At 38.1% G+C, this 111,588-nt stretch overlaps 6 protein-coding genes across 11 annotated transcripts in view; 1 reads left to right on the top strand and 5 right to left on the bottom strand.

Annotated features, from left to right (window-relative positions):
• Window positions 1-6,070: 6,070 nt before the first annotated feature.
• Window positions 6,071-21,455, bottom strand: LOC103150118 (CD276 antigen homolog). Of its 4 annotated transcripts, none has more exons than XM_007569590.2 (9): window positions 21,320-21,455; window positions 14,193-14,269; window positions 13,744-14,076; window positions 11,890-12,186; window positions 11,021-11,158; window positions 9,774-9,809; window positions 8,347-8,385; window positions 8,204-8,251; window positions 6,071-8,117 (listed from the first exon to the last, which is right to left on the bottom strand). In XM_007569590.2, exons 2-8 carry the CDS (start codon window positions 14,257-14,259, stop codon window positions 8,205-8,207), a joined length of 957 nt encoding a protein of 318 aa, XP_007569652.1. In that variant the 5' UTR covers window positions 14,260-14,269; window positions 21,320-21,455; the 3' UTR covers window positions 6,071-8,117; window position 8,204. The 4 variants fall into 4 exon arrangements, with proteins under 4 accessions (XP_007569652.1, XP_016535927.1, XP_007569653.1 ...); XM_016680441.1 differs by lacking the exon at window positions 21,320-21,455 and adding an exon at window positions 21,075-21,099; XM_007569591.2 differs by lacking the exon at window positions 21,320-21,455 and adding an exon at window positions 16,332-16,572.
• Window positions 21,456-23,344: 1,889 nt separating this feature from the next.
• jpt1a (Jupiter microtubule associated homolog 1a) lies at window positions 23,345-39,521 on the bottom strand. 2 transcript variants are annotated; one of them, XM_007569589.2, is made up of 5 exons: window positions 39,294-39,521; window positions 36,368-36,510; window positions 29,052-29,149; window positions 25,032-25,059; window positions 23,345-24,665 (listed from the first exon to the last, which is right to left on the bottom strand). In XM_007569589.2, the coding sequence occupies exons 1-5, from the start codon at window positions 39,347-39,349 to the stop codon at window positions 24,547-24,549; spliced, it is 444 nt and encodes a 147-aa protein (XP_007569651.1). In that variant the 5' UTR covers window positions 39,350-39,521; the 3' UTR covers window positions 23,345-24,546. The 2 variants fall into 2 exon arrangements, with proteins under 2 accessions (XP_007569651.1, XP_007569650.1); XM_007569588.2 differs by having other exon boundaries at window positions 23,345-24,680; window positions 39,294-39,520.
• Window positions 39,522-40,837: 1,316 nt separating this feature from the next.
• On the bottom strand, window positions 40,838-45,954 carry LOC103150116 (small ubiquitin-related modifier 2-like). The gene is made up of 4 exons (XM_007569587.2): window positions 45,847-45,954; window positions 44,784-44,915; window positions 42,979-43,050; window positions 40,838-41,317 (listed from the first exon to the last, which is right to left on the bottom strand). Exons 1-4 carry the CDS (start codon window positions 45,865-45,867, stop codon window positions 41,252-41,254), a joined length of 291 nt encoding a protein of 96 aa, XP_007569649.1. The 5' UTR covers window positions 45,868-45,954; the 3' UTR covers window positions 40,838-41,251.
• A 578-nt stretch (window positions 45,955-46,532) lies between these two features.
• gga3a (golgi associated, gamma adaptin ear containing, ARF binding protein 3a) lies at window positions 46,533-59,733 on the bottom strand. Its single transcript, XM_007569585.2, has 17 exons — window positions 59,631-59,733; window positions 57,540-57,624; window positions 57,299-57,374; window positions 57,108-57,206; window positions 55,759-55,882; window positions 55,549-55,652; window positions 55,014-55,094; window positions 54,805-54,942; window positions 54,474-54,555; window positions 54,213-54,338; window positions 53,359-53,565; window positions 53,198-53,271; window positions 52,707-53,110; window positions 51,033-51,232; window positions 48,059-48,228; window positions 47,831-47,941; window positions 46,533-47,675 (listed from the first exon to the last, which is right to left on the bottom strand). The coding sequence occupies exons 1-17, from the start codon at window positions 59,665-59,667 to the stop codon at window positions 47,565-47,567; spliced, it is 2,229 nt and encodes a 742-aa protein (XP_007569647.1). The 5' UTR covers window positions 59,668-59,733; the 3' UTR covers window positions 46,533-47,564.
• A 22,884-nt stretch (window positions 59,734-82,617) lies between these two features.
• LOC103150114 (melanin-concentrating hormone receptor 1) lies at window positions 82,618-88,091 on the top strand. 2 transcript variants are annotated; one of them, XR_001664398.1, is made up of 3 exons: window positions 82,618-83,088; window positions 84,859-87,778; window positions 87,813-88,091. XR_001664398.1 is itself a non-coding variant. In XM_007569583.2 (2 exons), the coding sequence occupies exons 1-2, from the start codon at window positions 83,034-83,036 to the stop codon at window positions 85,872-85,874; spliced, it is 1,071 nt and encodes a 356-aa protein (XP_007569645.1). In that variant the 5' UTR covers window positions 82,618-83,033; the 3' UTR covers window positions 85,875-88,091. The 2 variants fall into 2 exon arrangements, 1 of the variants encoding a protein (XP_007569645.1); XM_007569583.2 differs by having other exon boundaries at window positions 84,859-88,091.
• Window positions 88,092-103,325: 15,234 nt separating this feature from the next.
• The window catches only part of usp43a (ubiquitin specific peptidase 43a), a 124,556-nt gene continuing 116,293 nt past the window's right edge, over window positions 103,326-111,588 (bottom strand). Inside the window, exons 16-17 of the mRNA XM_016680446.1 lie at window positions 108,565-108,723; window positions 103,326-108,466 (exon numbers count right to left, since the gene is read on the bottom strand). Coding sequence (XP_016535932.1) covers window positions 107,301-108,466; window positions 108,565-108,723 — 1,325 coding nt within the window. The 3' untranslated portion in view covers window positions 103,326-107,300. The remainder of the gene's footprint in view (window positions 108,467-108,564; window positions 108,724-111,588) is intronic.

The raw sequence follows: 111,588 nt of genomic DNA, 5'->3' as shown, positions 1-111,588 counted from the left end.
CAAAACGTATAAAACAAACCATGTTTTATATGTTTCGTCCACAAGATGGCGCAGAGCAACTCATCATCATGACAGAGTCAAAGTGCAATTACGTCAGACACCTCAAAACAGGAGATGGGCAAGATTAAATGGATCTTTGATGTAGAGTGTCTTCAGCAGACAACAGGAGATGAACAGGAGATTATCTTTCAGAAATACAGGTGTTTCCTTGTCTTCTCAATGTCCCGCATGCCGCTGCTCGTCCAGAGCTCATCCTGTTGATGTGGTGTGCTGAACAACAACCCCATTCTTTAATCTTGCAAAGGATTTTTCTTTACACAGCATTCTATAGACCACGAGCAGAAAACCTTTAAACTTTATTTTTATTATGTCCACCAGATGGAACTCCTTTGGCGCTGTTCTCTGCACTTTGTCTAGAATGCATCTTCTGTGCCTTTCTAAAGCAGAAAAAGATGACTGTGTTACAGTCTGAACGGTGATCCAGTTCGGATCTGACCCGGATACAACAATGCTAACCACAACCTCCTGACATTACAACCCATTCTGAATCATCAGATCACAGTTACAAATTTTATGTGCAAATAAATACACACACGGCAACATCGCAAAGTGTGTATGTGAATGTCAGCTGAGTAAATGAGATGATTTATTAAAAAGTTTTCCATCCAATGGTGCAACATAGTGGTTTAAGAGGAGGGATTGCTGTAATATAATTGATCTGATGCAGTCACCGGAGAATGTAACTCTCAGGTGACTCAGAGTCACCTGAGAGTCTTCAGGTGACTCTCAGGTGTTATTGGCAGAATAAATAATTGGTTTATTCACCAATTGGCAGAATAAACTAAACTACAGTGTTTTATGAATAGAAATGAAGTGGAATGTCTATAAGATTTGATTGGATTTACATAATATGTATGTATTTAGACTGCATCATTTTAGCTTAAGCTCTTTAGATTTGTTGTGAGTTTGCTCTGTTTACGTAAAGCAAATTGAATAGACGTTTGACATCAGTTACATGAAACCACTCTTTAAAGGATAAAGTAGACACTACTGTTTGAGTGTGAACCACTGCAAGTTCGTTCTTGTTTGGCACAATAAAACATTGTGGAATGATATATGGGATGGCACAAACCAGGGCAGAGGCAGGAGCAGGGTAGCCCATTGAAACAACAAAGTAATTAAAATGACTATTGTGAGTTATATTTGGTACAATATGCCTACTGTGCTTAAATGGAAAGCAAGATTTAACAAGTATATTGCGAAAATTCCATTTTCCATCAATCACCATTAGAAAATGTCGAAACTACAATTAGGTTTCGCTATTACTGAGAAGCGTCAGACATGAAAACCTGTAGATAATGTGAGATGGGTGTGGCTTCATAGGGACAACTTTATTTCCTTCTGTGCTTTTGTTTATTCAGTTCTATGTAGCAAGAGCACAATCAGTCTCTTTGGTCGGACTGCGCGGCATATCAATCCGCCCTCCATATGTAGGAGTGAGACCATTTTCAATGCAAATCTTTGACTTTATTTGACATTTTAAGTGTATCTTAACATCTTACTCCAGGTTTCAGATCACGTACACAAGTACACAAGTTTTTTTTGTTTTTTGTTTTTTTTTCAAAGGATTCTTTTTGCTCTAGTGGCCTTTGTTCGATAATGAATTGACAGTAACATGGGTTGTGAGAGTGGAGGAAGACATTTGGCAAAGATCAACAGGCCAGGACACATTGGCCAAGTAGAGTATTGATGCCTTTGTATATGGGTCATGCACTCTTCCTCTGCTCTTTTAATTAAGAATGTTTTGGCTCTATTGACCTTTATTTGACAATAGATGGACAAGAAAGTGGGTTATGGGAGAGAGAGAATACATAAAGGTCAACGTGGGTCAGGGCTCTACCCCTGTGCCCACATTAGTTCATATTTGGGATGGCTTGTAGCTCAGTCGAATAAATTGAAGATGTGTCCGAGAATTTCATGCATACTAGTGTAAAATGAGGCTTAGTTGAGGCTTAGATATTTTGTACAATTAGACAATTAGAGAGACCAGTAGCACAAACATGTCCAGGATAACGAGCTTTGTCATAATTTCTACCTAAATATAATGGCAGTTCTGAACACAACTAAATCTGAACGCTACAGATGGTACTAAAACATATTTTTTATCCTCTGAAATATTAATGTCCTCTGCTTTGCTGCAGGCACTCCTGATATTTTACTCTTACACTACTTTGTTTGGCAAAGCTGTGTCTGTATTTCGCTCAAGTCATGAAGAGATGAGAGTTGGTTTTAGCTCCCATTAGATGACAACGTTAGATAACATAGTAACACAGTTGTTAGACAATCACAACACTACTGTTACATGCAGTTATGCCCAGTAAGGATGCTACCTTATCCAGGTAACACCCTAGTGTTGGTAGAGCAGTAACAATGCAGGGACCCGGGAGGATGTAAGCAGATAGAGGCTCTACAAGGCAGAGTTGGAAAGCTCACATAAATTAGCCTGAGGCAAAGAAAATATCGAGGTAAAGGGAAATATGATGATCCACCAATGGTAAACAGATAACATAACAATCTAGCTGCCAATAAGGCACAAGATTATGACTCTTTTTTTTAACAGTGTGTGGTTCCTTGCTTAAGCTGCTGCAGTATCACAGTTTTCATGTCTGTTGGAGAAATGAGAAGCCAGAAGATACTGGAAGTTAAACCAAACTTAAAAAAGGAACCATTTTCCACCAGAAAGGGAAACAGAGCTGAAAACAGAAATGAGAAAACTAACTAAACAGAAGGCAAGGCAATAGGGAGAAACATCAAAACAATGCATCATTAAATTGTGTTTGTTTTCTACAAGGACAGGAAATATTAAAAAAGGAGTGCTGCAACAACTTAAACACCTTGGATGCATCTGGGAATACAACCTGTGGCCATGAGAAAGTGACACCAACGCTCAAATCCTGAATTTGAGGATCCCTGATCTAGATCTCCCACATCTTTCCATTTTCTCTTTATCAGCTGTTTGCTAATGACTATTTTTTTCTTACTCTACCTTGATAAACCATGGGTCCTCAAATCCAGTCCTGCAACTACTAGCTGTATAGCTGGTTCAACAGACCTGAATGACATTGCTGAATTACCTCTTTAGTATGTGTCCAAGTTCTTGAGGTTTTAATGACCTGGTTATTTGGTGAATGTCAGATGAGTAAATGAGATGATTTATTAAAAAGACAACTCAGGTGTGTCGAAACAGACACATCAAAAAACTGCAGGATATCAGTTTGAAGTTTAATTTGACAAATAAGCCTCATCAGAATACATTTCCTAATTGCTGAATGTAGTTGTAGATTGTTGCCTACTTCATGGGTGGGAAGTAACTCTATGCTATACAAAAAACTACAACAATAGAAAGTTGTCATGTGCTTTTCCATGTTTGCCTGTGTTCATCCTGAACCTATTACCGTTTTAAACAATGGATGGTATCTTGAAATCTTGAACAAGTCCCTTTTCTCCACTGCCAAAACTCTGAAACTGGGTTAGGTTGACCAGTTCGGCAAAGAAAATGTCAAGAAAACATTCTTGATATTCTTTGAAGCTGAAGTGCACAAGGACCTTGCTGCACACTGTCAAACATTTCAGCTGCATTTAGTTGTGTCCACTATCTTCCTCTCTTTAAGTCAAATAAATTGAAAGTTTTAGATTTTGAACCTAAATGTGTGAGTTAGTGAAAGATAAGTTGTGTCAATGTTTTAGTCATTTTGCCAAACCTCCAAGAGTTGAATAAACTACAGTTTTTAGGTAAACACTTAAAAAAAACTGAAAGAAGAAAAAGACAGGAGTGGGAACTATTTCCCAGAATGCTTAGCGGCATGTTTCTGTATCCTGAGATGGAAGTGCGTCACATTGATCTGACTCTGGTGTTTCATTAAGGCAAATATTTATTTTACAGCTTGAAGATAAAGTCCTGTTCACACTAAATGTTTCTGAGCCGAATTCATTGTGATGTTTAATAAAATTCATTATCAGATCAGAATTTTGTTCATGCAATATGAAACAGGAATTTAAATTATTCTAAAGTAAAGTAAGTTGTTATTCTAACTTGATAAGGTGAGTAAAATAATAGAGAAATGTGGCTCTTTAACTAGGCGAGGACAGTTTTTTTCTTGCATATTTAAATTGCAGCATTAAGTTAAAACTCTCAATTCAAGATTAGTGAACGTAAGAAACAATGTTTACACACCTTGTCTCTTGTTAAGTCAACTTCTTGAACTTTCATTTCTGTTAAAACCAAAATAATTTTCTTGTCGACTTACATTGCATTTTCAAGGCAGCAGGCGGACTTTCATTTTCAAGTTAAACCACCTTCAAATGTTTTACAGTGCACTTCAGGCCCTAAAATATTTCAAAATCAACCAGTTGTCAGGCACTAAAGTTGACAGTCCAGCACTGATAGGTAATGAATTCCCAAAAGAAATAAATGATTCACATTCTGGAGTTTGTTCAAGGAAGAAAGCCAAAGAAATATCAGTCAGATATGATTCATCAGGAAGAGATATGAGTCACAGAAACACATATTTAAGAAGAAAGCAAGTGAAAGTAGTAGATTGAATTTCTAAAGCAAAACAGAAACTGTGCAAGTGTAGGAAATTCCTTAGCAGAAGTGTGGGATACTGGAGCAAATGTGACAGGAAACAAAACTCCTGACAAAGAAGGGTCCATTTACACAAAGCAAAACCCTAAAGGAAATGAGAAACTCATGGCTGCAATTAGAAGCAATTGTGAGCATCGCTCCTTCACTCCGACGTTCCTTCCCTCGGGTGGGGGGGGGCCGCCGATTTATGTTTTCGCATCCACCTGAATAATGTGTAGTTGCGCCACTGCACTAGACAACTCAAAGTACAGAATCATAAAAAGATTGTCCAACTGCAAGCAGACCACGACCGCAACAATGGCCTGAAACAAGTGCAGGCTTTTTATCACTTATACTAGCGCATAAGTGATTCAAATAAACATAAACATACACCTTTATGTTTACAGTAAGATCAGTGTTTAAAAAGGTAATAAAGCTCAAAATCCTTAACTTATTTCTATTTCAGTGTACTGCACATTCTATTTAAAATTAAAACATGGAAAAACATATTTTCTTTTTTGTTATTTTTTATTACAATTATTAATCAAGAAGGAATATCTGGCTGTTAAAAAGTGCTTCTTTCTGCACAAGCTCAAACATGTACTATAGGAACTAAAAAAAAATGTTGAAGATTTAGCTTTCCTGTGAATGAGTGAGATCATTTGTTGCCTAATCAGAGCTTCACCTCTGTGTTGAATTTCCTCTGCATGTCTTGCTTTTTCTCAGAAACGCATGGTTTAATGTCAGACAAGTTTTGTTTTTGTTGTTTTTACTGGATAACTTGTTGGTATGAAACCAAAATAGTAAGTCAGCTGCCTGCCTCCTCAACTGCTGGTCAGGCACCATCTAGATTTTATGCATGACAGGTTATGGTTTTATCCATTAAAATATATTTTTTAAAAACTTTGCAGTGTTTGGAGCTAATAATAAATGTGGTTTTGCTGCAGGAAGAAAGGTCTGTCCACTCAATGATTTGCTCATGTAAAGTCTGAAAGCAGGTCATATCTTTATGCCTCAGTGACACGACGAAGCCGAGATCTTCCTGATATGAGTGATGTAGCGTCTAGACAAACAGAAGGACCTTTTGTAAAACGGGTCACATAAGGACAGTAAGTCCTTATGTGACTCACTGTCACATAAAGTGTGACCCCTTTTGTAAAACGGGTCACATAAGGAAAGTGAGTTCGAAAAACAAGTTCATATAGTCATTAGTCTTTCTGAAGCCACAAGGAGACGATGCGGCCCAAGACCCAAACAAGGTGTCCATGTGTAATATGTGGATGTAATATTATATTTACTTTGGAAAACGTCACTTTATTGGTTTTGTCTCTCCAACCGGACTCTAAATTTTGATTAACGGTAATATTTAAATTTTGAGCTGACTCGACATTATGCTTGGTATCCTTTATTTGTGTGTCTGAAATCAAACCAATAAGACAAGCTAAACATTATTTAAGTTTTTAATTGTCATTTCCAAATAAAGCATTGCACATAAAAAGCAGTGAGAGCTGTACAAGCATGGGACCCACATGAAGACCCTTTCTGTGAAAAGAGAAAGTAAAGAAAGAAGAGAAACCAAAAGGATCATTCTGATTACAGGATAAGACAGATGGCAACTCTGAGTCCCTGGTGAACACTGGGAAAACCCAGGAACATACTTTAATTAAAAATAACACAAACAGACCAAAACATGTTTAAAGAAAAAACAGAAGGACGCATGTGAAGAGCACTTTGTCAGCATGATAGTTAGATGGGACTTTTAGCACATCCTGCTAGTACTCAATGAACTGAATATAAAGAGAACTGCTTAAAACTTCCTAAAATCATCAAAGCACAATATAAAAATATATGTATTTTCATCAACAAAAGTTTTAATTTTACCTTAATCACGCTAAAAACATTTTTACAGTAGATATTAAATCATGTGATGAAATAATGGTTAGAGCTTTGTGATTATTGACCCGGTGTATAAACAGGATAAAGTCATGAAAACACAATATAAAAATCAACCCACATGAAAAACCAGCCAAAAAAACCCCAAACTAAATAAAAACCTGAAACCTTTATTGTTTTTATTGTAGTTTTCATTACAGTGTTAATCATTACTGTTTAAAATTACTGATAAACCTGCAGTTTATCAGTAAAACAGCCCTAGCCCTCTGCTAGGGCTGTTTTCATAAGTAGACCTGCAAACCTCCTGCATCCTGCCTTTGACTATAAAAACATCTGTACAATAAGTCAACACTGGTTCTGTATCCTCTTTGTAGAATGTAGCAAAAAGAATGAAACCAGACCAATGATGGAGAAAAGATATCAAATTAAAGGTTACATAAGTGCAGTTTCACATTAATGCACAAAAGACAATCCTTTTGGCTTTAGGGAAGAAGAGCTTTTTGTTTTTTTCTACAAAGATAATGGGCCATCATGTGATATCTTTTCGGGAGAAAGAAAAAGGATATGAAATCTGGTACTAAATACAACATCACACAAACAAAAGCCAAGCTTTCACCAAAGACTGACATGGACTTTACTTTGATTTAATAGTGATTTACTCCACAAAACTTTAACAAGCACATCAGTCATTTTCAAAGAAATGGTACATTTTTTCTAAGGAACAGGAAAGAGTGTTGGCACAGTTTAATAGTTCACATGAAGCAGCAGCTGCAGACACAATTCATTTCACAGAAGAGAAATTATCTTTGGTTTACAGGTTACAAACCCAGTTTTTGTCTAGTAGTGCACGACTAATGTTTCTGAATGAAGTACTACCTCCCGTCAGAGAAAACTTTGCTGGACAGTTGGCTATAGAGATGCATTCTTAAAAAAAATTTAAAAAAACTTTTCAAAGTTTTCCATCTTTAAGAGAAATAAAATGACAAAATTGAAAGGACTGCTCATCTAAACACACACACACACACACGCATAATCTGTCTGTATGTGCAGAGCATTGTGAGTGTACAATGCACATACATAGTTGTGAGTAGTTATACTCACAACTGCCCTCTGACCTGATTCAGTGCTTTTCGCGTAGCTCTTACATAATATCACAAAAAACATGAAACTCTGCTGAGCTGCCAAAGGCTATTCGATGTGGGCTAAACTCAGACGTGTCTGTCTTCTCATATTTCCCTGAACAGCTGCCACATCTCTGCTTGGACCGAGACCTTCTGTAATAACTATAATCCAGTATCCCGCTTTGTGTTGTTTTCACATATCTGGGCATAAATTTGTACCCCCTTCCTTTCAGCTTCTTCTCCACTCAACTGGCCCATCCTGTTTTCAGACTTGATTTAATCTCTCTTTAACAATATTTCTGGTATGTTCAGATTAATTGTGAATTTACTAGTGAATCACAGTACAAGTTATCCCTGACTATGCACAGTTTTACATTGTAAAGAAAGTTGTATCATGAAGGTGGAGGTTAGCAAAGAAGAAAATGCTAATTTTGGAGGTTTGTAGAAAGTGAATACATAAATGCAGCTCGTTGGGTTTCCTGCAAAGAAAAAGACGGAGATTTATGAAATTTACTAAAAACTGTGTAGGAATAAACTGTATTTTCAGTTACAGTTTAAGTATTACCTTAGGCCATGTTGTCTTTGAATTCTTCACAGTAAGGAGGAGGTGGATCTGCAGACAGGAGTATTATTTAAATTCAGTGTAAATGTGTGAAATGATATAAACCAAATACATTCAATGGATTCTTTTAACATTGGCATGCTTACCGATTACTTGATCTGTGTTGGGAACCATGTCATGTGTCCCTGAAAGAAAGTGTGAAATTTTATAAGAATATGCAGCTGTAGAAAGTAAATGTGAACCCACAACCACTTAAAGTTTAAGGTAAACAAACACAGACAGATCCCACAGCACCTGAAGCCTGAGCACGGAGAAAAAGTCCTTATGGATATCATGACATACACAGTAAAGGTTAAGCACTTACTAACTTACCTGTAAATAACTCTAACCCTCAGCTACCATTACTACAGACATTCCTTCCTGTTTTTTGTTGTTGTTTTTTTTAAGACTGCATATAACTTTGCACCAGTTGGGGGCAGTAACACCAATATGAAATAAATTAAAATTCAAAAGAAGAAGAGTCTGAGACAAGATGGAATGAATGTCGACTCACTTCTACAAACAGCTGTACCTCTTTTTTAGGGAAAAGTAGGTGCTACGGTTTGAATGAGTTTTTTTTTGTTGCAACAGAGCTCAATATATTTAAAAATAAGTCTGTTTTTAAATATATCTGCGTATTTAAAACAAAACAAATCTGTTTTGTAAGTTTTATGTGCTCAAATATCATGCAAGAGGAGGCAACCATTTTATGACGTAGATGCTAGTAACTGATTCGCAAAATTTTATTGAAACACTTTACAGTAAAGGGGCTGCAACCGTTTCTTCCACACTACTTAAGTGTTCTTTAGAAAATGTTATTTAACTTGTCTGCCATCACATCCAAGAACCTAAAACTCACAAAACACATTTTTGATCCCAACCTTTAGCTTGTATTGCACCAAACACTCCAGACATTGTATTGATTCATCCAAGCCACAGGCGCCTACATTTTCTCCTAAAAGGAGGCGCGGTTCTGTTCCCAGGTCATGTTTCACACAGAAAAATGGATATTTGTAAATAACTGCCCAATGCCAAAGCAAAACCAGAGTTAGCATAAACAATGTTAGCATAAACTGTATAAAGTCTTAGCCACTAGCCATTAGCTTCAGCTGAGTGATCTGCTGAAAATAAGACTGTTATAGCTTTCAGCAGAATCTTACTTTAAAAGTCCCAAACTATTAGTTTAAGTAAAAAAGCTGGATTTAGTCCAAGGATAGAAGAGATAGCTGGTTAATGACGAGCACATGATTCACACAAAGTTCTCACATGCTGCAACAGGACTGGAATGTAAGTATGATTTAACCTTGACTGGAAACATCCCGAATCTTCACAATACTGCTTAACTAGATGAACCCTAACGACATGCAACATTTGGTGGCTCAACAGGTCTCAATGCAAATTAATTTAAAGAACTGGCAGAAGTATCAGAAATAAGTACAGAAACGACCTCCATCTTTAACTTAGTGTTAGCCATTTATGCCCATTTGGAAAAGAATAGGAAGAGCTGTAACAGTTTGTCCAAAGATGGACGTACCCATAAGAGGAGCGGTTGAGGGCCTCCGGTTTTTTTCTGTCAGACATTTGAAAAAAGGCAAAATATGACAGAGGGTATACACTCAGTGCAAAATCTATCTACCATGTTGATAACTTTAGCCAACCTTTAACAACAAAAACAATGTTTACAGTAAAGTTTCAAATCAGGAAAAGTTTCTGGCCCTCAAGCTGCTTCATACTGTGTGACAATATGAGGTACTTTCCTAACCTGAATGGTCACTTTTCAGTTGTTATGCAAGTCTTTCCTGCAATCAACCTTTCCTCGTAGTTCTTTTATTGTTTTTGAGAAGGAAGTGATGAAATACGACCCCCTGCTGAGCACATCGGCTTTAAAGAGTGCAATAAAAATTAACTGCAATTGTATCAGGCCCAGTAACGTAACCTCTTTGACTCTGAACTACGATTGTCTATTTTAACAGACTCTTGTTAAATAAGTTGGCACAAGAAAATAAAGTGGCCAGAAATGACCTCTGGACTTGTCTTTTAAGCTGCTACCAATGTCATATTATTGGTATGTTTAAAAATTGCCAATTGTATTAAGATAGTGAGTACAAGGTATATGGTAAACTTAAGTTAAAACTGTGACAACAAATACTCAAAAATATGTTTCAATGAATATAAAAGAGTTCCAGTAAACTCTGTTCCAAATAACTCATATGTGAACTGGCAATGCTGTTTCAACTGAACAGACTTCAAAGAAACTCAACCAAATTAATTGCTACAGTTGTCAGACGACATTCTGAGGTTTGCCTCTTAGATCTTAAGCAACATCTGTGGGAGAATTGATGAAACTTTAGCAGTCATGGAAAAAAGGAGGAGATTTGTAAGGCTGTAAAGACTGTAAAGGGTATGTAAAAACTAAACCTCAATTATAATATATATAAATATTTTAGATATGTGTTTTTTTATCTTTAAATGAAGCCAGACATGTCATCTACTGGAGAAGTTTTCTTTTCCCCTATCCTGATTTAAGGTTTAGTGGAAATGGTTGTTTTTATTCACAATAATCAGACAGGAGACAGACACAGACAAACTGGGGGAAGACATGCAGGAAAGGATCCAAGGTGAGGACTGGAACCCTTAACAGCCTCCATATACGAGGTACCCATCCCACCAATACCCCACAGACTGTCCCAAAAGCAGGACTGTAAAAGTCTCAGCTGAGCTTCTTTAGATGTCATTTATCTTTATTTCAAACCTCAATCCAAATATCAAACATATACTCACGTTGGGAACGTCTTCTGCAGATTAACAGTGCCAACAGCAACCCCACAATCAGCGACCCGATGACCAAGACTGGAGCAATTATTGCTGAAAGTGATGTCTTCGAAGGATTTTGAGTGGAAGGATCATGATCTGGATCGTCTGTATTATGACAGAAAACAGTAAAAGCTTTCAAGTACATGTCATAACAGAGTGTGCTACGTCAATAGAAACAAATACAGATGGATGGCGGCTAACAGCTGCATTGTTGCTGCACTGTTGTTTCAGACAGTTGAACAGATACCAAGTTGTGTGGCAGCTGTAAAAATTTAGATTACAGTTTAGATAGCGTCTATATTCAGAAAAGCTTTTCCATTAGGAAGAGATAGAACAGTTTTTCCATAAAGTGTTACCCTGTCTCATCTGGCATGCGCTGTCTTGCTTCACCTTTGTGGCAAATCTTTATAGTTTGGATTGGCAGAAACACCTGATCAGGACATGTATCCGCATGTCTGTTTACTTATTTGTGTCTGAAGAGACAAGCAATCATACGGACAGAAAGAAACCATCTTGCGGCTTTAAAGAGAAACTAATTCAGCACGGTAAGAGCTCCGTTTTTAGTCGTTTTGTTTTGTTGAACTTCTGGTTTTGCAGCTGAACATTTACAGGACTGTTTTTGGACGATCTACAACTCCTTTACAGTTGTGTTTTCTGTTGGAACATTAAACCTTGCCTCAACCTCCCAAAGATAAAGTCCTGGATTGAGCAATCTTTAACCAAAATGTGTTTGTTACAGCTCTGCATGTGACTAAAGGTACATAATTTAGCTCTTGCAAAGGATGTTGTGTGTTTTTATCTGTGTTTGTAGCAAAAAATACCATTAATTAAATTACCTGTTCTTATCGTAGCTGAGCCCTCTTTGCCATCGCTGGCATTGTAGACCACGCAGGTGTACTCGTCAGAGGTGGATAATTTCATCAAAGGCAGCTTGCTGGAGATTTCAAGCAGACCATCCTCTGTTTGGTTCACTATTGTTGGCTCTGCGCTTTTTGTCCACTCCGTTTTTTTTTCATCAAACCAGCGCAGTTTGCCTTCTGGGTAGCCGCCAGTAGCCTTACAAATCAGAGACTTGTGAGCATTTGGAACGACTTTCTCGTCGATGCTGTCCACAGATGGGGCTTCATATTTGGCTGCAAAAGCAAAGTAAAACACAAAAATGACATTGAACACTGATAGCCCAGTCAAATAGGATTGATAGAATCTGGATGACATTTGAGTACGATCATTTTCGACAAGTAATCAGAGCTTTAAAATTATAACACAAAATTTTGTCAAAAAAATTAAGACGCAGCAAAACAGCTTAACTAGAGAGCCAAAGGACTGAAGAAAATTATTCAAAAATAACTAATGATATATAATGATATAACTAATGATATAACTAATGTACAGGTATATCTAAAAAAATCTGAATTTTGTAAAAAAAAAAAAAAGTTCAAAATATTTTGTCATTAATATCAGAAAGTAAATCTCATGTAGATTAATAACACAAAGAGCTAACTTTTTGAAAGCTTTTTGCGCTTGCACTTTTGAGTATTTTGGCTGACAGAAAATTAAACAAAAATAGTGTGGATCAGAAAATTTGAATATTGTATAATATCAAAAAATCCAGGTTTCTGAATAGAATCTTTATTTCTATGCACTTAATGCTTGGTTGGGCCTCCTTTTGCATGAACTACTGCGTCATTGCGGCATGGCATGTAAAAGATCAGCCTGTGGCATTGCGTAGGTGTAAGGTAAGCCCAACAATGCAGCTCACTTGACTACACCCACTGGTTCTCCACAGGGTTCAGGTCAGGCCAGTTTTTGGGCCAATCAAGAACAGTAACACATATCCAGTGAAGCAGGACGAACAGCGGGTTTTCGTCCATCTACAAACTTTACGCTGGACTTCAACAACAGTGAATTCTTTATCTCTCCACTTGTTCTCCAAACTCTGGGATCTTGATTTCCAAATGAAATGCTACATTTATTTCTGTCTGAAAAGAGGTCTTTAGACCACAGAGCAACAGTCCAGTTTTCTTCTTCTTAGCCCAGATTAGACGTTTCTAATGTCGCCTCTTGTGTCTTTGGTTCAGGAGTGGCCTGACACAAGATATGCCACATTTGTAGCCAATTTATAGGATTTTCCTATACTAGTTGAGCTGGATGTGCTGACTCCAGCCTCAGTCCACTTCCCCAAATTTGTGAATGGGACTGTTTCCAAATGCATTTTTACTTCCACTTAACTTTTGGTAACCAGGAATATGCTTGACTAAGGAACTCTGGAAAACAACAGCTTCTTTAGCTATGGCCTTTTGTGGGTTAACCTCTGTGTGGAGGGTGTCATTAACTGTCCTCTGGACGTTTGTCCAGTCAGCAGTATTCCCCATGACAGAGTACTGACCTAAAGTGGGAAAACATTTAAAGGCTTTGTGGATGTTTTGAGTGATTTTGCTGATTAGGGTTTTTTCTAAAAGTTTCAAACATTGAACTTTCTCCAAATATTCCAATTTTCTGAGACACTACATTTTGGCTTTTTATCTGTAAAACATAATTATCAAAATTAGAATGAATAAAGGCTTGAAATATTTCACTCTGTTTGTAATGAGTTTATATAAAGTATGAGATTCAGTGTCGCAACGATATTCAGATTTTTTTTTTTTAAATACCTGGATTTGCTTCTTAAAACAGTAATCTGTTATTGTCACCTGTCACTTTGAAGTGTGTTGTCGTTTCGGCGTTACCACTGTCTGTCATCACCAGGCAGCTATAGACTCCCTCGTCTTTCACTTTAGGGTCGGTGATGACCAAAGATACGGTCCTGTCGTTCAAGGTAACCTTGTAGCCGGGGGGGAATTTATTTTTTTTGTCAGGTCTCCTATCAAGAGCTGACAGGAACTGATCATCTCCTGGCTTTTTCCAGACAACCACAGCAATGTTTAAATCGGGTATTTCTTGCGTGGTTTCAACCTTGCAGGTCAGCATAGACTGATGGGCGACCTGACCAGTGATTGTTGTATCACATACCACCTTGATGAAGGCTGCAGACAGGAAAAAGCAAAAATGAAACAGAAAGTTAAATCAATCATCTGAAGCATTTCTGAAGTATTTTTAAATCTCTGTTAAACAAATTAATGTTTCATTTGCTTAAACTTACATTTTGCATGTCCTGAACAGCAACAGAAGCAAATGACCAAAAGGAAGAGTGGAGCACGGGAGGCCATGTCTTTTTACCTGAAATAAAATAACCAAATCAATTAAGTTCACTGTTAAAGATTAATGAAGCTGAGAATTGAATGTGCAAAGGGTGTGAAAAGGCACCTGTCAGACATCTGTTGACCTCACCACATAAAGGGCACGAAGATAAGATTAGGACGAAATAAGTCTATAGCTCATGTCTACGGATTGTAAAAAATTTTGTGACTAAGGAAAGTAATGAAACTGACCAACTCAGGAGACGCAACGCCAAGATGTTCAGAAATACGGTTTCAAAACCACGAAAATTTCCACTCAAGCTATTTATCTTACTGGGGTGAAGGAATGACTGTCGTATTTTCAGGTTTTATGAGGCAAAGTAAAACAGTGTTTCTCATCTCCAAGCTGTTGCTGTGCACTGCTGGACAGCAGACAGAAAGACTGCTACCATACTTTTGTCTCACTTACAAGAAAAAGAGAAATGGACTTGACTCACTAACGCTAGAAAAGAGCTCATCAGACCAAGTTGTTACCCTGACTTCCTGTAGCTCAGATAGACTTTAAAATTATTTTTGTTTGTTTCTAAATCACTGAATGGTTTAGCACCAAACCACACTAAAGGCCTGTTGTTTTTGTTACATCAACCTTCCAGACCTTTCTGGTCTTCTGGTTGAAGTCTACTCTGCACCCCAGAACCAGAATCAAACATGGGGCAGCAGCCTTCAGTTTTTATGAAACAAATTTCCAAATAAATGCTGAAACGCTTGTTTAGAGTGACCTTTGATTGTGGAAAGTGGAACAGAGATTTATTCCAATCTGGAAGACAATTTTTGATTATCTCTCTTTTTTTCTGCCACTGTAATGTAACATTTCTTTTTCTTTTTTTACCATGTAGCGCACTTTGACTTGTCTTCTTGCTGAAATGTGCGATACAAATAAACTTGACTTGATTTATAGCAGGGCCACCCATCACTCTTTTTGAGATAACTACAGTTGGCAAACTACAAGTGGAATATAGATCAGCAGATAGCCCAGCATATTAACATACTGATATCACTTTTTTTACACTCAGTTAAGTGTTATGACAACTAAAACTGATACATTATTTTTGCTGCTGAAGGATTAATTTTTCACTTGCCCTTTTCAAATAACAGCAACGAGGTCATGTTACACATTTATTTATGCTTTCCATCGTTGGGAATCATAATTTCCATGAATGTTTGGTTTAAGTAATTATTGACTGTTATAATGAATCACTTATAATTGATTAATTATTATTAACGATAAAGTGTCTTTAGTTAAACTTCTCAGTTTCTCGTGAAGGAGTGAATTCAGACTACCGGCAGGAGAAACTCTTCACACAACAAGGAATGATCACTGCCACGCTTATTTCAAATTAAGTCTGAGAATTTATTGACAAAATAGTCCAACTTTAAAGCTGAACTATCCCGTAAATAACTTACTTCGCTTGCAGTGTAACTATTGATGGAAAAGACAACAAGAAATTGCTTATATGGAATGATAAAGTGGAGATGAAATCAGATTAATGAACAAACTATGACCAAATGAAATGGAATACTGACAAATAACTTCAAAACTAATTGACTAATTAAAACAAGAAAGAAAAGAAAAAGGGAAAACATCTGCAGAAAGCACACTACAAGAAATCAGTGTGTGCCCCTGCTGAGAGAGAGATGAGGTAAAGGAAACCAAAAGCAGGTCAAGGCTCTCCTAAATAGCTACCCAATACTTTGAAAAAAGGAGCCATAAAACTCAACCATGTGCCCAGGCCTAATGGAAAAATTAAACCAAGGATTGTGGCTTTGGCACTGCATGAGAATGTAGAAAATAATAATAACAGTGAAAAAGGGGGCAAAGAAAGACAGGAGAAACGGTGCAGAGATGATTACGTTTTTAAACTCTGCTCAAGATGCAAATCCCTTCAACGTATCACAGCATATGATCAGGAAAAACAGTCACAAAGATAATAATAATCATGACACCGTACATCAGCACACTTCAGCAAGAGGCATTGACAACATGTGAAAAAAACGAGACAATATTGTCTTTTTTTAGCCCAAGCTAAATTGGAAAACCTGACCTTATTTTTGTGAGTTGCTCAGACTCACTCAGATTCAAAACGTCTGGTTACCGGTCCAGGAGAAGATTAGACCTCTGAAACAGTCGGCTTGGGCAGAGGTTCCAGAACTTTAGAGTGCCAGACACACAAGTAGCTACTCTTTAAATGTTCTCTTCAAAAGTTGTAAAAGTCCTTTCTTCATCCAACAGACCAGGAGGGGAACAATTCACGCGGATGTCTCTGTTGGACGAGGATCTCCACAGGCAAGGTTTTAGGACTTAGGTTTTGGTTTATGGTGAAGTCAGTTCTTATCTGATCAACTCTGAGTTTATTGCAAGGCGTTGCGATTTGGAAGTGTCTCCAGAACAAGCAGTGATTAGGGATCCGATCTGATCGCTTCATGTAGGTCAATAAAATCCCAACATCATTTTGGTGTGAGTGATACAATCATATTTTTAACAAGGTCACCAAACCATGAGAGTTTCATACTGGCACAACCTTTCATGATTTCATGAGAACGATAAATCTTAAAACTGAAAGGAAAAAAAAATAACTGGAAAAAATTCTTCTTAAGATTTTAGACAAGATTACAGTGTTTTTGATAACATGACAGATTTAACTAACCTCAAGGAGAGAAAAACAAACCTCTCAATATGTACAAAAAAACATTGTGACTTGCGACTTATTAAGTGAAATCTGTAATTTAAAAAAAAAAGTGTTCCAGATATGTTTCTTTGAGACCTCACATAGGTAAATCTATTATCAAAACTCAGATCTGCACTTTGTCACCGAGTTATGACTATCAATAAAGGCGACTCCAGATGACTGACATTTCCCACCCGTAAATGAAATAAACCAAAAGCTTTTGAGATTTGCTTCCCGATTTCCATGAAGGAACTTGCTTGAATGGTGGCAAGAGCTACCTTTCAGCTCCCATAAAGAGTTACTGGACCAATGTGAAGCAAAGGAACATTTTTTTCGTTTTATATCAACATGAGTCTTTTGTGAAGGGTTTAATTTTCTCAAAAGCAAGGACAAATCCTGCCCTCCAAACGTCTTCCAACAAGCATCAACAGGCCAAGTCGCAAGCCCTTCTTCAGTTCTTTGTTTTCACAGTTGTTTTTCCTCAAACATCTCTTTATCACATACCAAGGCGCCATTGATATCCATCGATTCATGGACCGCATTTTTTTTTTGTCCCTCTGAGACAAACCATGAGTTGAAGGAATGGGTTGTCGTAAGATGGAGGAGAGAGATTCTGTAAGCGAATTAGAAGATGCGCCTGACTTTTATTGTTGTTTACTGTTATAAAATTATGGGACTCAGCTGGTTTTTTATCACCATGCACTTTGGTGACTGTAATTCAATGATCCTGACAGAAACAAACAGAAAATATGACTCTCAGGTCAAGTGTTTACAGAACTAAGTATCAGATAGCTTGATGAAGCCAACTCTATAGGAGTCCCACACAGCTAAATACATCTGACGAAGACTATTGAAGAAACAGTTCAGGGTTTATGAAGTAAGGTGAGAAGTGGTTAAACCACTGTCACAACAGTAGCTAGACTGGAAATGCAGCTAGCAGTTTATATTACTGTGTGAAACGTGCTTAGAATAGAACATGCAAAGTATTTTCAGTCAGAGGAACTTTGACATGTGGAATAAAATAATATCAATACTTGTAAAATAGCACTCCCTTATAGCGCTGAATAAGATTTTATACTTTTACTGCAAACCGTGACCTGAAAAGCTACATGTTCAGTTCTCTGTATGTTTCACACAGGAAAATCAATCACTGTCTTCTATCTTCATTCCCTTTGTAAATAATTATAAGCTTCTCTGTAAAAAAAAAAAAAAAAAAAAAAACAACCAATAGTTTTATAACACAGTGTCAGCATTAACAGCAGTGATGTTTTTAAACTGGAGTGGTTCCAGTAAGGTAGAAGTCCACTTGGTCTGTCTCAGATTAGACTCAGTGACTGAGATTAAACTAATCTGGAACTTTACTGAACAAAGACACCAGGAGAAATTCTTATGAAGTCCTAACACACTTCACACCAGAAACACAAAACTTCCTACTTCGCATAAAAATACAGGGTTCTGAAAGTAAAGGATGTAAATAAAGAGGATGTTTCTCCAGAAACATCATCATTCATTACATCATAATTCACCAGAAAGAACGCCAGGATGTCTATTTTTACATTCAAAAAGAATTTTCTCTGTCAAACAAAAAGAAAAGAAGTTCCAGAACTGGGTCAAATTTGCAGTGCCTCGCTGAGAAATGCACGGTCAGGCAGGATTTGGACTTCATAGTGTCCCTCGTCAGTTTTAAACTCAGGTTCAACAAAAAATATGCTTTGACAAAAGATTCATACAGTAAATAACCTTCCCTATCAAGTTCTATATGAACCAGTCTGACCAGCTCTGCATAAACAAGGTCATTTTATCTGACAAGTTCATCCGTTAGTACAGTCATTCTGAAAGAGAAAGTTCTCTTGAATTTTTCCATCCTCACGAGTTTAATTAAACGGGGTGTGTATGTGGGGAGGAATTTTTTTTTTTTAATTTCTACTGGCTGGATTTGATCCTGGAACTCATTTCTGTGCATGCAGATTTACATTTTAACATGTCAACGTCACACGACTCAATTTAACCCTCCGAAAAGATCACAGCTACATAGAAAAACAGTCCGCATCACAAACTGCAGATCTTGTCGTAAAGGGAGGACAGAAACCACACAATCAAGGAGGGAATATCAGCATTTCAGCAACCAGAGGCAAGTCAGCATTTTTGCTCTTAATGAGAACCATTAAAATTAAGCACCCTCTTGTCCTCACATCTCAGTGGTGAAATGTTTCTGTTTAGCGTTATGCGTCAATGTCCCACCAGCACACATGGAGCAGAGACAGGCCCCTCCATGTAAGCAAAAGTATCCACAAGCATATTGTAATTCTTCGGAGACCAGAGTGTGAGAACACTGGCCTCGCCAAGTTAAGAGGTCAAGAATGAGCAGCCTCTTTTATAAGGAGTGATATTTGAATGAGGAAACTCCAGACGCTGCAGCTGTGTGCATGGGACATGTCAAGATTGGAGCTATCTCTTGAGAACATACATCTGCACAATCCCCATTGTCTGTTTGGAGTAATCTGATTTCTTTCCCACATGATCAGGAGGTCGTTCACACCATGGAGTTTGTAAAAACAAATGATCTCACTGCAGCACAAAGAATGGCTATACTTTTAACCCTGGGAGTCCTACCTACTACTAGAACATGTTTCATATAGTATCTTTAATTTAAGAGAAATGGCGGCCAAATTACATCCTCAATCCTTCAGTTTTCTTCACCTAATTATTGCATGACTATCAGACGAGAGATGTATTGCACCCTGCAGAAAATGTCGGTCTACAACAGAACCAGACAAGACAGACAACAACAACAGTGCCGACTGTTTTGGCACCGAGGGACAGAACCATTTTACACAAAGAACCAGAAGCATCTAGAAACGGTGCAAAACGATTTTTACATGGTCAGATGAAACTGGAAAACCAACAAAACAGAAGTTTGCCTTATTATTATTAACAGATTTAAATTGGAAATGCAGTCAAAAAGTCATATAAGCTTTAATAAAAATTTAAATAAGGAAAAAAAACCTGAATTATGATAGATTTCCTCAACACTTTCTTATAATTTAAATAATCCTTAGGCAAATAAAAAATGAAATATTTTCTCCCATTCAGGTAGAAAACATGTAGCTAGACTGAAATATATATGTCACCAATTAAAAGCTATGTAGTATGTCCCTATTTGACTTTTCTGATTATCATTCATAGACCGTTTCTACTAGACTGCAATGTACTTGAAGTAACTAAACTGTAGCTCACAAAATTGAACAAATCAGAAAAATATTTCTTTATTTTAAAAAAAACTAAGAAATCATTGCTATCAAAATGTAGGACACCTTGTATTTCAATCCATCTGCTTAAAAACTCTGGAGCAGCAAACTGATAGTCTGGGAACTTGGGACGCCACCTGCAGGCAGGTAGATACCTGGCTGTCCTGCAGGTAGTACTCTGTGACGCACTAACGAAGTTGTTTTTATGTAAGTATATCAACAACAAATAGAGTGTTGTACATGTAAAGTAGTTTGTTTTTTTTTTCCCAGGATGGAAAAATGTTTCTAAAGTTAGCTTTCAATTCCACAACACGGAACAGAGATCAGAGAATGGTATAACAAAACATTTGCCTTTTTTTCTCTTTATTGCATTTATGCTAATTACAAAATTGTAATCTAAATGCTGTAATTGCTCTAGAAAGGTGAACTATAACTAAAAAGAGTAAAATGGATTTTTTTTTTTTTGGTTTACTTTATTAAAATGTGAATCGAAACCTACATTTTACTGTAAAATAAGTGACATGCGCAAAGATAAGCTGTATTTATTAAACCTGTATCATGATTTTGTTTCTTTTTCGTTGGCATTTAAAGGCTGACAAGAATAAAGTTTCCACATTACAAACGACACAGCTCTAACCAGCAGTCGATGCAAAGCATTCAACATTTGAATGTAACATTTGAATACATTTAAAACTGAGAATAGGAGCCCTTTTGTTTAATAAAATGTGTACACGCTTATAAATGGCGCCTTCAGACAAGTGACCGACTTAAAATCTAGTCACTATATATCAAAAGAAAAACCGAAACGGAGTTTTCAGTCGACAGGCCGAATTTTTATTAACCAGAATAAAAAGCGAATGTAAAAACGTACGGCTTGTGTAGGGCTTCGGAGACACGAAGTCAGAGTTTCACTGTCAAGGTCTAAATAAAAACCCCGACGGTTAGCGACGTGGACTGCACTTAACGACACGCTGTTTACGGCGTCTTTTCTTTCCCTCGACACTTCAGCCACCTCACACTGTGTGCCTCAGCGTGGAGTCAAACGTATGGACCGTATAACACATACCACAGCGGTGTATCATTCAAAAAACAATATATATAATCTAATAAACTTACCACAAGCTCCTCTGTCAACCCGTGAGTTCTACATGAATGATAATGACACGGCAGCTGCAGCTCGTAGCCTATGTTGTTCTTAGTTTCACTTTCAGTATGAGTAAACTCATGGGGGTTGGCTTGTCTCCATCCCATAATATAATAAAATACAGCAGATGGAAAATATTTGCTTGAATATAAACAGGGCTGTCCACACTGGCGTCACCACCAGGTGCTGTCAAAGGGGGCTTGGGGGCGGGGGGGCAGTGACAATAAACCAATTTATCTGGACAGACTAAAGGGACCTATTATGCTTCTTTAAAAAAGTTAGGATTGGTTTGTGAACTATAAAAAAAATCATGTTTCATTACAATTTTTGCAACAAATCACTCAAATAATGAGATTTGACTTTGTTCAACTGTATCTTGAACTCCTTTCAGAATGAGCTGTTTCAGATAAAGCTTCTTGTCACTTTATAATATATTTCCAAATAAGCTCCCTTACTCAACATTTACATTCAGACTTTTTCTTATACACTCGCACTTTACACATGGGAAAGTGGCTGCAAACTGATGCACAATTGTACAACACTGAGACCCAGACGAAGAAACAAAGAATGCAGTTTCTGAATGGTAAGCCAAGAACAAAAACACTTGTCTTTTCCAGCAGTCATTGTACAGTGCAGTAAGACCAGCAGACCAAAGTGATGGTGCGCCGCTTGGGTTGCAAGGAGAGGGACTGGGCTTGGCTGGCATTACTTACATAAAGAATAATTCTTAAGTAAAGAATTAATAATCAAGAGGTTATTAAGTCAACTTATCATCAACTAAGTCAACTTAATAGGAGAAAACAGCTGGGTGTTTTTTTTTTTTTGTGCAAAAATGTACCAAACGATTTTAAGTAGCACATTTCTCCCACAGAGTGATCTCTGCTGCTCCCTGAGTTCAAAGAAGAGAGATCCAGAGTCCTGGAGCCTCTGATTCAGAAAAGGTTCAGTTTCCTTTTGTTTTCAGTTTAGTGTGGTCCTCAGGGAACTAAACGGAGGTCCTCCATTATAACCCAGTGCCTGCTGATCTCCGAGACTTCGAGTCCAAATCAGAACAAGAACCTTGAAACACACAACAAAACACACAGGAAGCCAACATTGTAACTACATTTTGTCAGAAGCTCGACAGATGGATTCTGGAAAAACATGCAACCGGTCTGGGGAGATTCTGGGTTTGGCACACGTAAAATTCATTACCGTAATCTGTAATCTAGATGCAGTGAAACAAAAGCTCTAGTTATTTTGAGTACAGGTGAGAGACAATGGAACCGAGTTTGGCAACATTTTACCTCACCTTCCTCATCTTCTTTGGAACGGCTGAACATGACAGCAGTTTTAGACTGGAATGAAAAGAAGACCATCCAGTTTATATTTAAAAAAAATCCCTGCCATTCTTAATTCTTCTCTTTTTAGAGGCAGTATGAGTGCAGTTTTCTTTAACATGCAGTGTTTTTGTCAAGCCCACCTTTCAATCCAGTGTGTTCCAGTTGTGACCTTAAAGTACATCCACAGGTCTTCCCCCAATTAACTCAAATGTGTCAGTTAATCTATTAGTGGTTTCTAAAGCCAAGACATTAATGTCTCGGCTTTATTTTATATTGTGTCTCATTGTTTAAAGAGATCCTAATTATTTTTTATGTAAGCTTCTCAATTTGAAGACATTCATAAATTAATCTCTATTCTTTCTCTTTATTGTGGCACTTAGCAAATATAAATCATTTTGACGATCCTAATTGACCTAAAACGAGAGGTTTCATCTGATTTAACTTAAAACAGTGAAAAGTATCTAGTTTCAACTGTTTACACCAAACGAAGGAAGTTTTCTCCACTTTCAGACTGTGCCTGCTTGTCATTAATGTAGATTTTTTTTTTTTTTTGGGGCTTTCTGTAAATCCACCACAAAAAAGGAGAACAAAGATCTCCCTGATTGGACATAATCTATTTGTAACCAAACCATGAGCAGAATCCCTTGAACAGACAGAAACACACAGCTGGTCCAGTTCACGGTCAAAACTGATCTTTAATGTTCAGTTCCACTTGTGCCATTTCTTCATTTCAGATTTCTGCAGTGACTTACATCCAGCATGACCACTTTAAGGATGCAAACAGACATGTCTCACATAAGAAATGCTTAAAGAAAACACACCACAGGAGAAAAAACATCATGTATCTAAAATGTTTGGTTAATTTTCTTTTTTTTTTTTCTTTTTTCCCTTCTTCGATGACAGCTGGTGGACACAGCGGTCACGCACACGGGTGCTACGGACCGAATACTGTCACATGAAATGTACAAAACGATTGTTCCAAACTTCCACTGAGCAGGAATGATGAAATATGTCAGGGTAAACGGGTGAAAGAAAGGCCGGGCTGTCATAAGGTCACTTTTCAAATCTAAGATACACTTAGAAGTCAGGACCAAGAACATCAACAAATCTGGGTGTTTCAGGTAAGTCGCGGTGTGGCACAGCTCAGAGTGAACTTACGTGTGAAACATGAGGCGGTGGGGCTTCAATCATCAAGGACTAGTGGCTGCAATTTTAATGGAAAGAAAATCTGTTTTTCATACGTGGGATGAAAAGTACCTCTGTCTTTTAGAGCAAAATTTATGTGGCTTCAGTGTGGTATCAATACTATTTTCAGTACAAAGACTTCAACTTCATGCAACAACCATACAACAAATTATTGTAATTAAAAAAAAAAACTTAAGAGGTGAAATCAATTTAAAAAAATCTTCACAGTAAAGTTTTTCCTCACATTCATACAGACCAGACAAGCATGCAAGGTAGGAGAAACAAAAACAATAAAACGGTACAAACAGCAGTTACGGTGTTCAAACATATGATCGAATCGCCCAGAGCTTGTGCTGCTGAAGTAACATTAGAGTTTTACGATGGGCTGTTGCTGTAAGCAGTGTGATCCTCGCACCCTGCATGGCCGCACGAATTTCAGGGGCAAAGGCCGATTTCCAACCATAAAAAATAGGAGTACATAAAGTGCTTCTGTTAAAATAAACAATAAAAACAGTACAAAAACAGCTTTCCAAAAACAGGTATCAAAACAATGCACTTGGGGATATGGAGAAGGTGGGTCTGTTGGACTTTAGACGCTTCCTGAAATATGAGCCGATTTTTGTTTTTGGAGAGAAAACAAAAAAGATGAGTTCAGGGATGAGAGGAGGTAAGGAGGAGAAGTTGTGTGGCGTTTAACCCAGGATGAGGCTGGACTTGCCCCCCGGGGGATTTCGGCGGCCAGGCGGTCCACCTGCGGCGGGCTCCTCAGCCTGCGGGGGCTCCTCCTGCGGCTCCGGAGCCGGATTTGGTTCTGCAGCCATGTTTTGTGGAAATGGACAGACGCGTCACGTTTGCAGAAAGAAAACAAGACAGTAACACCTTTAACCTGGCCACGCCGAACACACCCTTCTGGATTACCCCCTGGTTCTATCTGATCATTCTCGTAAAATCACCTTCGTGAAAATCTAGACATGCCTCTCCTATTTAACGCCTCTTAAGACTGAACTAACTTGAATTATTTCTTTGCAATCTCTGGGAAAAAAAATCCCTTGCTTATTTTTTAAAAAGCACTGATTGATGTGCTTAAAGCCGTTCTTTAGCAATCAAGCTGTGAAAATCCACAAGGTCTTACATGAAGTGGACGTTACAGAATGGAATGAGGAAAGAACCTGCTTACCATTATCACACACAGAATTTTCTCCATCCTAAAAAAAGACAAGACAGAGAGAGATAAGAGGTTAGCATATTTTTTTTTTTACCTTTTTTTTTTTTTTTTAGCAGCCTTCAGCTGCTAAAAAAAGCAACAGGCCTGAGAAAGCTGTATACACTGTGACACCTCTGTGTTTTTTCCAGTCTACAAATAATTCCCCTGAACGAACTGACGTAAAAACCGACACGTCATCAGTGCAAGCCTGTTCTTTAAGTACGTTAAGATGGAAATGTCAAAGACCCGCCTACAGTGGATCTCAAAAGTGTAAACGTCTCTTAAAATGTCAAGTTTATTAATTGACATTAAACGTTTGACATATTTTTCCACCTCTAATTTGAGGTGGGGTAGGCAAGCATATGCCTTTGCTTCAGTCTATTCATTTTTTTGGTAATAAAAAGGTTTGTAAAGTAGTATTTTACTTTGTGTAATGCTGTTAATTTAGCAACATAAAGTGTAACTGAACATCTACTCTGTACAGTTGAGCTAAAAATGAAATAATCTATCAGGTTGGAAATCTGAAGAAATAAAAAGCTGCGATAACCTGATGTTACATGAATGTAAACTTTAAAACTGATACTTTGTTGAAGCACCTTTTGATTCAGGTTCTGTCTTCTTTATTGAATCAACCGTCAATCTGATTAAGCAGAAATAAACTTCAGCTGTTCAAGTAAGGCTTTTCTGATGTTAGCACCCTTTAGCTAATGCCATTAGTAGCAGAGAGAATCACATCACTTTAAGTACGACTTCATTAATAAATACTAGTAGTCTGTCACCCTAAATCTCTTCATTCTGTTCAACTCCCAGTTTCGTTGAAATTGTCTAGGGTTATCACGCATGCTTTCTGTACCTGGGCAGTGCCTCTGTAAACATAAGGGATTTATAAAGCAGACACCAAACTGGAAAAACTACTACACTCACTCTCAAAATAAAAAGGAAATAATAGGATTAGTTCTTTGGGACTTTCCACATCTATTCAATCTCTACAAACATGTTGGGTAAACCAAAGCTCTGATAGTCGGGTTTCCATACGATATCCTGATGATATGGCTATTTTACTACAGGGGCTAAAATGAACAATTAGAGCACCAATTAAAAAAAAAAAACAGCATAAGCTTCCAACTGTGTTATGGTGCGATAAAACCTTTAGGACCACAATACATGTCTGCCACAAACAACACTGAGCAACAATAAAGAAAACTTTGTCCTATACTGAAACATGAGACTGACAGCTTGTTGCTCTGGCGCGCCTTTTCTTTAGTTGCATCAGTCGAATTAAACGTGTCACATTAAAGATGAAACTAAAGAGCCTGGTTTTTGCATGCTTAGTTTTAAGCAGAATATCACAGTCAGTGAAATATATGAACTCTACTTGATAATAATGCTTAAAAATGGACTTTTTAACGTTTCCTATAGCCTATTTTTACAAAACCTTTGTGTCTTAAAGCCACAGAGACGAATACTCAACCTGCAGATGTCCCATGCAGAGGTAAACTTTTAGAAATGAAGTGAAAAATATTTTACTGCTGTTATGTTAAAAAGAATATAAAATACTTTTTTCAGTACACTCATCGCAAATTTATTCATAAGGTCTAAAATAATCATTTACCAAGCTGTGTTTTTTGGCAGCAATTTTTAATGTCTTAACGGTCATGGTTATTGCAATCCACAGTGTGAGAAAACTACCAATACTACTACTACAACTACAACAATAAACCTGTCACCATGAATGTTTTGTTTTAGATAACAATGACAGTTCCCTTTTTAGATGTCACCAAGTATGAAAGTAGCCGTGGATCCTTTTTGCAGTTTCATTGTTTTCTGTCTGAATGTGAAAGTTCATATGACCTTATGCATCAATTAATGTGTCAATGAGAAAGGGGGTTTTTCAAAGTCTGAGAGAGCAAATAGACAACTGCCCCCATTGATCAGGCCAACCACACACACTATCGCAACGATTTCTGGACATTTTTTTGCTGTGTCATTGCTGTTTCCATACATGTTTCACTAATGTTGTGGGGTTTACCCGCTTTAGCTACACGTTATTTGTTGCTTCAGTTGCAATTTCATTTACAGCGCTGAAAGTATGAGGTACTTTCTGTTGAGGCCGGAGTTCATTTATCCTCCTGTGAAAAAAATTTAATCCAGGATCTTTGCTGACAACACCGTGGCAGTGGAGCATCTTCAGATCCAGCCCATGAAAATACATAGTTTAAATGATCATGGTCATACTTCCATCTTTTTTTTTTTTTTTTTTAATCTAAACTGTCTCCTTACTCCCAGCCGCTTTAGGTACTAAAAATCTATCAATTTTGTCTCTGGCATAGGTTTGGTGAAGTTGGCTAAATGCTTGCAGTTACTTTTTCCGCTTCTTTTGTTTTTGTTCCTCATATCACCCCCCCTTTGGTGCTACCGCTGAGGCGCCTCACACTTTGAAAAGCCCTGTTCAAGTTTGCATCAGTCACATTCAATTTTGTAGTAACATAAACCACCAACATTAACAGATCATGGCATGACATGGTGCTGATGTCCTACAGGTTTAAAACACATTGCTTTTGTACTGGAGATCCAAAGTTTGTTTTTTCTGTTACATATGAATCAATAGGCCAATAAAAGAGTTTACAGCTACATTTAGTTCAAAGTCCATGAGATGTTGGCGCTAAGAATACGTAGAACATGTTGCAAAGTCCAAACCAAACAAACACACACAATAAAAAAACAAATGCCACAAAAAAATGCTGCAAACAAAATATGTTGCACTGAAAGACAATAGAAGCAAAACCCTGAGATCAACAAAACAAATGCAAACCAAAGAAATGCTGCAACCGCATTAAGCAAACAACAAACAAAATTCTGCAACCACAGATAAAATGTTGCAACCGCAGGAAATAAAATCTAAAAGGAAAATGCTGCAATTAGCAGAAAGACGGCAAATACAAGAAGCAGTAAAAGCAGAAGAAAACTGGAGGAAGAAATAAAAGATGTGTTATACTTCATGTCTTCTTCAAACACGTTGTCTTTACCAATATTGTAGAACAGTAGAATATTTATTCCAAGCTCCCTATAGCATTTATCTTTTTTTTTATCTTTAATCCCCATAGCATTTATCTTTTTTTTATCTTTTATCCCCATAGCATTTATCTCTAAAGTTTGCAGGATTTCAGTTTTTGCTATTGCAGCATTTTGCTTCTTTTTCTTTTAGTTGCACCATTTTCTTCTTTTTTGTTGATTGTAGGTTTTTGCTTCATTTTTCTATGATTGCAGCATTTTCTTTGTTTGCAATCAAAGAAAATGTTATATTTGTGTTATATTTGTTGTTGTTTTTTTTTTGCGTTTGTGTGCTTTGGAGTTTGCATCGTCCATGTGATTGCAGCCTGTTTCACTGTCTGCACCCATCTGTATAATTGGGGCCCCTTCAACTTTATGCTAAGTTTAGTGAGTTGCTTGTTCAGTTTTCTCCCTCAGACGAGCAGGCCTCTCCAGAGTGTCAACTCATGCAGTCTGGAAACGAAGGAGTTTTACAGTAGATTGTGCTGTTCAGCTGAGAACCTGTGGTTCTTTATGGCCACAACCACACTTTAGCAACTGCTTGGCCTGTCTGTCTAAAAGTGTTTCTTACTTCACTGATTGCATGATTTATTTCTTTACATTATCCAAGTGCTAGAGAATATTGTGAACCTCACCCAACTTCCTAAAACTGCCTTTCGTACAGTTTTAATCCTTCCTCCTCTCCCTGGAAAATTTGCCTTTCCTATCCTGACGGTGGCTGGTTGCCCCTGAGGCAGATTAGTGGGCTGTTGGTTGGTTGGTTGGTTGACTTCAACACTCGCAGGTCATCCAAGTTGAAAAGCCACCCGGTTTTCAGATTAAAGTTTATAGTAAAAGAGGATCAGAGTGGTTAATTTACTTCCTTCCTTCTGTGGTTGTGACGTTCTCACTTCTGTCTTTTTTTTGCCCCAGACAAACTCATGATCGGCATAAGGTTCTTACTGTGGCAGCAGCCTCTCCAACGTGATTGGCGCCTTGGTTGACGCCTCTTCTCAGGGGGGCCGACGGCTCTCCGCACAGAACACCTGTGGGCTTTCCGCCTGAAAGAGCGGAAAGAGAGATGGGAGAGATAAGAGCCGTCATGTCAAACGCCGTCTGATGGACGGCTTGTTGAAGCTGGAAAGTCTCGTTTGCAGATGAGCCTTATCGGCATTGTTTACATTTTCTGACACGGATCCAACAACTTCTCAAACGTTTACATTGCCAAACACCGAATAACGTGCTGACAGCCGTTAACCTTTCACAAACATGAAAACATAATTTTGCTTCGTGTTTCTTGTTCCATAAACCAACATTTTTAAAAGTTAAAAAATATCTAAATAAATAAAACTCCACAGAATAAAACCAATATAAATAAATAAATAATGCAAGTTGCACTTAAAAAAATGGTTAATTACCAGCTATAAGTAGTTAATACTAAAAGGGAAAAAATTTATCACTTTTTCCTTCTACTAGTCTCCAATTTGCTTTATCTGTTCAACTGTTAACTTTATATTTTATCCAGATGGAAGCTACATTTGGTCTGGTCTTCTTCTTCCTGGATGAGGGCATCGGCTGAGATAATGCTACATCCTGATCAGCGCTATCTGAAGGAAAAAAAAAAAAAAAAAAAAGCACCAGAATAGATCTGGTTACCACCCTCTATCTTTCAGGGACGGTGGTGGCAGCATGGATGTTTTGTTGCAGCAGGAACTGGGTCTGCATTGGCTGTGAGAAGACAGCAGCCAAATATTGATAAATCCTCCAAGAAAACCTCTTTAAGAGTCCATTCAAACTGAGCATGATAGGATCTGCAGAGAAGAATGGTAGAAAATATCCAAAAACGGGTGTGGCCAGCTTGTGGAGACGTATCCAGTAAGACTGCTGTCGCTATCAAATGTGCAATTTTATCAATCAACAGGTGTATCTACTATTCTAAAATGTTCATATTCTTTATGAATTTTTGAAAACCTGTTTTTACCTTTTCATTATCACCGATTTTGAGTAGATATTTTTTTTTTAATTAGGTCTTTCAGAACAATATAAAGAAAACGCAAAAGCAACTGAGTACTTTCTGTCAGCAGAGTATCTCTTAAATTCATGAAAATATCAATCTAGTAATAATTAACCCACAGTGGTTAAAGTACATGGATAGTAATCAAGCCGTCCACACAGTAGGAAATAATGCAAAAGCAATGTGTACATAGAAAATAACAGTACAACTCGGCAAAATGGAGAGTTGATCCGATGCCATTATGACCCCTGAACAAGCCTAGAGAACTATGAAGGACCTTTTATGGCAGATATTTATTTAGAAAAGATAACCACGTGTATTTACAACAAGTAAGTATGAACAGATGCTCATTCAGTTACACCAAATACCCAGGCTTGCAAACACTAAAACTGCAACCACATGCTCAGCACTCACAGCTCTCACAGTCTGACTCAACCAAGCTCCTAAAGGATGAGCCTTGCTCCGGGTGTTCTAGCCGTGTCTGAGGGTCTTCTTGTTACATTGTGACTGAAATTTGAAAGGGGAAAGTACAAGCCACAAACTCCAAACTCTGAAGCTGAAAGTTATGACCGGACATAACTTCATTTTGTTCCTCGTCACGTCCCACTCACATCCCAATACGCTTTGGGAACTTTCTTTTTTTTTAATTAAAAATTCCACTTTCACACTAACTGCCATTAAAATCGGTCTGTTCACGATATTTATTTTTGAACCGAGACAGAAGAGCACTCATTTCCTGCAGTGTAGGCTTTTTCTCAGACTTCTCTAAAAGCCTCTAGCAAAAACTGAGTACAGAAAACACAGATGGAAGTCACACCAGTTCCTGGAATTCAGCAACAGTTTCTCTAATGACTTGTTATGAGGCAAGTTTAGCAGAAAACCAAACCAGTAAGGTCTTAGCTTTTTTAATCGTCTTTATGAGTCAAATCACTTGGCAAATATGAGCTTCTGGATGTGGAGAGTGTGAGGGTTGATGCAGAGCAAGGGGAGCAGTAATCCAGTTCATGTAGTCTTTATCACAGTAAGCTCTCTTTTTTTTTAATTTCTCCCTTCTCTATTCTATCAGACTTTTCCATGTAGAGACATGTTAGACAAAAAAATAAATAAAAGAGGCACAATTAGGGACATCATTAAGAGAGTTCCTGCTTTAACAAGCAACACAATAAGACCTACTATCCATTTCTCTTCGAAAAGCAGAATGGTATGCTACAAACGGAGTACAGCTGCCTAGAATCACAAAGCTATCTCCACCTAGAAATAACATACATTACCACAGTGGTTTTGGTGGGGGGGTTTTTTAAACTGCCATTTCCCACGCCATTTCACCCCTTCTGCTAACAGGACACAAATCAGTTTGAAAAGCAAATGAATAAAAAAAAATCTAGTTATCTTGACGCTTCATTTATAGAAACAACAAGGTGAATCAAAGAGAAGATGAAAGGGTTTTGTGAGTACATAAATGTTATTGCTACAGTTAACGAGAGGAAAGCGCAGCGGACCTGCCGTCTGGTTTAGTCGCTACAAAGCTGCTAACTTTTAAGTCTATGCAGTAACAGTGGGGTTTTAAATCTTTTTTATATACTAAAAAAATAATAATAATGCTTAATTACTTTCCAACCCTTGTTGAACTATGATTTTAAATTACTTCTGAGTGAATCTGGATACAAGCCTCACCAAAATTATGTTTCTGAGGATGATGTGGACAAGGACAAAGTGTAGAGTTTTGGAAAGTAGTCCACAGGAACATAGACAAAAGATCATTGAGAGCATCTCTAACTTTGTGTCCACATTTCCTCTGCTAAGAATGGGGTTGTTTAATAAATGGGAGAAGATTTGATCAGACTGTAATCCAGTGTGCTATTGCTTCGAAAACAAAAAATACTTTGTAATATTTAGAATATTCAATTTTACCTTTTGAATGCTTGTCGATACCATAAAATGAGCTGCCAACATTGAATACATTTCCATGACGACATATAGAGTTGTTTTAAATTTGGTGCAGCCTGTTTTGAGTCATCATCAGTTCCACCTCATTCCATTCATAACTGGAATGAATCAGAAATTGGTATCGAAAGAGTTTATTTTATTTGATTTTTTTTTTTATTGTTTTACAGAAACACTTCATGGCCTTCAGTAGAGGTCAATTCCTGTTCCTAACAAATATATTGATTAAGAGAATCAATCTGTCAATCAACATAAACCTTTGAAAACTGGTTTAATCCTGATCCAATATTGGAAGTCTAACAAAGACTTCCCCATTGAACACAGGCACACCACAACAATTTGGAATATTGCAAAAAAGTACAATTCTTTTGTACCTAATTAGTGAAACTGATGTAGAATAATTATACATAGAGTGAATGAAATACTTCAAGCCTTGGTTGGGGGTTGAATTAAATTTCTGATATGAAGACGATCAGAATGTGGTTCTGCTGAGGTGTAATGGAAGCTCAGGTTGCACAGTTGAGTCTGATGTCGCTCATTTTCCTCTTGACGATATCCCACAGGTTCTCTATGCGGTTCAAATTAGGACTGTTTGCCAGTCACTCAGGCACAAAAACACCGTCATCATTAAAGCAACTTTTGACACCATTGGCAGAGTGGACATGTTCCAAGGCCTGCAGGAAAATAAAATCAGCATTTCCATAAAACTGGTCAGCGGAAGGAACCATAAGATGCTCAAAAAATTCCTCATAAGTGGCTGCATTGACTACAGACTTCAGAAAACACAGTGGACCAACACCAGCAGATGACATGGCACCACAAACCATCTCTGACTGGAAGCTTCAATTTGGACTTCAGGAAACTTGGATTCTGTGCTTTTCAACTTTTCCGCTAGATCCTGGGACCTTGACTTTGAAATAAACTACAAAATTTACATTCATCTGAAAATATGACTTAAATTACTGAGCAGCAGTCCAGTTCTTTCTATCCTTTTCTCAGAAGGCCGACTTTGTAACTGTCTTCACGTGGCTCTGACTCCAGGCTCGGTCCTTCCCTTGTGAAGCTCCCCAAATTCTTGAGCAGATTTTGCTTGGTAATCCTCTCAAGGCTGCAGTTATTCCTGTATCTGGAACACTTTTTCCAACCACATTTAACAATGTTCCAATTTTATTGGATTTTGGGTTTTTATTATCCTAAAGCCATAATCATCAAAATTACAAAAAATAAAGACTTTAAATATTTCACCTCATGTGGAACGACTTTATATGATATATGAGTGTTGTTTTCTGAAATGAGCAACAAAAAATATCAAACTTTTTTAAAATATTCAAAATTTTTAAGCTACACCTGCTCTTACGAACATATATTTATAATCAGGTAAAGATAAACTCAACACACAAAGGTTAGTAAATGTAGCCTTAATACATGTGTGTTGGGTAAATACATCTGTCATTTTTCAATCCAACCTGTACTTTAGACAATTTTAGTGTCAGCTAAAGTATCCTTATTCTGAAAAACAAGAACAAATCTAACATATTTCAGAAAATTCCTTTTGACGTCACTTATTCAAGTTTCAATGAACTTCCTATTTTAGACAGAGAAGCAGAAGTAAAAGAAGGAATAGAAAAATGAGGTTGGACTTTCTCAGTGAAGTAAACACTACCAGAACTAAAGGGTATAGATAAGTGTAAGAGGTGAGAGGAGAGGGAAGGAAATGACCAGACATGTATGAAAGTTTCAGTGCGCACTCAGCCTATCAGAAAATATTCTTTAAATAACCCACGGAAATGTTGTTGTGTTCCTCTATCACACTTTGTACTTGATGCTATAGACTACTGCTTTCTAAGGAGAGAACCAGACTGAGGTGTCTGTTTTTTAAATTATTCTAAAAGAAACACTCTGTGCATGTCCATAATGGAAGTGTGTGATGCAATATTGACCCTTTCAAAAGAGTTAAACGTTGGTGGTTGTACTGATGAAACAAAGACATTTAATAAGTTTAAGGTCAGTTTAATAAATCACTATTTGGTGGTTTCATCAGAAGTAAGCAAAAGGAAGGTGGCTGACAGATCTAAAATTATCAGAGATCTTTAAAAAACATTCACATGCACTGAAGTAATATTTACAACCATTAAAAGGAAATGAAGAAGTTATTTTAATTTGCCTGTATTTAGAGGGGGATTTCTAGCAGTTCAAAAAGTAAAAAAAAATACTGTAGAATATGAAGTAATAAAAAACCAATATACTTGTCTACTTACTATTATATACCAAAATACTAGTGTCTTCTCAGACTTCAAGAACAGTTTGTTTATTTCTATGAATTAAAAAAGGCACCAACTGTTGAGGAATAAAAAGCTAATCAAGTTTAAAGTTCAATTTTTTTTCAAATTAAAATCAGACCGCTTTAATTAGAGCAGCCGAACGTCAAACAAACAAAAGCAGGCATAGTTGTAAGACAACTGTGAAAAGGGATCGGCTCATCACGTGTCCTGAACCTTTTGTAGAATGATAAGCTTTAGACCTATAAACAGGAAGTTTGACAACCTCCGCTGTAATGGAAACTAAAGTGAAGTGCCCCCTCTGGTGTGTAAAGAATTTACAAAAAGTGGATTATGGATTTCTCTGGAAAACTTTAACTTTTCTTTTACAGCTTGCAGCACTCTGTCTCCATCGTTAATTTTCCAAACAAATAGACTGAACAATAAACCACTTCTTACTTCTTACATGACTCTTATGTACATGTGATAAGAGTCAGTCTTATTGTGCTGCACTGATATCCGGTATTTATTTTTAAAGGTTTGGCTCTCTGCGGTACATCACAGGTCAGTGAATTAAAAAGCATGGGAAGCACAATGTTTAGGGAGTGGAAATCCCTCTGGGAAAAAACAGGAAACTGAAGTCAGAGTAGAGAGCTTTCAGTAAGCTAAAACTGATTTTAAAAAAAAATTCTAAGACTTGGAAGTCTTATCAAGTTGCACATTTAAAGTCAGTTGGCTAAGAAACTAGACTTCAAGGACTGATGAGGAAATGATAAAGACCTGGGCTCTTGAGTCAGACTGAGCGAGAGTCAGATAGATGTCAACTGGCATGTCTGAGGGGGAAAAAAATGTGATTTTCAGTAGTTATTTGTTGTCATCTTGTCCAAAAATCTGTTGTTTTCCATACTTTGAGATGGTGATGATAATATATATTAATTTGATTTTAGTTGGTATTTATCATTTTCTAAATGTTACATAGTTGTAAATGTATCTTTAAATCTCTGGGGATTTTTGTCTTTCAAGAATGTTTAGAGAATTCTTTCATTTTGAATTTCTAAAATAAAAAATAAGAGGCCAAGATATGGACGCGTAATAGAAGATTTTGTTTTTAGCCTCATTTCATTTTTTGATGGAACTGATGATACTTTTTTACCATTTATTTACTGATTAATCTGCTGTGTTTTTGTATTTCTGCAAGATGTGTTTTTTCATTAAAGAAGTTTCCAGATAATGTTCCACAGCTGAGATAGTATAAGAGACCTGAAGACATCTTGGGTAAAATGCTTGATCTGGTGATTGTCTTAAGGGACTGACATGTGTGAAATGTAGTTTATACCCTGGTTTGACCTGAACCCATGAGTAACTGACAAAGAAGAAGTAGAAGTTTCTTTGTCATACTTTGGGTGGGTCTTTGCCTTGCTGTGACTATATAACGATGTGATGTGTGTCGTTCAGGGCTCTTCTCCTGACTGCGCTCAGTGAGATGGGTCTTTGAACGCTTTTGCCTTTGAATAAAGAAACTTAAAGACAAAGGATAATCTTTCTCTACTTAATGAAACAGATTCTCATCCCTTAATAAAAAAAATTCTACAACAGACATTAGCACTTTTATGCCTGTTTTTAATTTTGCTTTAAATACAAATTTAAATAAAAAATGCAGACTGTCTCTAAGCCGTGAGAAAGCAGCTCAGCGAGAAATATTTTAATGATTCAATATTATGACGTGATCTTATTACAGCCCTATTATATCCTAAATTCAGACATATACAGTAAAGTGGACTTGTTAGAGCAACAAAAATACTTGAGCTGTGTCTCAGGTCATAATACCCCTTGCTTGGAAGCTAAAAAAAAACACTTCCCCATTTTCAATAACCTTTCCACTTACCTTAGATTTTTTTTAAAGTCCCCAGTCAAAAAAGTAGAGCTGTTAAATTTTATTTTGTTCGGCCTCAGAGATAAAAAAAAAAAAAAAAAGCCAAATGCTTTAGCAGAAATTGACAGAATACAAACCGGAAAATTAGTACAACACACAAAAAGCACTAGAAAAGTAAGTGAGATCGTACCTGGTGGGTTGTTCCTTCGATTAGCGTAAGGGTCTTCCGGCTCTGCGAACACACTGGACGCCATCTTGTTTTTTCTGACGGGAGGCTTCTCCTCATCTGCCCCAAGTGAAATGTTGGAGCCGCCACCAGGAGGGCGCAAAACCCTGGAAACACATTAAAATCACTGCTACCAAACTCTGGATTTTTCTCTTTTATTTTACAATTTTGTCATTTTCTATTTTTGAGATTTCCAGTTATGCAAGAGACATTACATAAAAACAATAAAAGCTACATGCCAGACTAATAACTTAGCCTTTTAGACAAATACAGGTACGTTTGAAGAAAAAGCATGATGGCCTTTATTGGGGGCCATTGATTTAGTTTTAGATTTTCTTCTGGTCGATCCTTAAACTGAAATGATGAAACGTGGATTTCATCATTTTCATGTTGATGAAATCCATGTTTCATCAACATGGAAACGTTGATGAAACGTTTCCATGTTGATGAAACATGGAAATGATGAAACATGGAAATGAAAAATCTTGATGGATTAAAAATCCATAACCATGAAGAAATTCCACTGAAAGCAACTCTTCAGCATGAAAGTTGCTACTAAGGAAAGAAGACTCAACTATAGCCACTTTGTTTTGTCTCATTCGTTCAAAAATAAGAAACTGACCCAAGAAATGCAAATAATACAAAGGCCAAACGGCTTACAGCATCCAACCTCTGTCAGCTAGGAAACATGCTAGATTTGGAAATATTGAAAGGTTTATGAAAATCTAAGCCAGTTAGTGGCACAAGGTCTTAGATTTTCAAGTAGGGTATTATTATTAATACAACACAGCTGGATGTAGAGTTCCAACTGTGTTGCGAAACAGAAATTTCAGATTGACGACACTACTTTAGATTATATTATGTGCCATATTACATAAAAAAACTAAAAAAACAAGATATTACTCAACATTATGGACGACTAGGTGCAATGAAGGTCAATCAGACCAAGTGGTGTTTACAACAATGACTAAAGAAATTCCATTGACACAAATTTGCTATTTGGTTTCTACCTGCAATGAAAGCATTTCAACATCAAATCCATAAGAAGGAGTCTATATTTAAAGTATAATCTCGTCATATCTTTGTTCTGGCATGCCAGATTTTCAACATCAGTCAGGACTCCTCCAGGTCTGGATTGACGTCAAACCATTCTTGTTGTCCATTATTAATTTCCCAACTCTAAGAGAATGCACTCCATCCTCTTTGTAGGGTATTCATAAGGGAAGACAACAGGTTCAAAGTGTCATGGTTGTAATCATTACCACTTTTGCCTTGACATACAGTACTCCATCCTGCTGAATCATCCCTAAATCTTGCCTGGACTCTTAGAAAAAGTTCCTCTTGGAGTACATTTTGATCTGCCATTTGTAAATGGCAGTAGCTTAAGGCAGTTTTGTGAGCAAGCCCTTTCATCAGAACCAAGCTCACACATGGATTGTATCAGGATGTTTCATTCTTGGCACAAAACGGGGCGCAAGAGAGCACTCACATTTTCTTCACCGCACAAATGACTTTCTAGAATAATCAAAGGTAGATTTAATACGAGAAACTAACTTTGCATCGGTCTTCTCTGGTGTGCGTTCTAATAGTGCCTGGATTTTCAGTCTGTTCTTCTTACATAAAAGCGACCCCTTTGCAGCCACAAAACTGTGTGTGGCTACATGTTCATGAACATGTAAAACAGAACAAATGGATTTTAATGGTATGAATGGTAATGCTTAGCAATCCCTACATTTGTCTCCCTTTCAAGCACATCTGACACTTTTCTGTAGCAATTAGTTTACAGAACAGAAAACTTTGAGCTTTCATAGAGTCATATGTGTCTTTAATTTCACTATTAGGAGAAATAAAGTCAGCTGAGCTCATTGTTTGCAGAGAAAACAGGAAATGGTCACACTTTATGACCACGACCTTTAGTTTTTTTTGCTGAAATTACTAAAAATTGCAAAGGCTTGACACAAATAAACATTTTACTGTAATTTTCCATTTTACATGTGACATCCACATATGCTGTTTCACCTGATTGCTTTTAGTGTTTTAAACAAAACATTTTTGGATATAAAACATTTGATCACACTCCTAACTGGATTTGAATTATACTGATTTGATTGTATAATTCTTTGAGCAGTTTGTCATGTGAAATGGCTTGAGAAAAGGTTCGTTGTGAATTGTAAATCTATAGGCCGCATATATTTTGGTTTACCTCTCCAATTACGTCGTTATAACGTGCTAATTTGTTCACGCATTTTCAGGGGGAAAACACTAAACATCAACAATTGTACATTATTCAGTGCTCAATATTTCTGTAGCGTAAACACATTTCTAATAATCCAGATTAATTCAAATCCCTCATGTGACATAAAATGCACACGTGTCAGGTGTGGCCAGCTGTAATATGGCCCTTGTTATCATCAGGCGACATGCTGGGCAGACTGAGTCTACATCAACTGTCGTCTTGACAACTGATCTGAAATGTGCCGAGACCCCACCCTAATGGACCGATCTGGTGTATGAAATCTTTCCCAGACTGTAAACACGACAGCTCTCTGTCTCACACACACAGACTAGCGGAAATGTAAAAGGACTGTAGAGGTTAGCACCGAGCTGTTAGCTGGGTAGCATTTTTTTTTTTTTTTACAAAAGGGATGGTCCATGCATGCTAACTTGCTAGCTATGATTAATAATCCGAATGTTCCATCGTAAAAACACCAAACTGCAGGTTTGATCTATCGCATTTTAAACATATTAAACGGTTAGTTAGACATAAAATGAAGCCTTTTAGAAAAATTCTATATTTTCGTTAATTACACGTTGGACCGTTGGTAAAGTCAGGATGCTGAACGTGTGGGCTAAAGGCTTCACATCGGTCTGATTGAAGCCTTTTATTTACCTGGAACTGTTTTTAGCACCGGGCTCCATCCCCTGAAATGTCGTGGTAGTCGTCATTTCTGCACAAAAACGCCGTACGCTAGTAATAAACCTGTCAGGAGTCACGCAAACTGAACTTGTTTAAACAATGCTTCACCACCTCATCATCGCCCGAACAAGCTAACGTTTCCGAAGCATCAGCATCCACCTGCCTGCAGTCTGAGCAGGAAACACAGGCTGAAGACTGCGCCTAACTTCCGGCTAAGCCTTCAAAATAAAACCTAATAGACGAGCTTTGTGGTGTTGTTTAATGCGATCAAATACGTGTAAATGATTCAGATATTGTATGGCATAAATGTGTAATAATATTGTTACACATTTGTTATATATCCTTCTATCTAATTCGCTTTGAAACTCATTTAAAATCTATAAGGTGTCAGAGCTTCCGGGTTGACTTTACATTTCTAATCTGCTGATACGCCGAAGTGTCGCAAAGCCTCAGTCATTTTGGAAGAGTTCACTCAGATTATGAATAATTTAACAGAATAATATATAAGGGTTAATGATTTTCTAGCGACCAGAGAACGTTCTCCAAAGGTTATCTGAAGTATTGTATTGTATTGTAACTTTTTTGGCAGACATTGGGAAACATCCACTAAATGTAATATTTTCTAAATGTTCTCCGTAACTTCACAATGTAACTTTAACAGAACATTTAGAAAATGTTATTTAATGGGTAGTTCAACTTTGACAGTGATACTTTTTTGAAAACTTTCAGACAACATTTTCTAAAGGCCCCTCAAAGGCATTTCTTTGATGCCTTTGAGGGGCCTCACTTAATTTTCACTTAATTTATGACCGCTCTTTTTTAGGGCATTCCTGCAGGTTTTGGACAGCTAGAGTGTTTACCCATTTTCCTTCACAAAATGGCTTAAGCAGTTCAGTAAGATTGGGTAGTTATAATCAGTAAATCTAAGGTTTACTGATTATAAACCTCATTTTTATAATCTGTAAACCGGATTTACTGGGGATATGGTCTAATCCCATATTCCCAGATTTGGATGTGGGGTTAGACTGGGACATTCATGACAAATACTTGTCCCATCAACAATTTCTCCAGCCAGAGCTGTTGATGTTCCCATCTCCTTCAGTGTGCTGCCATAAGCCTTTTGGCATCATGCTTGATTCTGCTCTGATCTGACCAGTTCAGGTGAACAGCCATGTCCTGGATGATTTGCATTTGAAATGACGGCCCTCTGTAAGATGTTCAAGCTTGGAATATTGTGTTCCAATCTAATCCTCCTTTAAACATGTCCATGTTTTCCCCAGCTCTCCTGCTGTTTTTGCTCTGTAAAGTTTCCTGTCAAACTTCTGAGCCATGCACAGATCGTGTTTTGAATTTAAATTGCACAAGTATGGACTGTTTATTCATGAGTTGACCTGTGAAGGCCAAGGCTGAGCGTCTAATCAAAATGGCCTGAATACACTGAAGGTCATGTTGACAGGATGGGAGAAATTCAAAGGGTATGAATACTTCTGCAAGGCAACATAAGTAGGATAGGAAGCTGAACACCAAACATTTTATTAAAAAAGTCAATTTATTTCAATAATACACTTTAAAACAACAGATGTCAGCAAATTTAAAACACGGGCTTACTCATCAACAATATTCTATCCAAATCAAAACCCCTGTTGTATGTATAAAAAACAATTTCAGCTCTTGGGAAGAAGAAAAAAAAAGAAAGAAAAAGGGGGAAAAAACTTGACAAGCTTTTGATATCTCCACACTGCACAGTTCAGACATGCTAACATATTAAGTGTCAGTGCAATGCAGGTGAATGCCAACTCTCCCTGCTGCCTTTCATCTTTTTGTACAAGTATCCCATGATATAAACACTGGTGATGAGCATATGAAGACTGGGTATAACAAAGGTGTTCAGGGACAAAAAGGGAGGTAGGGATGTTCACAGGAAACAGTCTTTAAAGGGCCGATCCTCCAGTTTGCTGTTGGAACACGTCAATTGTATCTTCATCTTCCATTTCTAGCTGTAAGGGAAATATAAAAGAAGGTCAGTTTAGAGTCTTTGGGTAAAAGTGAACAGCAGTTTTCACAATACAAGGTCTTTACCAAGAAATGTGTTAATGTGAATGTACAAATTTAGATGAGGTTGTCATATCACGATACCAAAGACTTCGAATGAGATAATAAACGAGATAAATAAACGTACTCTTTGCTGAGTAAACATGATAAACATAAGCACATCTTACTTTTATAAGGGTTTATATAGTTGGAATTTGGCTATTGTATAAACAAAATCCTGTCCATTTATTTCACCTGAATGTCCACATATTTATTGTGCAGTGTTTGTCTGCATATAAACTGCTTTGATAACTTGATTCATCATACAAGGACTCATCTTGTTGTTAAGGGTTACCCTGGTCAAGTTCAACAATAAAGGCATAAACTTCAGGTTTTTTTGCACAATATTGTCAAAAGGGAGGAAGGAAAAAAGAAACAAACTCAAATGTTCTAAGTTGTAGTGCCATTCATAGCTGAAGATATTTAAAAAAAAAACATTTAATATAACTGTGGCTTGTCGTATCGAAAGGGAACTAAAAGCATTCAGAAGTAGGTTTAACGCTGGTCACACCAGCAACACTAAATATGTTGATGGGTGACTAAAGTTTACAGTAAGCAAAACCTTTTACTTGTGTGCACCAGTCCCCTGAACAGAACTAAGTGGTTCAGTTTGCCAAAATCTGGTCTTTTACTCTTGTGTTCACAATATAGATGGTCTGAAATTTAACCTGAATACAAAGTTATGCAAACTGCACAACTTTGGTTTCATAAAAAAACACTGAGCAAACTGAAATTCAGTAGTATTTGTGAAACTCAACTGACAGGGTGAAGCAGTGGTTAGCGCTCATCACCTCACAGGAAAAACAGTTCTCGATCTGAACCTCAGTTAACACCTGTGGTTTTTCTGCAGGGGTTGGGCTTCATTTTCATGCCTTCAAAGACACGTTTAAGAGACTAATCTGAAGTTTTGTTTTTGGTCTTAAAATGTTTCTGATTTTTTCTGTGTTTTTTGAGCATAAAAAGTAGATTGAGAGCTATACAGAAATGAAGACAATCATTGGATGTAATACAGCTCCAGGTTTTAAAACAGCAGATTTTTAAAAGAAAAATAAAGTATATTTTTTAAGGTTTTTGTCTTTTGACTGTGGTGCTTTATTTTATTCACACTACACCCAAGTTTATTTAAAAGCAGACTACATGACTACATGAACAGCTGAAATATCAGTAGCCAACATGAGAGCAACAAGGCTTGAAAAGTCACTGTTCACACTCCTCTTATTTCACCACTACTCAGAGTATTGTACAATAACTTAAGCCCAGGAAACAAACAGAATCTACATGAGAATAGAAAATTGATCTCAGTGGACAGGTGTTCTTCCCAAAGGCAGAGTTGCAGAGATTTGTGTTGTAACATTGTCTGGGTTTCAGTTTTACAGAACAGCCTTAGAAACAGGATTGGGCAATAAAAGCATTCAAAATAAAACATCCGTAAATAGTTTCTTTTAAAGTTGCTTTTATTTCAATCATCCCTTATAAAAGTTGACTTGAATTCAAAGTCCACAAGCTGAAAAACAAATTGCCTAGAAGCAAAAAGTTGAAATGCAAGCTAAACAACATGTTGGCTTACCTGTGAAGGTGTGTCTGTTTCGTTAATAGGCTGACCGTCAAATCGAAATCTTATTTGCCTCATTGACAGACCCTAAAAGGACAGAAACGCCATAGTTTTAGAACCATGTATGAATAGTACAAGAATCGGAAATGAGTACATACATTCAGATCAGATTAAATGTTTTATTCACGGCACATTTTAAAACTGAGAAAAGTGCTATACAAATTATGATATAGTACATAGTAGGGTGGACAAGTGGGAGTAGGCGTCATCTGGCAATAAACTCCAACTCCAGCCACATGTCAGTGTGACCTTGAATATGCATTTAATAAAAATGAATAAAATTAAAAACAAAAGATCAAATATTTGCACTTCTGTGGATCCCAGCAGTTGTGTGATAGTGGTTGCAAAATAATATTTTGCCATACTTTGACTCTTACAGCTTAACATCAGACTCATAAAAATGTTTGCACTTTTTTATTCTCTCATTGTCTGGTCAGAGGTTTAGTTGTTGCATTTTCAGCAGCTTGTAGTCATCTCCATCTCAATAACTTAAAAGTTTAAAAAATGGATTGCAGCAATTCAACTAAAAATGGAAAACTCAGGTTACACAGTCATTACAAAAAAAAATAAAATAACTGACATGTTTATTATTGACAGAATCTGGAAAATAAAACCGTATCTCCTGTCTGAGTTAACTCTTTGCTCGTACTATGTCACACTCGTTACATTTCATATTGATTCCAGTTTCATTACTACTTTGTGAGATGGATTCATGGTGTAATGCCCATACTGGAACATTTCAATCAATTCCAAGCCGTGATAAACAAGTAGATCACCAGATAAAATGATAATCTGAAAGGGGACTACTGACACCATCCACTAAGGTGGGCTTCATTTAGCAAGCTAGCTGTTAGCAGCTTTCCTAACAAGTAGAGGGGTTGAAAAAGATGCACAAAAAAGGGTTAACTGCAGCCTTGAAATGCTTGTTCGAGGGAGAATCACAATGTGCAGTGTATTTTATCAAGTGCAAAGCCAGGACGGTCTAAATCCCAACCAGAATCTCGTGCTTCCCTCTGCCAATTTCATTTTCAAGCAGGATTTGGCACCTGCCCACTCTGTCAACTTTAATGACCATGGAATCGCTGAACTTGACTGACCAACAAACTGATCTCAAAGAAATAAAATAATAATAAAAAAAAAACTTCACAGAGAATTTATGAAATACTTTCAGGAGGAAGACCAGAGACACCAGAGCAAACCATGCAGACCAGCTGATCAAAACAGGGCTGTTCAGACTGCGATGGAAAAGTCGAATGTGGGTCGCATTTGCCTGCTATGTGAACATAGCCCAAATATGAAGTTCTTATAGTGTGCAGTACACTGACAAAGTTGTTAGTAGGCCAACATTTTGTACTGAAAATATTTTTGTTGGTCTGTAATATAATTTTATGCTGAACTGATTTGGGGTTTTGGTTTTATGGCTGTAAGGTCCAAGAGTAACTTTTTCAGTTGAATTACTGAAATTAATTTAACAAATATCAAATTTATGTAATTTTTATATGCACCTATGTATGGAGAAAATTAAAACAAAAATGGCAAATGAAGAAACAAACACACAGAGGCTGCACATGTAGTTTTTACTCTGCTTAATACATTTTTGGGGTTTGTTATTTGGATTCAAATTCTAAAAATGTGTCCAATACACTCACTACTTGCATTTTAAGCCAAAAGTGTCTATAGAACAATTTAAACATATCAGTAACTTTAGCCAGAGACACCCATTTATTGAGAGCAAAAGCGTGTTTGTACAGCAGCCTCACCTGCCGTTCACAGTAAGCTTTCATCAGCTTGCTGAGAGGAGTGTGCCTTTTAATCTTGAACTGCACAACCGAGCCATCCTGCCCTGCCACCTTCAGGTTGATGTGCTCATTGTTCTCAGTCTTTACTCCTTCCTGAGGAGACAGAGGAAACAAGTCAACATGAAGTCAAGCAACGTTTAAAACCCTCCAAACTACCAGAAACAAGGCCCATCTGGATCGACCATCCTCAGTTTGAAACTCTATATCTGGAGTCTCCAACCCCAGCAAACGTCCTGCAGGTTTTAAATGCAACGCTGCTCCAGCACACCTGAATCAAATTAATGGCTGGTCACCAGGCCCTCGCCAAACTTGATGGCATGCTGAAGAGGTATTGTAACCATTTGATTCAGCTATGTTGGAGTAGGGATGCATCCAGAACCTAAAGGACAGTAGATCCATGTCATCTGTCGATTGATGGTAATTTTTCTTACTGATTATGTTCACTGTTGGTGAGGAGTGGGTTTATTTGGTGACTGCGCAGAAAGGAGCGAAATTACAACTTCGCTGGAGCAATAGGCGCCTCATTCATCGATGGCCTACAACTCACTAAGATATTAACATTTTACCTTCCATTTAAAGATATAAAAAAAAAAAAAAAAACAAACAAACAGCTAACTTGATTCACATAATCGAACATATGAAATGTCTTTCGGACATTAGCTTTTTGTCCCAACCAGTCATTCCAGCGACAGCCGGTAAACTCGCATTTCAACTAGATTCTTGTTAAACCCTTTAGTTATGAAAGCACCAAATTAATTACTTGGTATTGACAAGTGGTCCCCACTGATAACAGTATCTAAACAAAGCACAAAAGCTATTCCTTTCATTCTGCCAGGGACTCAGAATCTTTAGCCGCGTTAGCTTATTATGCTAAATTTAACCGCTAGCTTGCTAGCTAAAACGGTAGCTTCAAGTTTGCCTGTTTCCATTTCTTTACAGGGGAAACTGTTCAGACAAAGTCAATCATTTGTGCAGCAAGTATGTTTGTAGCAAAAAATATATATAAAAGCCACTCCGTCCTCACCTTTGGCTTCTCGTCTGCCATCGTTGTTGCTGCTGTTTGTGCTACTTCGGCTAGCCGTTGTGCGCCCGATCTTCAGCGCATGCGCTGTATGGTACTTTTGGGTCATTCTCACCATACGCTCCAGCTTTGTGGTGAATCAAAAGAGCCGACTCTCATCGAATGAATTGATATACAACTATAAGTGGCTCCCCATTATTTTTTTTTTCTTTTCAGTTAAAATACATTATCTAATACAGCACTATGGACCTTCTCAGTACATTTGTTTGCGGTGTTATTTTGTTCATTCTTCGTGCTCATATTTTATGAAACACAAAAGTATAAGAATTCCTGCTTTTGTAAATACATATGTAAGGCCGTCATAAAACACTGAATGAAAAAGGGTTTATTTACATTAGAAAACATTCTTACTTACAAAGTTAATCTAAATACGAGACTTCAGATTAAAGCCGTTGAAGAGCCGAAAGAGCCGAGTCGTGTCACAAGAGCCGACTCTTTGAAAAGAGCCGAACTACCCATCACTACAGTACGGGGCACCACTTTCAGACGGATGTAGATCTTTTATAAACAGGTTTGTTTTCCATTTTGGGATTCTTAATTAGAATTTTAATTTAGACAAAGCTCAGTTATAACATCTTCAACAATAGTGTAAAAAAATATAAAAATAAAAATCAAGGCAAATCAAAGAGTATAATACAAATAGATTAATCTCTTTTATTGTTTCCATGCACAGAAAAAGCTTCTCAAAAATATGCAATGACAATTCAACAATCCCAAATAAATACTTTTTAAAAGAAATATGTAAAGAAAGTTGTAGATACCACTGACGGATTTAAAGTTTTTAAATACCCTCCCACCCCCCCCCAAAAAAACTATTTTATTGTTTCAAGACATAACAAAAGAGCAAAACATTTCTAATTTGAAGCTCCCACACAACACAAGTCATTTACACTGATCTAACCCCTTAGGTGAGTTTCCACATCATTTAAAAGCAGCGGCAGAAGAAAATGTACAATATTCATGCCGTTATATTAATTTTAAACAGTATGATCATTTGTCTTGTGATTCTAGCAGCTCCTTATTTCCTGTAAGCAGATCCTCGACAGGGTTTGGTTAAAAACGCATACATGTCAGAACATCTGGTGAAAATAAGGTGCACCGAAGCCCATTTCTGTCAGGCGAGAATGCAGAATGACGGCACAGTTTGTTTGGGGTTTTTTCTGGAATGTTAACAGATATGATTCTTCCATTCACAAATTAATCAAATGCGTAATGAGAATACTTAAAACCATAGTAGTGTAAAACCCCGGAAGTCAAGTCTCAGTTAAAGCCTTCAAATAAACCACTGTTTGTCTCTGGACCTTTATTCACCTGCATTAATCTCACATAATGTCAGAGTTCAACCGGAAATATCAAAAATGAGACTTTTTTTTTTTTGCCTTTTTTGTTGTTCAGCTCAGTCAGGTTTAAATATGAGAAATAAATTCAGAGAAAAATATTAATTTAATTATAATTAATGACTGACTTCAACACCATTATCCACATTCAAGATATCAGGTCACACTAGTTTGTAATCACAGGTCGAACTGGACCATCTTAAACCCGTCATGGTTTGTTCAAGTTTTCATTTAACTAAACCTTCTTGATTTCAAGTCTTTTGTAGATTTTCGCTGACACACAAAACTGCAAAAGACCCACCTTTAAATAATGGGAAAATGTAACTATAGAGCCCCCCATCGATCAGCAGGTGGAAAGTCATTCACCTCCCCCACTTCTGTGAAGGACTGCTCTCCCAGCGTAAACATCAGTTTGTATCTCATCCGAACTTTTTCCTGAGACACAGAAAAGCACAAACAGGCTCATGTTACACTGCCTGGCAAACATATTTGTATTCCTTGAGCATTTTCCCATCGTGTCACATTATAAGCACAGACTTCGGTGCATTTTACAGGGATTTAAGTTCAAGCAGTCCGTGTGTGAAATCTACCTTCAGAGGATTGGCAAGCAGCACGACCTGAGAGATGGCAGCAGGAGGAAGAATTGGATTGAAAGGGGCCAGCTCTGCTCCGGAGGGCGGCTGCAGCTTCACCTTCATCGTCTGCAGATGTTGTTAGAAAAGAAATCCAGGCGCTCAAATTTGAGAAGATTTAATAAAACTCAAGAAAAAAATAAAAAAAAAACCTGTAAGTAGCAACACAAACATATAAACTGTTACCCGGGGTACAGCAGCCTGGAGAACTATGTTCCTAACAGGCTGCGGGGCGGTGTTGAGCATCGACGCCACCATCACCAGAACGTCGGGCCTGCCGGGGGGACAGTCCGAGGCAAAATGGAGCAGAACACGGACACCGTTTTTGTCATACGCCGTCACAGGACAGAGCGTACCTATAAACACCAGACAGACCGACGTCAGTCAAAAACTGAGAACCTCATCTTTTGGAGGACATTTGTCTCTTCCGTCCATCCATCCATCCATTTTCTGTACACCCTTGTCCCTTAGTGGAGTCGGGAGGGTTTTTCTCTCTTTCATCTCCCAAAATCCAGAAATCCTCAATTTAGATTAAACATTTCATGCAGCAGCTGATTAATAGCAAATGTGTGGAATAGATAAATTGATTTTATGAAGTGGTGATTTATTCTCTTTTTTTTTGTCACAGTATGTACAAAGATTTACCAGACAAATAGCATCCACTCACAAGCAGCTATAGAAGGCAGTGCTGCAAAATTATTCTAAATGCAATAAGCGGTCCTTTTTTTAAAATAAATAAATAAATACTCTGCTTTCAAATCACAATTACAGTGAAATACGGTAAATTAGGGTCTACTTGAGGAAAATATAACCACATCTTTCTTTACCGTTGTCAGTTGCCCATTTTCACCACTAGGTGGTAGTAAAATGTAATATTTTGATTTTCAAAGAAACGCTCTTATTCCAAGAAACACTTTATAAACTGACCGCTTACTGTAGAAATATCTTCATCGACTGGGCATTTTGTTACAGTGAGATGTTCACAGATTACAAAAGATTTAGTGGAATCCAAGATGTCAAATTATGGGTAAAAATACTTTTTTTTCATGAATGGCAACAGAAGTTTTAACATGACTGAGGAGGTATGCAAGTTAGCTCTGGACTAAGACTGCTTCATTATGGAAAATATTATAAATCAGGATTATTTTTGGTCAACATGGCTATTATGTTTGGAAAAAATAATATTTACTGAAGACACACCAACAAATTTGAAACATGACACCTTCATGGCTTGACTTAAGTCAACATGAACCAACATTAGAAATTTGATTAGACAAATGATAAATAGTAGAGATAGAGAATTACTTGATGACATATTTGAGACAAATCCAGCTTTATGTTTACTTCCTGACTGAGGGGGTCACCCAAGGCACTGGTGATTCATTAGCATTCTCGACGGAGAGGGAGAGGCTCAGCTGCGAGAGCCTGCCGCTTGACGAGATGAGCAAAAACAACACACTCAGGCTCCAAAAATTTTAAGTAACGCCAGAAAAAAAAATTTCCAAAGAGAAGAGAACGTTTTTAGAGAGTTGTGAAGAGTCACTGCAGGTAACTATTAGGTTCACAATTTTGACTCTGAATTTTGACTTTCAGAGCCAAAATTGTAAATTCAATAAACTGCGCACACATCAGCAGCAAGAACAGAACAACAAAAGCAAAATGAGGCAACAAGTCAGTCGATAAATTCGTCTGATATTTGCAGCATTGCTCGAATCAATCCTAGCGAGCCCCCAGAGGAAGGCCAGAGGCCGTCAGTCCAGTGCCGACAGCACACTTAATCCGTTTCTTTTTGTTCCTGGATTGTGGCAGACGTTCAGTCAGCTCTGGCCTAATAAGCACCAAGCTCCATCAGGCAGAATTTCATTGATCAAGAAACTCCAAAGTCCTGATCTGCACTGTGTGTGAGAGAAAAATATGTCTACAACCTGATCCCTTGAGGAATGGTTATATTTTAAGATCAGGTTGGGGTGATCCAGGAGAGGTGGCAGCTTATGACCCCAACCACACCTTCCCAACCTCGTGCGCTCACACTCACACTCGCAGAATGTGAGTGTGAGCGCAACAGAATGCGCTCCCTAGATGAGAGCATCTGGAGTGAGATTGTAAAAAAAAAATTCAAAAAAATAATACTACCCAAGAAACATTTGATTTGAATTTATGAAACTCCAGTAACAACAAAGTGTACTTTATAAAGCGGCCTAATGAATGCTCAGACCAACAACGAAGAAAGAGCGAAAAGAACTCAAAATTCCTTGCAGTGAATGGAATCCTGGCAAGATGCAGAGACTGAGTAGTGTTATAAAAAAAAAAAACATCAAAGTTCAAAACCCCAGTCACCATAACAGCTAAAATATGGTGCTTTTAAAAATCGCCTACAGAGCATATTTTGTTGATTAAGAAAATAAAACCATCAACTGCAGTTAATTTTAACAGCACTGTCATAAGTTCTTGTTTCACCAACATCCAACCATGAGAAAGTTTAACTTTTTTTTAATAAAATCATTTGACTTATTATTTGAGGGGGCCAATTCCTAGGGCTGGACATAAATTAATTTAATCGATTAATAGAGCGTTTTGTTTTGAAGATTTCATTTTTGGAAAATCTTTTTATTTTTTCCACCACTGAACTCCTTGTTCACTGATGGAACAAGGAGTTCATTGGTGGAATCAATTGCTAAATTGATTTTAGCAATTGATTTGCTAAAATCAATTGTTCAAATTGATTTCTCAAACTACCACCTTGTTTGAGAAGCGTGTTTCAATTTCAGCTATGAATCCAGATTAACTCACGGAGTTATTGACTGAAATAAAAGCCAATTTTTAAGATGCATTCAATTTGTACTTTAATTTTTAAGGAGAAAAGCAAATGGAAAAAAAAATATCTATTAAAATTGGGAATCCAAGTTTGGACTAGAAAAAAGAACATTCTACCAATTTCAAAACATTTATTGGTATTTTTAAAAGCTGCCATTTTGGCTGACAGGAAATTGTTATTACTGCGAGATTGTCGCATTTCATTATTAGAACAGGGCACGTGTGTACTTGATCAAATGTTTTAGCTCTTAAAATACATTTGCCGTTTTCCACAACAGAATCCAAATGTCAGCAACTACTGGCACAAAACCAACAGAAATCATTAGGTTCTTTTCAACAAACTCACTTGGACTAATGGCCTCCAGAGGAACAAACACAGCAGCCAGGGAAACCTCGTCTCCTTTGCTTGGACTCGCCTGGCTCATGGGCTGGATGGGAGACAAGGAGCGCAGCAGAGGGCTGTCGTCTGGGTGACTTCGGAGGGCCGGAGGAGTAGACCACCCTTGCATCCCAGTTATCATCGCCGTAGTCGACGTTCCACTGTGACTGGAAGGAAACAAAAGCAGCGGTCAAATAATCTGGGAGAAAAGGAAAACTTCATTTTGGGAAAAGTTGGGAGTCATCAAGAGGTGTTGCAAATGAGGAAAAAGAGAAGTACTTTCCTTTACAAACTTTTTTTTTCTGTTTAAAAGGTCATTTCTTTTTCACATTCAAATAAAAATAGAAATCCAGGTTGCAGTTACATTATCTTTGTAACTAGCACACTTAACGTCTCAACAGAAAATATCTTCCTTTTAATGCGCACTGTGGAAGGTTTAACCGTCATTTAGAGCCGATCTACTCTCACCTGCTGCAGGACAGCAAAGGTTTCAGACCATTTATTTGTAGCCAGTTGTTGTATTGAGAAATGGAAATGTTACTTATTTCAAACTTGCCTTTTCTATGCAACAGAAAATTGAGTAAAGCTGTGAAGATGTAGACAACAATAGTTTCACATTGTGACTTTTACAACAGCTACAATATCACAGCCTTGAAAAATACACCAGAGAGACATGCAAAGGTATTCATGAAGTTTTCAGCATTTAGTCATGTCACAATGAAGAATTCTTTATGCAATAAACCAACAGAAGTAAGCAAGAAAAAAATAATAATTTGATAACTGGTGTGCAATATTTGCTTCCCTGGACTTTTTTATTTTTTACTGGTATCAGAGTAAAGGGGGATGAACACAAATGCTAAACAAAAACGTTCAAATTTTTACGTGTTAAAAATTGCGCAAAACATGAATCATGTTGCTTCTACTTTAAAAAATTATGCTTTACTTTATGTTGGTCTGCCAGATAAAGTGCCAGTAAAACGCCCTGAGGTTGTGACCGTAGTCAAATGTACATGTAATGGCCACCAGAGGAAATGGGCCTTTATTTTTCCACAGAGAGGAAATTCAGGTGCAACAGCAGCATCAGATACATATATAGGTTCACAACATGAGAAAATATACTGAAGAAACAAGATTAACAACAATAATAGTAATAATATACGGTATATGATTATAACATAAAAAAAATACTGTGCAGTTATTGGAATAGAAATATTGCACTCAATCCAAGGGATGTGAAAAACACAACAGACTACAATATATCAGCACATCAGTGCAGAAAAAGATGTACAATAATTTCAGAAGTGTTATTTAAAATGAGAAAATAACTGTGCAAATGCCATTAAGGATGCAAACATTTGTTTACATCCTTGCTGTTAGAGTTAGACTCTATAACTCTCTTAGGTTATAGAGTCTAAGAGCTGGAGGCGGGAAGAATCTATCAGACTGTCGCTAAAAAAAAAAGCTCTTTAATGTTGCATTTCTCCTGCTAACTCCCTACTATCTTATCTCTCCAGCACATGGCTTCTATGTCTTAATCCTAGCAGAACCAAAAGACAGGTGATGCACCGTTTCCAGAGCTGAAACAAGGACCGAGCTCGCACATCATTTAAAAGTGTGACATTTGAATTGAATGGTACTCACTTATCACTCCCGCCCAGATCCAGCATGGCGAGGTCTTGCAAATTGTGACTGAGAGAGGATACGGCGGGCTGGAAGGCCCCAGGTAAGGAGACATGCTGACGGCCGGCAGAGAAGGCTGGCGCGGTCACGCTGTGCGACGGCGAAGGGCCTGCCGGCGCCGCGGCGGTCAGCGCCGAGCCGAGCGGCGGTGGGAAAATGACCGACGGCGGCAAATCTGAAGCCGTAGCAGCTGGAGGCGCGAAGAAGGCGGGGAAGTTGGAGGCAGAGGAAGCTGTAGTTGTTCTGGTTGAAGTCGCTGGCGCTGGTGTCGTAGAGAGGGCTTGTTGGAACAGCGAAGGTGCTGAAAGTGCATCAAAGGCAGGAGGCAAACTAGAGTCGAAAAGAGCCAAGTCTTGACCAGAGTCCTGGAAACACATTTAATTATAATCAGAGCTACATTCAGCAAGGTAGACGGTAAAATGCTCCAGATCTTAGGGTCTTAGATTAAATACCTGTGAAGGTGGTAAATGATTGCTCTGATTTGAGGTGCTTGATTCATTGACTACAGGCCCAGGATCATTAAGGCCTGCAAATTTACACAAATTTCATTTTTAAGACGAAACAGATCATCAAGCAAAGACTTAAAAAGAAGATTTAGTCTGAAGGTTTGTACCTAAAGATAGCAGCTCCTCGTCCAGCAGGGAGAGGGCAGCAGAGGGTGGAGCTGCAGTCTTGGACTGAAGATCGGTGGTCGTCGATCCGCAGAGCAAGTCGCCCGAAAAAACCAGAGAAGAGGTTTGAGGTTCGTGCTGAGAAGGACTCTTGGTGTCCAGACCCACCAGGTCAATAAGAATCTCTGACTTGTTTGTGCCTTCAGAGCCTAAGAAATGGTGAAAAAAAAAAACAGAACAAGAAAGGCATTTGTTCAAATCAAATCATGTAACCATTAACTTTAAAGAGTAAGGTCTGCTCTAAATATACACAGACACATAAAACCTTAAGCAGGTTTGTGTGTGGTAGAGCAAAGCAGAGTAATGCCAAAAGCAAATAAAAAGAGAGTTTCAGAAGACTTTAAGTAGTGGTGTCTGAGAAAGAGGGCTAAATGCAGAGTTCCTCCATATTTTCCTGTTAAAATTACATCCATTTCCTGACTCAGTCCTTTTCAGGCCAGCAACAAAACAAAATGAAAAAAACATTTTGAGTACAATACAAGAGCCAAAATAAAAAAAGGACTGAATTTAATATACAGAGTTCACAGTTTGTACTTTGTATGTTTCAGAATGTTTCTGGGCAACAACTCTGCTTTTGACATCATGAAGTGACTGACCTTGCCTGCAGACGTTTTCTAGCATTTCATCAACTTGTAAACTTGCTGTTTTTTTTGTGAATTTGACAGAACAAAGTGAAGACAAATCTAACACACGCAGCACTAAATCAGAGCGAGTTATTAGTTATTTGATCGGCGCATCAGAAGTATTTAGTTTTCAAATCTGTCAGTTCCCATCCACTCCCCTATGCAGGCTTTACCTTGCGTGGCTGGAGTCTGAGTCCCTTGTGCAACGTCAGCGTCTCCGCTGATGGACTGCCCTTCGACTATCTTCTTATAGGAATTAATTGCACTGGAGAGGTCATCATTGGCCTGCAAGATCTCTCCTGGTGTGTGTTTTTTTTTGTAAACATTAGAGCGACAGTCAGGATGATACAAAGCAAAACTTTGGGTTCAATGTATTTCTGATACGTTTAAAAAAAAAAACTAGATCAAAAACAAGAGAATGAGACCATCTTTACCCAAGCTGCTGTCATCATCCTCGGTCTCAGTAGCCAGTTTAAATACTGTTTGTCTGAGCTTGTCACAGTCATTGTATAGTTCCTGAAAATAATGAGACATAAAGTTTAGATTCTTAACACTAAAGGGAAACTTTAAAACACAGAGAAGCAACGCTTTTCCTCTCGTCAGTAAATCTTTATTTTATATACGTAGAATAAAAAAAGAAAATCCTCTGATACATAGATTTAACTCAGATGTGGTTCAGCATTATGAACGTTACAACAGAGCTTCCAGAAAGGTTAATAAAGGCCAACGAATGGCATTATTAACCTGTCATCACAAAACACAGACCTTTATAAGCTCCTTATCTTCCTCAGTGGAGTCTTCTGGGCTGAAGTGAGCGAGCATTTCATTAAGGAGTTTCACACTGTTGCTGACGGCCTCCAGCGTGTTTTTTTGCTTTGCGGCTCGCTGTGATCGCACCTCGTCCTGTGACACACAAATGGGTTTGGGTTGTGTGTGGATGAAAGTAGCTCTGATTAAATCTGAGCTAAACTCACCTCCTTCACCATGTTCTTGATGAGCCGATTCGCCTCTTGAAGATCTTCGGGTTTTTTGCTTTTCAGAAGTTCTGCTAATCTCTGCAGAGGAATTAGAAAAAAGCTTTAATCAGCCAGACTCTCTTCCCACAGACGCAGCAGGCAGAAGTAAGATTATCATCTCCCACAAACAACAACAACAGAAAATAAATAAATTAAAGTACTAGCAAGCCTAATCCGTGGATCGACTGCTGCCAGCACAATCTAAACACAGTTTGTGTTGTTTACATCGAGGACAAACCTAAATCCTGTTCGTGGACAAACTGCACAATATTTTTATGTTATCTTCTTGTACAGTGCATTACTACTTATCTTGTTTTGGGGTTTTTTATCCATTTTTAACACCTTTTCATTTTTGTAACTCAATCCTCTTGAATTTCAACAGTCTGGAACAATAAAGGAAACTTCTATTCTATTTAAATTGGGCATTCTTTGGTCTGAGGCTATAGCAGAGAATCTTGGGTATTCACACAAACACATAATGTGTTAAACTGACCTTGCTCTTTTTCTCATCGTCAAATACAGGATTCTTGGGACGTGGAGAAGGTGAGGGGATTAATGTGGCATTCAGGGAGACTTCAGGGTCAACTACAACAATACCTAAAAAAAAGTTTAAAAAAAGAAGAAAGCTCATGCAATTAAAAAAAAGATTTAAAACTCATACCTGTTGCAGTATTTGCTTATTGGAGCCACAGCCATACTTTACCCTGGGATTTCAGCATCTGATAGGCCTCACAGATCTTTGCTTCATCAGGAAGAGACACAGTCCAAGTATACAGCATCTCTATGACCTTCATTTTCACTTTGTCTGAAACTCTGTCTCCTAGGTACTGGAAACCAAAGGCTATTATTATTAGTTCATCTTAGAATCACACAAAACATTAATGCAGATAATATCATCACGACCAAGGCTGCACAACATCAGGAATAAGCACAGTTCCAAGCCTGTTAAAGTTGTGCATGTGGTATTTGTTGGGTCATGTGGCAGGAATGATGACGCAGTGCAGGATTGTGTTTAACTCAAGCAGAGAGTGAAATGTCAGAAATGTGGTCTGCTTTTCAAGAGCATATCAATGCATATTGGTTATTGGTCCAAATTGGATTAGCAGATGTTGATATTAGCACCAATTTTTATACTGACGCATCTGTGATCTTTGAGGATCTTGATCACCAACATCTAAGCCTACATTCCCACAGCAGGGAAATGCGACCCCATGCAACCCCAAATCTGTTTTTTTTTTTTTTGCATATATACAACCAATATACAGAATCTTTTTCATGGCAGTCTGAACGGCCCAATTCTGATCATTTCATTCCCCAAAAAGTCTGATTTGTGCCACTTCCATACACGGTACTAAATCAGATACATATCCGATTGTTTTCAAGGCGGCTGTAGTCTGAACAGTCGTGCTGCATTTCATCTGACTTTGATGTCACTGAGATGAGACATGCGTCATAATAGTTCTGCACCAGAAGAAGCACGACGCAGGAAAAGAGCAGATGAAAGTTACAATTATAAGTTCGAGTTCCGACAACACGTCCAAACAGATTTCTCTACAGAAGTTGCAGTCAATGCCCTACAAAAGGTCGTTGCTATCTGTTGTGCTTTTTTTTCCATGTCTTCCTTCTTATGATCTTGTGACAATCCTGTCGGCTCCCATTGCTCAACAACTTTAAGTGGCATCCATTACTACTTCCATAAACAGAGAGCTGCTGTGGGATGGCAATGCTTTTGGGTTGTAAATCTTTCAGACAAATGTCAAAAATTAGATTTCAGAAAAAAGATCAGATATGCGCATCAAGACCTGCTACATAAACATAGCCATCGTCAGGTGTAGGCATCGACAAAGCTCATACAAATTGCCAAACACAATATTAACCAGCAGAATTTTAATTCCTGGCACCTGAAATTTAAAAGCTACCCAAATATTACATCAAATGAGTTCTTTGCTGTTGCAATACTGCACACATTGAGGTGATGACAATTGCAACTCCATATGTTGCGCAGCCCTGATCATCACAATTTCTGAGGATATGAGTGTTATTGTTACTTACTTTGGGTGAGACCACCTTTATCAACTCATTTAAAAACTTAAATTTTCCAACTTCATTATGAAATCGCCGTCCACAGTTTTTCATACATGCTTCAAGAACCTATGAAAGAATCCCAGCACCATTAGCTTCATGCTGTAGGATGTAACAAAAAGGGGTTAGGGAGGAAACACTGAAGCATTGAAGGTGCCCACCGTTAGTGCTTGCATCGCCTCCCACTCCTGAGGGGACTGAATCTTGTGCGCCAGCAGTCTGACAGATATCTGAGGACTAAAAAAATATCAAATAAAGTAAGAATGCAAAAGGAATTTTCAATACCAGAGCTAACAAAGCAGCATGTATGCTTACAAAGGAGAGGTCACATAAAATCTGATTCAATGGATATGACTGAATGCTAAGAGATAGACTGAGCTAAATGAATAAATGTGACAATACCCTTCCAGCTCTTTATTAATTTGATCACAGAAACCCATTATGTACTCCCAGTCTTCCTGTCTGTTGGAGGGATTGGTGGCTTTATCTGAAAAAGAGAAAATACAAACTCAAAGGATGAAACGCATTTCACCCTTGCATTTCAAAACCACGTATCCTTACATATGGACTGCAGACTAACAGTCACTACACCTTATGTATCAAGATTTGTAAATTTGGAACCTTATTATGTAGTACTGCAATATTTTTTACAATGGACATACTGATGACACACAACTTTATGTTTCTGTGTCAACACATGGTAACAGTCACTAAGTGTGTCCATAATGGGTGGATGGGTTCAGAAATTCCACCAGCTTAATGCAGAAGAGAGAGAAGCTATTGTTTCTGGTCACAAGACTCAACTGGATTCAATGAAGCTTAAAACCATGGAGCATGCATAGATGCATTGGACTAGTTATGGACTGAAATCTAAATTTGAAAACTCTACGAAAAAAAAAAAAAAAGTCAAACTACATAGAAGTACCACCAACGAATCAAATGTTTGGATTCTAAATTTCAGAGCTGCTTGTCAGGTACTAAATACCTGGACCCCTCAGGTTCAGAGAGGTGCTATGTCAACAGTTCCCAGGACCAGAAATAAACAGGAGGAGCAGAATTGAGCTTCCACATTTCTCAGCTCTGAAACAAACTCCCTGAAAACCTGAGATGTGCAGAAACAGCTGCTGCCTTTAAATCAGAACTGAAAACAATAACTAGTGTTTACTGCAGCTTTTCCATAAAAATACAGTTTTTGTTGTTTTGTTTTTTAATGACGCCTGAGCCTTTGGTAAGAAAAAAATAATTGTCCCATTACCAGTTTCTCTTGTTTTTACTTTTCTGTCATATCTAAATATTTTAGACCAAACAAATTCTAATATCAGAGAAAAATAACTAAAATAAACACAAAATAGAGGTTTTCATATGGTGATTTAATTTATCAGGCAAAAAAGTTATCTGCCTTCCTTGTTAAATCTCTACACCATTAAATTAAAGTTTTATTCAAAATATATTTTTTTAAATACTCAAGTTATCTTGGTTTGATATTATACTTCCTATGCTGACCTGGAACATGTAAGTGAGAAGTATACAAATAAAAACAGAAGAAATCCAGAAATAGGATTAAGCACTTTAGTACAGCACTGTGTTTGTTTTTAGTGAGCTTCTCAAAAGATATTAATATGCTTTCAATGTTTTTCTCATCTTTAGTAAACCTTGTACAACCTCTGTTCCTTGATGTTTCTATGAAGGACTGAATGGGCATAAAAATAAGGTTGCCTCATTTACGGTTTGATATCTGGAAAAAAAATCTATGTACCACAAATATTTTTGTTCATATCCTGGCAATGCACTCTCAAAAATATCTAAATTCATTTTAAATATATTTAATTGTGTTAAAGGGGTAGGCATATGAACATGTCCTTCCGTAAGCAACATATAAAACACTATATGTCAACATTATATAGGTGTACATAGGTAGGGTATGGGGTCTTGAAGGCAGGACTCGACCAAAACAACCATACAGATGCACTCTCCAATATTTACACTTAGCTGGTAGCAATAATGTCAGAACTTTGTCATATCGTGACTAAAAGCAGACATAAAGCTACAACTTACACCCTGTGAAGAACACCCAGTGACCCTGTAGTCTCTACCTTAAACAGTCATTCTGCTTTTTGGTACAATATCAGGAGCTGTTTGAACTTTCTCTGGTTAAGATCGACGACATTTAACATTTTTTTTTAAAGTCAAATGTTACACTGAGTCGTTCTAGGATAACACACTCATCACGTTTTGAAGCAACACCAATTTAATGCCGAATTAATATGCAAAGGCAGGCAGCAGACGAGAATTTAGCTTGTGACACTTATCATCTGCTGTTAGCTGGGTTAGCATCTGATGACAACACAGAGCAGTTAGCGTGCTAATATTCAGCTACGGTCATGTCACGGGAATCGAACAGATCATTCGGATAGATGTGGAAATAGAGCACATACATGCACACCAGTAGCATTAATATCAGGCTTGAGAAAAAATTACGAACTATGTACTCACTAAGCCAAGACTCCAATGACTCTCCATCATCCGCCATATTTGTTCTCTCGAAGAGAAACAACGCGTGACTTCTGTTGCCTTCACGTGCCTCCAAAAGAAATGGACTTTGCAGTTACTCTTGACATGCAGATCATTGTCATCGTATTCATGTATGTGATTCTGATGTATTCTTTGCGAAGGTGAACTCTTAATTTGCTGTCGAATTATACACACTATAGCCTATTTTATTTTACACATTTTATTATTAGTGCTTGAGGAACTTTTGTATTTGTATTGTGAAGGTGTCATGTCATGTACGAAACAACGACACTGAAGGGTTATTTGAAGCTGTCATTTCTAAATCCAATGAAATATTGTAAATTATCAATATATCAGAATCTGTGTTTCATTTTTTTATCGATAGATGTAATGTTAGTCCCTCATCAAAAACATACTGGAGTGTTGCTTTGATTCTTTCTTGCATGTTTGAGAATTCCTTAATCTTCTTTGGCAGTCATTCGGGGTTGCATAAACGCTTGCTCTCATGCTTAGTGAGAATATAGTTGTATTTTCACAAAACTTCTTGTTGGAGCTGCAGTCTCCAGCTGAGATTTCGTCCAGTAGAGCATCTCTCTCCCGAGTCTCCCAGTCAACTCCTCCAGACCAGCAATTATTAAACACCTTGTGAAACTGCAGGTCCGGTGAGCTTATCATACCAACTACTTCACAGTCCAGGATTCCCAAGAATAGTTGCGATGAAGGCAGTGTCAGAAAAAGTTAAGAACTTTTTAAAGAGACAGACGCTCAATTTCAGGGATATAAATGTAGTAACTTTTACATCCCTGGTTCAAGTTTTCCAAAATTTGAGCCCATTTTGGAAAATTGGCTCAAAATGGACCAATAGTCAAATTCTATTTAAGTCATATTCGATATAGACAATATTTTTATATTCTTATATTCTTTTATATTCTATATATTATATTATATTATTTTCTTAAACTTTAATTACTTTTGGTGTTACTTGAACTACACCAAAGGTGTTCTCATGTATAACAATTGTTGTCATATAAAGCAATGTCTTGTATTGTTATACATGACATAACAATACCATGTGCTATAAATGACATTGACTTGTGGCCTGTCCTTGTTGTAGCCTGCTGGAAAAGCGTGATTTTAAAAACAATGTTTTGCAAACTTTGTGTTCTTCACTTGTTTCACTGCAGAAATAGCAGAGAGAAGTTTTTGTAATAATTCAGAAAGAGAGAAACTCACTCTCTTCCAGGTCCAAACAGTGTTATTCAACAACGCCAGAAGCCAAAATCAAAACATAAAAAAACTATTTCAAAAAGAAAATACAAAAGGAAAAAAATATATATCCCAGAATTTGAAGACACTGTGCTCCGTTCTCACCATGACTGTAAAAAGAAAGTTGAGAGTCTGTTAAATAATTTCTTTTAACAGTTAAACTATCAATTACCTCAGAAAATCCTTGAAACTAAAACAAGACTTAATTAACAGGTTGGCTTTGATACAAAGGGTCACTGCACTCAGTGGGTCTGCTCATCTTCCTATCATGTCTCTGTCAAAGAGACATAGTTTCATAAATTACATCAGACTATCTGCCAGTATGAAGAAACTTCATCTTAAAACAACAACATTCTCTCAGTGTAATGAAGGTTTATTAAGTTGTTAAATGTTGACGAGATAAATATGCTACGGAAAGTTAAAATAGCAGCTTTCCCCCAGCTTGGAGTGAAAGATATTCAGCGAATGAACTTCCTATTTTCATTTAATGAAGTCTAACTCACATCCTTACATTGACTCCATGTAGTTCTCACAGATTTCATCACATAAGCCTTTATATTTCCATTATAAAATCGAGAACATTTATTAAGCTGTTCCTTGCACTCTAAGAAGAGATGCTGTACTTAATCATGAATCCATCCATCCATTCATCTATGTCCGTGAATCTTTGAAGGGCTGCAGGGGGGTTTCTACTGCTACCCTCCCTGTAATATATATAGTCAAACATGTTATTTTTAACCAAGGTTTTAGCTGCTTTAACATCTATGTCTTGCAGTTTCTTTTGTCAAAAATAATTTTTTTAAGCTGTGATCAGTTTAAAATGATTCACAATACCAGTGCAAAGCCATGACCTATGTGGACTCATTTTGGCTGATGATCAAATATCCATTTTGTTATAATCCCACATGGGGTCTGCAACAGAGGCTCTGGCAGCGGCACCCCTAATCATTGACTAGGCTCTTTGTGTGCTACGTGTACCGATGTGTGAATATTGATTTCCTGCTCTGGGGCCACACCGGAACCAGCTAACTCGGCTGTCTGATCATTTTCATGAGGAAAATCAAGTGGACTCATATTAAATCAGTCACTGTATTCTGTCAACTACAGCTACTTTTGTGTTGCTTCTCCTTTCCTTCACTGCATCACAAGTACTGAGATTGTGAATGCAAGTCCCTTAATTCCTATTGTGGCATTGTGAGGTAACTTCTGTGTGTATTGTCTGTGCTGCTTGTTGAAAGGTGTGAACTCAGTCATGTTGATTGTACTGTCCAACCTGAAAAACTTGGCCTTTTGTGCAGTCAAAAAACTCAGATCTTGGTGACTGAGTCAGAAGGTTTATTTACTTTCTTGTTCTTATTTTTACTACTTTGTCTCACATTATTGTTTGTACATAAACTTTTGCACTGACTCTCATGTCACAACCAGAAATGTTTGTGTTTAATTGGAATTTTACACACTAGACAAACACAATAGCACCTAAAAATGAAGTGAAAGTAAGTTACGGTTATACATGGTTTATTTGACATAGCTGTTTAGATGAAAGTCAACCAAGTGAAGGCATTCCTGCACGGACAGGCAGATAGATGGTTTGAAAGTAAAGTGAAAGACAGTTATGTTTGCAAAGAAAAAACTTCAAGCACGCTGTTTCTTTTACCACATCAGGGACCCTCCGATTAAAAGAAGAAAGATTTCAAAACAAATTGGCTCAGTCCATCTAAAATGATAGCAGTCAGAGTTTCATTTAACCTGCAGAGAATGAAACATCCTAGTCATTTATACAGAAAATACTTTTTTATATTACTAGAGTGGCAAAAAAGCATACGATAGTTTCCATTGAATGCTCGAGTGGCTGAGCCATTTATAAGAAAATCCCAAGATCACGAAAGACTCACAGAGTTGTCTCTTTTAAGCCTTTAAGTCAAATCGTGCATGGTTTCTTCACACACTTGAGATCCCCAGCGATGTTCATTCTAAAGTCGTCAACATTTGACCTACAGGTTCCTTTCTGTCCTGAGTGGATCAAAATAACATGTCTGGAAAACACCTGAACTCTCTGTTGGCTTCAGATGCACTTCAGTAATAGTCGCACATTGTAAATAAAAGAATACTATTGAGCCACAGGGTTTTAGTCAAGTGAGAAATTGATTGCAATTGTTAGACTCAACTGTTCTAAATTGCAGACACATAATCAATCACAGGGGGCAATGGAAGTAGATCAGAGAGACTGCGGATACGTGACTGGTATAGTAAAATAACCTGTCTTCCCACAAATTGTGGGACTGATTTGGTAAAAATCCAAACCAGCTGAACACTGTAGCTTGTGAAAACCCTGTACTAGTTACTCAATGTGCAATGGCTAAAACAACCAGTAAAGGATGACAACTCTAACAAATGTCTTTGTCTAAAATCTCCATTACTGGAAGCTGCTTCACTTATTTATAATTTGGGGGTTAGAGGGCTTTTAACCATAATCTCAGTTGGGACAACAAATTCTGTCCCACTGGGGCACAGGCATCTTAAGGTCTATTAAAGCACCTCTATTAAATGTCCCCTGACCAGCAATGGCCGATGTGCCACAGAACAGAGTGATAGTTTATAAAGTCCAACTCTGCAATTTGAACTTCTGAAAGGAAGGGGCAGCTGAAAGCAATTTAATACAACCCTCTGCTGGATAGTCACAGCAGCAGTCTTCAAGGGTTAGGGTCACATAGAAAAATCAACCCAAGTCTAAAAAATAGCAAGTCATTTAAAATAAAAGATTATATCAAAAATCATGCTTTGTGACTGCAACTATTTTAAAGACAGCATGTGGTGCTTGGGAAATGGAATTGATTTAAGGGTTTTACTGATGCACTGAATCGTAGGCAGGCTTCTTATCTCTGCCCTGCAACAAATTTACATTTGAAGATCAAAAAAGCCACATTAAATATTAATTTCAATTGCATTTCTAGAAAAGCTTTTATATCCTCGGAAATGTTTTGATGTGATGAAATCAAATGGAAAAATGTGACGATTCTTTTAAGAGAATCTTTTAAGAGAATCTTAAGAGAATCCTGCAGCTTTATCGAAGGTTAAACTGTGAAAAAACCTTCCAAGAGCTTGTTTCTGGTTTTTGAAGCGAGGTTGCTTTATTTGAAGAGTATTAGAGTAGATTTGCTACTCAAAGAATTAGGTTGGGTATAAATCATCAAAAAAAAAAAAAAAACATCCTCATGAATAAAAAATGTAACATGGCACAATGTTGCAAGATGTTAACATCTGTAACAAACATTTAAATAATTGTCACTTTTTATCTTTTTTTTTAAAAGAAGCAAATAAATTCCTTGCATCTCTACTCTTCCCACTGTTGCATATCGTTCAAGTGCTGAATTGAGCAATACAAACATTTACAGAATAAAGTCATAGATTTAGTGACTGCATGACGCCACTAGCCCATTATTCAAATTTGTCCACTTGAATGATTAATGGGAAAGATCCATGTGAGAACATTAAAGTGTATGTCCTTGAAAGAGCCTCATGATTTTCAATAAGCTTCTGATCTGCTTGAAGACAGACTTTGGAGATATGTTGAATGTGTCTTTTGAAGCCGGATTCCAGTCATCTCATACTGATTACATACTGTGAGCAAAGAAAAGGTTGACTTCATCTTTATTTTCATGTAACCTTTTCATTTATGGATTTGGACACCTCACTAAAATTTGGCACAAAAATAAGGAAAATTGAGTGGGTTGATTTTTCTTTTCTTTGTGTAATAATGTTTTGTGGCAGTAAGTCTTATACTACAGGAAAGGCTGTTTTTTAGTATAATTTCTTTAGAGTCTAACAATTAAAAACTTCCCAAATACCTTATTCTTCTACTGACTTTTGTTTTTATATTATGATACTATGAATGCTTAGAGTCAGGTGCTTAATTTGTGCCCCTATCTGTGGACGCAGATCTGACATCCATTATGACACATACGACTGATCAAGAGAATAGTGCAACTTTAACAAGAATCAAGAAGACATTTCCTTTACAATGTCACAACAGAGGGACTGTAGGCAGTCTTTCATAGATTTGAGGTCAAGGTTTCAGGACAATGTGGACAAAACCTCCCTACCTAGACAATCTGAATCTAACTGCACGCAGTTTCTGGTCTTATGGGGTCAGAGTCTGTATCTCATCAATTTGAACCTGAATTTAGTCCATGTTCACCCCCAGAGAGCAGGATTTATCAGCTGCTTTCACATCACAGTTCCACAATAAAGACGTGCCCTAATGAAGACCATTTTGTGCTTTCAAATCATGCAAAGCAAAGAACCCTGGACCATGTTGGCTTTCCATTCAGACTGCTGAGCAACAAATCAAAAGCGCACTGTCGGTCCAGCATTCACCAGCTGAGGATTTTGTCATGACTGAGCTCCCGACGAAACTGTCCAAATGCATTCAGCGCATTGATTTCAAGCAAACTTGTATTTGGCAGCTTTGATGGACACTGGATACGACGTCTCTAATCTGTGTGCGTCAGTGCATCATCCTTCCAGCAGGGCAATGACAAGGTAACACACAGCCAGAGTTTCAGTGTTCAGATCAAGGGATGTGTGTGTTGAAATGCCCTCGTTAAAATCCAGAACAAAAGCCTTTTGAGGAATTTGTAGAAAGATTTTAAAAAGTGTGTCGACCAATTAGTCCCTTCTAATCTGACTGAACTTGAGCTATTTTGCAAAGAACAAAAGGCAAACATTTCAGCCTCCAGCTGGGCAAAGATGTTAAAGACGATAAAAACCACATACGCATTTCTTTGCGCTTATCCACACAAAGATGCATTAAAATGCATGAAAATTTGTAACAGAGTGTCAACAAGTTCAAGGGGAATGAATCCTGTTGAACAGAGTTGTGTTTAAAAAATAAATCACATGTAGCTGGAGTGTGGCTGCACTTTCTCTAAAAATAGAGCAAAGTTCTCCAGGAATCAGAACCTCAGAACCATTCTTCATGTTTTTATTTCATCATATTGTTTTCTGCCTGGTCTTGTCTCATTGCCAGAAAAATGAAGGACTAATTAGGATTTAGTGCCAAATGTCAACATGTTCGAGAGACAGGCTTTGTACGATGCATCTAACAAGCTGAACAATCTGGAACACTGTAAAGGATGAGTCTGTCAGCAGTGCGAAAAAAAATCAGGCCGTCTCTGTCATCATATCGGATTCACTGTCTTTTATTTTTTTGTCTTTTCAAGATGTAACCTTGTTGACCTGGAACAGTAAAATGCCTGCTGTGCTCATCTTCGTGCATGGTAGGTTGTGACAGTTTCCTTCAAATACAAAAATACACATCATCTCTAAGTGTTTATCTACTCCACATGAAAGACTAAAATGCTGCCACAGAAAACTCTCAGTGTTTGAATTTGGAGTCAGTATTTATCTTTCAGGGTCACACATTTTCCCCACACTGAGTGCTTCTGAAAAAAGCAGACCTGGTGGTCTCGCAGGTGTGCTTCAGTTTTGTCCCTCAACCTAATTTAAGAGCATTCTCACTCAAAATTTTCTGGTAGAGAGCAAAATTCATGGTTTCATGAATCATGACAAGTCATCTAGATGTTGAAGCTGCAAAGCCTGTCCAGACAACCACACTCCCACCACTACGTTTAGATGTTGGCATGAGGTCGTTTTTGTGAACACCCAGAGATTTGATAGGTTGCACTTTTGTCTCTTCAGCCTACAGAATATTTTCTTATTGTTAAAAAATGAATTCTGACCTCAACTGAGGCAAGTCTGAGGCTTATGGGAGGTTTATTTACTGTTCTGTGTTTTCTCTGTTTCTAATTAATGTCCCTCACTGCTTCACTCTGGCCTTTTTAACTCAGTGAAATGAATATCTAAAGAATGGGAGACCGTAGGCTTAATTTATTTTATGTTGTTAGAAATATTCTACTGAAGTGATTTCAACATTCTACAGGTGCGAATAGTTTATACAAGTTCAACAGTTAAGAAGTTCTTCTTTTAAAGGAGGAGTGCTTCCACAGATAAACTTAACTCCGTGTTTGTGTGTCTTCACTGTGTGCAGTAAAAATGCCAGTGTTGAATTAACACCCGAAAGTGTCTATATGTGTCCAAGTCAGCTGGTGTTAAATTCAACAATACAGAGTGTCACATTAACATTTACAACGGTGCTGGTGTTAAAATATACTAAAAGTAACACCAGTGTAGTGTTGATCACAAAACATAATGTGGTGTTAAAAAAGTAAATAATTGACCCACAAGGTGCCCATGTCAATCAAATCCAGTGGAAAATACTCAAAACAATACACAGAAATGGAAAGTTTAACTTTTCTTAAACCCATTTCAGTATTATAGACCAATGTTAATTAAAAAAAATGTGTGTCAATCTTTTAACACTTTCAAAAGTGTTATTTTAACACCTGCTGACTTGGACACATATAGACACTTTTGGGTGTTAATTCAACACTGGCATTTTTACTGTGTGCGTGTGTGTGTGTGTGTGTGTGTGTGTGTGTGTGTGTGTGTTACTTGTCTTCCCTGTCACTGAAGGAACAACCTTATCAGGCATCCATTGCGGGAGCTTGTTCTGAGCTGTTTCTAATCTCAATCAAAAAAGTTAATCTCTTTTAAAGACAGTGTTATTTAAATATGTTTAATACTCAGAATGAGAAGTTCATAAAAATGTAAATTTGGTTGTAAGATTGGATTTTTTGATTATTGGTTTATGGATATTAATTTTTCATTGTCTAGAACAACACAAGAGATTGTTTTCTTCTTCATGTCTCCATCACAAAGGACATGAACACATACACTGTGGATTCCATTACAAATAATTGCCAGTAAGAGAAAAATAACACTTGTGGGGACGTGTTTCTTTTTCTAATTACATGCAAACTTTTTAAACAAAGACTATTTTATGTGGAAACAAAACATTTTCCAAAGACAGTTTGGACATTGTGTGTGTTTTTGTGAACAGAAAATACAGATGTGGCTCAGCTATACAAAAAAGTTATCGCTCTCTTTGTGAGGACTTTGTTGTGCATTTCTACAATCATTTGCCTCAATGTAAACAAAACTTCTACTCTGAAAAAAAACTGGATTTCCACTGTAAAACCATTCATAAATTCCTCTACTATTAAACCAGTTGCATCTTTATCTGGTTTATTTATGTCTATGTCTTTACTCCATTGAATAAAGTCAATTGAGTAATTTTTAACATATTACTCAGCAGGAAATCATACTTTTAGCACCCTTTTCTTGAATTAGTCTAATTTAAATTCAAATATTTAAATGAATTTAAATGACCGCATGACAAGATAAGTGAGCCTTTTTCAAATTCAGAGATCTAAAACATTAAAAGTTTTGTTTTATTTAATGTGTGTGTCTTAATGACTGTGTGTTGTGATTTTCTCCCTTTTCCCCCCTTTGTTTTTCAGCAGCTCTCCTCCTTGGGCAGGTCCTCCCTGGTGAGAAGCACCTACAGTTAATCTTCTTATGAGTGGCTGGTTAAAAAGGATCACGATTCTCATTGCCGTGGTAACACTGAACTGTGACTGGATGAAGAGGTAAGCAACAAGTATTGATGTGCTGATTAACGTGTTCACAGTGTATGAAGCAGTTGAGGGCTTCAGATGTCACTTAAATGCGTCAATCGTTAGCATGTGATCGAGGCGTGATCACACCTTGACCTGGCGGCCATAGTCAAGATGCATAGTTCATCTTTAACAAGCTGATATGGTCACAGTAATCTCTCATTTAGAAAGTCGTTATCAGTCACCAACGATTCTTTTGAAGCAGTATTTCTATCCTTTTGGTGTATACCACACTAAACATGGAGTTTATAAGAAGAAAAGCAAAAAGGAAGAATACCAAGAAAAGAACACAGCCCCTATGTGAACCATGGAGGAGGCTTGGTGTGGTTGCTGCGTTTGGATGTCTTAAATCTGAGCAGACTATTAAGGCATTCTGGAGAGAAATGTGTTGAGTAGTGTCAGAAAGCTTGGTCTCCGTTGCAGGTCATCGATCTTCCAATAGGATAATGAAAAACAAGAATGGCAAAAAGCAAAACATCTGTAGGAACGAGCCAAAACATCTGGAGAAGGCACCCTTAAAACCTGAGACAGGTTGACCAGTGGGCCAAAATACCTGAAGTCTCATTGATAGTTCTGTTGAACCACCATTAAAAAAGCAATGTTTGATTTTCATTTAATAATTTTTAGGATATTTTTATTAGTACTTTTGTCTATGTGAAGTTATTTTAGTGACCATTGTGGGCTTTACCTTCATTAGCAGAAGGGGAACCACCAATTTTATCCACATGCGTATGACTTATGGGTTAATGTTAAAAGGCTTCCCAAGCAGAGAACTCAAGTGTGACCTGACAGAAAAAGAGGCATTAAAAAAAGAAAAACAACAACAAAAACAAACAAAAAAAAACTTTAAAAGTCATAACACACAAGTCAGACCAATTGGAATCTCATGTTGAAAACTAATCACAGTGTTAGTGTAGAACTCAGGCTTTAAAAGAGAATGAAATTATAATACATAGAAACATGAAATTCTTCAAAAAGGTGTTTTTTTTCCATGTTCCTTTGAATGCGTACTCAGTTGAAACTGACAGTTTCCTGTGACTAAAAAGATTACTGAAAAGCTTTCAGACTCTGGAATTGGGACAGACAATCCAAAGATGACACGTTTTATTCTTTCACGGGAACAAAGAAATGTTTCTGTCAAGCCTGGTGTGTTGAGAGGAATAGTTAAGTGTTTTTCTGTCAGGTGCTTTCAAATGAAAAGTAAACTAACTTTAATAATCTTTTAAAATTGATGTTTCCTGAGTTGCATTTTTATTTCATTTTTTTTCCTTGTATTAGCCACATAAATTTTTAAACCGCAGCGATAAAAGTGTTTGAAAAAAGTAGCAGAAAACATCCTACAAATTAACTCAATCCAGAAAACAGCCAATTGCTCTGTTCTTTAGGTATCAGAATAAACAGATAAATAAATATGTACATCACACTTTCTAGATTTCTATTTGTTGGAAGATTATATCCTAATGTATTGTTTTCCTTCAACTTTACAAATATGGGCTGTTTTATGTTGCACTATTACAAAAAAAAATCACTAAATGTCATGTCATGACAAAATGTGAACATGTTGCAGGGCAAAGATGGTGTAATGTGAGCAGGAGGCAGACTTATCCATCCACAAGCACTAAAGCAAGAACCACAGTGGTGCATCAGGGACAAGAAGCAGAACTTGACAGAAAAATTTGATGCTGTCAGAGATTACAGTATCAAATTTTGAACAAATGGTTCATTCACAATTTGATCTTAGAACTAGAAATGTGCTCCTGACATATCTGAAGAACTTCACTGGCTCAAGTCTGAGTCCTAGATCTTTGAAATAAAGGGTGAGAGGCTCAAAACTCAAAACTGCCTGAGGCACTGAACATAAAAAGTAAGCATTCATTACATGCTTTCTGTATGGAAATGACAGCAGCGTTTACAAGCAATTCCAAGACAGAGTAAGCAAATGTGAAGGTGCACAACATAATAAGGGAGAAAAAAAATCTTTTCATTCAATCCCAGGCTACGACTCCCTCAGAGTACAAAATGTGAATTGGGAAAAAACTGTCAGATATCCTCATTATGCACATCTTACTCTGAAGAGTCCCCCTCTTGCAGGCATAGATTATTCTCCCAGCACAATTTCTGAAATGAAGGGTCCTCACCGCCATGCTCCCACATCGCCCTCTTTCCTGCAGAAACGAAATACATAATCTGCACCACAAAAGCTGCTAGCTAAATAAATAAATAAATAAATAAATAAATAAAATACAACACCTAAAAGAAAAGTAACCCTATTCACTGGATTTGTATGAATAGTGACATCATTCAGAAGCATCAGACATTGAGGACCCACTGACCCAGTCCAAACCATAACCTAAGAGATGAATCACCAGCAGGGCCTGACTGACAGATCGGCCGCGACGTAAGACAGACAGTGTTAGGTTCTGTGTTTTGAGTTTCTTTCTGTGTCTAGTCCCATTTTCCCCTGTGAGTCTCTGTGTTGTCTTGATTGTTCCCAGGTGTGTCTAGTTTCCCTGACTACCCTCTGTGTATTTATACCTGTTGTCTTTTGTCGGGTCCTCGTCGTTTGCACCATCAATTGTTTGTTGTTCGTCCTTCTGCTGCCTGTCATTCTGAGTTTGTTCCTGATTCTTTATTAAATCATAATTTCATCATGACTACCTGGGTTCACCGGCGTCTTCCTCGCCTTCAACCACCGCACATCATGACACATAGTCTGTTCGACTTGAACAACAAAACAATCTGAGAAATGTTCAAGCATCTGAAAGCTATTTAGTCAGTCAGTTCTTGGCATCAACGACTTTGAAGAAAATGTGTTAATAATTAACAGTTCTTTAACAAGTAATTTATTTTATTTTATTTTTTTTTTTACAAATGCTTGCTTTTCCAAATGATATTCTTTAATGGCTTAAGGAGAACAAAATGTCTAAAGGTTGGGATAAAATAGAAACAAGTGGGTAAAAAATTGGCCTAGGGGCAAATTGACCCAAAGCATTTTTTTCTTCATTAAAATAAATAGAAGGCATAATAACCAACTATTACAACAAGGCATGACAACCGTTTATAGACAAAGTGGTGGTCTGAAGTTGTTTGAAATGTGTCTTCTTATTAGAATATGCCTCCCTTTCAGTGGTTATGCAGAATAATGTAATACTAACAATGCAAAATAGAAACATAGATAATGCAGTAGCTGAGAGAAATAACATGGTCTTTTACCAAAGCCCAGAGAAGCGCTGGATGTGTCTTCTAACAAAAAAAAAAATGTTGTGCCATACCTTCATTCAGCTCTTCCAGATTTTGAGGTTTAGGTCTTTGTTGCTTATAAAATATTTTTCTCTGCACATTCAGCTTGGTTTTCTGCTCAGTCTCACTGTGAACAGAAACTAACTCCAAACACATTCAGTCTTCATAGTTTTCTAACTAAATGGGGTTCAATTAGTGCATTTATCACGTCTCTGAAATATCCTTGTGATTACACCCTCTAAATTCAAACATGGATGGTGAGATCACAACTTCTTAGAAAACAGTTTTTTGCTTAATAATTGTGACCAACCAATGACATTGTCTTGACTAACTTCTTTCACTAGAATATGATGACCCCCTCACAACCCTGCAAGGATAAACATGTTAGGTAATGGATGAACTGTTTTGCTTCATTAGTGTATTAAACAGAGACCTTGCGTTGGCAATAGAGCATTAACTTCAAGGGGAAATATGCTTTATACCAGATCCCACCTCAAATTAGTTATTATTAAAAAGCCACCCACAGTCAGAAAATTTGAGAATTATGTAAATGCAAGCATTTGTCAGCTTAGCCTTCACAGATTCAATAAAAATAAATTTACTATTTTAAAAAAAGGACATTTACAAAACACAAGACGTTCAAAGTATTTTTTCCCATGATCCCTACAACACCCCTCGTGCCCCATGCTGTTACGGCGCTTTATCGCTGACATAAAAGGATTGATGACTAAACCATAAAATAGACATGACATTCCCTACTGGTTTTACAGATTTCCAGCGAAAGGCAGAACATGAGCTCAGAAAAAAGCCTCTGGCTTTTCTGGACTGCAGAATTAGGCGTGTAGGTTGGGTGATGCAAACATCAACTTAACTAGAGCCTTTAATTGAACATTTAATGCCTTGTCTGTAAAGTGCCTATATGTAATGTGTTCTGTTTAAAAACAAAAGCTCATTCTGACTTTGGTGCTAACCACTTATCTGGTGAAAAATGTAAAGACTCACTAAGAAGTAGTTTAACTTTTTCTTAACATTTTCGCGTGTACTAGTACATTTCACCTTTTACTTTTCTGAATGGTAATTGTCTTCTGAAGAGCATCCAGATCAGCAAGAGTATCCAAGCTACTTAGAAAGAAAGACATCTTTATGCTACTTTTATCTTGTCTCCATAGAGATTTAAGATTATTTTCACCTCATCATATATTTCTCTCACTTGTCAGCTTTTGAATTTGTGTGCTCAGAAAATATGTTTGGCTTGAAAATGAGATGCTTCTACGGTCAGAGTAAAATTGTCTGAATACAGATATTCTTGCAAAAATGTCTAATAAAAATCATTTCTTCAAATGTAATCGAATGTGTTGAGGTCAGTCATTCAGCTTGGCTGTATTTTAACTTACAACAACAAATACCTTCAGATAAAGCTGTCTTAAGCAGATGCCACTCTGTCCAGACATATTGTTGCTGATGAGGTTTAAAGAGTGTTTTACAAAATACTTCTGCATGTTGAAACTTTTGTTAAGATACAATTTCATCCTGTCACTTTGTAGAGCCGCCTTTTGCTGCGATTACAGCTGCAAGACGTGGAGTATCTCTCCACCAGCTTTGCACATTTAGGAAGTGAAATAATTCTCCAATTTTCTGAGAAAATTGCTCAAGTTTAGTCACAATGCATGGAGGGTGTAAGCAAGTAAAGTTGTTGGTAGAATGTTTTTGAAAGCAACTTTTCCTTTCGAGCCTCCGTTACACAGCATGTTGAGCGGATTGTAAAATAAATTCCAAATCAAATACAGTGAACTTTGAATAGAATGAAAATCTTGTTCACCCCAAAGGAGAAATGTCCTAGTTCAAACCAGCTCAACATAATAAAACATCATTTCAACAGCCACACTGATAATCACCAATAGTGCTTTAAAGCCGAGGGAATACAGAGAAGACCTTTTAAAAGTTCAAAGACATAGAAATTATACAGTGATAAAAAGTTAGTTACTATGAATTAATCAAATAATTATCTACTCTGGTGATTTAAGTACATGTTTACTATTGCACATTGCACATGAGGATGCATTGATGCAGCTATACATCCAAAGCCAGATCAGCACAGACTTGTTGCCGTCGGGACAAAGCAGTCGTCTGCAGCGTGAAGATAGAAGTGGACTGCTGCGACCTCTCTTCTGAACACTCCGGGAGGCTCTGAGGAGGGTGTTTGCTACTACTCAAAATGGCCGTCAATTTCTTCAGTGCCACTCTGTCAGATCTTACATTCTCCAGCAACCTGCCCAGCACTGAGCTCTCACTTTTAACCAGCCTTTCCCTCCTCTTGCAGTTCTTGTCTGTGAGGCCTGCCACCCAAACACACTGCTCCATGAAAAGGTGCTCGAGTTAGAAATGTGGAAGAACATAGACAAAAACTGTAAGCACACATACGAGGACCTCGATGTCCATAGAAAAACACCAACTCTGGTCCTGTGGAGGCTGAAAACAGGTTCCATGTTCATGTCTTAGTAAAGCTGAGACCTTCGTGCTATGAGTGACCTACACTTTCCACAGATGCAGGCTGCCACATATGGATAAAAACCACGACTGGGAGATTCAGTGTATACAAGCAGTGGACTTCATATGGGAAGCAGTGGGTGTGCTCCCTGCACCCCCGTAAACAGCAGAGGGACTCTGGATTCAGGGGGAACTCTTTGGCTTTGTCCGTCCGACCGGCCTCTAAATTCTGACTCATGTAATCTTTAAATTCTGGGCTTGCCTAACTCGTAAATATACTCAGATTACTTAATAAAAGTACGTACTCATCAAAGTTGATCTCATAGAGTCTTCACTTACGCATCCCACAGAGGCATATTATGGACAACTCCAAAAATATTCCTCAGAACAGTTCAGACTGTCACCTGGGATTATGCCCAGATATTTGTAGATGTGTCACCATCTCAATGTAATCTGTGGTTGTTGTGTGACAAAATTCCAACTACCATGAATATTTTTTCAAACCACTAAAGCTCTGCATTATGCCGCCCAGGTAACAGCGTGTATCCTGTTTTGTGGCCAGACTTTGACATATATACATTTGGCAACAGCTGTGGGGTTTTATGGCTTTGTTTTATTTTTTATATATATTTATAGATCCTCTGGGCTCAGAGCATCTGTGCACGCTGAAGGTAGACAGCTTTCTTGCAAGGGATTACATCTGCTTTCGCAGCTGGTGTGTTGACAAATCGACGCGTTTGCTGCAGCATCACTGATAGAGCAATGCTCAGCACCTTTCTCACAACACTCCTTTTACTGTTGGTCATCTCAATGCGGAGGCTTTTGGATAACCATATTATCCATCCATCCATCCATTTTCTGAACACCCTTGTCCCTAATGGGGTCGGGAGAGAGGCTGGGTACACCCTGGACAGGTCACCAGTCTGTCGCAGGGCAATAACCATATTGTACTGCTATTAAATGTGTGAGTCTAAAGAACCAGCTTTATACCGGTGTGTTTATGAAATAATCGTCCAGTATGTTCAATGCATCAGTATGTGCAACCACTTCTCTTCCGTTTGCCGATGCTGACTCGGGGATTCGACTGCGGTCAAGCCTGAGATCATGGAGCAAAGGGTTTTACAACAATCAGTATTCACTGAAGTGTTGCTTTGCCCGTGTGCAGCAGCACCTCACTGATTGCTTTGGTTTATACCGTTTTTCTAATCTGCCTTCATACTTTTTGCAGTGACCTTGTGTCTCTTGTATCTGACTCAGCTCATTTCTTTATTTTTTTTTGTTGCTAAATTTCATCTCATCCTCTTCTGCCCCATGCCTCACATCCTGCTCAGTCTCATCCTATTCTCAGGAGCAGCATTGGTAATGATGTTGCTAGTCATTGTGTGGATTTCTCCAATGTCCTCAAAAGGTTTACACTCACACTTTAACTAAAAGACCTCAGTTAGTGACTTGGTTCCAAAGGGTAAGCTTTTAAAACTGTGTCCACTTCATGGGATGTTGAGCACACAGCGGCTATTATCCTTCTTCTGACTTTAGCTGTCACTAGAAAGCTTTTAACCAATCAGAATGATTCTTTTTTATTTCCAGGAAGTCATTTGAACGTCATGTGTCAAAGGTGCAGACTGATGTTGTAGCTTTACTCAAATTCCTGGAATCCAAGCACATGTATTTGTTTTATTCTTTACTTTTGCCGACTGCCAGGCTGCTTTGCTGTAGTTTGTATTTCATCACTTTTGCAATTAAATGAGCCTGCAGCAACTTTCAGTCTGTCCATTCTCATCAGTGGTATTTTCCTGAGACAGGGTTTAATGGGGAAAATATTAATGTTTTTACACTGAACTCCATTTTTATTTGCTGGATGCTTTTTTATGCAACAACATTCACTTTTTTTGCTGCCTAAATCATGTGCCCCTTTTTCTTTTTTAGGAAGAGACAGGAAGGGCAAGGGGGGGAAAAAGTACAGATAAAGAGTTACCTAGAACCAGCTCTGTTCTGGTTAACCATTATAAACCAGTAACAAGGGTTTAAATCAATCTATCCACAAACAGAAAACCAGCGCAGTGATGTCAGACCATCAGTCCAGAGCCCTTTTATCACACCATTAAAGTAATCGGCTACTGAAAATAACAGCATGTACTCGTTTCATCTTCTCTTCTGTCAAAGGGCGGCTAAAAATTGGTGTCCTTGAAAACACTGTGTTTTTTACAGCAGGCAGGATTATTTTTTAGAATTACATTGTGAAGGAAATAACATACTAATCATCAGTTTTAAACTGATTAAATATCAATCTAAAAAGGAGTTTATTTCAGAGATCCATCCTTTTGCAAAATTCAGAGAGAGGTAAATGAGAACTGTATGCTACAAAATGTTTTTCTTTTTCACTATGACAATATTGACACTTCAAATTGAAATCAATGTTTAAATTGGAAACAATTCACCAAAAGAATCAGAAGCATTTTTATTATGAATTTCTCTCATTTTACCCATTAATTGAATGAAGTAACAAAATAAAACATGACAAAATCCAAACAGAAGATTTAAAAGCAAACTGAGAATGAATGTTTTGAATGATTAACTTTGATTTTTTTTTTTCATTTCAGAAAAACATTTCACCAAGAGGAAACGACACATAATAAAAAGTAGAACTTGCATATTTTCTAAGTTTTTTAATACCTTACTACCAAACACACATACTGTAATATATGTGATACATCACTTGTTTGGTGACTATGAGTATGAAAAGGAGAATGAGGAATAACATAATAACATGATGTAAAGCTCAAAAAGACGATTTTGAAGGCTTAAATCAAAACTACATGGGTTCTAAACACTGAAAACAAGATGTGTGGATACTGTACCCCTCTGTTTTTTTTTATGAGCTTTTAATATTTACATTTACAAAAGTGCTAATAATGTGACTCCATTTGATTTTCCCATGTCAAAGCCATTAATGGCTTAAAGCGGACAGGTTTTTATCAAATACATTCCCATCAACCACTTTATTAAATGCAGCTGTTCAATTGGTTGTTAAAGCAAACCTGATTCCAGCCAATTACCAGCCAACTTCATGCACTCAGGCATCTGCCTGTGTTAATGTCAACAGGCAGAGAAGTACAGGCAAAATGGTTTGGTTGGTGGGCTACAGCAGCAGAAGACCAAAGCGAATGCTGCTGCTGTTGTCAGCTAAGAACAGGAAGCTGCAGTTCAGCTTCACCAATATTAAGCAATAACATGTTTGAAAAGTATGTCATCGGTCCAATAAGTCTTAACGTGGACATGACGTTTAGATGGTAGGATTAGGATTTTATGAGTAAGTTTTAACCTGTCCTGTAATGTATTATCACTTCAGGCTGGTTACTGCACTGCGGTCCAGTGATCTCCACTAAATCTCAGTCCAGTAAGCAACAGAGTTTTACTTTGAGATTTTAATGGCTGTGCAGACAAAAAAGTTAAAAGATGATGCCGTGATGCAAAAATGGACCAAAACCCCAGAGGGAAGCAGCATGTTGTTGAATTGATGCCACAAGGAATTAGAGTTGTGGGTTCATTGAGGTGACGTTGAGGTGTATCTAATGTTACAGTGGGAGGTGAATAAATTGAATATTTTAAAAGAGAAGCTTCAGCAGGGTAGATCTGAGTGGGTGCAGTCACATTTGATTTTCATTTAAGGAAATGCAACAACTGGGGGTTTCTTTATGGGACTTTGCTGCTGAGCATTGAGAGTGCAATTTGTCCGTTCCGTGAGCTGCACAAATTGATTTTAATTACCTTCCAGCATACTGGCACCTTACACCAGCGGGAGATGATTATAGATCAGCATCCCAGTGGACTGTAAAAATCACATGTTTGTGTTTTTTTTTTTGTGTGTGTGTTGCTTTGATGGCATGGGGAAGCTCTTCATTAGCTAAATTGCTCTGTAATATTTTGAGTACTGAACTCTCTCTGCCCCTGCTCTTTCCTGTTTCTGTTTGTCTGGTTTTATCCACTCATAAATAGTTGCATTTGGATCCTGGAATGAAAGAAGCTGCTACCAGCGTGATGAGCTTCAGACCTCAGAGTTATCTAAGTGAATAGATCCTGCTTACGTATTGAGGTTATTTTCTTAGACATTATATCCCAACCTTACAGTGTAATCCAGAACCTTGGACTTTGTTCATTTCCAATTAGCTATGAATGGAAGTACAAGAGGAGCTGCTAGAGCAATACAATCCCTTTAAGAAAAACATTGTTGTGATCTTTAGACTGTTTGGACTGTAGTTATTCCTCTTCTGATCATTTCTTTATTGTTGATTTTTCCCCCTCTTATTTCTTGTCATTTTAGTTCACCATTTGTGTCAGTTCATTTATTCTCATCCAGTTCATGTAGCGCACCAAGTGGCCAGGGGGCACCATAAAATCTGTGATTCTATTATTACAACAAAAATATTACAATAAAAATAGGTGATGCAATGTAATAGATATAAGGCTAAGCAACACAAAAGTAGCAAATCCGCTCCAGAAAAGTGACTCTCCCTCCATCTCCCCTGTGGTGCAGCGCTTCAGTCTCGATCGGCAGACGCAGTCTGTGTTTGGTTGTGGCCTCGAAAAGAGAAAAAATTAGAACAGTTGTTTATTTTGTGTTTACTAGGTTCAGGGTTCATTCCCTGTTTTCTTTCTCTCTTCCTTCCCCAGGTGTTTTCAATCATGTAATCTCTCCTCTGCTCTCGCTCTTTCTTTGCTGCATTCACTCATTTCTGATAGTTCTGATCGTTCACCACGTCTTCATCAGTGTATGTGCTGCTCCCTCTCTCCAGGGTTGTTCACTGGCTCCTTCTTCTCATTCTTCATCGCAAACATTGATAATCTAGGCTTATTAATGTATGTTTCTCATTTGGATTCCTTGGGCTACTTTGTTTCTCATTATGAGAAAAAATTTGTTTCCTTTAAAAGCATCACATTGGTGGAGTTTCATCAACTAATTTTCAAACATTTTATATTACCTTGAATCATGATGTTAAGATTCATCTTTTCATGATTGAAAACTGTCTGACTTGGATCTTTCTTTAATTACTTTTCTGTCATGAAAAGCCTAAATTTGATAATGATAGATTTGTAAAAACAAGAGAGCGCAGACTTTTTATAGGACGTGTAAATCAGGTGGATTTGTGGGTGATTAGGGTTAACCCCGGGAAGACGCCAGTGTGTCTGAGTGATTGACTATGAACCATTTTCCTCCACTGGGTTACCTCAGGGTTGTGTTTTCTTCAGGAGCTTCTGTGCAGTACAACACATTTTGAAGCTTACAGATCAGTTACTGTCAGCCTGCTACAAGGAGAAGATCACACACCTTGTCAAAATGGTTTTATTCTGTTTTCTCGACGGTTCCTTTTTAAAACTAAACGTCTCCAAAATCAAAGATCTCTGCATAGACTTTCAAATGAATCCTCTCCACTGACATCCACGTTTAAAGGGAAGCTTGACATTGATAAAGACAGGAAAAGCAGCACATCGAAGACTGCACTTCCTCTGCACAGTGTGTGTCAAATGTTGATGACCACTTTCCATTGACATGCAATCAAATATTTACTTTTTTTCCACATCTCTTGGTTTGGCAACCTCGGAGAAAAGAAAAATCGACAAGGTAAAATTATCTCCACCAGATCTGACAAACTGTATTGAAGAAGGCCACACAAAATGCTAAAGACATTCACTGCATCTCTGATCACCCTCTGCATTGTGAATCTAAGCTCCTACCATCTGGTAACAGATTCATACATCCGAAAGCAAAGATCAACAGATGGAAAAACTCTCATTACTCAGGTAATTATTTAGTTAAAACGAAAAGCTAAATAATTGCTTTTCATTTACCCTCACCTTTTTAGAGTGATCATGGCTGTAATTGCTTTTTCAAGGCAAAATTTCCTACAGGGACAGTTATAAAGTGAAGCATACAAACAGCTATTCTAAGAAGGTTTCAAGTGTTTGCTAGTCAAAGGGAGTAAACACACAACATCATGACCGTCAAGAAACACGAAGTTTATGCTATTAAATAATATCTGAGCACCTCGGAGGGCAGTGACCAACGCGTCACACAAAAGTGGAAGGAGTGTGGCACAAATGCAAAACAAAGACATTGTTGTCAACCTAAACCGCATTGCTGGACAAGGAGAGCATTAATTAGGGATGCATCCAAGAGATCCATTTATGGCGCGGATGGGAGACTCTGCCGTCAAGACAATTATTCATTTAGGTCCACAAATTCTCTTTTGGGAAGAATAAAGTCACTGTTGAAATAAGGCCAGATGAAAGGGTTGTGATTTGTTGATGCAAACTGGGTTCACATGCAGAGGTGTCGAGTACATGGTGATCTTTCGGTGAAAAAACTGATAACAAGCAAGAACTTACACCCAGCCAGGAGGACACCAAAACGCAGGAATAAAAAGCAACCGGGTACATGGAGGAACAGTACAGGGAATAATCAGGAGGAACCAGCAGCGAGGGCAGGGAAAGGTGTTTAAAGACGGTGAGGGTGAATGCTGGATGATTAACTAACAGGCTGGAGGAGTGAAAGAGGAAAGCAGAAGTCAGACAGAGGGTGAAGAGAGACAGAGACACCAGGGGGCGAGGGAGAAACAGGAGAGCTATAAAACTAGACACAAGTAAACTGGAATAACTAAGAAAAAACTAAACTAAATTAGAACGATGATGAATGATAATCAAACTAGAGTCGAGTAATCACACCTCAAAACAACCAAGAACCCTGACAAAATGTCCTGTTTGCAGTTTTCCACAAGTCATATAGGGCACACAGCAAACATATGGAGGGCAGTCCTCAGTTTGCATAAACTGAGAACTGAGACTGTGAACTTTCATGCAATCAGTGCTGCTGTTAGCCACGGTAGTGGCAGCATCATGCTGTGCTGGAAGATAGGAGCAGAGTCTCAACACAGAGCCACAGCTCAAAACTTACACTAGACTTAGGCTTCTCAGGCCACTGACCACTTTTACTCACTCTGCTACTTTCTTCGTCTACTTCTCTCCAATTTGCATAATTTGCTGTTATTTCAGCTGTTAACTTTATGCTTTTTTTCTTAACATTTTTTTTCTCTTCATAGAAGCAGCATGTGGTCTGACCTTCTGTTTGGTAACTTCCTGGAGCTGAGATAATGCTGCCAGCAACGAAAGGCTCTCCATCTCCTGCTACTAACATTTTACTTTTCATTAACATAGAAAGTTCTCCTACATCAGCTCTTCTGTTGTATCTGCTCTGCCTTGTCAGACCTCCAGTCGGTTGTGGCAGATGGCTGCTGGTATTGAGCCAGTTTTCTTCCTGTTAAGAGGTGAGATATTGCAGACAAAAGCATATTGATTTGCTAGAATGGTTCAGTAAAGACCTAAACCTAATAAGATTTCTGCCACACTTTGTACAAAGTTTCCTTGTACAAAGGAAACTTTGTACAAGGAAACTGCAGCAAGGAAACTGCAGCAAAAGGTGTATTGGCTCTGAGTTGAGTAACTACTGAGAATTCAAATTCTTGCTGCAGTTTTAACATTTTTTCTTGCAATTTTTCTCTTTTAATTTAAAATAAATATTTACTATCTCCCATTTAAGGCATTATTTTGTGATGGCCTTTACATAATGGTCTACCCAAGTATCTTATTGTCTTTTATTTTGGTCTCTGCCTTATGAATATGTTTCTGACAAGGAACTGACGGACCAATTGGTTCCAAATAAATTACAGATGCATGAAGCGTGAAAACAGCCTGTCTAAAATTAAGAATTTATTGCCACTGAAAACTAATTTCTTCCTATTCAAAAGTCCCTGCAGCCAGAATCTTCATTCTGCAGCTCACTGTGCCGAGTCTTATTCTGTTCCTGTCGTCAGGATGTGTGAAATATTCTCATAACAGATTCTTCGAGCAAAATGACCTTGTCAGCAGTGGCAAGCATCAGCCTCTGTAACATAATGGCAATCCCCACAGGATGCAGGGCAATTGGTTGAGTGCAGGTGCTTTACTCACACCTACAGACTCTTACACAGAAACACATTTATAGACATTTGCAAACCTTTCCTTTCCACTAAATCTGAAGTCTGACCGGATCTCAAGACTAAAACAGATCCATAGTTAAGTCCAAATGATGTTGATCACATCGAGATTTAACAAACGATCTCAAAACAGCGCCCTCTGGCGGTTCAGATAGGTCTGAAAAATTGTTGCGGATCAGAAACTGCGCGAAAGCTTTTTTCATTATAGGACTTAGAAAACTATCAAATAAACACAAGTTGTTAGAAAAAAGTATTTTTTTTCTGAGTATTTTTTATGGTTTTATTTTCCTGTGCCAACCTTTTTGTAAAGTTGTTGCGGTCTCCGCGACCTGTTTCAACCTTGCTTTGGAGCAACCCAATAACACACACATTGGATCAAATGCAGCTCTCCACACACATACACACACACACACACACACACACGGTCTGGTGCAACCAGCATCGTAATAATTTCCTCCCATGGTGGCTGACACCTGCATGTCCAGGCTAATTAAACACACGCAGCGAGCTCAGAGCAGAGCGGAGTCAGACTCTCTGAAGCTGCTCGCTTCAGAGACGGGATCCGTTTTCAATCCATATCTGTGAGGGTAGCGCGCACCGGAGCGCACACACCCTGCACACCGCATTCAGACTGGGGAAGCTTCCACACACACACCTGGAATCAGGACCAGGAAGGGATTTCCGCTGCGGTCCGGTTCAGGTCCATTTACCTGAGAAATAGTCGGTTTTCCAAAGAGAAAGAAGAAGACGAAGAGAAAACAAAATCCTTGCTTGAGGTGACATTTTAACTAATGGATTTCTTGAACGTTTCTTATTTTTCTAATGGAGACTTAAATTTAACAAGAGGTAAGTTAATTGTTTGATTGATTGTAAGATTAATTTTATTTTTAGTTCTATCAATACGGCAAGGATTGTTGTATTAGGTATTAAAAGTAATGGCATGAGACAACATATAATAATAGTAATAACTAAACCCTTGTTTTTATTTAATTAAAAAATGTTGCATAAATTGTGCAACCTGTTTTGTCACTGTTGACCTATTTTAACTAAAGCCACAAGCATGAAAAAGAAAAGGGAAGATTTAAGTCAGATTTTCCTACCTGGTTTAAGGTATTTAAGAGCAATATCTTATTAAATGTGATATATAAAGGTTTGGTTTATTTTATTTCTTTGGAAATAAATAGATTAAAAGTAAAAGGTCTTCTGTGATAGTTTCTACAATTGTGCAATAAAATAATATACACATGTGGATAAATTTATTGCAACTGCTTAACATGAGAAATTATGTTTATGAAATAACTATATGGAATAAAATCACCAGAGGCACAAATGCCAGAACTTCTTCTGTCAGTACTTTGTACAAATTCTTTGGTCAAAAGGACAGCACTGGTCTTCTCTGTACTTCATAAGGTTGATGCACACAGAGAAAAGGATTTCCATTTTTCTTTGTAGTCTCTAAATAGTCCAGAGTCATTGATTCTTTCTTTTGCCTCCTCAACTCACTCTACAGGATTTCTAAGATATTTAAATACGATAACTGACATGGCCATGAAAATATATCTCATACCTTGGAAACCATTTCTTTCACGATTTAACAGTATTTTTTATTACATCAATCTTAAGCCTCATCTGGTAAAAGCCCATTGTTCAAGTTAAAGTCCCAGAAGAGTTTTGCAAAACCCACGTTTATATGTGATGGTAGGAAAGTACAGACATTTTCCTGATATAAAAAATCAAATCAAATCAAAATTTATTTGTATAGCACCTTTTCAAAGTTTTATCACCAAACATTAGGTTGACATGTAGATGGCATACAGTGGTTAGGGCCCACCAGTTGCTACAGTTAGTTGCAAGTTGTTATCAGAAATTGGTCTATGTTAAATCATATTCATACACTAGGGACACAGCCAGCCATATAATCCATCCATTTTCTTTACACTCTTGTCCCTCAGTGGGGTCAGGAGGGTTGCTGGTGCCTATCTCCAGCTATCGTTCCGGGCGAGAGGCGGGGTCACCCTGGACAGGTCGCCAGTCTGTCGCAGGGCAACACAGAGACAAACAACCACACACTCAACTGTAGGGGCAATTTGGAGAGGCCAATTAACCTGACAGTCATGTTTTTGGACTGTGGGAGGAAACCAGAGTACCTGGAGAAAACCCACGCATGCACAGGGAGAACATGCAAACTCCATGCAGAAGGACCAGGGCTGGGAATTGAACCCAGAACCTTCTTGCTGCAAGGCAACAGCTCTACCAACTGCACCACTGTGCAGCCCCCTAGCCATATAATACCAATTTGAATTCCTGTCCAACTCAAAAACATTACAGATTAAAAGAGTGCTTCATCTTATTGTTCAGGATAACAGTAATTTTGCCACCTGGTACATTTTTTAACAATCATTCCTTACCATAAGATTTTTTTTTCTCAATTTTATGTTGTGTGCTGTTGTGTTGTCTGGTGTGATATGCTTTTTAGTGACTGTTGAATTACACTGAATTTTATTTCTCTGTTCCAATGAGTGAGTAAATGTACATACTGCTATAAAATAATCTTTCAGACGACAATAGAGTAGTTTTCTTAGTACGTTTGAACTGATGCTCGCTGTTTTGTTCCAGCTGAAGATGATGCCCCTCACTGCGGTGCCAGTCTGCCTGTCATCTTTGGCATCATCTGTTTCCTGGGCATCATTGGGAACTGCATCGTCATATACACAATTCTGAAGAAGACCAAGTGTCGTGCCAAGCAAACAGTCCCAGACATATTCATCTTAAACTTGTCGATCGTCGATCTCCTGTTTCTTCTTGGCATGCCGTTCCTCATCCACCAGTTGCTGGGCAACGGTACGTGGCACTTCGGTGCAGCCATGTGCACGGTCATCACTGCCCTCGACTCCAACAGCCAGATTGTCAGCACTTACATCCTCACTGCAATGACCCTTGACCGCTACTTGGCGACGGTTCACCCGATCCGCTTCAACCACATCCGAACACCATACATAGCTGTACTGGTCATCGGACTGGTGTGGGTACTGTCCATGTTCACAATCATCCCTGTGTGGATGTACACTGGTTTGATGCCTCTGCCGGATGGGCTGGTTGCCTGTGCTCTCCTTCTCCCAGATTTGGTCAATGACACATACTGGTTTACGCTTTATCAGTTTTTCTTGGCTTTTGCAATCCCTTTGGTCATCATCTGCCTGGTGTTCTTCAAGATCCTACAACACATGTCCGCCAGCGTGGCACCGCTGCCCCCGCGCAGTCTAAGGGTGCGGACCAGGAAGGTGACCCGGATGGCGGTGGCCATCTGCCTCGCTTTCTTTACCTGCTGGGCTCCTTACTACATCCTGCAGCTCATCCACCTCGGGGTGCAGAACCCAAGCATAGCTTTCTCATATGCATACAGCATCGCCATCAGCATGGGTTACGCAAACAGCTGCATCAACCCTTTTCTCTACATTGGTCTCAGTGAGACCTTCAAGAGACATTTCCTCCGGGCCGTGCGGCCGATCAACAGGAAGTTCAGAGTGAACCCGAGCACCACAGACAGTGTGAGCATGAGGATTGTACCGGAAGGGGCTCAGCAGGAGCAGGCCTCCAGGGAGATGTTGCCCTCCAACGATCCTCCGCAGTGACTCGATAAATATCACTGATAAATCTGTTTAATCCCAGATTTTTTCTGTTAGTCGGGAAAAGCGTTGCCTAAATGTACTCGTTTTTCGTTCAATTTGATCTATATTCACATGAAAGAAAACAAAACAAACAAACAAAAAAGAAAATACAGAATAACACTAACATGCAGATCCAGTCTGAGGTATAAAGGAACCTTGTTAATGGATAAAGCCCACTGCAGGTCAGGGGGTCAAAGGAGACGTGAAAATTATCGAAGGACTTGGTAAAAAGTGTTCCAGTTGTACACATAGAAACGGGTGTATCTCAAATTAGAATATCATTAAATAGTTCATCCACTCAAAATGTGTGGATTTGTGTTTTAGGTGTTTATTTCTGCTGGTTTGGCGGCAGCAGGAAGCCCAGTGTTCAGTTTCTCAGAGAATTTAAGTTTTACTAATGACCAAAAAGGCTTTCAGTTATTCCTGTTGCTTGTGAAGCAGAGGTTTTCGTTGGTCAAATTTTCCTGTGAAAGGATTCGATGTAGAACTCTATGATACTTGTGTAGTACCGGCACACCTGTCTTGGGGTGTCAGCCTGTGTTTTTCTCATGAATGTGTAAGCCATAAAATAACACTTCTGCCATTTTTGGTCGTACATGATTTTCAGTTTTTTCTGAACCTTTGACTGTTCACGGCTGTGGGCTGTGTTTATCAAGGTGGGGTCTTGAATTGTGTCCTTTTGATTGTGGCTACATATCAGTTACTTTAACAGTGAATGTGAAACACAGGCATACAAAAAAAAAAGGCAATGTCGTTTCCGTCTTGCCAAAATCATAGCATCTCAGGGAATTAATTTGACGAGGTGAAGCTTTTGCATTGTTGTGCTTTGTAATATCTGATCAGTCCGAACTGTTCCAAACTTTTGTTTGAAGATGCTAAAAAAAATATTGTTGCTGTTGTAGTTTTTGTTCCATTTTCAAAGCAACAAGCCTTGCAGTGCAGGAACATCAGCCTATTTCCTATTAACTGACTTCAAACTCACTCTGCGTAGCCAAGGATTATAAAACTTGTACATTTTCCTGCAACCACTGCAGTGTTTAAGATCAGATGCACAATGACTGAATACAAATCAAATGCACAGCATTACTAAGCAGAAACTACACTCTCTTTGTCGATAGCTCTGGTGGTTCTAAAGGAAATCAATTGAATAAAAAATAAAGTGAACAAAAGAATTAACTGCCAAACAAAGACGAAGCCAGAATGGAAGCACAGCGTGTGCAAAATGTTACTGTTACTTTGATTAACCCCACTTACCCTGCAAGTACGACTCCTGTACGACCTTTTCAGTTTTACAACCCTATTGAAGGAGCCACTCGTTCTCACAGCATTGCTTCAGTCCATGGAGATTTGTGCGGATTCATGTCGGCACAGTTCTTGTTCTTATATCACGTCATTTCAAATCGGTCAAGATCTGGACTTTCATCCAGCCGTTAAAAAAAATAAATAAAAAATCATGTTTATATTCTGCTTCAGTCAATGTGATTCAGATTGGCTGCCGTATTTGTGATTATTGTCCTGCTAATGTCCCAGTTTGGGCCAGGCTTTAGCAAACAGACAGACTGATGTGATGGACATTACTTGGGAATTGCCATCCTGATTGATGGACAGAATCAAGTGCATCTCCAAATTTGTTGTTAGAACTTTTTCTCTGTGGCATTATGCTAACACACACACACCCATAGGCTTTAATGGATGCAAACAGTCCTGTTTGATCTACCCTGTTTTTCAAGTCCAGAAATAAGCAACACCTAGTTGCTAATTTTCCTCCAAAAACCTATGAAAGCAGCAGGGTTGCACCTGTAGCCTTTCCACACAAAGCTGCTCTTCTAATTTGCTTTTTTTTCCCCTGCAAAGTAAATATTGAAAGTGTTGAAATCTTTTGCATGATTTTGTTCACTGGAGATTGGATTTAAATAATCCCAGAAAGTAAAGACCAGATCACATTTTTTGCAGAAAATGTTTTCTAATATATGAAATTTTGTATTTTTAAATGAAGCTGTGAACAACATAGTGCAATTATTTGTTTGAAGCTGCAGTACACCGTCACCGTTTACAATCAGCTGATTCTTACTCAGTTGTCGTTTAGCCACGCAGCATAATGTGACAGCAGTGACGCTCAGCTCTGTTTTATATTCCAGCTCCTGTGACAAGGTGCATTGCAATGCTAAAAAAAAAAAAATACAGACTTTGATTTGTGTTTGTGTTAACTTTCAACCAGCTGCCTGACTTCTGTGAATGTGAGGTGACCAGGAAGAAAATCTGTTATTGTGTGCAGCGATGCAACTAAAAGAAAAGAAAAAACCCACTTGGGTTGGATTTGATTGCTCAGTCGTCATCGGACAAAGAAAACAAGTGGGAATATTTTTTCTGCTTTATTTGCCGTTTGATCAATTTATTTATTGTGGAGTTGGATTTGACTGTTAGCTTTCTTGTTCGGAGCTTTTCAGGCAAACTGAAATGTAAAAAAAAAAAATTTAAAACAAGTCATACATGACAGATGGTTAGGGTATGTTTTTGTGAGGTATAGCAGAAACAAGTGTTCAACAACATAGTAGAAGGGGGAAAAAAGAATTAACATGTTCTGAATGAAGTGATCAACAAACCAGATTTCACCAGTTTGCAGTTCTTTGAGGAGATGCAGCTGAATCAAAATGTGCCATTATGTGGCGTCAGAGCTGCTTTTACTGAACCGTAGGAAACGGGAACAAACGGCACAGACCGAGAGCAAAACTAGGAACAAAACCAAACATGAAAAGTAAAATTCAAGCCTCATCGTAGGTCAGACATTTCTGCTTGTCGGCTAAAATTGGCTAATTTAAAATGTCTTTTTCACCCATACAAGGAGCACAATCAAACGCACACGACTTTTTGCACACAGGTGACTTGCCCATCAGAGAGTAAAGAAAAAGAAAATATAAGAGCTTAAAGGCTGTTTTTGTGAGTCCATTTTTTTGGCACATTTTATGGTTTTAAACTTTAGACATTGAATATTGTGATGTCTATGTTGTATCTATTGGTGTCTTTTCATGTAATGGTATATGACTTCTCTCTTAAAATAAAATTGTTTTGTTTTTTTCTCAACAGTGTTTTGATTGTCTTAGAGGTTTGTCTGTGTGTTATTGCAAGCTTTGAGTGGATGTTTGTTTTTATTTGGAGATTAAAATCACACAGGCATTGTTTACATAAATCAGAAAGCGTCTCTCTCGCTCTGCCAAGTATTTAAGTGCAGACGAGAGAACAAAGAAAAGGAATTGTGCTTACAATGAGAATAAAATAACACAAAACAATTAAAAAGGCCTCATAGCAACATATGAGAGCTATACGGCTATATTGAAGCGGTACAGGTCAGACTTGCCCACCGTGTCACAACTACAACATCTAAAATCGCTATTTTGGCATTTGTACTGCTAAAAGTTATAGTGCAAGTACAACAAGAACTTGTCTGTTGAAGAAATAAAGAGTGAAATAGTCATAAGCAGTAACTACCAAATGTGTTTTAAGAAGGTGGCAGAATGATTTTATATGCACGGTAGGTCTTTTTCTGTAAAAGGTCAGTGCAGGAGACATTTGGCTGTTCAAATGTGTTTTGTTACGATTTGTAGAACACAGAGAAAAATTCAATAGTATTCACACATCCATGTAGAGTGAAACAAATTATTTAATTTGTATTTGAAAATAGTTTTTTTTTTTTGCAACAGACACAATTGCATATTTCTGCCTTTTAATTTAAAACATCACATGCATGATATGTTTTAATTTAACCCTTTGTGATGTTTGCTTCCCACCTGGGTGTCGTAAAGTGGTTTGGTTGAGGTGACTGAGGATGAGGACGCAGGTAGACCCAGGTTGTGATGAAGATGAATATTTAATGATGAAAGTCAAAGGCACAGAACAACGGAGAACAGCACGGAGGAGAAACAGGCATCACATGACAAGGATCCAACAAGAGCCGAGGACAACAGGTGGGTTTAAATACACACGGGGTAATCAAGGGGATGAGACACACCTGGGAAACAATCAACGGGGGAAGACGCAGAGACACAGGGAGCAAACTGAACACAAAAAACTCCAAAAACAAATACACAGAAACACGATCATGACACTGGGTCTGTTTCAAGACAGAGTGAATTGTGGGTAATACACTTTGCTGAAGTCCATTTGAATGCAAGCTTAGGGTGCAATGGGGAAAATTCTGGAGAATTCGGACACACTATGCACTCGAACCCTTTGGTGGGGAAGCCGCATTTGAAAGCAACAAAGGGTGAAAGCGTGAGTATCGGGACAGGGCCGTTGAACTCCATGTGCTGTAGTTCTGTGTTTGCTGTTTCGGCGTTCAGATGAAATAAATAGGTTAAAAGAAGCTCCTCTCTAAATGGCTGTCTTTAAATGCAATCTGAGAGACTGAAGAAGCTGCCAACTAGCAAATAAGGCTTATAATTTGTTAGTTCTAAAAAATAAAAAAAAATAAAAATTGCACAAAACTATCAAACTAAACATTTTTTCTGCTTTTGATTTTGAAGTATGTTAATGTAATAGCACCTATAAAGCATATATGAAAGAGCTTAAAATCTTTTTTTTTTTTTTTAGTTTTGGTGTAGAAGCCTTTAACTTATGTCATTTTTGTATGTTTAAGGTTTGTTCTTTGCAAACACAATGAAAACTCAGAACATTGAACATTAACCCTAACCCTACCCCTACCCTAACCCCACCCCTGCACATCACTTGAGAATCAGTCATTCGGCAACCGATGAATTAATGCGGAATAATGTCAAAGAAAAAATAAAGGTCTGACATTCTTCTTCGTTTCCTCCTCATCTTTTATGCAAAGTTGTGTGAGATTATGCAGCACAGAATGAGTGTGTCATGTTCTCGGTGTGTTTGATCACTCTGATGTTGTAATTTTCAGAACATTAATATTTTATTAAAGGTTTTTATGGCACCAGTGACCTTAATTCAACAGTAGGTAGTCAGGAGGAAGAGCAGAGAGAGAAGACATGCACCAAATGATGCTGGACCAGAAATTGTTGGAATTGAAATATTTGCATGGATGTGTTTTTTTAGCACTTCTCACCTGGTTTGGTCCATTTTTCCAACATACACTCTGTACGTATGCAACCCGAGAGTTAGAATTTATTCTATTTTACATTTTGTGTTTTTGTATTTTGATGTTTTCTTTCTTTGTTTTTTTTTATTTATTTTTTTATCCACTATATTAATTAGCATCCTGCAGCATCTAGCAGGAGGACAAAAAATGCAAACAAGCCTCGGCTGTAATTGGGTGCATTCACAGCGTTGTTGAAAAATATCCATTAATACACAATGTCCCTTTTCAGCAAATAAGCAAAATGAAATGAACTAATTTCCTTTGACCTACCTACCCAAAGAAACAAAACACTTTCCTGAGGACAGCTCAGCTGAAACCTTCAATCAAGTTTACTTGTCATGTTCCGTGTTTCTGTGTTTATTTTTGAGTTTTTCTATGTGATCCTGTCCCCTGTGAGTCTCTGTCCTGTCCTCCCCGTTGATTGTCTCCCAGGTGTGTCTCATTCCCTTGATTACTCCGTGTGTATTTAGTCTCACCTGTTGTCTGTGTCGGGTCCTTGTCTACGCTGCCTTCAGTTCGTGTTTTGCTGTCCTACGTGCTCTCTGTTATCACCCGCCAGTTGAACTGCCAAGTCCTGGTTTGTGCTTGCTTCCGTTAGTCCTTATTGTCAGTTGCTACCGGCGTTTAGCTGCGTGCTTGTTTTCTGCCGTGCTGCCTGTCCTGGACTGTTTATCGAGCATTTTCATCATTAAACTCATCTCACTCATCACCTTACCTGGGTGTCAGCATCATCTCCTCACCACAACCACATCATTCCTGACATTACTTCTCCACCTCCACTTCATCCTGTAACTCGGCGAACGAGTTGGTTGATCACTTCCATTCTAAAATTTCAAACCTCATTGGTCGCTCTGTTCCCATTCCAATGAAAGTCGCCTCTGGAGGGAAAACATTGCCATGGAGAAATAAGGGAGTCGAAACAATCTCAACAGAAAGTGTGTCGGCTTTTGGCAGGCCTGCTCTGCAGAATACCACAGATCCTCACACCAATCTTCCTTGGCAGGTGTTCGCCCGAGGTAAACACCCCACCGCTCCCCAAAAACAGTCCCTTCTTTCTCTTTTTAATCTTCTCTTCCCACCTGTTACCCCAAAGTATTTTTAATCATAAAATGATATCCAGTTTAAACATTTGACCAGACTATGTATTTGTTACCCTTCAGAGGACAATGATTAATATTAAATCATCACATCACAATACAAACATGGACTGAGAGAAAAAAGGAAAAATACATCTAGTGTTTTATTCATCACCCCTAAAAGTAGCCTGGAGTCGCTCATTTAGCACTGGATTTTTCTCATGTCATTCCACATTATTTGAAACAGAAGGAATCCAAACTGTTTCTCAATTACTGAATTACAACGCAAGCATGGTTCAGACAATGTGCAACCAATGCCCAATTTATCATGGGTTTGTTTGAGCAAATAGATTTAAAAAAAAAATGTCCTCGGTTGCTTTTGAGGCTTGATTATTTTTGTGTTCCTAAGTCTCTTTCTTTGATTAGATAGGTCTTGTTTCTACTGCTTTAGTTCAGTCCTCCTTACTGTTTCTGGTTCTGTTTATTCCTTGTTGCTCTGCCTTCTGCTCTCTCTCCTCACACCTGCAACACATTTCTAATCAGCCATCTGTTCCTTGTTTAGTGATCAACCTCCCCAGTATATTTACAACTCATTCACAGTTCCTCCTGTTGTATCCCATCAGACCCTGTTATACCACACAAGTGTCATAATTTACCGAATGACGCTTTATGACAACAGTCATAAATATTCATGAAGGCTCATTCATGTTCATGACAGGTGTTATGTCATGTTAATGACAGTGTCATGACAGTCTTATTCAACCCCCTTCAAATAAAGTGTTACCGGTTTTTTATATACACCATTAAAGTTCATTTGGACATACACTTATCCTTTTAAAACATTAGAAATCAGAACACAGGATCCACTGGGCTGGTTTTTCGACATTATAGGTGATGGTTTATTGTTAATGTGTGAAACTATTTGGAGAGATCAAAATGTTGGCAGACAAGGGAAAATTGGGTCCACTGGAAAAATACGCTCCAATGAATTGCAAACGCACACGCAATAAAATCCTAAAACGAGAAAATGTGACGGAGGAAACGACAGAGTTTCGCTATTCATTTCGATCCGCAAGCAAACTGACAAACTAGTTCCTGAATCAGTCGGGTGGTCCGGCCGCTTTTGAGACTTCAAACGTCACAACGTGCTCCACCAACACAAGCTTCGATACGCGCTTCGTAAAAATTCTCCTGGATTACTCGACGCACGCTGCGTAGCCTCGGCACAGAAGACGCATCACTAGTTTTTTCATTGAAGCTTTCAACATGGTCCGTGCTCCCAGCTTCATTTACTGCATTACTTCATGACAGAATTTGTATTCAAAGAAGCAAAGATATATGGAGGAGGCAGGACTTTGCCAGGCAACACCACATAATAATTAAAACATTCCAATATTTATTACCAGATTTGAATTAAACATTGCTGTACTTCAGGAAAAGAGCTAGCATCTCTTTCGTTAAGGCACAGGTATTGGCTACCTCTGCATCGAGAAATATTTTTGCCATTCTGGTTAACTACATTCCTGTCATCAACGCGCTGCTGCAGTACTTTGAGCCTGACAGTGAGTGGGATAACAGCATTTAATGTCATGGAGCAGCTTTTAAGACCACTAGCCTCTGATCTGACCTTGCTGGTAAGACTATGTGTTACAAGTATCCTCTGAAGGACCTCAGTGACAGAGGGAAAATGTTACATTGCAGGTTTAATAGCCATGATTCCTGCACAGTATCCGAGAGGCGATGAAAAGAAACTCTTTTCTCTTTGTGGGCGGCGCAGCGTTCTGAGCAGGCACTAAAGAGTGAGGAAAGGTGATTGATGCAACCAAAAAATTCTCACATATGGACGATTTTTTAAAAAACTATACTCGACTGACGTCATCTGAAGGATAAAAATATACTCCCCTCTCTTTTTTCACATAATGGGATGATGCCATGATTGGCCACAAGGTTGCCATGCTAATCAAAACAAAGTTCTGTCGTGAAGACAGTGGACTCCGCCCACTGAGAGTGAGAGCTGAGCGGCCAATGGGGGAAAAAAAAGTGGTGAGATGGCCCTCTCTCGCTCTCTGTGGCTGCTCTGATGTGTTTGTAGGCAGCAGCTCCATCGTTCACTTCAAAGAGGCGAAACATTCACGACCGACCCATCANAATGACGCTTTATGACAACAGTCATAAATATTCATGAAGGCTTATTCATGTTCATGACAGGTGTTATGTCATGTTTATGAAAGTGGCATGACAGTCTTATTCACCCCCCTTCAAATAAAGTGTTACCGGTTTTTTATATACACCATTAAAGTTCATTTGGACACGACACTTATCCTTTTAAAGCATTAGAAATCAGAACACAGGATCCACTGGACTGGTTTTTCGACATTATAGGTGATGGTTTATTGTTAATGTGTGAAACTATTTGGAGAGATCAAAATGTTGGCAGACAAGGGAAAATTGGGTCCACTGGAAAAATACGCTCCAATGAATTGCAAACGCACACGCAATAAAATCCTAAAACGAGAAAATGTGACGGAGGAAACGGCAGAGTTTCGCTATTCATTTCGATCCGCAAGCAAACTGACAAACTAGTTCCTGAATCAGTCGGGTGGTCCGGCCGCTTTTGAGACTTCAAACGTCACAACGTGCTCCACCAACACAAGCTTCGATACGCGCTTCGTAAAAATTCTCCTGGATTACTCGACGCACGCTGCGTAGCCTCGGCACAGAAGACGCATCACTAGTTTTTTCATTGAAGCTTTCAACATGGTCCGTGCTCCCAGCTTCATTTACTGCATTACTTCATGACAGAATTTGTATTCAAAGAAGCAAAGATATATGGAGGAGGCAGGACTTTGCCAGGCAACACCACATAATAATTAAAACATTCCAATATTTATTACCAGATTTGAATTAAACATTGCTGTACTTCAGGAAAAGAGCTAGCATCTCTTTCGTTAAGGCACGGATATTGGCTACCTCCGCGTTGAGAAATATTTTTGCCATTCTGGTTAACTACATTCCTGTCAACGCGCTGCTGCAGTACTTTGAGCCTGACAGTGAGTGGGATAACAGCATTTAATGTCATGGAGCAGCTTTTAAGACCACTAGCCTCTGATCTGACCTTGCTGGTAAGACTATGTGTTACAAGTATCCTCTGAAGGACCTCAGTGACAGAGGGAAAATGTTACATTGCAGGTTTAATAGCCATGATTCCTGCACAGTATCCGAGAGGCGATGAAAAGAAACTCTTTTCTCTTTGTGGGCGGCGCAGCGTTCTGAGCAGGCACTAAAGAGTGAGGAAAGGTGATTGATGCAACCAAAAAATTCTCACATATGGACGATTCTTTAAAAAACTATACTCGACTGACGTCATCTGAAGGATAAAAATATACTACGCACAAGAAGTTAGCAAATATCGTGTCTTTCTCCCCTCTCTTTTTTCACATAATGGGATGATGCCATGATTGGCCACAAGGTTGCCATGCTAATCAAAACAAAGTTCTGTCGTGAAGACAGTGGACTCCGCCTATCGGAGCCACTGAGAGTGAGAGCTGAGCGGCCAATGGGGGAAAAAAAAGTGGTGAGATGGCCCTCTCTCACTCTCTGTGGCTGCTCTGATGTGTTTGTAGGCAGCAGCTCCATTGATCACTTCAAAGAGGCGAAACATTCACGACCGACCCATCACTGGTGGGTAGTTAAAGGAGAATCTGAGCCACTGATCCCAGGGAGCCTGTCAGAGGAGCAGCAAGGGGATTCAAAGAGCCTTCAGGAGATTTCTGCAGACAATGGGAACGAGGGAGCAGATCGCTGGATTCTAGAGACTAACAGCAACAGATTCTAGAGACTAACAGCAACAGAAACCAGTTACTGTTGATGAGAACCAATGAGGATAAATGACAGAAGTAAAGGAGTGAAAGAGAAGAAGAGAGTCTGGTTTATGGTCATGTGAGTAAAACAGTCTTTCATCTGCCTCAGGGAACCTGCTCCTCTTTAACTTCCTTTGATGAGCTTAACAAGCTCCAGCTGTGAGGACTATTCCTGGAGGCCATGCCCTGTATGAGCGCAGGGAGCAGAAGCACCGACACCCGCAGCTCTCTGGACACGTCAACGGGCCTGAACCGAAACATCGTCCCGGCACAAAGAACAGAACAAGAAACCATAAAAATGAGAGAGATCCTCAGATCACGAGTGTCGTTAGACATGGACCGTTAGGGCTTCATTCACAGAAGTTGTTTAAATAGTCCTACATCTTATTAAGGAAGATTTATATACACTATACAAAAGCAGGTAGCAGAGGAGCTGCTAACCTAATAAATAAAAATAACACTTTTTTGTGTTTTTCCAGTCCCATCTGGTCTGTACGGTAAAACCGTATTAGCTATTTGAACCCTGTGTAACACTCCTATAAACTTTAATGTATATACATTAATCTCTCACTGTAATTTTTTATTTACTTTTTGCTTCATTTCCAATTAACATGTTTTACCCCTAACTAGGACAGATGCTCCAGCAGACCTCATGCAGCAAAGCTAATCAGGCCCTTCAAATAAGCTGTTTTATGTTCTTGTCAACAAAACGTGAATTTCTTCTGGCAGTTTAGAAGATGTCGTGAACACAGTAAGAGCTTTAGGCGAGCAGTGAAGAGACTGTTTAAAAGCGGGACAGGACATCTGGGCTCAGGGTGCCTTAAAGCCTGGGGCTCTCCAAGAAGAAAATGTCATAATATACTGTAAGCTCACACTGAGTTTGTTTATCTCCTGTCTGAATTGTGTCCATTTGAGACCACAACATTCACCAAAAAATGTGTGAATGACTGCGTTTATACACAAAACACTTTTCATGCAGAACCCAGTAAGCTTCTCCCAAAACACACACACTTATACACATCTAATGTTCATCGCCCCAGGGACAGAAAAGAGTTCAGACTCTTCTACTATCAGCGCTGTATTAAGCTTTAATAGCTGCACTATAGGCTGCGTAGTGGCCGCTGGCTGCAGCTCCCTGTGAGTGTTTGCAGTCAGTCGCTGTTCTCCTCCCAGCAGGACAAAGTTCTCTACATGGGAAAGACGAGAGTTAGGCAGAGTGCAGCTTAAAATACTAACCACTATATTAACATTCAAATCACTACATTGATGAAACAGGAAAACACTTTTTTTTTTTTAACAAAGTTTGTACACACACACACACACACAATCAGAAGGGGTTGTAACATTTCCTTTTACTGAGTTTTTGTAACTGTGTTTTATGACCTCATGAAAGTGTGGAGTAGTAGAAGCATTTCTATGAATAGTGCATTAACCCTGAGTAGTTAATGGACTCAGCCCATTAACCAACTATTTGTTTCATTTTTGTAAAGGTAAGTGAGAGAGAGGAGGAAGACGTGCGGCAAAGATCACCATGCCGGGACTCGAACCTGCGACGGCCACATCGAGGACTAAGGCGTTTTTGTGCTTCTGCACCACCAAAGTGCCCCAAATGTTTTTGTCTTTGCTTTGCTTCCCCTTACAGCCAAAGAAGTCCGTTCTAACCACTAACTTGGTCATTTTCCACAGACACACGGACTCACTGAAGGTACAGAACATCCTCAGTTCTCTTAAGAGAATCTGAACATGAAGATTCCTTTGGTTGTCATGTCTGAGGCGGACAGCCAGGCCAAGAAAGCCTTTATTTTCAAAGCACTTTAAAATCAACAGACCAAAGCGCTAAAAAGACGCTGCACAAAATCAACAACAGGAGCAAACTCAAAAGACGACATGAAACAAATAAAAGGAACTCTATGGTGACGGGTCAAACGCCGATGAAAAATAGATGAGAAGCTCATTTTGAAAATACACAGTGAAGAGCCCTTCAAATGTGCAGTGGCAGCAAATTCCAGAGCCTGAGAAGCAAAAAGCAAAAAGCTTTGTGCCCCGTTGGCTTTCACAGCGTCCTTGGCGTATCCAGAAAAACGCTGGTCCCGCTGACCTGAGTGCTGGGGAGGAGCAGTGCCGTTGTTGAAGCACAAAGAGGCAGCGTGGTGCAAGGCCAGTTAGTGTTTTAAAGCAAATAAAGCATCCCTAAAATGAACAAGCAGGCTGTGCAGCGAGACAAAACAGGAGTAAAGCGAGGCAGTACATCCGCAATACAACTCCATGGCCTCAGAAGTGACTATCGTGTATTTACCTGTTTTTACTTTCTCATTTTTAATCAATTGTGCACATTGTTGTGAAAATTGGCATGTGTTCAGACTCTAGCTTACCGTTACTCTGCCTGCGGACTGCGCTGTGTAGGCGGTCGGGGAGCGTTTTTATTCTTCCACAGTTGTTCACATCCACATTTTTGTAAAAGCACATCATTTAGATTTTTTTCTATCCTGGAATCACTTCATATATTTAAGGCATGTGGCGCTGAGCCTCCAATCTGAGGTGATCCAGGTCAGAGACTTCAGATTTCTAGCAAGACTGACTGCCAATATCGTCACCATCCACAAGGAATCTTTGATTATACCTGCATAACATGACATTCATTTGCCCTTTGGGGTAAATAAAGTGTTTTTGAATTGGGCTGAAGGACTCGCAACAGAGTCCTTCTGTCCTGGGAAGTCTCTGTCATCGCAAAGAGTTTTTAATTGTAAAACTGATCAAAATGACTCAATTATTTTGAGGAGTATTTCCTACTGTTACGGAGCAGCTGGAAAAACTACATTCGTGAGAGAAATGAAGGACTGCAAATGTATCAAAGAAGAGGGATGCAAAGAAGCAAGCTGCATCGACTGTGTGAAGACGAGTTTTTCTTATTGGCATCAAAGAGTTAGTTCACACTGAGAGGCTGATTTATCCAGACAGATGAGCGTCTTTCTCGCTGCAAGAAAAACACTCGTCCGTCTTTCTTGTCTAACATCAACGGAGGTTAGACAAAGGTTGGATCTGTGTCTAACCTCCACTGATGCCAGGTTTCTGTCCTGGGGAAATTGCAAATAATTGCAGAATGAAATCCACAGTGACTTTGATTTCATTCGTTAAGAAGATGCATCAATAAACTCTGAGGAAGGTCAGCTAAGATGTTTGGGTTTTTAATCCTGAATCCCAGGATCACAGCTCTGACCTTGTGCAGTCGGTCCAATGCGGAAAAACGACCTGCAGTCAAAACACACAGGACTGTTTGAGTGGACAAGCTACGACGCAGCAAAGCCTGCTGGGATGTAAAGACAGAGGTTTGCTGTCACATGATGATGTCAGCTCTCAGAAAGTTTCTAGGACTTTTATTTTTTCACAGTAGAAAAAAAAAATCCTATTAATTATTAATGTTGCCATCGTTGAGTGACAATATTTCACATCTGTAATAAAAGTAGAGACAAAACATGTTTCCAACGATTACATTTTTGTGCTTACTGAAAACGGATACTCTGCTGGGAGGTTTACACATCGAGTATGTAACGAACCACTACATTAAGTGGTTGCTATAATGTTAAATGTAGAAAGAGGCGACGGCGAGCCTGGAGATGGCAGGAGACATGACCGGAATGAAGATGGATGGAATCACTGAGAGCTGCCAAAACTAAATAAAAAAATAACCTGTGTTCAGGCTGGATCTGTGTCCCTAACGCCTGCAGAGCTGCCTGCACGCCACAGCGGAGAACGCCGTGTGACGACAACAGTTTCCACTCTGCTGGATCAGGCTTACCTGACAGCAGGAGAAGCAAACATTAAAAAAAAAGCAAAAACATTTTGTAGAAGGAACAGCTATAATTAATATGATCTCACTGAAAATAGTGTATTGTGTTTTATATCTGTGTGTGATCTGATGTTAATTATCTGCCAGTCACAAAGGTCTAATTAGCCTCTGTTGTGAAAAACAAATGGACTGAAAACACACAGACGCAGCGCTCCAGCAAGCAAACCTTTAAATTTTATTTCTTGTTCTTGATCAGTCACAAATATAATATATATATATATTACTTTTTGCTTTCTGCACCCCACAATTTTAAACTGCACATAATAAAATGCCTTATACTCTGTTAGTAAAAGCAGAAAGCAGCAGCTGGCTGAAATTGGGCTCAGCAAGGAACCGACAGCCTGGTCACCCTGTGGCCGGCTTGGTCTGCCAGAACAGACATGGCAAATTTAAAACATGATTTTGGAGTCACATTTTCACCTTGAAATATCGAAACTACTTTTAGGATCAAATTAATAGTTGTTAAAAAATCAGGAAAAGGAAAAAAAAGAAGAAAAGTGTTTGTGCTTGCCATGGATTGTGGTAAATGGCTCCTCATACGGATGGATCTTCTCACAAAACGTCGCCACACAGAGACAGTTTGACTCCATTATATGTTCAGGAAAAACGAGCCTGAATCAACACACGTTCCCCCTCCCTCGTCTTGACAGATGGTCTCATGTGTTGATTGTTTTCTTTAACATGACGCTGCGGCATCGTGGCTGAACATCCCTGGTCTAATCAAGGAATTTGTCCTCGGCAGCCTTGGCCTGATTGCTTTTCATTCAGCTGACGCTTTGTAAAGTGAAACAAACACCGCCGGAGTGTCACATGTGTCACACAACGCGCCATTTTTAAAGCAAATCCCATCTGTGCTGTGTGTTTAGCGCAGCCATGAACGGTCTCCGTTTTTAAGCACAGGTGTTGATTGCTTCTGATAAAGCCGTGCGGGGAAATGCTCACGTTGTGGGCTTGAGAGAGCAAAGAAAGTCCAGAGAGTGCACATAATGAGCAAACAATAATATTAATCACTATTAATAACTTGAAAGAAAAAAGAAAAGAATGCAATACTTCTCACATCAGTTTTTTTCTTATTTCAAACTAAAGCAGCAAAAAGTTCAACAAACTAATATATTAAACTACATAATAATAAATGAAGAGTATTAGATAAAAGATAATAGCTTGTCTGAAGCCTCTGCAATGACTCTGCTGTTTTCTTTCTCGGAGATCTGCTGAAGTGACTCTGAATGGATTAATTACTTTGATGATGATTTTTTTTTGTTTTGTTTTTATTCAATGCTGACAACCAGCAGTGATAATTATTTGCCTCGTCTACCTACCTATGGCTAAGGTGTATTTGTTTTGCATATTTTAAGCTTATTAGACAGAAGAGTCAAAATAAGGCATTGGTTCCCAGTAAAATTGAAGTGAGGGTCTAGACCTTCTGTAGTTGCATTAAAAGATTCATTTTTATCTGGGATTTGATTTGCAGGACCAGAATTGTAATTCTTTTTTTTAATTATTTTCCTTGCAAAATATGGTCAAACTTAGAAATTAAATCTGGGCGCTCAAGCAAGAAAACCTCGGTTTAATTTCATGAGGAAAATGTACATTTTTAATTCGCATGTCATCAAGAGTCTAGATCTGTATGGCAATGAACTACTAACCTTCCTGCTATCAGTGAATCAAATGCCAAGATAAAAAGTACAGAAAATAACATGTTTACTTAATTTTTTTTATGTAGAAAAATATATCTCTTGATGGCACTGAGATGCAAAAAGTTATTATACAAACACCATGAGACTCATGTTTGAAAATGCCTACAGCAGGAACATCAGTGTGTCTGCTAACGATGCACTGATATCCTGCAAATAAGCAATTTGCTTCTCAGTGAGAAATATGCTTTCACCTTCTGAAAAAAATATATTTGTCACAGAATTTCATCTTATAGAGTTTACAAAATAACATGAAAACAGGTCAAAAATCAACTCATCACACATGCTGATCAAAGTTCCAGTTGTGACTAATGAAAGGCAGGGAAGGAGATATTCGGCTGCTAAAGAATTCTCATCTTTTAATATTTTTGCAAACGTTGCATTTGTTTTATATGGATTTTATGTGATTATACCCACACAGTGTAATGACTGTGAAGCGAAATTATAAATGGGTTTTGTGTCATGCTTTTTGTGATGCATCTTAAAATACAAATTGGACTGCAGTCACCGTAACTGAAAGAGAAAGTGGGAGAATCTGTCGACGAGAACATAAAACCTGCAATCTACAAATCTGACCTAGAGAAGAGAAGAGTCTCAGAAAGAAAGCCGTTATGGAAAACGAGAGAAGAATCCATGTTTGCCGTCTGCCACAAGTCATTTTCCACAGGAGACGCTGCTGGCAGAGATAACTTGATTATATGACGCAGCTGAAGCAAAGACGAGAAAAAGATTCTCAGAGAGACGAACGCAACCAAGTGGGCGTCTTTTTTACAGCAGATTTGTAGTTCTTAAAGCAGGACGAAGACGATTTTATTCTGCAGAAAATATTCATTGATTTGCCCGCCCACATACTGGGAATCTCTCCCTCTGAAAGCATCAATTTTTATTGGGATTTAATCTGATGGACCAGCGCACCGTTGTAACGTTGAAGAAAAACATTGTTTTTAAGTTAAAATAGAAGTTTACAAAAACTTCTGCGAAAGTTTTTGTAATCCAGCGAAGTCAAGTGGCTTCAGATTAATAGTTAATACTAATTAACAGTGTCCACCAGTGTTTAAAATTAAATCTCAGAACAAATGGTGAGAACCACCAGCCGTCACACCTGAGGCGTACCGTCCATCAGCAGGGACAGGAAAGATGGAGTTGATGGGGCTCATTAATGGATAATGCTGGAAAAAAAAATCCAACAAAACACCAGAGAACTGGAAGAGGTTCACGTTTCAGCAGCAACCACAGCGACAGTGAAGTGGGTTAATTAAAGTCTAAATAATGTTTCACTTTCTGAAATGAGATCTTCCATTTTATCTTTTAATCAATTAAAGAATTTTCTCTCAATCTCATGGTCAGTATTAATTCAGTAGAGATTCTTTGCAATTTATTTGGACATTTTAGGGTCTCGGAGATCAAAACCTAAATGAAGAATCAAACTGAGGTAGAAGAGCAAATGTTCTTTTTAACAGTTGAATTGCACTTAAATGTAAACCAATACACATTTTCTACCTATTAATGCTCACAATAAGTTTAAAGAAATAAGACAGAGACGCACAGGATTTAGTCAGGAAGGCTTTGCATAAATTTAACCTGGACAAGATTGGAAAGATTGCTCTTCTTTCTGCATGCTCTGATTATCGGAAACAAAGAAAGAGGCCTGGAGAAGGGAGCAGCACTGGCAAACGCACGCCTCATGTTGTTCTTAGAAACACGCCAAGAAGATTTTGACCTTTTCTGTCTTTCGCCGAGAATATCAAATCTAAGAATCCCCTTTGTCACTCGCAGTTTTGCAAAGATCGCAGCACAAATCCCTCCAAACATCCTCACAAGAAGAGCCGGAAACTCTGGTTTCATTGTGTATTTTCAGTAACGTTTACATCGTTGCAGTAGTGCTTCCATAAATCCGTTTATCAAAGATGTACAAAATTTTTACAAAAATAAATGTTTTTCACAATCTTTAAAAAAATATACACAATGATATCACTGCCTAACTGACCAAATTGATGATTAATCACCACAAACAGTATCACAATAAAATGACAAAAAAATATATATATAAAAAGACAAATTATTAGATTTTAAGAGCCCTTATGTTTTGCAGATTAAGAAACAATCATATCATTTTAGAGTTCAGATATTTGTTCATTTGTCAACATATATTTCAACAATCATCAGACTGTGCGTAATATTACATACTGATTTATTCAGACAAAGTTATAACTATTGCAATAATCTTATTTTCAAAGTTCAGAGTTACGAATCAGATTCTACAAACTATTTGATACAAACTCCAAAAGAAATTTGTTTACACCAAACCACCGCTTTAAAAAAAAAAAAAAAGAATTTGAAGCACTTCACATGAAACACCTTCATGTAATTAATTATATATATATTTTTTTAATTAAAAGCAAACCTTTAAAGGTATCAAAAGACACCTCTCATTCCAAAAGTTCAAGTCAAGCAAATTAAAAGATTTGAATGCCCGTGCAAAGGTATTTGCAGCCTCATCGACTGCAGCAGCTCCAACTGAATCTGGATATTAATCGTAATCACACAGAAGCAGACAGGAGGATTCATAGTGGCCTGAAAGAGGATCCCATCTTCAGATCCCTTTACTTTTACTTTTTTTGGTCACAGTTAAGGTTTTTAAAAACAATGAAAGAAATCTTAAAGTCAGACAAAGGTCATCTATGTAAATTCAAAATACAGCTTTTAAGTTTAATAAGGAAAAAAAAACACTATAAAAATCAAGTGGGCCCAGTGTAAAAAAAATAATAATAATTGCATGATACCCCTTTACCCCATGGATGCTATTCAAAAGATGAGTGTGACTTTTCAATGTGTTCTTGGAGAGATTTTGTTTACTGTGTTTGTGGATAAAAACTCACAGTGTCTCAAACTCCAGGTGTAGATCAGATGTCGTAAATCAGTTCCTTATCGTTTAATAAATCCTGTAGATTGGAGCATTATATGTTGGTTTGGGGATATTTCAGCCTACTTCATGTTGTCAGACGGGTTTGTTTAAGTGATTTCAAAGTTAATTCAAGTTACAACAAGGGGGACAATCCCTTTTTCATACAGAGCCAAGGTGGTTGGGTTAACTTTACTTATTAAATAAAACAATATTTCAAAACTACTTGCATTTAGTCAGATTGTCACCGTCTGATGATAAAATGTTTATAATGGATTTGAAACTTGTAAATGTGACAAAAAAAACCAAACATTAAATAAATCTGTAAGGTGAAAAAACTCTTAGCAATGTACAATGTACAGTTTGCTCTATGCAAACTGCGTCATGGACATAAATACTTAACTTAATATTTTACTGAGGTTGGTGTTTGGAGTTAACATATTTCCTGTTTGAAATAGAAAATGCTATCTGGCATTAGGTTGTCAGGTCAGGAGCTTCCAGGTAGAAACAGTTGGAATTGCAGACACGTCTACAGCAGCAGACTGAGGTGGTGTTTGACACCAACGCAGAGCAGCTACAAGTCTCTATAATATTCACTTAGTTCTTTGTTTTCCTTTGTTGCGTTGGCTGACTTTAAATATTCCGTTCTCCTCATAAACACAATCTGCATGTCCTACTTTCCAACCAAGCAGGTCGATATCAGGAAAGTGGAAATTAGACGACGCAGGAAAAGAAAAACTCGTCTTTCTCTTGAGATGAATTCCAGTCAGGGTGAGAAACTAATCCTTCGTTATGCAGGATCCACAGAACACTTTCTCAAGAGATTTTTCAAAACGCTTTTCAGAGTGGAACAGACATTAAGGTCCACTTTGCAAATGCACATTTTGGCTTTTTGTGCTCGAAATAAAATCAGTGCCATTTTTATGTTGTGTGTTTTTATTGTTTGTTTCAATTAAACTTCAAAGCACCTGCTAACCAACTGTTAAAATATGAATAAAAATCTGTACCTTTGAGTAAACAGATAAAAAAAAAGTGTCTTGATTTGATTAATAAAATATTTAAGCACAAAGTTATTTCTGTGGTCTTTTGTGTACAGAGGGCCAAATAAAAAGCTGTGGTGGACCGGATTTGGCCCCCAGGCCTTCAGTTTGATTAACAATAATTTCAACAAAGGCTTTGAGCATTTTTCCTGTGTTTGTTCCTCTTATATCCTAAAACATAAAAACTTTTCATAAAAAAAAAATACATGTTTTGAAAATCTTCTTTTGATGTGACAATTTGGCTACTTGACAGATGATGAAAGTGCTTTTTATGTTTAGCTTTGACCCATCTCTGCTCTAATAGAGCCTAAAGAACATTAGACTGAGATAAAATGTTAAGCTTCCCAAAATAATAATTAATAAAAAAAATCAGCTACACCCTTAGCCGTGCTTTGGCTCCTCTTTGGAGTTTTAATGTATTAAAATAAATGCAAAATTAATATCTCAAGTAGGGCAACCAGTGTCTAAATACAAACATTTGGGTTACACAACTGATGACATATTTTCAGCTGATTAAAATATGTTAGAAAATTTCCCAGGTAAATACAGGAAAAACTTGTCCCGCCTCAGACATCAAAGATGTCCGAGCTGGCAGCAGCACCCTTGAGCTTACACTAAATGCAAAACACTGTTATTAGTATTCAAAACAGAGATTTAAAGTTTTTTTTTTTTCCTTTAAATGGAAAAACATGGAGGTGATTACAGCTGATGACTGAACCAGTTGCCCGAGGGCTGCGGTGCAAATCCATCAGGGTTTTTGCTACTTTGATGAAGTGTAAATTTCTTCTTTTAAGATTCGGCTTGAGCTAAAACAGGTTGGAGATTTAGTTTTTTTTTTTTCTTTTGCAATATTTCCAGCCATTTACTCAGTTTGTATGACAAGAAGGACGCAGTAAAAGCAAATGTAAAATCATGTGAAAATAGTGTATGGAATGATTTATACAGAAACATTAAATAAACTTAAACGTCTCAGGTTTTGGTGTCAAATCTCGTCTCTGTTTCTCTCAGTTGAGACGTTGACAGTTTTCTACCACCATAAACAACATCAGCAGCAAACAAAGAACCAGTTCAGCTACATGTCTGCATTTTGAGCATAAACAAAAAAAAAACAAAAACCTCTGTCTCTTCCAGGTGCTTCACCACCGTACTCCCACAGATAAATGTATGCATCAAAAGTTTTTAGAGTTCAAGCAAAACACTGAATTATGAACAAAAAAAAAACACATGAAGGGGTTACAGAAAAAAACAGCAGCAGCTCAAGTCCCGAAAAAAATATAGTGTTATGTTTAAAAAAAAAAAAAACAGAACATTCTTAGTTACATCATATATATCTTTCTTCACAGTAGGCAATCGCTGAAGGTTAAAGCACTGAATAATCACACCCGCATTGTTAACCATATGATTCGATGCATAAAGGTTTCATCAAACAATAATCAGAAAACACGGCCTCAAAGCACTGCTGTTGATCAAGTAGAGAAAATACATTCTTATAAGTGAACACAGTCATTGTGCCCTGATGATAAAACCATTCGGGTTAAAAATGGAGCGACGTCTTTCAACTTTCATACTGCATTAGTAGGAAATTAGTCCAGGATGATGGACAACAATAAATCATTATAACTGCATTTGTGTTGCTTAGGCACTTCTTTTAAATCATAAAAACATAAAATATATATATATATAACTGATAAAATGTGTTCCCACTCATATGTCTTAATGGGGAGGCCACAGGCTTTAGAGTTCTATTTCATCTCCCAGCTCTTTATTGTGCAAACCACTTGAGTTGTTTATTTTCTGGGAACACTAAATCACTTCATTGGAAGTAAAGCTCTATTGCTCTGATCAAAAAGACGCCCCCGTCTCTGCGTCAGAAGCTGGACTCGGGGACAGTCTTCTTGCGGCCCAGTGAGTTGGTGCTGTAGCGATTCCTCTGCAGAGTGCTGTGAGACTGTTTGTCTGAGGTCAGACGCTGTCCTGGCGTTGTGGACATCCCATTACGATGCAAGGACGCCGTCCTGCGAATGCTTTGCTCCGCTTTGGTGGGGATGTTGGAGGAGCTCTGCGAGCGCCTGATGTCTGCCGTGGAGCGTCCCAACTTTCCGTTTGCCAGTTCATCAGTCCGACGGCCTGAACTATTTGATTTGCTTCCTTCCACTCCAGTTCTTCCTCCAGCTGCTCCGTTAGGTAATGACATCCTGGACGAAGTCCTCCTGCCTTCCTCCTCGCCACCTTTTTTTCCTGACTCACCATCCTTGGACTTTTTAGAGTCCTTATCCTTCTTCAGGAAGTTGCCTTTCAGAAACGACAAGAGACTGTCTTGACTCTTGGGCACTTCATCTTTTGTTGTCTTTGACTTGTCTGCTTCAGAGCTGTGGTGATCCTTATTCGCTTTGTCTCCCTTCTGTCTTCTTAGAGTTCCATCCTGAAGGCTTGGCGTGCTGTAACTGGGACGAATTCCAGTGCTGGAACTCGGTTTTCTCTCTGAATCTTGTGAAGCTTTAGCAGAGCTCTCCCTCCTGCCCTCCTTCCTCCTGGAAAGGGTGTTGCTACCAGAGCTAGCACTCATATTCCCTGAGCTCTCCTCTTTGGCCACGTTTTCCTTTTTCCGTCTCAGACTGGCCGTCTTCTCAGACGGTCGTTCTGATGGCCTTCTCTGTCCCTCTGGAACCTGAGTGTAATGCGGCTCTTCTTCCATCTTACCAACACAACTCATACTGCCAACAGCTGCAGATCGAACACTGGCTGCCCGACCCACAGAGGGTTTTTTGCTGCTACGCGACTCGTTCATCACGGTTACTATTGAATCCTTGGTGCACCGGGGTCGCCGACCAGACTCCAAGTACTCCACTAGCTCTGCAGGGTCGGGGTCTTGCGCTGGAGGAGACGCTTGCTCAGGTTTTCGTCTCTCTTTTGAACCGAGGGACCAGCGCAAAGGAAACCTTTTGCTCAGGCTCTCTTTTGGCTTGGAGGGAACTCTCATACTTACGCTGCGTCCCTGAAGCCCTCGCACAAACGGGCGGCTTTCAAAGCCACCTGATGATGATGAAAACAGGGAAGCGGTACAGAGTTAATATTCAAAAGCGAGACCTTGGGAAAAAAAAGGAAGTAAATACTGGAAGATTGTAACTCACCCCTTTCTTCTTCAAAGTCTTTGTTGTGGAAGACGGGAGGCTCTGCAGAGTCTGATAAAGACGAGACGTTGTTGGAGGAAGGAGACACCAAGCTGCCTCTCTTACTCTCCCCTGTTAGTCTGATTAGCCAGTGGTCCGACACTGATGAACTTATGGATCCTAAGATCAGAGGAAAAAAAAAAAGATTATTACAATGATAAAGTACAGCAAAAATAAAGTAATGTATGTAGAGAAAATAACATTACACTCAAACAGTAACTCTGAAAAAACCCAAAAGCAGTTAGAGGACAACTTTGTTATGACCAGTTTTCTCCGAGTTAGTCAGGCCTCTGGCAGCAGCATTTTGAATATGTGCACTAGTCATTTTAACATTTAATTTAAAAAAAATGCTTTTGATGAAAGGGAAACGTTATTACATCAATGCATATCCAAGTCATTATGTGCCGTCCTAGATTTTTAATTTCTCATACAGAAGGTATAAGTCTTATTACTAAAAACCATACAATATAGGATGAATTTTTTTTCTTGAAATTAAAGTCAAAAGTATTTTTAAGACTTGAAAGCTTCCATAGAGATCAAAGAAAAAACGTGGCAACGAGAGGCTGGTAAGAAAATGCACTTTACTGACTTACGTTTGAATATTTTGATAAAAACATACTTTGCCAGATTCACTCAGAGGTCAGATGTTGCACTGCTCACAGCAACAGGGAAAAATGAAAAAAGGTAAATCTCAGCCTTTCCTACGATCCAAGGTTGATGCAAGATCCCTTCGCTGAATTAAAGCTTTCATTCTGCATTGAAGGCAGCCTGACAGTAGAGGTACGTGATTGGTTGTAGTTTAGCTTCATCTTTTCTGCTGACTGGCAAAAACTACTGATCCTTGTTCCCTTGTTCGATGATGACCTGCAGTGACCTAAATCTCCAAGCAAACAGTCATTCTGGACAGCTGCTATTTGGCATTAGCTTGTGCTCTGAAGACATTTTCTCTGCCTGTTTACGCGGCATATTTGAATAAATGTTTCACCAATGCTTTATTCAGAAGCTGCCATACTGGCCCAGTTGGTTTCCTCTTTTATTACTAGATTATTCTCAAGGCTTTGTGTCACAAACTTTAACCCCTAATGCATTAGCCTGGTTAATTAGCGAAGTTTGTCACAGAAAACATTTGTTCATTTTAAGTACCTAATTTGAAGTGCATTTTGTAACAATTTGCAAAAATGTTCAAGGTCCTTCAACTTTTTCCACATTGCAATCACAAATCTCAAAGCATTTGTTAGGATTTACAAGATGAACCAAAACAAAAAAAAATCCCAAAAGGTGCTAAAAATCAACCTCTATTGAAGCTTCAGAAACTAGTATCTGAATATAACTTCCAGGCCCTAAAGTTGGTATTTTGGATTGTTAATACTGAGTCCATTTGTGACTCACATCAGTGATTTTGTGAAGTTGCATTCACTAACTGTGTTAATGAACATTTTTTTTGTAATACATGCGTCTGTGTGAATATGTTAAGTGTGTGAATTAGTTTTACTCTAAATATACTGGACTGGTACATTTTAATTTAAGGTGTCATAGCTTTTGTTTTGTATTTGTGAAAAAAAAAACTACAACAAAACTCCTGCGATATTTTACTCTCTGACCCAGTTACAAGGTACAAATAAACACCTTTGCATCAAATATACCTCTATAGTTCAGATGCCAAGAAGCTGCAGCAGCTCACACAGCAGTTTCAATCAGGGAAACTATTTCCATAATATGATTGAGCCTAATTTGGTATCCAATCATTTTTCTTTTAGTACTCTGTCTCCAAAATTATACATTTTCAGAGATTTACAATTTGTCTTTTGTTCCACTGAGTGACACAGAAACTCTCAATCTATTTTAAAAGATTTTGACTGCAGAAAAAAAGACAGTTTTGTCATTTTTCTTTTGTGATATGAGAAGGTGCATGTGATTTCTAGCTGATCAAAGTTAGTGTTCAGGTTGATTTCTTTTTATAGAAAGCCATAATTTTAATTTAAAACAAGAGAAAAACCACATTTGAGTGACAGCAGCCAAAAATGTTAAGATAAATTTAAAAAATATAATAAGAACACCCAACATGACTGACACATTTCTGTCAAAACAGGCATGTCAATTATCTGTTTTACCAACAGACTTTTTTTCTTTACATCAAATGTCAAGGCATTGGTCATTGATAGTTTATTGTAAATGTCATAGGAATCAGAAAAGCACTGATCAATTAAAATCTTCCTATAACATTTGGATAATCAGAAGAACAATGAGAGGAGATGTTGATCTAGTTAGTTGTACCAATAAATGGTATTTCAGCAGCATGATGTATCAAATTGCTTTGGTTTTAAAGGTTAATCAATATGAAATTTATTTAAAAAACACTAAATGATCATTAAACCTTACAATGGAAAACTAATGTCATGAAAGACAACTAACTAGAGCTTATGGTCAGGTTAAGATCTGACCATAGAGCTTAACCTGACCAGCTCTATGGTCAGGTTAAGACCAAAGTTTAATTCTCGGCAAAATTAAACTTTGCTGAGAAGGCAAAGTTTAATTTTTGATTAAGAGTCGTTTCAATAATGAGATAAACATCTTTATTATTTACATAGCTAAGACATGTAGATGGATATTTAAGTAGACATAATTGAAAAAAATACCTGAAAAACTGATTTTAAGAGTCTGCTAAACACAAAAATATTTTGACTTCACACCAGTATAGTGGCTGCAGGGTCACAGGAAGGCCAGGCGTTTGGTTATCCTCCCATAGGTTTTCTCCAGGTAGCTTTTTGTCTGCCATACACTGGATATAAACACAAGCCCCTTATGGCACCGAGAAGAATTAATTAAGGATAAAAATGGATGAATTATGTATTTTTGTGCAGTAAGGGACCAGCGCCCTGTAGGTTTAATGCCAGTCCTTTACGCTAAGGCACATGCGTCAAACTCAACGCTTTTTATGCGGCGTTCTAGACTCTAGGGCACATGTGTCAAACTCAAGGCCCGTGG

This window comes from Poecilia formosa, unplaced genomic scaffold (genome assembly GCF_000485575.1).
Source record: "Poecilia formosa unplaced genomic scaffold, Poecilia_formosa-5.1.2 Scaffold242, whole genome shotgun sequence".
In the NCBI taxonomy this organism is placed as follows: Eukaryota; Metazoa; Chordata; class Actinopteri; order Cyprinodontiformes; family Poeciliidae; genus Poecilia; species Poecilia formosa.
This window is presented reverse-complemented; position numbering and strand designations above follow the sequence as displayed.

Bases quoted from the DNA above. Each gene is read 5' to 3' on its own strand.
- LOC103150116 (XM_007569587.2), bottom strand. From the start codon at position 45,867: ATGGCAGACGAGAAGCCAAAG. The intron at 44,916-45,846 runs GTGAGGACGGAG...CTGTCTCCTCAG, and splicing joins TGGCAGACGAGAAGCCAAAG to GAAGGAGTAAAGACTGAGAA. The intron at 43,051-44,783 runs GTGAGGCTGCTG...CTGTCCTTTTAG, and splicing joins AAGCTTACTGTGAACGGCAG to GGTCTGTCAATGAGGCAAAT.
- jpt1a (XM_007569588.2), bottom strand. From the start codon at position 39,349: ATGACGACTACCACGACATTTCAGGGGATGGAGCCCGGTGCTAAAAAC. The intron at 29,150-36,367 runs GTACGATCTCAC...CCGCTCTTTCAG, and splicing joins TCGAAGGAACAACCCACCAG to GCGGAAAGCCCACAGGTGTT. The intron at 25,060-29,051 runs GTAAGAACCTTA...GTCTTTTTTTAG, and splicing joins TTGGAGAGGCTGCTGCCACA to GATGGAGAAAATTCTGTGTG.
- LOC103150118 (XM_007569590.2), bottom strand. From the start codon at position 14,259: ATGGCCTCCCGTGCTCCACTCTTCCTTTTGGTCATTTGCTTCTGTTGC. The intron at 12,187-13,743 runs GTGACAATAACA...TTGCTTTTGCAG, and splicing joins AACACACTTCAAAGTGACAG to CCAAATATGAAGCCCCATCT. The intron at 9,810-11,020 runs GTGAGTATATGT...AATGTCTGACAG, and splicing joins CTGCAGAAGACGTTCCCAAC to AAAAAAACCGGAGGCCCTCA.
- LOC103150114 (XM_007569583.2), top strand. From the start codon at position 83,034: ATGGATTTCTTGAACGTTTCTTATTTTTCTAATGGAGACTTAAATTTA. The intron at 83,089-84,858 runs GTAAGTTAATTG...GTTTTGTTCCAG, and splicing joins AGACTTAAATTTAACAAGAG to CTGAAGATGATGCCCCTCAC.
- gga3a (XM_007569585.2), bottom strand. From the start codon at position 59,667: ATGGCGGATGATGGAGAGTCATTGGAGTCTTGGCTTA. The intron at 57,625-59,630 runs GTGAGTACATAG...TCTCTTTTTCAG, and splicing joins GTCATTGGAGTCTTGGCTTA to ATAAAGCCACCAATCCCTCC. The intron at 54,556-54,804 runs GTCTGTGTTTTG...CATTATTTTCAG, and splicing joins AAGATAAGGAGCTTATAAAG to GAACTATACAATGACTGTGA.